Here is a 142,373-nt window from a genome sequence, read left to right on the forward strand (position 1 = left end):
CGTGCTCATTAAACATCTGCTGAATGATGGTTAGTTTCCTGCAGCAGAGTCATCTAGGGGAGCCTATTAAATGCAGATTCCTGGGCCCACAGCAGACCTACTAAATTATAATTTCTAGTGACAGGGCCCAGGTGACTGTCATGCCTTCCACAGTTTGAGAACTACGGCTGTTGTGTCTAAATAAAGCATTCTCCTATTACCCGAAGGGAGAAAATGCTGATGTTTTTACTTTTGAGCATTTGTCAGTAGTGACTCTAATATTCAAGTCAAATTGGTTCATTTTGCTGTAGCCATTTCCGTGGAGCCTGGAGGAGTCTGGGCTTTGCGCTGAGTATGCGCAGGACAAACTTTCACTAATCTCAGGAGAGGCAAGGCCAATAAAAAGGCAGGGAAGATAGGAGTCGAGCCACATGAAGTCCAAGTGTGGCGTTATTATTGTCCTTCACTTGAAAGTCATAAAACAAGAAAAGTGCTACCATTCCAGCTTCCTGGGAGTGGTTAGCTGGCGTGAGGTTTTTTCCAATTCTTTCCAGGGGCTGTGCCTTGGACCGCACACAGACCTGGGTTCAAATCTCAATGTGTCTCTAACTACTTGGTCTTGGGCTAATCACTTTAACCCCTTTTAAGCTTTCGTTTCCTTAGTCATAAAATGGACATCACAATGCCGACGACTCAGGGTTATTGAAAACAACCTGAGATAATACGAACTCAGGTGTCTGGCACATGCACAATACCGAAAAGCTGCTAGATTTTGGCTGATACCTATTTGGGCTGGAAAATTCAATAGAGGGTCATTTAGCCCAGCTCTTTCATTTACAGGTAGGGAAATTGCCTCTGAGAGGGGAAACAATTTGCACAAAATCATCTAGCACTTTCGGTTTCTTGAGGGCTTCTAATCCCAACGAAGAACTTCAGATTCCTCCATGGACTAGAGGGGGTGGTGAGACTGACACTGTTTGTGGCCTGTGATGAAGGAATTCCTGGGATAAGATGCATTTGAAAAGGAAGCCGGATATCTCAGGGGAGGTACCTTCTCACCTGAGTTTCTTGCCAGCCAGAAGCCCACTCTGAGGATACTGATTTGTGAGAAAGCCCCCGAAGGTGGGCAATCTGTGGCTTTTGTATCAACGCCGAGCACTTTTGAAGGCTTCCCTGGGAGGCTTTGCCAGGTGCTGCAGCTCTGTAAGGCCATGGCCAGAGATGGCTGGCCTTGGGGACCCTCCAGGTCTGGCCTCTGAACTATAAGGGACACAACACCAGAGTCCAGGCTGGATCTGGTAGGGACATCTCTGGAAACTGTCCCATACGGCTCGGACTGATATCCACGGGTAGCAGCAGAAAATCGAGGCCTTAGGAGAGCTTGGGTCCTTCCTGCCGATGGTGATGACGTTGATGATGGTGACGTCGTGAGGATGAGTACTTCCCATCTGCCAGGTGAAGGGTCAAGCATTTGACATGCACTGTTTCATTCGATTCTCCCAAGATCCCTATGGGGAGGAAACTGAGGCTCAGATATAATAAGTAAGGGACCAAATGCATATACTAATGGATAACAGTTTTCACGTTTAGGTCTGCTGGCGTCCACCGTAGCAGCAGCCTGTGCTAGAAGAAAGGAAAGTAACACTGGCTAGTGCCTTCAGGGGATATGTATTTTATCTTCACTTTTACAGATGCGGAAACAGAGAGCCAGAGAGTTTAGCATATTTCCTATGAGGTCAGGCACTGTGTGAAGCACTTCACATATGTTATTTCCTCAGTCACCATAATAGCCCCATGCAGTATATAATTCTATGATACGCATTTGTGTAGGTGAGGAAACTGAGTCTTGAGACTAAATGACTTTCGGGGGTTCAAAACCAGGCAGTCTGACTAGAAGGCCCATGCTCTTAACTGCTTGAGTTGCCCAAGACTAGAGGACGATGTGGCAGGGCTGGATCAGCACCCCGGACTCCTGACTCCCAGGCTAATGCTCCTAGGCCAGACGTAGACTCTCTGTTGGAAATCATTGTTCCTTAAAAGTGTGCTGGCCTAAAGCCCAAAGAGTGAAATCACACCCTGTGGTTCTGGGAAGTTCAGATTGGAGAAGAAGGAAGCTCTTGCTCTCGTGTTCAAGTCTGAGCAGGTGTACTGGGACTCTCCCTATTTCCTCCTCTGGCTGGGAGGGTGCCCACGCTGGGGCAGGGTGGGGCAGCCCTTATGAGAGCAGGTAAGGGGAGAGCAGGAGGCAGGCCTGCCCAATAAAACAGGTCTAATTCTTCCCGCCTTCATGCCTTTATCCAGGCCATGCCCTCATCTCCTGCCTGGCAAATTGCAGGCCCTGAAGATGAGAGTTCAAGGCTAGAGTCAAGATGCCTGAGTTTGGGTTCTGACTCAGACACTCCATATGCACCCTGACTCTGGGCAGTTTCCTTATCTATACAATGTTTGGTGAGGGGATCACGATTCTCTGGGTTTTTAGTTCATAAATTATTTATTAAGTACCTACTATGTGCTGGGCACTGGAGACATGACAAGTGCAAAAGCAGATTCAGGCCTTAGTTTCATGGGTCTTGGAGTCTAGTAAGGAGAGACATATGGATCAAATCTTCACTGAAACAAATGTAGAAAGGCACCTGGGGCTAGTGTTTTAGAGGCAAAGCCTGCTGGGCAGAGGGAACCCATGATGGGGGATTGAGAATGGGCTGACAGTCTGAGGGACAGTGGGGGAGGAGGCCCTGAAGATGTGGTTACTAGGTGAATGGAGGCAACACTCAGTGTGTAGAGGCCCATTGAGAGATGTTTAACGGGAAGCCCTTAGGAGCCTCGCTACTTCAAGGCATTGTGGCCCATGGCAAGAGAAGTCATTGTAGTTTTTTGTTTTTGTTTTTATTTTTTAAAGGGTGTAGGGCACTGAGGGAGCCTTGAGAGAGAGAGAGATGGCCAAACTTAACAGAATATGGGTCAACAACACCTCTTTCAAGGAAAAGATAAAAAAATGCCACCCCTTCCAAGAAGCCTTCCCTGATTTCTCCACCTTTGACCTATGGTATCCCTTCTTCTCTGGCCTTGCAGCCCCGGTAGAGAAACTCAAGCCTCCGGGGCAGTCAGATCTTAGCTTTGCCTTTTTGCTATTGAAGTGCACTGTGGCTTCAAACAAGGTCCTCTGCTTTCCCGGGCCTCAGTTTCCCCAGCAGTGCAGAAGCAGGTTGTCTCGAAGGACCCGCCCAACGCTAAGGCAACGTGATTCGCTCTGGCAAAAGCGGGGGGCTACCCGCATTGCTGCGCAGGCATCGGGCTGCAGGCTGGGCACCGTCACCGGGCTGCGGGCGCTTTCCTCCCGGCTAGGGGCTGCCAGCGAGGATCACCGCTCCAGACGTGGCGCAGGAAAGTGGGGGCGCGACTCCCGGCTCGCTCAGGCACCGCGCGGCCCCGCCCCCGCAGCCAGCGGCCCTGCGGCAGCCGGGGCCTGAGCTCCGCCCTCCGCCTCCCGCGGGCCTCGCTCCCTCCTCCCGCCTTCCTCGCTAGCTCGCTGGTTCCCTCCCCCCGGCCCGCTCGGCGCTGACTCCGCGGCACGCTGCAGCCGCGGCTGGAAGATGGCGGGGAACGACTGCGGCGCGCTGCTGGACGAAGAGCTCTCCTCCTTCTTCCTCAACTATCTCGCCGACACGCAGGTACAGCCAGCTGGGGCCGCGGGCCGGGTGCTAGGGGTGCTGAGCTGCGGGGGCTGCCGCCGCAGCCGCGGAGACCGGGAGGCAGCAGTGGGCGCATTGAGGGGTCGGGGGTTCCAGGCTGCAGAGTCCCCCTTCCCTGCACCTTGCGATGTGCTCCGTTAAGGGGGCAGGGAGCTGGAGGTTCCCCTGCGCAAGCTGGAGCGTTGGGGGTGCTACGGTCGCTGGGTAGGGTCTAGCCTCGGTCGCTTGGAATCCGTACCCCCCGCTGGCAGAGCTGGGATGGGGGGGTACCGCGCTTCCTTGGAGAGGCGAAGTCGCGCCAAGGTGTGGGGTACCCTCAGGCTAGCTCTGGGTGCTGGAGGCGCGCCCTCAGGTTTCCGGCACTTGCTGCCGTACTTTCACGTGGACTTGTGGCCCCGGCACAGGCGCCGGCCCCCGTCCTCAGAGTCCCCTCGTCCTCCAGTCTCCAGTCCCCCCTTGGCTCCGCATCGGCTCCATGGCTCAATCGGCGCCTGCAGCGCGGAGTTTGCTGCCAGTTGTCTGCTAAGGGCATAGGGGTCTGAGGGGCACGTGGACATGGCAAGCGGGGATAGCACCTTCCTGGTTTCGCTACCTGGTTGAACCCCCCGGCGGAAAAGCAAGGCAGGATGGGGGACGAAGGACTGTCTGGGGGCGCCTGGGTCCCCCTGCGGCGCGCGGCCCGGGTGCGCGCTTGGCGGTGTTGGGGGGAAGGGAAGGCCAGGCGGCGTCCCGGGCTCTGGTTGCGCCTGGGAGCTCGGCCGGCGACACGCGCGTGACAGGAGAAGGTGCTGTGGTGTGCTGGTGTGTGTGTGGGGGGTACTGAGGGAGCTGGTGACTTGGTGACCGAGGCGAGTGTGTGTGTGTGTGTGTGTGTGTGTGTGTGCTGTTGGGACAAGTAGCTACGGAAAATGCCTGCACTAGGTGTGCGCGCCCCCTACCCCTTCCTTGGGTTTCCCCAGCCCCATGCCTGTTGCAAGCGTAAAGTTTGGCCCCCTAGTTAAGGCTTTTTCTCTGGGCGCCAGGTTGCGGGAAGCCTGGAGGATGAGGATGCGGCGCCGCCGAGTGTGAGATCCCGGATGCGGGCGCACGCCTGGGCTCCGAGAGGGGCCGCCGGGTGGAACCGGGCGCGGCTCGCGAGGGCTGGTTTGGTACCTGGAGTCTGAGTGCCAGTGCCGGCTCGTTTTGCATAACACTGGAAGGGAGGGGGAAGACGGAGGGGGCGGGGGTGGGAGGGCTGAGAGGGAAACTTTGCTTCTTGTTATAATCTGCCTGTCTTTGGGCGGCAGCAGCTGTCATGGGACCGGGTGGGCGGGGAGAGGCTTGCGAGCTGACTCCTAGCCGGGAGAAGCGACTTGGAGGGGACGCGGCAGCCTAGAGGTTCAGCTCCGGGCGGACTCCCGGCTGGCGGCTGGGATGGCGCGGCGTGGCGGGATGTCGCGGAGAGCAAGCCTGCCACACGCGGGAGAAGGCCGTCCGTCGTTCGCTGCAGACGTCCATGCGTCAGGGAGCGGCGGGGCCTCGTGGTCCGTGGCGGGCGCTCTCGGGTGGGTTCTAGGCAGGGGCTGAAGGGGCCGATGGAGTGTGATCGCTCTTCTCAAGGCCGGGGGTGGGGGTAAGTGTGTGCTGAGTGGGCTGCGCGCGCGGGTGTGTATGTTTGTGTGCACACGCTGCGCGCGCCGGGCGCGTACCTTTACCTCTGACGAAACTGCAGTGGAGCTCCGTTGGCGGTCACCGGGCGCCGCCACACGTCCCGACCCCAGTTCTGCGCGGAAGGCCGATCCCAGTCCCAGCACCAGCACCACTACGGTTCCCCACAGCCCCCCACTCCCCTAACTCCCCGCCGACAGCCGGGGACGAGGGGGACTGGGTGCGGGAGGGGCAGAGGTGCCCCTGGGGAAGTTCTGTCCTCAGTCCTGGCGCTTGTCTGCGAATGTCCCCAAACCTTCGACTAAGACGCGGGCGAAGGAGGCCTGAAATAGCCGGAGACGCGTTCAGGGACCCAGAGCAAGAGCTGTCCATTATGGACTCGACTCCAGGTTTTAACTCCATCTTCAGTGTTCTTCGGTCCACCAATAATTAATTATTTGCCCTTTTAGACGCCCAGCAGGCCTACCCAGTAGGGCTATTTCACCCAAGGAAACTAGAAAATTGGGTAATCAGGTGTCAGCAGAAGCAGCGCAGTGAAAGTTAATCTGGGACGTTTGCTTTTTTTATTTAACCACGTGACAGGCTGAGGCTCTTCTGGTGATTTTTGCCGGCCTAACTTGGGAAATGTAATTGATAGGGAGAGTTTGCAGCCGCCCCTAGAAGGCTCAGAAAGCCCAGCCAGAAGAAGACCTGGGCGGGTCATCGCGTGCCTCCTCCTCATTTTACAGTTTGGGGATAGAGGCTGTGAGGGGTGAGCGGCTTGTGCAGGACCACGCAGCCAGCGGGTGACAGAGCCACCCAGGGCTCCTGACTCCAGGTCCTGTGTGTTACCTCGAAATAGCACTGGACTTGGAGTCAGAAGGCCTGAGTGGAGTCGCCTTCCCCACTCTCTGGCTGGGTGACCCCGGATCAAGCCATTTTAACTCTCCGAGCCTCCTTTCCTCCATCTGTCAAATGGGGATGGTAGTGCCAGCAAGAGAAGCCAAGGGCCTGGTGGTGGGGGTGAGCACTGTTTGCATGTGAGATGTCTGGTTCCTGCAGTTCTCTCCCGCACCCTCCCCGCCTCCCTTTGGAAGGGGTAGGGAAAGTGAATAAAAAGGTAATTTATTGTCTTTATCCAAGACTTTTGTTGTCTTTGGTGGCTAATCCAGGGTTAGGTAGAGGGAGCACTTCTGTTTAATAGACTCAACTTTTACCCATTCGGGCCAAAGTTCAGAAATCCAGCAGACCAAGGATTGTGAAAGTTTCTTGGAAAGGTTTGGTACATGTATTCCAGAGGACTTTGGGTTGGCTTTACCTTTGCTCAGGCTGTGCCCCTTGCCTGCAGTGCCTTCACCCACCCATCCTGCATGGCCTTATCTAGTGGGCCCTCCCAGCCTGGCTTTCCCTGCTTTCTTTCTCTCACCTCTGGTTTTCTTAGTTTGTGTTATACAACCAAGCATTTTGCGTGTGAGTCCTGTGTCCCAATAAGATTCTCGAGCTAGAGTTGTGCCTGTCATCTCTTTGTGCCCCCATGGCACCTGTCACCATTCTGACTTCCTTTGCTCAGCTCTTGGCTAGGCACATTAATTACAGACAGAGGAAGCTCCCAGGCCGACTGGGGAGACAGCTGGGCAGGGAGTATGGGGAGAGAGGAATGCAAAGGGCTGCAGCTGTGGGCAATGATTTAGGCTCCAAAGGCCACGCAGTAAGCCCACACTAAATATGGGTTGTTTGAAGTTGCTTGGGACATCAATCATAGATGCCCAAAATGTCAGAGTTGGCAGGAACTTTATAAATCATCTGGTCCAAAACCTCTTATGGTTTAAAAATATTTAATTGTAGAATTGTTAGAAAATATAGGCAAGCATTAAGAAAGAAATTGAAAATACGTAATCTTACCCAGAAATAACCACTATTAATTTTTATGTATATGTACTTTTCAGACTTTTTTTCTTTCCTATTGATTCCTGTTGATTATATCTTTGTAGAAAAATGGAGTCATTCTTTATATACTAATTGTAACTTGGAATCATACTGTTGTAACTTGTTTATTTTTCCTCCTCTAAACAATATACTGTGACTGCCTTTCCACATCAGTTAATATCTTACTTAATATAATATTTTAGTGGTTATATAGTATCATTGAGGGTTGAACCAAAATGTATTTAATCAGTCCTTTATTGTTAGTCATTTAAGCTGTTTTTTGTGTTTTTTTTTTTTTTACTATTATAAGCTGTACTGAAATGAATATCTTTGCATATGTCTTTCCTTTATTTAAATTCCTAGAAGTGAAATTACTCTGTCAAATGAACTATGCAGGCATTCGGTAAACACATTTCTGGTTTGCCTTCTAGAAAGATTGTGCTAATTTACACACTTACTAGCATTGTGTGGGAATGCCTGGTTTCCCATTCCCAGGTAACTCTTGGTTTTTTTTATTGTTTTTCATTTTTACCAGTTCATCAATAAATTCTGTCACCCTTATTGTTTTAATGTGCAGTTTTTTGATTATTTGTGATGCTGAACTTTTCCCCCATATGATTATGGGCCATTTATGGTTCTGTTCTGTAAAACGCCGTGTTTGTAAACTTGGTTCACTTTTCAATTGGTATCCTATCCCCTCATTGTTCTAAAACTAGACCTGAACACTCAGAAGGGGTCCCTGCCACATGGAGAATTGGGAAAATGGCTTGAAGTCCTCGTGTTTACTTGCTAGGTCTGGAATATTGCTGCCTCCACAACCCCCAAAGCAGGTCCAACTTCTTTTCCAAGTCAAAGTTGTAGCCATCTGTAGGTGCAGGTTGAAGTGCAGCCTTTGCTGCGTGCCTTTGCCTACCCTTCACCTGTGTGAGACCGGGGGGGAGTAACTGTTTGCTGGCTCTGTTTATCAGAGGCCCGGGCTCTATTTTCACTGGAGCTTCCTCACTAGTGCTAATGATCAGGATGCCTGTGAAACCCAGGAAAGGCAACGGCCCAGCAACTGGGGGCTCATATTTCCCCTTCACCTTGGGGCCCTCCTCTCCCTAGCTGGTGCAAGCCAGCCAGAAGCTCCCCCATTGCCAGAACGTGAGTCACCCTTTTCCTTCTCTCTCCGGAATAATAGAAAGAATACTGCTTTGAGTCAGAAGCAGCCTTGCAAATGGGGGCTTGGTCTTGGAAGTCAGCTCATAACACCAGCATTGCAGGCTAATAGCTATCTCCATCATCGTCATCATCATCATCATCATCATCAGTGACATTTATTGAACAGCATCTAGATGCCATGCACTCTGCCCAGCTTTCTATTTGCATTATTATGTTTCATTCTCATAAAGATTCTACAAAGGGTAGGCGCTATTATTATTCCCATTTTATAGATGAGGATTTTACAATTTCAGAGAACTCACAGACTTGCTAATGACGGTTTACCTACACTACCTGTTGAGTAATTAGAAGAACCACGATCAGTGGAGGAGGTTTCCAGATTGCTTGACTCCAAGTTCCGTGAAGATGGGGACACCTTTCTTTCTATTTCTGTAATTCTTGTACTTCTAGCACCTTAAGCAAATGGCCGCACAGTACATAGAGACAAGGCAGAACTCAGAAGTCCCCCTGCTTCTCTAAGCCTCAGTTTCTCCATCTGTGAAATGGGGCTAATAAGCCCTAACACTCAGGGTTGAGAATTAAATACTATAATATATGCAAAATGAACATCAGCCTGCTGCTCACAAGACTTGGAATTCTCTCTTTGAAGCACTTTAGAAGGGCAGGATCAAACAGAGAACTAACTCCCATCCATGCAATCTTTTTAAATGTAAAAACAGGAAGCACAATTCTTGTTATGCAATGATGAAGGGAACCCAAATAAAGTCATTTGGAAGAGAATGAGCGGAGTTGTTTACTATCACTCCCCTTTAAGATAGTTGAGTGCCTCACATCCGTCCTGCGGACACCCAGAATCAATGGGATTGGATTGACCTCTCTGTTCCTCTCTCCCTCTCCTGGTCTTGGTCCTTATCCATTCACAAGTAGATTCCTGCAATTACTACCAGATAGATCTTAGACTTTGCCCCCTCCCACTTGTCCTCAGCACTGATGGCGGATCTGTCCCAGAATGCATGACTGATGTCATTCCCTTGCTCACACACCACCCATGGCTCCCCAGTACTTTTCACTTAACGCCTAACGTTCAACCTCATGTTCAAGGGCCTCCAGGTACTTGAAGTTAGAGAGTTAGGTTCCCAATTTTATCCTCAGTTGTTTGCTTTCCCTTTGGGCTCCTGGTCCACCCAGAATATGTCAGGAATTTTCTCCCAGGAAGCTTAGGCTCATGCGCTCCTGGCTCTTCTGTCTGCATTTCCTCCATTTCCATTACTCATCCGGCAAGACCCAGCCCCCAAGTCATTGTTTTGGTGATGGCCCTGTTGGTCAGCTCCAGGCCCAACTGCGACCCAAGTGTGGCAGCGTCACATTCACTTTGCAGGCAGCCTGCCTGGATTTGAGGCCTGGTTGTTCAAATCGCTGGCTGTAAGACCTTTGGCGGGTCCCGTAACCGTTCCGAGCTTCCATTTTTCTCATCTGAAAAGATAAATATTACTTCCCTCACGAGGTTGTTGCAGGGAGTCAATGAAAAGCAAAACGACAAAATGGGTTTTAAGCACCTAACACAATGCCTGGCTTATAATAAGCACCAAATAATGGATGCGTCTCTTCTAAATGGGGGTCACATTAAGTGTTATTTAGGAAATCTCTCCAGATTGTTAAGCTCCACAAGAGCAAAGATTTTTGTTTCATTCGGCACTCTTTCCCCACACTGGGTAGACAAGTGCCCAAAACACAGCAGTCATTCAAAATCCTCACTGAGTGAACAAATATGCTGGCCCATGAGCCCCGTCAGGGCAGACACTTCTGGTTTTGTATCTTCAAACCATGTGTTCCTGAGAGAGGAGAAACAATGAATGCTTGTGGAATGACCTGGAGTATCTTCTCTGTGCTTCCACCCCCACCATTATGATGTACTCATAGCTTACCTGCGCTTCAAGCCCCCACCTATCCCTGTTCTCTCTGGGAAACCTTTTAAGCTAACTGTTCTGCCTCCACCACCAACGAGGAAGGTGCCACTTAGTATCCTGGAGTTCCTGCGCTCTTTTATCCCCTATGACTAGATTGACAGCTCTGGGACGGCAAGAAATAATATTTTTATCCTACACTAGCTCTGTGGTTACCCATTAAGTAGACGAGTTTTTGAGCAGAAGAGTGTTTTATGTGATTAGGTGTCAGGATCTTTGAAAAGAACTTCGTATTCTAAACAATTTGCAATGGAAGATGTCAAACTCATACAGAAAGAGCCAGTGGCGGGAACCGACTAGGTCACCCCCATGCCTCCATCACCCAGCTGCAGCTGTTTTAGACGCGTGGCCTGGAGCCATCCACTCGTACATCACATCATGTCATCTCTGACAACTGCAGGGTGTATTTGCGAAGAGACTTGATTACTATCGCATGGGTGTCTTCCGACAACTGTAAGGTGGTTTCTGTTTTCCCCACTTTGTAAGTAATGAAATTGAGGCATAGAGCGTAAGTCACTCAAGGTCCAGGCAGTAGTGAGTGTCTAACCTGGGATTTGAACGTTGGCCCGAGCTCCCTGTCTGACTAGGCTCCAGAGGTCCCTTAGAGCACCTCAGATCTACCACTGCCTTTTCCAGGAGAAGGGACACTAAGGCACAGAAGGAGAAGCCACCCAGCTGCAGGAGGCCCAAGTCCCTCACTCCCTGGCCACTTCCCTTCCAGTATTAGGACTTGTTGGTGGGGGTGTCTTCGTTCTGGGGGAGGTGACAGGGTGGATGGTCCTGGGAGAGACACTGTTGCCAAGGGTGGCTATGGGACCCTGGAGTGCAGTCCACCCCCTAGCCCTGAACAGGCTGCATTTTCTGTCTGTTCTCACTGTTCCCAAACCCCAAAGGTCCCCACTCACTCCCCTTGCAGTTAACCTTGGGTTTTCTCATTTCTCAGGACCACTGAATGAGAGAGACAGGACCTCAGGGTCAGCAGCCTGGGTTCCCAGTTGGGAGGAGGGACCTGGCGGGCAGTCACACTGCTGGGCCAGGCCCTGAATGTACAGGCTCCTGGGAGCAGCTGGACTCCTGGGCTCCCTGCCCGCCCTTTCCTCAGGGCAGAAACTGAGTTGCTACCAGGTCTAGAATAGGAGACCAGGATGACTACATGGGAGGACAGAGCCATTGATTACCCTGAAGGCTCCGTCTTTTAGGTAAGGAAAAAACCTTTGGCCTAATTATTTGTTTAGGTAACTGAGGGCTTTGAACCCCAGGATTGAAGTCTGCTTGGGGCAAGCCCTGTGGCCTTGGCACAAGATTTCTTTGTGCCTCAGTTTTTTCACCTAGGGAATGGGACTGATGAAGACTAACAGAGACAGTATTTGTGAGGTATTTAGAAATAACTCAGTCATTAGGAGCCATTGTTAGTATTAAAAACAGACACATCTAATGCGGACTCTGCTGTTTATCTTCCCACCCAAGTTCTTGGTCCTTGATCTTCTAGAGGATTATGTTTTTCTTCCCGCTAAACTTCTGGGGGAAGAGGAATCCATCCAGCCTTAGCAAGTGTTATAATACTTCGAGGAAGCCAAATCCAGTTAGATGCTGCTTGAAGGGATGAGACAGTGGTTAAGAGCTCTGGGCTTTGGAGTTTAACTGCCAAGGGTTTAAATCAGGGGTCTACCACGTGTTATCTGTGTGACCTTGAGCACGTGTCTAATTTCTCTGACCCCAGTTGCCTCATATGCTACATTGGAGATGATAGTATGTTCGAAGGCTAACTGCAGAGGGTAAATAAAGCCTACAGCATTGCTTGACATATAGTAAGCACTCAATAAATGGCAGCCACTATAATATGATAATGACAACGATGTAAAATACCGGTGTAAATTGGAGCTTTCACGAGTACCTGAGAGACGGTCTTGCTCAATGCCTTGAAGTGAGGAAACAGACCTGGAGCAGAGCAGGGGATGCTGTCACATCACCCAGCCAAGGCAGGACAGGACCCCCGGCTGCTGTCTGCTTCGCTGGCTCTGTGTGGCAGACACTCAACTGTCTGGGACCCACTGTCTGGGAACTCAGCCAGGCAAGCCCTGCTTGGCTGAGATGGACGTTCCTCGGCAGCTCTGCAGCCGTGTTTTTCCCTTGTGCTGGCCTGGCAGAACATAGTCATGTAGCAGAGGGAGAGCAAGGAGATGGTAGAAGCCAGGCCCTGAGCAATTGCAGCAGCCAGCCCACGAGTGGCTCCCTGATGTTGCCATGGCAAACAGCCTTGGCAACGTGGCTGCTTGAGCCTTTATTTTTGGTCTCAGGATCCTCACCGGGAACTGTGGTACCCAGGTCACTGGGGGAGGGCCCTGCCCTCGCTCCTTGGCACTGAGGGTGACATGGAGGGTGCCACTTACTATCTTGGGGTGGCAATCCCAGGCACAGCAGCCCCTGCTCAAAACATCTGCAGGCCCACCCTGCAGGACCTGCAGAGCAAACTCCTGGCTGTGGCATTCGAGGTCTCAGATGCTTATCCATCCATCTATTCATCAAGTACTGTGTGACCATGCAACCCTGTACCCACTGCTGCAAGAGCAGCACAACGGGATATTCTTAACATGGACCCTTGTTAAGGTTTTCCCGGTGTAGCCTCATCTTCAGCTATATCCATCAGCATTAATGGTGATGAGAGCAGTTAACAGCTGCTGACACTTCCAAGCAATTACTTTGCCAGGCCCTGAGCTAAATTATTCACATGTACAATCACATTTAATCTCAGAGGAACCCGTGAAGTAGTCCCCACTTTTATCTCCATTTTACAGTTAAGTAGACTGAGGCTGACTCCAGAGTTTGTGGTGCTGGTGCTGCTCTGCAGTTCCTTTCCTATGCCAAGCCCTCCCGTCCCCATTGCCAACTGCATCCTTCAAGGTCCTCTCAAGTGCTACCTCCCTTAATCCCCCCTCTCAGAAGTGGCCCCTTTTTGCTCTGTGATCCCACAGTCTGTTACAGATGCGTTGTGTGTTCTGCCTTCACTCCGTACTTCACTCTGTACTTGTCACCCCGATGAGCTTATATCTGCCCTCCAGCCACCCCAAAACTAAAAAGATGGAAAACTAGCCAAACAGGAGAGCTTTGCATGTCCTGGGGAGGAGTTTGGACTTGGCAGGCAGTGAGGAGTAATACAGTAATCACAGAACATAGCTGACTTAGTGACCACTTGGTATGTGCCAGGTACAAAGCTAGGACCTTCAGGTACCTTATCTTGTTTAATCCTCAGCTACCTGGTAAGGTTGGTACTATGACAAACAAGAAAACGGAGTCTGTGAGAAGTTCAGTGACTCGTCCCAAATCACCCAGGCAAATAGTAGTAAGGCTGGGATTTGGACCTAGGTCTGCTTGGCTTTGGAGTACATGGTCTTAACCACTGCAGTGTGGCTAATCCAGCTGAACACATAGAGAAAAGTGGAATGGGGATAATGGGAAAGAGGCATCTGCACTTGACCTCAGTGGCGGGGGCTGGGGTAGGGCTCAGTGGAAGTGAGTGGCATGTGGGAGAGAAGGTGTAGTGTAGGGGCCTCTGCAGCTGAGATGAGGCTGCAGAAGAGGACTTGCTTTGGGGGAGATTTGAATGGGGAGAGAATATTTATTCAGGGCCTACTGTGTGCCAGGTCCATCTCCATCCCTGGCCTCCCCTGGAGCATTGTTAAATGTAAAACTCTGGTGTGAGCCTGTGATCACCTTTGTTTGTATGTTTATTCTTCTCTCTGGCCCAGTCAGGACCAGAGCTCCCTAAGGAAAGGGACCCCATCAAGCTGGTTCACCATCAAATCCCCCAGTGCCTTCACAGTTCCTGGCACACTGAAGGACTCCCAATAAATATTTGTCGACTATTTGATAAATATTGAATGAATGCTGTTTGATCTTTCAGAAAATTCAATGACCATTTGCCTGGCTCCAGAGGCTCCATCTCCGTACTTGCAGCTGTGCTAGGATGTGTGGGTGAGGAGAGTGAAGGGGGATTGTACTGGTCCCCACAAGGAGCCCACTGACTTTGTCTCCAAGATAAGCCTTGCACACAAAAGAATGAAAAGTAGACACATTTTGGAGCCTCCAGAAACCTTTATCAGCACACACTTCCAGTGGGCAGGTCTTTGTGAAATGTTCAACCACTGTTAGGAATCCTGTCTGTGTCAGGGCATTGCTCTGGCCCATCTCGGGAGGGGCTAAGAGTTCCAAGAGTCTCGGTATTTGCAAGGAGGTCTCCCGTCAGATGTCCCTGTACCTTCCAGGGAGTTTGAAACAAGCACTTTACGGTGAGCCTCATGTCCATTGTCCAGTCGTTTATTCCAGAGGGACTGGGCAGGCTGCCCTCCGCTCTGGAGAAAGAAAGGGGGGATTCAGGGAGGAAAAGGGGCAGGGAACACTCGGGTGGATCAGTGACCGTACTCTCCAGTTCAAGAGGATTCACTCCATGCCATGTCTATCTTTCCTTACTTGGAATCCCCTCAAGACGCAGTCCCTCCCACATCTGATCAACCCTTCACCCTTCTTGCTTTGGTCCAATTAGCTCTTAGTTTACGCATAATTCTAACCAAGCATGGCAGTCTTGTCCAGGCCTTGTGACATTAGAAGCAGCAGGTCAGCTCTGTTAGCATCTGTGCAGACAGTGGGCAGGGGTGCGGTTCCACAGAGGCAGAAGCACGTGGACTGCAGCCCTGAAAGCCACTTGGGGCCTTTGAGTGAAGCGACAAGGAGCCCTCTTATTCCTGAGTACCTTACTGTATAAAAAAAGGACGGAGCTAATGGATCATAGACAGCATGTTATCCCTGAGGAAAGGTATTTTCTGTTCAGTGTTTGCTGTTCGAGGAAGCAAGGAAGAGTGACATACGTTTTGGTATTACTGTCTAACAAAAGCTGGCAAAGTGTCAACGTTATCTATAAACTTAGCTTATTGTGAGCACACATTATTCCTCCCCAGATGATTGACTTAGTCTAGCCATAAAAAAGTTTCTTTGCAACAAAGTGACTGCTATCTCCTCATGTGAGAGTGTTGTCCTTTGTATTTCTAAGGCTGCATGGCCTAGTAGAAAGAGGTTGTGGCAAATGCTGATTGGCCTGAAGAAACCGTGTTGCCTAGTGATGCATGAGCACAAAGTCTGGTTCAAATCTTAGCTTTATGACGTATTAGCTGTGTGATTCAAGGAGCGAGACAGCTGCTCTGTGCCCTAGTTAACCAGCTCCCAAATGGGAATAATAACAGGTCCTACCGTACCTTCCCATGATTGGTAGAAATAATCAGTGCTTCTCAACCATGAGCGCATATCAGAATCAACTGTATTAAACTATAGTTTTAATACTGTTGAAATATAGTTAAAAAAAATAGTTTTACATCTGGGGCCATCCCAGACTTATTGATTGAGAATCTTTGAGAGCAGGCTCTTAAGCTTCTGTTTCCAGAAAGCTCCCTCCCATGGCACCCCTGCTTTGGTCCTAAACAATCAGATACTGTTTGTAGAGTGTCTGGCATTACTTTTGTTGGTCCCCTCACCTCTCGCTCCTTCCTGCCTTTGTCCGTAGTACAGGGTAGCACTTAGGATACAGATGACCACGGAGCAGATAGCTAGAAGGCCCCGTTACCATGCCTGTGTAAAGCAGGGCGGCTTCCTTCTCTGGCATATCCATCTGCTCTTCACATCAATCCTGTGTTGTGGGGAGGAGGAGAGGAGTATTTCCATTTTACAGATGGGGACATGGAGGCCCAGGGAGGCCCAGGGAGGATCCTGTAGTGAATCAGTTTTCAAATACAGAGGGTGCCAAAAAAATGTATACGCATTTTAAGAAAGGAAAGAAACTATTAAAATTGTAATACTCCATGTATACCGATAGCAAACAATGAATACAAGTCATGTTTGACTTCTGCACTTACAAGAAATGCTCGAAGTGGTTACCATCAGCGTCTGGTGGAGCCGTCGGTGGTTACCATCACTTCTGATTACAGCGGACTCTACCGCTTGAGCAACGTTGACCAAAGTGTCTACTTGTACACATTTTCTGGGCACCCTCCGTATTTGTCTTCATTCCTATATCTGACCTTGATCCTCAGCTACATACCCACTTATGGGACAGCTCAGGAGCTGGGGGATCACAATTACTTCAAGAGGTGCGTGGGTTGGAAGAAGAGGGAAAAGAGGGAGTCTGAGGGAATGCAAGCCATCTGTGGACCCTCAGACCAGTGATCATTTGATTTATCAGGACCCTTAAAGATCAGAGATTGCTGGTCAGGGTCCTAGGCCCAACAGCAGTTTAGGGACAGCAAAGGGACTAGAAGCCACTTCTCCTGATGCCCAGTTCACTGTCCTCCCAGCTCTGTGTGCTGCTTCTATGGAGCGGGCAGGGGTGGCTCCAGTGATAACAGGTAGTCTGCAAGAGGTAGTGTAGCGAGGCCTTTGCCCGTGCTCTTCCCTCTTCCGGGAATGCGCTCTCCTTGCTCCAAGGCTGGCTGCTCTCCCTCACCACCTCCAGGCCTGAGACTTCACCTCCTCAGAGAGGCCTTTCCTGACCCTCCTGCTCTATCCATTTCCTGCTTACCTGTTCGTTTTCCTTTAAGGCATTACCACTCTCAGATACTTTCTTGTTTATGAATTCGTTTCTCATTGGTTCCCTGTTGCTCCTGTAGGAGGGGAAACTCCACAAGGACTGGACTAGCCTGTCTTCTTCCCACTGGATCTGCAGGGCCTAGCCCAGGGCCTCGTACATGGTTGGCATTCATTCATTCGATGTTTCTTGAATGAATAAATGAATGCATTCAGTTTGTGTTGAGCCCTTAATCTGTACTGGCCACTGTGTTGAGCTCACTTCACTCTTCCAGCAACCTCAGAAGATAAATACTATTAGCTCCATTCTTCAGGTGAAGGGCCTGAGGCTCAGAGGGTGAGTGGTGGGGCGGGGGAGGGATTTAGCTCCTTTGCTGACCGTGCCACACAGAGGCCCCCGGGGGCTCATCTGGCAGGTGTGACTAGAGCCCTGCCTGGAGGACTCTGCCCCAGTCTCCTGGTGACCTCACGCCACTTTCTCCTTAGGGTTGGGCAAGAGCTCCTCCCCGTCCTGTGGGTGCAGCCATGGGTACCTGTTCAGCAGTGCTCTGGGCCTGCAGCCTTCAGCACTTGCTCTTTGTCCTACCGGGTGTGAGTGGCTGCCTGGCTTGCACTTTGGAGACCAGTGCCCAGCAGGAATGTGGCAATCTGCCACTTGTGGGGGTACGGGTGGGGGTGGTCTGCAGGCTGGGCACTGAAGCAGGTGAACTTAAAGCACCACCGTGTTACCTTGCCAGACGCTCCCTCCCTAGAGCCAAAGTAGGCTCAGATTAGTGGATCAAGTCGGGGTAGCTGGGTGGGCTCGAGGACAAGGTGAAAATAGTAAGAGGGAGGAGGGGGATTTAGAATTCATCCCAGAATAAGAAGAAAGACCTTTGCTCAGGTGACCCCACAGGAAATTTTCAGTGATCCAGAGGAGGAGCAATATATTAGCCAGTTTCAGATGATGGACTCAGCCCAGAATCTGGGTTTTGAGGGTCAGTGGGAGGCAGACTAGAAGAGTGGCGAAGACCAGAGCTGAGTCAGGGTCTGTCATTTAGCAGCGGAGTGAATTAGGGCATGTTCCTTAATTTGTCTGGGCCACAGTTTCCTTACCTGTGAAATGGGATAATATGTATCTCAATGGGTGGTTGAAACCATAAGAAGATATCCTGTCTGAAGAGCCTAGTGCAGTGTCTGGGTGTCATTAACAATAATTATGACAATCAGTGACTGGATGGTTTGAAGACAAATTGGTGGAGGAAACTGGTAGACCCCGTGCACTACAGACCATGAATTATCATTTGATGCTTCTTCCTTTTTCTGTCCATGCTGAAGTCACTCCCAGTGGGTGGGGAGCCAGGGTTGCAGGTTTGAACAAGGCCTGTTCCCTGACCTGGGAAGAACAGATCTGTGGTGGCCATGGAGGGTGGCCAGCGGAGAGGGTGTGTCCAGACAGCTCCTGTGGCGGGAAGAGTATTGAGGAATGAGTGGGAACTGCTGACACGAAGGGGGAAGGCATCCTAGGCAGAGACCAGCCTGTCATAAGGCCCAGCACGTCCTGTGGCTGGTGAATGAGCAGTGAGTGACTGAGGGGAGACATGAGCTGGAGGATTCCCGTGAGGGTGAAGAATGAATCGGATGAACTCAGCGCCTGGAGGAGTCACATGCAGGAGCACTAGGATTTCCAGTCCGAGAACGTAGCTGGGGGCTGCTTGGGGGGCGTGGGGAGAGGGCTTGGGGAGGGGCACTTTGATCGTGACCAGGTTTTCCCCAGGTCTCACAGGCAGGACGGAATGAGCGCCATCACCCTGGGGTCTGTGCAGCTTGTCCCCAGGTCCTAGGTGTGGAGTGGGGGTGCAAGACTGGGGCACAGCTGTCCTGACAGAGGGCCTTTGTCCAATAAAGGACTTCATTGTCATGGGGCCAGGCCTACACAACCACCAGGTTAGTAGCTTTACAGAGTAAGCCCTCAATAAATGCAATGATGATAATTATTGCCATAATAAAAGTTATTATTACTCCTTTACCACCACTGTTGCCACTTGAGCCTGTGACTGTGAAATTCACATAGTATTTTCACATCCATAGTTTACATCCTCATGAGGGTTTTCATTTCCATTTTACAGATGAAGAACTTGCGGCCCAGGGATATCTTGCCTAATAAGGTCACTATTGTAGGAACTCGACAGAAATGTGAGAGCTGTGGCCCTCCACGTCCACCTGGTGGAGAAGGGATGGTGTTTTAAAGGGGCCCCTCAGCCATCCCTGTCTGTGCCTTGTCTAGACTGAGTTCCTAGGATTATCTGTCTCCTTAGAGCAATGATCCCCAGTCTGTTTTGGAGTTGCACCATCCTTGCATTGTGTGTTTTTGCAATAGTCGCATCTGCCCCAGAAAAGTATAACTTCCATTGATTCTTCTTTAAGTTAGAGTCAGGGAAGAGAAAATCTTGTTGAGGGAATTTTGTAGCTGCACTGGAGATGAGTGGAGTGCCATGATGAAAGCATTGTACCTGGGAGTCTGAGAAGAAGGCCTGTGTTCAGGTTCTGCCTGTCCTTTGCTGTGTGACCTTGGAGAAGTCTGGCCCCCTCTCTGGGCCCGAGTTTTCCCATCTCTGCCATGCTGTGATTCATTATTTTTCTATTGTGGGGGCTGTCTTGCTTTTGTAAATTCTGCTTGGGGCAGAACTGCCAGGTCCTGGATAGAGAGGAGGGAAAAGGTTAGTTAGTGGAGACAGATGGAGCTAGGGAACTGTCACATCTCAGACAGGCAACGTGATAGGTCTTAACTCCCCAGGTTGCATCCTCTTTCCTGGTGACAGGTGCTGATTTCTCTTTGAATTGCAAGTTGGAAGACATTTCTCATGGGTTCATGTGCCTTAACCGAATGGCTTTGGAAGGAGGAGAAGGCGGAGGAGGAACTTCAGGCAAGAGAATCCCTGATTTCCAACCTCCCCAGTGAATCATGGAACATTTGGATAAGTCACTCATGGGGGTGGAAAGATTGGGTGAAAATCAGGAACTTCAAAATTCTCTACTGAAGGATTCTATCTACAATTGGTATCTTCCTTTTCTCACAGTTCTGTTTTATCCATCTTGAATCATTTTTTTGGTAATCTGTAAAATTGCCTTTTAGCTCTCCTCTCTGTCAGTAAAAAAAATATTTTAATACGGGAAGGAAGGTGTCGGTGAATTCTCAGATACCCCGGGGTCTGCAGACTTGGCCTTGAGTGCTCTTTGAAGCTCAGGATGGCTATTCTTGGGCCCTGGCCCTTGGTGTCTCTCATGCAGAGCTGTTGTTGGCTCAACCACGAGATCTGCAATTATTTAAAGAAAGCTCACATCAAGTGGAAAAACAGCGACCATACTTACCTTACCATGTGGCCAGTAGGCAATTCAACACCAGAGCTACACAACTCCCTCCGGCCCTTACCAGCTGCCGCGTTTTGCAGTCGGGTGGATTAGGTGACGGCGAGACTGGCGGCGCTGATGGGCAGGGCCATGTGCACACACGGTGGTGCCCGTGCAGGCGACCTGGCCCTGCTTCACCTTGGAAGACAGGGTCTGTCTACATCCAGGAGAAGCTCTGCTCTGAGCCTTACAGAACACGTTAAAAATTTAAAAGCAATTTTGTCAGGTAATAAGGGAAGCTAAAAATTATGGAATTTAAAGCAAAAATTTTACATTGCTGTAACTCAGACGTTTAATTGCCCCACAGTTCACTATTAACCCCAAAGTGTTTTGGAGAAATAACTGATTGTCTTAAATTCTTCATTTTATAGTTTGGTTGGTTGGCCAACACAGGTAATGTATTTATATAATTAAATTAATGTTAAAAATCTTTTTAGTAAAAAAAATTTAAATAATGAAAAAAATTTCCAGTGTTAGGAACTAACTTGTTAGAGAAAGTGAGGCCACCACCATCCTGTAATCTGTTCCCCTTAAGAAACAACAACTCTTAGCAGTTTGGTGTGTTTAAATGTCTTTCAACTGAATACCTGACTATCTGTTTTATTTTTATATAAATTGTATTTTCTTGTTACTAAAGTGGCAGATATTAATTTATCGAAATTTGAGAGAATGCAATTAGGTTAAAGGAAAAAAAAATCCCAGCACCCGGAAATAACCAGTCAAAAGCAGTGGGTTTTTTTTTTTTTAAAGTTAACATTGTAGGTTCCACCTCCAGCCAAGTGTCCCTCCTTGGGCACACTTTTCCTGCCTCCTAGGAGTCATTTATGGGCTGACTTCTGCCTGTGACCTTGAGAGGAGAGAGCCTAGACTGTAGTCGGGGTTTAACAGGTTTAACTGTTGCCCACCATGACCTCTTCCAGCCCCCATAAAATGGGAACAACCCCTGCATTACTACTGTATGCATGTGTCATAGATTTCAAAGCTATTTGTTAGTTGTAGAATCATAAGTAGAGATAAGGTGGTATTATGACTTCACTAGCCTGCACCCACCACAGCGACTGCTGTGGTTTTAACTCAGTATCTGGTTTGGACGATATCTGAGCACCTCCAAGTATTTCATGTGACTGAACGCCATTATGCCCCAGGATTTAGTCATCCTCAAGGGTTGGCTTTTATTCCACACACTTTGTACCACATCCGTCTATATATACATTTGTTAATATGTACAGATCAAGATAAACACTCTTGCTGGTAGAGAAGGCATTCAAACCCAGGCTTCCTGATTTAGACTCTATTACTCAGTCGGGTTGTTTGAAGTGTTAACTGATCCACCTTGTGATTCAGGCTGCAATTGGAGCAGACCCAAGGGGAAGAGATTTGTGTGTGTGTGTTTGTAGGGGGTGTCACACAGAGCATGTTCCAGGAAGACCCAGCTACCTAACAACTTAATTTCCATACTGATTTCAACATACAGCATTGTTCAGTGGGCAAGTGACAGTAGACTTGGCTTTTGTATTTATTTTGAAAATGTAATAACATGATCCTGCTTGAAAAAATTGTAAGTTACGAATGGAAGTCACTTCTACCATTCTTGTGTTCCTATCCCCAGAGCAACCCTGCTGCCAATTTCTAACATGTTCTTCCAGAGACAAACCGTGCAGACACCAGCATATATACAGTCTAACTTCCTGACTCCATTTTTGGCACAAATGGTGCCAAGCTAAGAACATTGCTGTGCAACTTGCATTTTTCCACTTAATAACATATCTTCACGATCATTTCGTATCAGTACATAAAGATCTACTTCATTTATTGGCCTGACCGTAGTTTGTTTAGCCAGTCCTCTCTCGGGGTTTTAGGTTATTCCTACTTTAGTGTTGCTTCTAGTCTGCTGCAAATATCTTTGAGCGGGATTTTGTGTGTGTGAGAGTGGATGCGTAGGGTAAATACCACAGAGGGGAATTGCCCAGTTAAAGGGTGTGTGCATTTAAAATTTTAATGAACATTGCTACATCCCCCTTCCTGAAATGACATCAGTTTTACATTCCCACCGAAATGAATAAGAAATGCTTGTTTCCTCATACCTTTCACCAACACAGCATGGTATTAAACTTTGTTGATCTTTGTCAATCTGGTATCTTTTGGGAGTTTTTAAAATTTGCTGTCTTATTTCCTCTCCAGTCAACTGCCTATTGTGTTGCTGATTCGTTTCTTACTGACTTGAATGGGTGGGCTCCTTGATGGTCTCTCACAACCCCTGGGACCTTCTCAGGCTCCACCCTCCCCCTTCTGGCCGCCTGGGTTGGAGGAGAGAGCCCACTAGATGAGGGTAGGATCTAGATTCTGTTCCTGCCACCTACCAGCTGTGTGACCTTGACTAACTGTAAAACACTCTTGAGTCTGTCTCCCACTCTGAAAGGTGAGGATGTTATTAGTTTAACAGCAAGGTTGTTGGATAGATGAGCTAATCAATGGGAAAGTGTTTTGTAAACTGTAGAAAGCTGTAAAAACGTCACATCACATTAATATTTACTTAGTTTCAAATGAGTGAGAAGATTTTAGATTCCGCAAACTTTAGAACCCAGTCATCTGGTTAAACAGGTGGGCAAAGTGAGGCCCAGAGAGAATGGACCTGCTAAAGTCCTGTGTCAGGGCTGGCCTGACTGGAAATGGAGTCCTGAGTTGTCTTGCTACAGTAGGAGCCATGGGCAAAGTGCAGATTCTTTGACAGCGTCCTGATTTTTGTAGTAAATGATCCCAACTTCCATGCCAACCTTTCCCTTTCATGGGAATGTTGTGTGGCCAAATCCCAAGGGCCCTTACTTCTGAGCTGAAAAACACCTAGGCTGGAGTCCCAGTCCGGCCAGCTGTTAGCTGCAGACTCTACATCAGGTGACTTCACCTTTTGAGCCTCGGTTGCCTCCTCTGTGGAGCGCAGAAGGCTGTTGAAAAGATTACTGTGATCACAGTGGTTCCCCGTTTGGCACGTGATGTTGGTTGACGGTGTCATTATTACTGTTTGGCTTTGCAGGAGGCCTGGCTGCCCATAGTCAGGGAGCTCAGACTGGCGTCTGACACCCTGGGTTCAAGGCCTTGCCCTGTCCTCCTTTGCGGGTTGGGCATCTCAATTCACCTCTGAGGTAATGACAGGAATCCTGGCTGTACAGGGCTGATTTGAAGAACCAGTGATCTTTGTATAGAAAGTGCTTACCACGTAGGAGGAGGCAGTTAATAAAAAGATAAGTTATTAGAAAGATACTTACAAAAGTGCCTGTTGTGTGCTGGCACTGGTCTGGATGTTGGGGATTTAGCAGAAAAGAAGCAGGGGACGTAGCCTTGGGGACATATGTCCTAGTTGATTATTGTTTTATGTTGATTGTTTCTCTCGGTCATAGTAATGGCAGCGTAGTCTTCTGGTCGGTGTTAAGTCCTGATGGAGATTCTGTTTCGTCCTTGCCTAGAAACTCTAGGACACACATTCTGATTTGGGGATTTTTCCTGCCCCTATAGACTGCAGATCACTTCTTGTAACGTCGGGGAACTTGACTCAGCCAGACTGTCACCTGCTGACCTGTGAGCAGAGGGGCTCAGGCCTTCCTTGACTGGACCCAATAGCCCTGGTCGTGTTCCTTGTTTGATGTCCCACGGAGACCGGATCTGGTTTGGCCTGGGTCTGCCTGGCTCATTCATTGTCTGACCAAGGGACGTTCCCTTTCACCCAACCCAAATTTAATGCACTTTTCCTCTGTGTCAGCACCATGTTTGGACCTGGGGACACAGCAGTGAACTAGACCTGGCCAGTGGTGAGCTGGCATAGGGAGGCAGAAAATAAACAAGATGATTGTAGCCAGTGATAAGTCCTGTGAAGAGAATCAATCAGATAGGTACACGCAATGGGGGTTGTAAGCCACATTAGAAGGGATGGTCTGGAAGCCATCCCTCTGAGATGATATTCACTCCGAGGCCTGAGAAATCAGGAAGGAAGAAACCTTTGGGGAAAAGGGGTTCTAGGCAGTAGAGACAGCCAGAGGGAAGGCTGTGAGTGGCCGAGATTGTCATTCTCACAGAATACACACATGGCCTGTGCAAACTGGAGCCAAGGGGAGGCTGTGTAGACACCTGGGGTGTTTGAGCATCTTTTCGGAACAGGTGATGTGCTAGTTATAAATCAGAGCAGGCCCCACCAGAGGGGATTGCCAAGTCAGCCTGTGTGTGAGTGAGTAAATGCCTTTTAGGCCATTGCTTGAGCCATAGTATTTCTTTGAACTGAGTAAAATCTTCAAGATCTCTGTAATTGGCAGAATCGAGGCCTTCCCAACTTTAGAACAGCTCTGGCAGGCTGTCCTCACAGAGGATGACTTCCTCACAGGCTCTCCGTCCAGTGGTGTCTGTATCCACAGCCACCGTGGACACAAAGTCAATTTCCACTCTTGGATCTGCAATTTAACGCCTGGCTGCTCAGATGGCTACAGAGTTGAGGTCAGCGGGGCTCATTGGGTGACTTAATAAGAGAGAGGTTGTTAGAATTGGAATAGCTGGGCCCAGGGCAGGGTCGGGACGCAGAGAAACCAGCAGGGCTAGATCAGGGGGCCAGGCCCATAGGAGGAAGGGAGGCCCTGCCAGAGGGAGTCACTGGTCGCAGAGCTGGAGTGACACAGATTAATGTGGAGGCCTTGGACTCGCATGGACACTGCTGCCTAGGTGGGCAGCGGGGGGCATTTTCTGGCCTGGATGCATCTCTCCTAGAAATAGCCTGCGTGATGGGGACCTTTTCTCCTTTGCTCCCCGTTGTACCATGACCCTTGCCTCCATGTCACACATGGCCTTGTCTGTGAGCAGTGCCAGCTGATGTTGGGGACAGGTCTACCACATGGTGGCTATGTGAGGGTCACTTGGCCATCTCATATCTCACTGTGGAGTGGACTCTGGCTGGGTAACCTGGCCAAGTGCAGCCTCTCACCTCGTTCTAGGTCAGAATTCACTTGTTCATCCATTCACTCACTGACCTAAGCAATCATGCTATCCTTTTGGTTGTTCATTTATTCAACAAATATTTATTGAGCCATAGTCTGTTCAGGCTCTGTGTTGGGTGCTAGGGGCAGAGTCTCCACAGGACAGACCGCCCTGCTGTCCCAGAGCTTAGTGTCTACTGGGATAAGGAAGAAGAGGGCTTGTGCATTGCACACATCATAACTGTAATTACACTTGTCATTGAAGCTGCACACGTCACTACTGTTGTGAGACATAACTCAAAAGACAAGTATTGGGACCTGGCTGGATGATCCGAATCCATGTGGGATAATCCTGGGTGGTCATGTGTCAGGGCAGGTGCCACCTTTTGGGAACAGGGCTCCTATCTGGCAGCTCATTGCCAAGGGATTCAAAGATGACCTCAGGCCCGCTCTGCCCACGTGCTTGAGCCTTCCTTCCAGGCTTTGTGGAGTCCTGAGTCTCTACTGAGGGATCATAGCCTGCTTTTAAAAATTAGATAAATAAAATTCAACAACTATTTAATAATTATAACTGTATTATATTTTACTTCTAATTTCAAAGCAGATGGAATTAATTAAGGAATTGGCCGTTTTACACATTCACAATTCCTCCGATTCACATATGAGTAAATTCTGCTTTGTTCTTAAAATACGAAACAAAAATTTATTAAACTTTTTTTATTATAAAAGATTTAAATCTTTATTGAAGAAAATTAAAGAAATAGACACACACTCCAAAAGGAAATAAAAACTACCCGTGATTTCACTATGAACATTCTTTGGTTTTTCTTCCCATATACACTTTTCCTTTAAAGCAAAATCAGGTTATGTTGTCTTTGTGACTTTCACTTAGAATCGTATTGGACAATATATCTTTATTAAAGTCTCATTAATCTTTATTAAGGTTTATGGAAGATCTTTCCCGTGGCCTTAAATTTTTTAACTCACAGTTTTGATGACAGCAGGTAATGTCCCTCATGGATGCAGGCTGAGATTCTGTGTTTTTTTTTTTGTGGTTTGGTCTCTCTTCTAGAGAGTCAGTTAAGTTTGAGTACTCATAACCTCAGGCAAGCAATTGACTCCTGTTTGCCTCTTCATTTATTTGTAAAAATGGGCAATAGCTCCCTCCCTCTTGGAGTGGCTGTGGGGGTCAAGCAGCAGATGGGCCCGGTGGTGGAGAAGGCCAAACTATAGCTGCTACCTTGGAGCAGGAAGGGGGAGGAGGTGCTGTCAATTTGGTGTCCAGGAGCTGGAGTCTCTGAGGGTCACCTGCCTCATGCGCCGAAGTGGAACTTAGCAGCACATAAATGAAAGTTGGGCAGCGCCCCCAGAAAGCCGTGGGCTGGGGCAGTGTGAAGATGGCTCTACTGCTGTCCCTCCCCTTCTCACCAACCCGAGGAAGCACATTTGGTTAAGAATGACGCACATCAGTCTGCAGGCGCACAACAGTCTGCAGGCGAGCTTTCAGACTGCGGGGGCGGGGGAGTTGGGGGGCAGCAGCAAGGCTGCTCCCTGGGAATCGGTGAAGGGTCTGGACACCAAGTGCCTCGCCCGCACCCCCTCCCCCCTCCCCACCCCGCCCCAAGCTCATGGCCACGCACACCTGTCCTGGATATCCAGGCTCAGAGAGACTGAGCTACCGGCCCAAGTCAGGCAGTGTGTTAGTGGCAGAGCTGGGATTTGAACCCAGGGCTTTCTTACCACATCGTCCTTGTTAGATTCTGTGGAGGTTCAGAAGGAGTCACCCCAGGATGTGCCTCCATGGTATGCGGATTGTTTTGAGGTAAAGGCAGCATTACCCACAGGTTCAAGAGAAATTTCTGCCTTTTCCTTAACTACCTAGTAGAACTTGAATTAAGGGTCTTGCCCATAATAAGAGATTATCAGAGATAACCTCTTTTAACCTGTCTGTACTGGGCAGGGCCTGCATGGGGGGTCTCTGACTCTCTCATGTATGCGGGGTTCCCATACATACGAATGTATTAAACTTTGTCATTTTCTCTTGTTAATCTGTCTCATGTCTGTTTGATTATTAGACCAGCCGAAAGAACCTTGAGGGTAAAGGAAAATGTCTTCCTCCCCCACAATTCCTTCACCCATGGGATAGAACATCTATTATGTGCAAAGAGCTCTGGCGGGGACAAAGAAGGGGTGTGGTCCTTGCGGAACCAGTGCACACACGATGCGGGTACGCTGCGTGGGCCAAGGCCATAGCCAGTCGTCCACTGGTTCATTCCTTCGGCATTTGCTGAGTCCGGCCCTGTGCTCAGCACCTGGACGCACCCATAGAGCAAGCAACCACATTGACCAGCAAACAGCAAACTGTCGGAAGGTTGAGGCTGATGGTTCCGGTGAGAGAAAGAACATAGTGTCAGCCGTTCTGGGAAAGAATTGCTGCGGTGGGACTTGATTTGGGGCTTTACCAGCTGCAGTGCCCCTGAAACCAGGGACAGGGCCTTGGCACTGAATGGTAGCTAAGGGCAAAGCTTTTGACTCAGACCAACTTGAGTGCTGGGGCTGAGGATTCCGCCGTTTAACATACTGTGTGACCCTGGGCAAGTGGCTTGGCGTTTCTGATCTTCCTTCTCTGTTTCAAAGGGGGCAAGAATGAAATGAGAATAAACAGATCTAATGTGTCTACAGCAGCCATGTGGTTATCATCACAACTTGATACCATCGTCCCTCACGGCAGTGGCAGCAGGTGTGCAGAAGTCTGGGACATGCTTGGGACTGGCAGGCTTGTACATTGTGGAGGGAAATATAAGTGAAACCCAAATGGTATGCAAATATTACAGACATTGCCCTGCTAACAATCTCAAGCACCTGCCACACAAATAAGAAAGGGACCCAGGCCTGCTGTGCCTGGCTGCCTGGTAAGAGGTGGGGAGCACAGTCATTTTTGGAATTCGCCCCGAGGTGTAGTGGATCCCCTGTGACCAGATCCCTTAGTTCACACGTAGTTGAGCATCCAGGAAGGGCCTGCTCATCCTTGAAGTAAAGGTAAAAGACAAAGCTCGTTCCCTGAACTGAGGGACAGGCTGCGGAGAGCAGGAAGTTTCTGGAATCAGGGCATATTTCCTGCTGCTCTAGTTAATAAAGCAGGATGGGGCGTTCAGTGACTGGTGCTGGCTCGGTGTCCTACCCCGTCTCACACTCCACAACACTGTTTTGATTTTGTGGGCCTTGGAGGGACAGCTTGGGGTCTAGTCTTGCCTCTGTGGCTTATTAACTTGACAGGCTGTGGGTGCCTGCTGTCCTCCGTCTGCTCATCCATAACAAGGGGAGCACACGTTATCCCTTGCATGCCGGTAGCACCAGCCTGGTGATACCAGGAGGGTAAAACGGGCTAAGGCATGCTTCAAGCACTCAGCCCCGTGCGGGCCACCATGAGCCCTCGGTTTTGCTCTCATCACTAGGATTTCCCTCTCTACCTTGCTGTTCCCTCCTTAGCTCCGTCTACTCCCCATCTTCTTCTCTGGCCAGACCTTTATCTTCCCTGAATTTCTGCGAGGACTTAGGCGAGATGATGGGTGTAAAATATGAGGGCAGTGTGACAAGGAGAGGAGAAGGTGCACTGACTTAGGTCAGGAGTCTGCGTAGTAGCCTGGGCATGCCTCCCTCCTGTTTCCGGCTTGACTCACCCACTAGGGCTTCTCTCGCCTTTCCAGGCCCTAGCCTTCTCTTTTGCCCTGAAGGAAGGTGCCAAGGCTCTCAAGAATGAAAGAGATTGTAGAGGGCATCTCATCCAGCATCCTCCCAGGCTGGGCTTGGATTTTCTAGCTGCTGCTTGCACATGTGGAAGGTCAGAGCGCTCACTGTCTCGGGAGGCCCCCTATTTTGTTTGGGGTACAGTGTTAGTGAAAGGTGGGTGTTGAGCTGAGCCTGTAACTTCTGTCCTCTGGCTTTCCCTGTGGGCCCTCCCAGAAGCCCCTCGGGTCCCTTCAGGAAGGTGGACTGCCTTCCCCCGGCCCCCTTTCTTTCTCCTCCCCTGGCCGTGCAGGGCAGCCTCCCTCCCTCTGTCTGCCCCCCGTCCTGCATTTTCCATTCTGGATTCCTGGGGGAACCCCAGGGGAGCTGAGAGCCTCACTGTGGCCCCAGGTCCTGGGGTGACTCATGAACTTTTCTTCTCCTGTAGATTTATAATAACTCGTTTTGGCTCTTACGTTGACTGAAAGGTATCAAATCAAAGACTCGGTGTATTTCTTGTTGTCAGGGGGTGTTTGGTGGAGGCGAAGGGCGGAGTTCAGGGGCAAAAGAGGTTGTTTTAAGTCTCTTATTGAGGCCCATTGCACTTGGTTCTGTGTGGCTGATTGGAGCGTGTACCTGAGATGCAGATGTGAGAGTCAGAGAGACCCGGAAAGCCTTCAGACTACCGCTCCTGGGGCGGCTACTCTTGTTTGGTCAGAGCTTTTACTCTATAGACTCTGAAGACTATATGGACTCATTTTACATAAGAATATCAAAACCCAGAAAAGTCTGTGTGTGATTTCCTAGACTGATAGCCAGGCACAGGCCCCAAGTTAAGAACTTCTATTTGAAGGACTCAAATAGAAGAAGAGTCCTTCAAATACAAGTTCTTGGACAGACAGACACTGAGGTCCCGAGACACACCCCTGCACGTCACAATAATTGATAGGAGTACAGAGGACAATGAGCACCAGGAGAGTGCAGATCAGGAGCAGAGTGGTCGTGGGGTGGCTCAGCCAGAGGCAGGGCTGGCAGGGTGTGTGCGGGAGTAGGGTTCCTGGAAAGATGAGCAAGGACGAGGACCCAGAGAGACACGGGCCCAGGGTGTAATGGCCTCCAGCCCTGCAGAGGAGGCTAGACCCAGCATGGAGGCTAGAGAGGGGCCGTAGGAGTTGGTAAAAGAAATGGAACCAGTGAATTTTCGGTGGAATTAAGACAGGCTCCAGTATGAGGATGACGTGATCCTTGGCCAGTGAATGAATGTACCAGACCCATGGAGACCAGGCATTGGGTTGGAAAGACCTCAGTTGCCACTGTTTCAGAATTTTCTGGAGGAGGAACTGAGGCAAGGACAAGTGGCTGGGATAAAGTCGGTGCATATGAGTGAGTACATTCAATCTCAGTGTGTGGCAGGAGTGCTCTGCTTGGTGATTTGGGGTGGCAAGTGAATCAAGTTGTGTCATTTTAATAGCCAAATATGTAAGTGCACATCTGAGAAAACATAACTGATACGTATAACTTGGTGCTAAGGATACGTCTAAGGAGGAAGAAATGAGTGGATTTAAGCACAAACATTAAGTGCAAAATCGTAGTGGGCCACAAAGATAAGGTGAAACTCTGGCAGCTGGCATGAGGACTCTAGCACCCGAGGCCCCACGGGACTGGTAACGGACACTTTTGTCCCAGGCTGATCCCTGAGTCCTGAGGATGGGCTCCCCTCAGGGCACAGGGTGGGACCCAAACACCCATAGCCTCTAATTCCTTCCCTGGATGGGCTTCCTTTCTAGAATAGTGCAGAGAAGGAGGGGTCCAGGGAGGCTAGAGCCACGGAGGGTTTCTCTCCAGGACCTGAGCTGAGCACAGTCCGATTCCAAAGTTTGTGTGTGCCCTTAACCTTCATTTTTTTTTTTAATTAAAACATTTTCAAATATGCCATACAGGATTATTAACTGTAGTTACCATGCTGTACATTGCATCACAGGACTTACTTTGTAACTGGAAAAGTTTGTACCTTTTGACCACTTTCACTCACCACCCCTTCCTGCCTCTGCCTCTGGCTATTACCGGTCTTTTCTCTGTATCTGAGTTTGTTTTTATCTTATTATTTTTTTTTTGTAGATTTCACATGTAAATGAGATTCTATGGCAATTGTCTTCCTTTGTGTAACTTCACTTAGCACAGTGCCCTCAAGTTCCATCCATGTTGTCGCAAATGGCAGGATTTCCTTCTCTTTTCACAGCTGAGTAGTATTCTAGCGTATGTATGCACCAGCTCTTTTTTATCAATTGACCTGTTGATAAACAGTTAGGTTGTCTCCATATCTTGGCTATTGTAAATCATGCTGCAATGAACATGGGGGTGCAGCTATCTTTTTGAGTTAGTGTTTTGTTTCCTTCCGATAAAGACCCAGAAGTACTAACCTTCTTACTGTCCTCAGCCAAGCCCAAACCAAATACCTGCCTTGCTCCTGGATCCCAGAGGGTTTATTGGGCTCTAGCTTTCTGCCCACGGCCGACTTAAAGAAGCAGTGCGTCACCCCCCGCCTGGGTTCATACCGTATTATAGTCCTGCCTGTGGCCTGTACAGCGCATGGGGGCACCCACCTGGTTTCATTGGATCGCACTGAAGGCAAATGTAAGGACCGGCCCCCCACTCCCCCAATCAGGTGGCAGGCCTCTTTGGGGAAGGTGGATATTCTCTTCAGTGGCTCTGAGAGAGAGAAGCAGGTTTCTTGCTGCACTTTGAGAATCTGAGTGTGGACCCAGCCCACACTCAGTGGGAAAAGTGGCGGCGGTGTGAGGAGGATACAAAACCCGTATGTTCCTTTCCAAGTCAGTTTGGCTGGAGGTGCCGTCCTGGCGTGGCCGGCGTGGCTGATGTGGAGATGAAGATTGTGTCCCTGCTTTGAGTGGGTGGAGAGCTGGCCTAGCAACTCCCTGGTTCCCCAGCAAGGACGTCCTCCTGCGCCAGGGGAGGAAGTCTGCCCTGCGCTGGGGAACAACAGTCCTCTTTCTGTAACGTTGGACGTCTCGGCCCATTTCCCACGCTGGTTTGCCTGGGAGGGAAGGAAGGGTATGAGCTGGGGTGTAAAGTGCAGGGAGGTGGGGTCTGGGGCCTGAGGGAGTGCTCGTGCTGGGAGGTACAAGAGCCCACAAAGCTATTCCTGTGCTTCCAGCCTTTTCCCCATGCTCCAAGAGATGTGGTCTGGGTGAGGTCGGCTGCAAAGATTCCTTGATAATAAAATAATTGTTTAGAATTGATGGTTTATTCAGGGTTCCCAGGGGAAGAGTCTTCTTCCTGCTTTTTCCTCTGGGTCCGTGGAAACACCAGGAAGCTTTGAGGACAGACAGTGTTAGAATGTCTCACAGGCATGGGGGCTCAGACTTCATTGAAATGCAGAATTGGGTTTTAGAACTTCAGGGAAATCTGTAGCCTTGTTCTCAATGTCATGGAATTCTAAAAATCTAGAACCTTCTCAAATCATGCTTTCTTGGTTAGCCTTTGGTCTAACGTTCTTGCCAAAGTAGGAAAGCTGCTCTTAGCATCCCTGGAAAATGCTGTACCCACTCAGCTGTGACTTCGAAGGACAGAACATTCATTCCCACTGAGGTGTCACCTTCCCTTTGGGCATCTGACAGCTCAGGTGTTCTTTTCATTGAGCTGAACTCTACTCCCCTAGAACTTTCTAGCATTTCTTTGCATTCTTCTATATGTTACCATATGTTTTCCCCTTACAACTGATAACCAAGGTAATTAAGTGATAAATTGCAGGAGAGGTGGGTTCTCGATGGGACCCGAAGCCCATCTGGTCGGGGCTTTTTCTTTTTTTCACATTAGTATTATAGTTAATATAGACTCAGTTTTTTTCACGTATACATTGAATGAGGGTTATGGTAGCTTCCGAGGGCTGTTGCAAAAAATTACCACGAACTCAGTGGATTAAGACAACACATTGATTATCTTGCAGTTCTGAAGACCAGAAGTCCAAAATGGGTCTCACTGGGCTAAAATCCAGGTATTGGCAGGGCTGCATTCCTTCTTGGAAGGTCTAGGAAAGAGATTCCATTTCCTTGCCTTTTCCTGCTTCTAGAGGCTGCCTGCATTCCTTGACTTGTGGTGACATTGCTCTGACCTCTGCTTTTATCCTCACATCTCCTTTTTTGACTCAGACCCTCCTGCCTCCCTCTGATAAAGACCCTTGTGACTGTAGGGGACTCACCTCCATAGTCCAGGATAATCTCCCATCCCCAAACCCTTAATTTAGTCACACCCGCAACATCCCTTTTGCTGTGTATGGTGACATTCACGGTTTGTGGGATTGGGATGTGGACATCTTTGGGGGACACTGCTTGCTGTGTGGGTGAACTCCATCATCTCCAGAGCCCCTCAGCTCTGTGTCAGCTCGGCTCTCCTCCTCAGCTGCCCCTCCCATGAGAGTTCAGCCCGGGTGACTGATGGGAGCGTGTATCTGGAGAATGGGCCAGGTGGAAAGAGACTGAGAACGTGGGGGTGGGGGTGGGGCGGAATGGAGCAGGCAGGTCCCAAACGGGCCGAGAGGAGCACTGGGATGGGAAACCAGACTGGTGTGAGCCCCTGATCTGCTGTGGCCATGGTATGTGGTCAGAACGGACATCATACGACATGGGGTCAGGGACCCATAGCATCAGGAACCAGACGGGTGGGCCATAGCCCCACACCGTGCTAGGGTGGAGAGCCCTCTGAGGGCCCTGCTGTGATCTGCCCCCTGGCCCTTGGATAAGCAGGTACATGGTAATGCAGGATGTTGGGTCAGAGTTTGTTTTAATAGGTTTGGTGGTGAAGGCCGTTGCTGTGAGCTTGCTGGGCTGGCAATCGCGACATGTTGCTGTGAGGGTGATTGGCAGGGAAGTTGTTGTGACAGCGCTGGTGGGTTAAGGTGTGATGGTGTCTGTGTCATGCTGGTTGTCGAGGGATGTGGCGTTTATACCAATGACACATCCATCATGGTGTTTGGTGTAATGGATTTGGCTCTGGGGGTTGCGTGGTATTGCTGTGGCATTTGTTGTATTTGCTATAATTGCTAACTGGGTGACAGAGGTTGTGGCATTGTGGTGGTGTTTGTTGTGACAGTGCTTGTGGCCTTGCGAAGGTGTTGTGGTTTAGTGTGACGGTGTCCTGTGTTGAGTCATACCATCAACATACCTGATGTTTAAGGTAACGGTCCCAGCTATAGTGGTGTTGCAGGGATGGTGTTTGCCAATGGGGAGCGGTGCTTGGCGTTTTTGGTTAACAGTGCTGGCTGGGCTGGTGCTTGCAGCGTGTACCTTCTTGTGATGGCAGTTGGGAGCAGACAGTGCTATGGTGGTGGCTTGTACAGCCAAATGAGATCTACATGTCTTTTAAGAATCAAAATAGCCTCCAGAGGAAAAATAACCATGCCTCCCAGAGCCTGATGCCCCTTGCGCACCCTGGTATCCTGTCAGTTTCTTTGCCTGGTGTTTCGTGGAGGCCAGTATAGGACCGAACCTGGTAATTGACCTTTCTCAGCTATTGTTGCTCACAGGAGGGAAGACACTTCTGGCTCCTTCTCTGGCCAGTGGGCAGGGGTTGGGCAAAGCAGCCTGTGCTCTCAGAGGTTGTGTCTCAGTCTGGTCTCTGCCTGGCTGCTGAACGCCATGTCTGTTGAACTCCTACTCAGCCTTCAAAGCCTAACTCCTCTTCCAGGAAACCTTCCCTGACTCCCTCTCCCCCACCTACCCCAGTCCTGAGTGATCTCTGCCCATTTGGGGTTCTGTCAGCCCTTGCTGTTGGGACCACTCACTCTCAGCTTTGCAGTTTGTACCAGATTGATTCCTTTACAGAATAAACATTTATTGAGTGCCTACCATTTGCCGGCACTGGGCAAGTGAACAAGACAGACCGCCGTCTTGGAAAGGGATAGGGTAGGGAAAGACACAATCATCAATATCCAAATCAATGTGTAATTACACATTAGAGAGTGCTAAGAAGCTAACAGATAGGATGATGGGAAGCCGAACAGCCAGGGAGATGAAATGAGGTGGGGTGGTCAGGGTAGCTGTACGCTGGAGGCTGAAGGGAGGAGTGGGGACAGGCCTTTCAGGGAGGGAGCCGAGTGTAAACCTCTGAAGGAGGGACCCCAATTGCCTGGCTTGCTGGTGACTCTCTAGGACTGGGCAGCCATGGACAGGGCCCAGCATGCCAACCCCCCCGCCAGGCCCCCTGCTGGTGTTTCCTTAGAATGTCAGTGCTGCCCACAGCATCTCACACAGCCTTCTTCCGGGCCCCACGGCAGCCTGCACACCCTGTCAATCAGAAAGGAGGAGTCTACAGGTGTGTCTCGGGGCTCCAGCCCCAGCCTTGCCTGTTGTGGCCATTTTAGCACCACTTAGGAGAGCAAATGAGGCATTTGTCCTGGGTTTCCCTTTTAACTCTGACCTGAATGCCCTCTGAGTAGATACCAGGCGATATGGGCATCTGAGCCCCAGCAGCAGAAGTCCAAGCATTGTGCCTTGCAGCAGCCATGGGGCAGAGAGCCTGGCGGAGGCCCCTGCTCTCTCCAGTGAGAGGGCACTGAAGTAGAGAAGTTCAAAGCACGGGCTCGGGGCCCGGGGTTCACGTGAGTGTTGTTGCTCACTGTGTGCTCTGGGCCCCAATTTTCTCACCTGCAAAATGAGGCTGAAAATATGGCATACCCCCTGGGAGTTGTGCAATTTAAATGAGATGGGACAGGTAAAGGGCTTTGCACAGGGGGCCTGGCCCTGAATAAGGGCGCAGTAAAGGCTTGGTGCAGCTGTCATCCTTCTGGGGTCTGGTCCCACGATGACCTGCCTGACCACGGTTGTCACATCTGAGCATCGACCGGGGATTGGGAGGATCTCTGAGACTCCCAGCTGTGACATTTCTTCATTCATTCCGCATGCAGGCCGCATCCTTTATAAGGCGGGCCATTTTGGTGTGCTGGGTTTGTAGGGATGAGCATGGCGGATCCCTGCCCTGCGTGTGATCTGACTGCTGGATAGAATCTGAGCCTCAATCCCCTTTCCCTCCCGTCTCTGCCCTGCACTGAGCGTGGGCGCTCCCCTCGGTAGCTAGGTCCTGCCAGCCTGCTCAGAAAGTGGCGAAGATTCTCCAGGACCCGCTCAAGGGAGTCATGGAGACGAGGCTGCTGCTTTGGGAGCTGAGGGCCTTTTGCGCAGGGGTCGGGCTCTGTCCCTGGATCTCAGAGTCCTTTGGGGAACTGGTTTCCAGGCCCCCAGCTCAGGTTGCTCAGGTCTGTGATTGGGATTGGCCTATGTGTGTTCACAGGCCCCGTGCGTGGGGGGTTGCTCTGATGCAGCTGGTCCACTGACTGGCATTTGGGGGCCATGAGTCTTCACTGAACAGACCGGAAACTGAAGCTCAGGGTGGAGCGGGGACTTGGCCAGGCCCCAGAGTGGGTGAGTGGCAGAGCCAAAACCTCAAACTAAGATTATGGACTCTAAGTGCAGTGCTCCTGACTGTTTGGCCTGGCTTTCGGTGTGGTTACTGTACCTCAGCATTTTCCAGGGTCTAGATGGGCTCATCGGAGATTCAGGGCCATGCCCCAGCTGACTGACACGTCCTCACAGTTGGAGAGCAGGGAGAGCTAAGCTGGTGCTGGCAGCTGTCAGGTAGGCACAGACGGATGGAACTGGTTACACAACTCCACCTGAACCGGCCATCCCTTTCCTCCTTTGCTGAGGTGTGGTCATGGGCAGTTGAGGGGTATGTCAGGGGTGTGCAGGGGTGGGGTAGGGGTGAGGTAGGGCAGCTCCCTGCCATGGAAGCCTCTAACAGCCTCTTGTCAGCTTTATGTGGCTGAACTCTCACCCCTCCTGCAGAAGCCATAACTACGTCCCAGAGGTGCTGAGAAGGCACTTCTGTGGGTCCCCAGGGGGCAGGGGACATAGCAGTAGTAGGAGGGGAGATGGAGTCCCAGGTCCCCCTCCCCATTACCATCTCTGATTCATTGTGTAAACTTGGACAGTTTCCCCGGCCCTGCAGGCCTTCAATTTCCTTCTCTTCAAAGGGTCTCAATCATTCTTGCCCTGCCCGCTACCCAGGTTGCTTGGAGGATGCAGTAGAGTGAGCTGTGCAGAGTCGAGTGAGGTGTGCAGTGGATTTCTGGAAGGGAGAAAGTCATGCCTGAGTTGTCACACAAGCTGAAACTCTCCTTTCAGTGCCCAGGGCAGACAAAACTAATAGATCACCACACTTTCCCCCCTGAATCTATAATAGACAGGCCTCAGAATCCTTTGCAAAATAATGCTTCAGGCAGTTCTTCCAATCAACTGGAGCTGGCACTTGAGATAAACATTTTCTAAGATATCTAGAACGGGATGCTGAGTCTGCAGCTGGGCATATCCGGTGTTGAAGGCTTCAGCTAGTGATACTCACTCCTCTTCCTCTGTCCTAGGATGGGAGCCAGGAAATGCGCAGGGCTCTGGATCTCTAGCTTTTCTGATCTGCATCTCTCTTTGGACCTCCTCCAATTCACCCTTTACTCCCTGTACCTCTCTCCACAGGCAGCACAGAAGGGAGTTGGGGCATCAGGTGCACCGCATGGTCTATAAGGAAAGTAAATCAAGTAAGATAGACATCATTTGATAGAGTCCTCTCCTCTTCCTCTCCCTGGCTTCCTCTTAACGTGCTTCCAACACAACCAAGCTGTCTGAGGCCAGCATTGCCCCCTAGTGGTTAGCCTCGAGAGAGCATTGATTGCCCAGCCCTCTTCCCCATCAGTATTAGCTTCCTCATACAAGTATCTGTGTTTTGGACCCCTTATGCCCTCCATTATAACTCTTACAGGTATTGTAGAAAAGATAGCAGGGTAGGTGATGAAGGTGATGAAAGAGCACTGGACGGTAGTAGGAAGAACCTCATTTCCATTGCTAGCTTATTTTGTGACCATGGGTAAATTCCTTTCCCTCTATGAGCCTTAGTTTCCCCATCTGCACTGTGAAAAGTTTGCCTACATTCAGTGCATCCCAGGCCCCCAAGTCAAATCATTGTGCCAGCTTGGAACTCCCCAATGCCCCCTGGCAGTGCTGGCATCCATAGCTGGCATCTGTAGATGAGGGGATCTTGAGATCATTCGTGAGGTGGATTGGATGCTGGCTTGGTGAGATTTGGGTGGGGAGTTGGTGCCAGCCACAGCTAGGCTCTAGTGAATTTATCCAGGGTTCCTGGGAAAGACCTACCAAGAGGCCCGCACTGTAGAATAACAGAGGGACTTGAGCAGTTAGATTTGAGTTCATATCCCTGCCCTACCACTTGCTAGCTCTGAGGCTTTAGACGGTTTGAACAGGACTGTGTGTTGTTCTCATTTGAGAGTGGAAATAACCCAGTAACCTTTTCCATTTAGGAGCAGACAGAGTGAGTCTCTCCTGGGCTGTTTGTATTCTGCATGCACACACGTGCACACACCCTCACGCTCCAGCCTGGCTCCTGCCCTGAGTCCTAACCCCACCCTTCACCCAGCTCTTCCACAACAGGAACAGCCATTTCCTGGTGTGTAGCACTTAACAGTTCACCAGAAGGAGGTGATTATTTCCATTTTGCAGATGCAGGGCCTAAGGCTCAGGAAGGTAACATGACTCATCTTAATGAAGCAGAAAGGCCAGGGCTAGACCTCAGCCTGAATCCTTCCCTTTTTGTTATTGTTATTTCCAAGGCAGTTTTGTGGTTTGTTTCATCTACTATTGATCGAGCAATTTGCATGTGCCATGGCTTTAGAGTAATTTTCTCAATCATCACAAATACACACACACACACACACACACACAGTCTGTCCATTTTACAGATGTGGGAACTCTCCTGAGAGAAATCGCCAAGCACGTGCCAAGGTTGCCCAGGTTGGCACAGCCAGGATCTCAGGCTGTTCTCTCTGCCTCCAAAGCCTGTTTCCCTCGCCCCCATATTCTCCTACCTCTTCCCAAAACCCATCACCCCTCGGCCATTACCAGCCTTGCTCAGTAGTAACGCCTGGTCAGGGTGGTGCTGACAGCCAGGAGTGGGCGACGGCTCGCTGGCTCTGTGCCCAGGAATGTGTTGGGAAATTCCACTACCCTCCCACGCTGGGAGGGAAGAGTTAAGTGTCTGCCTCGTCCCTCATGGATCACGGAGTCCTCCTCACTCCTTTTACAGCCTGGATCTTCTCAGGAAATCGCCTGTGGCCTGCCCCCGCCCCCTGCATCCGAAGTTCTTGCCTTCTTTGGTCCTCTCGCCCCATGAGGGCTGTACCGCCCCGTCCTCCTCCCAGAGCTCCAGCTTCCCAAGAGGGGAACACTTTGATGTAGGGATTTAGAAGTCTCTTTTTAAAACACACACACACACACACACCCCCCATCCAGCTGCTCACATGCATGGACCAGCATCGGCTGTGCTTGCAGGGGATGGCATAGTGGAGGCAGCCCCTTGAACCAAAAGTGGTAAGGAGGCCCACATTCTCCTGGCAAGAAGACTGGAGCCTATCTCTTACTCTCAGCCTACAGCGTGGTGGGAGCGGAAGAGGTCTGGGAGGCTTCCCAACTCTGCCTAGATTTCCAGTGGCCAGAGAGACCAGGGAGGCAGTGAGAAGAGGCTCAGAGCAGAGTTCTTGACTGAAAATCAAGTGGACTTTCCAGGCTTTCTCATGGAGACTACCCACCGTCTAGTGCTTGCCTCCGCTGCCATCCCACCAAGCAGCCCGTGTTTGCAAAGACTCCGAGTCAGGCACTCACTGCCTCCCAAAGCTGCCTGTGACCATCTTTGGGCAGCTCTGTCACAAGCGCTTTCTTAGGATACATGAACTGCAATCTCAACTCTCGTCCTTGGCCCTGGCTCAGCTTTGTGGGACCTCACAGAGTAAAGCTCACCTCCTAGAAGTCACTGCCCTTCATGCCCCCTTCCTTCCAGGTTCCCCACCCACACCCTAGTTCAGACCCTAGGTCTGCAACTGTCTGGTAGTGGCTGGGTGGTCTCAGGCAACACCTGGCATGGTGGCCTCAGTTTCCTTATTCGAAATAAGGGAATATTCGAAATAAGGGAAGTATGACTGACTGTGTGATCTCAGAACCATCTCCCCAGTTTCCAGGATTCCATGGAAAGGGATTATCCAGAAGGTTCTAGAAACATCCTCACTGGGAGATGACCTGTGCCCATTGTCTGTGTTTCACAGGGAGTTTACTCACTGACCAGTCTTTTAGGGAGTAGGTGCCATAAAAACCTGTTACTCCCAAGACCTAGTTTTTGAATGTCACAGATTGAAGGGCCATGTCTGCCCTCAGACGCATCTTCCCTGGATTTCCATTAGCTACTAGATAAAGTCGGATGAGGGTCCATCACAATCTATTTCCAGCCAGGCTCTGAATCTGAGTACAGCTCATGGAAGAGTCCTGAATGTTAATACTGTGTCTGTTGCATCTTGGGTGCATGTCATAGACGGATCACGAAGCCTCTCTGAGCTTGAGTCTCCCCATGTTTTAGATGGCAGTGAGGGTGGTTAGAATTCCACGGGATGAAATCAAGTGTCTGGCGCATGGTAAGTGCTCAGTAATTGGACACCAACAGGTACTCCTGCGTCTGGGGGAGGGATTGCGTCTTCTGCCCTCAAGGTCAGCTTTGGGTATCCCCAGTGTTGCTGGACCACCTCAGGCACCATGCAACATTCCTGCCTTCAGGTTTTTATTGGGCATCTACTGTACACCAGATACTGAGGATACAACTTGACGAAAAGACTGATTGGCTACTGTATCCATGAGCTCTCTAGAGACAGAGATGAGGAGACAAAATGGTGACAAGCACTGGCACCATGAGGGGTGCAGAAGGAGGAAATAATGGGGGGGGCACTTCAGGGAAGGCTTGTTCCAGGATTGACTTTTGAGACCTACTGTGAAGAAAGAGCATTTGAAAGTTCATAGGGATCCCGAGAGGAGGCTGGTGTGGTGGGAACATGGGTGTGCGGAGGAGGGAGACACAAGGAGGGCACCTTGAGCTGGCGAGGACAGGGATGTACTGAACCCCCACGGTGCCGGGTCCTGGTACCATGGCCCCAGGGCAGCTCGCTGCTCTGTGATGTTTGATAAAGGAGTACATGGAGCCCACTCCCAGCCCCTGCGTGTCAGGGCGTCCCTAACACCCTCTGGCTGGCAGCAAGTGCGTTTCCCTATGCTCAGAACTGAACGGAGATCTGAATGAAAGTTCCTCCATCCTGGGTGGGGTGGAGGGGAGGAACTTGTGATGTACTCCCAGACCTGCGGGTGGAAAGCATATTTCTCCTGTGGAGTTTGGGGAGGAGTGGGGGAGCAGACCAGGTGAGGCTGGAGCATCGGTCAGCCCACACACCCAGGAGGCTGAAGCCCCAAGCACAGGTTCTAACACAGGGATGAGCCCTGTGTGGCAAGCAGGGAGAGCTAAGTGTGGCCCAAGGCCTGGCCCCAGGCCTGCAGCGTTCAGATTTCATCCCAACTGGTCAGCAGTCCTCAGTATGACCCAGGTTGGCTTGCCTTGAATTGCGTGCAGAATTTCAAGTCAAATATTACCTAGTGTTTGGTGGGCAGAGTCCAAGACTGGGAGGAGGATATTTGGGTTCTGGTCTGGCTCTTTACCATCTCACCATTGAACCTGAGACAGGGCCCTTCTCCCTTATCTGAACAGTGCGAGGTTTGAACTAGGGGTCTCTACTGCCCTTCGTGCTCTGAGAGCCTCTTATTCTCATTCTAGTTTTGCAGCTCCTTGGCAGAGAACGGGTATTTGAGGAAGGAGATGTATAGTGTGAAGCATGATGAATCTCAAAAAATTACTGATCGTTCTGAATATCTGGCTGTATTAATAGAAGTCTGGGGTCTAGAAGTAGGGCAGAGATGGTTCTGTCACCAAAGTCAGAAACCAGGTGTGCTCACAGAGAAAGGAATGGAAAACAAGGTGACTCTAAACCAGGTGTTCTTCCAAATGGCAGGCACTTAGAAGTGTGTAACCCTGAGGAAATAAGATTCCAGGGAGGGCATGAGAGCTGCCTACAAATATTTGACACGGGAGATGGGTAGCACTGGCGAATGGAGGTCATGAAGGAGAGGTTTCCAGCTCGGGCAAAGAAGGAGCTTTCCAGATGGCCAAAACTGCCCCCAGATGGCATGAACTGGCCCGCCTTGCATTGTAGGGAGTTTCCTGTCTAGGGGAGGTATGAGAGGGCAGGTGGGACGGTCACCTGGCAGGTTGGCTGTTCTTTGTCCTTTAGGGCACTGGACTGGATGATTCCAGCTGGTTGTGAATAGCTGCCATTCTGTGACCAGAGTTCAGGTCCAAGCCTGCCAACTCCGGGAGTACTTCACCTCTGTGTACCTTAGTTCTCTCATGTGAAAAGGAGAGAGAATACCTGCCTGCGTATCAGGCTTCTTGTCCAGATTAGTTGAAGTGATGGCTATAGAGTTCTTTGCATGATTGCAACCCCAGTCGTGAGCAAGGGATAATTATCATGACTTCCCCCACTGCATTGTCTGCTTGCCACCTTGCTGACATTTGGGTGGTGGGCAGGGAGTGAGGAATTCCTATTCTCATAGCTCAAGCTGACTGATCTATATAACTGAGCTTCTGCCTTAAGGAATTTAGTCTTTGGGGGACAGCAGAGTGAAGAGTAAATGCTCAAGCAAGGATAGCAAAACCTGGCATGAGTGCTGACTTCTTCTATGGCCAGGGCAGACATCATTAATCAATCACCGCACTCTTTCCTGCAGATCTTGAATATAGCCTCATAATTCTTACCCACGTGATGACAGCTACTGTTAGGATTTGGCCTAAGAGATAGACTATATCCGCCACTCCCAAATAAAGGAAAATAAGTATTAATGCCATTTTTGGTCAGTGCTAAGCAAGTGACTCTGTAAATACATTTTTAAGCAGAGTGTATATTTTGGTGAGATGTGGAGGTCGGGACACCTGTGAGCTAAATTAACTTAGACTGGGATGGCTTCTTAGTGGAGGTGGTAGTGTGCTAAACTCAAGAAGGGGTGAGATTAAGAGAAGGGAGAAGCATCAGGGCACTTGAGGCCATTAGCACATCATAAGCAAAAACCCCAGTGGTGTTGGCCTGAATGTAGGGCTTGTGATCAGCTTGAAGCTGGGTGAGCACTGACCTGTGAGTCTGGTCCCTCCTTTGTTAGTCATTTACTATGTGACCTTGGGTAAGGCCCATTCCCTTGTGTAAGGTAAGGGGCAAGGGCTGGTCTAATATCCTCAAAACTGTCAAGAAGCTCTAAAAAATTGTTCAGCAAAGACCAGCATCCCCAACACACACACACACACACACACACACACACACACACACTTCTCCCCAAGCAGTGGGCAGTGGGTTTCTAATGAGTGCTTCGTTGGTGGCAGCATATTAAAGTGTGATCCAAGTGACTCAGAAATCTGAGGGTTGGAAGTAGTAGCTACACCAGGATAGTTATTGGGGAAAGAAACAAAATGTGGGCTGAGTGAGGCCTGGGCTTGATGGATCCCTGGATTTCTAGAGGATGGAGCATTTTCCCTGAGGTCCTGAGGTCGGCAGAAGGTTTGGGTCCCGAGTAGCTGAGCTGGGTATCTGGGCGTCTGCACCATTTTAAGGCGCCCTTTCATTCTTGGCCAAGAGGGAGGGGAGACTGGGTATGGGCAAGGGGGCTGACAGGTTCTCAGCTATTTATAGCTGGGATTTTGGGGTCATGGGGCCCTGGGCGCTGGGATGGCCCAATGCCTGGCTTTGCCAGCCAATCACAGGGCAGCTGGCCCCAGGGTCCTGCACATTAGCAGGTGCCCTAATGTGAACCCACAGGGCTGTCCTGGGCGCTGGCCAGATGCTCAACATTCCCTCCTGACTCTCAGCGGGCCTCTGAGGTGCCGCCAAGTGCCTGTTGGACAGAGGTGGGGAGGGGGGCAGTAAGGAAGAAGAAAAGAAAGGGCTTATGTGAAGGCTGCTGGTGAGGCGGTCCTGGCCTGGGGTTCTGAGCTCACAGGGTGGACGGAAGAGCAGGGTGCTTAGGGCAGAGGTTGGAATGGGCACCGGAACTCTTGGGTCCTAGTATTAATGTCACACTGGAATAAGAGAGAGAGACCCCACTGGCCCACTCAGGCCTTCCTCACCCTTGAGACACATCTCTTTCCTTCCTGTCACACTCAACACCCCGTAAGCCAATTAGTTAATTTCCACTGAGATGTGCAGCCACCAGTGGGATTAGGGAACTTGTCTTGACCAGTCAGCATGTCTGGGCCACTTGGCTTTATTGGAAATGAAGGCTGTGCAGAGTTTTTCCTAAAAATAGTATCGTGTCAGGGTAAAGGGGATCAGTGACCTTATTGATGATGCCTACGTGGGGCCCGGGACAGCAAAGATGGGATAGGGTCGTGACTTTGGGGCACTCATCTAATCTTTTGGGTCTTAGGTTTCTCATCTGTGAAATGGGGAGAACACACCAGGATGCTTTGAGGACCAGATTAGAGGATTAGAGAGCGTCAATCTGCTTTATAGCATCATATAAACAGGAGCATGGCAACAGCCATATTCATGGCCCAACCCGCTCACATGTACACACACAGGTGCCTGGTCCGGCTTGGGCAGGGTGGGCATGGCAGACCACCTCCCTTACCCGCCTGAGGCTGACTGCACAGCTTTCCGGTGCTCAAACTCAGCAGGTCCAGAGTGCAGCTCCTCGTTGCATTCCACCCCTACCCCCAGCCCTGCGTCTTCCACCCACCCCGCAAAAAAGGAGAATCTACTGGGTCCAGGAGCTCCAGCTCTCTAATCTGCTTTCCCTTGTGGGGGCTCCATTTTCACATAGGCTCTTCCCAGTCAATGGAAAAAATGGTCACGAGGCCTCTGGAAGATCAGCTTAGCAACTGCAATAGGAGGAGAGCATTTGTTTTCCCAAAGCACCAGCTGACAGCCTGGGGCTGACCCTCCGTGTCTGGGTGAGGGGCATGTGTTCAGCTCCGTGCCAGTCACGATGTCTGGGAAATGTGGGTTCAGCGTCACTGACCCATGAGATCTAGAATGGGAAGGTATTGTTCTCCAGAGAGATGGTGGAGGGTTAAAAACTGTGTCCTCAAACTACTCCCCTTTACATTAAAAACCAAATCATTCTCTAGGTTGGGATTTTAAACTGTCATTAGTAACTAGTTACCTACCATCCTTTTACCAGTCCATAGCCACACCAGTGGGACCTGCCGATGTTGAAAGCTAAGAATGTCTGCTTCCCCCAATAGCTGCCATGATTCCTAGTCACTAAGGGGAGGCTGTGGGGCTAGCTGTAAGCAAGCCGTCTGTGTCGAGCATTTTCTTGGATGTAAGGAAAGATGGGTGCTGCTGAAACCACATTCTATCCACAGGGACACTATAATCTATGAGAAGGATCTGCAGGGACGTTGACACACGTAGTGATGTGACTGAGCTATAGGTACTGCTGTCTCCCAATCATAACTCGATTTGGAAATAATCTGAATTTGGATAGTAGATTCTGTCTATACAGTGAAAGAGTTGGGTTTGATCGTCTACCATCTGTGATCAACTGGTAATGACTGTCAAGAGCATTGTGTTAGAGAGTCTAAAGCTATGCTCTGGCTCAGCAGGAAAGAGGCCAGTGATTGATTAGCAATGTCTGCCATGGCAGAGGCATTGAAAATGGTATGTTTGTTGTGTAGTAGACATTCCTGCACCTTTTTTTTTTTTTTTTTTTTAGCTCTCTCACTTTAGACATGAATCAACAGAACAAATGAGAGCAACCTCAGAGCTCAAAAGAGAAGCAAATGCAAAATGGGGCTTGCTTGGGAAGTGACTTGAGAATTCAGAGACTCACGTTGCTGGCTGTGGGTCCTTGTGGAAGTCATTTCCCCTGTTGAAGCTTACTTTTCTCATCTGCAAATTGGGACAAATAATCCAGCTAGTTGAGCCAAGCAGTGTTGTTATGAGGATCAAATGAAGTAATAAATGTGAAATCATTTTGTCATACTTATAATAACAGCATGCAGTTAAATAACACTTTTAATGTATCAGACACTGTTCTAAGTGCTTTACTTATATCTTCATTATATTCTCAAAACAACCTTATGAAGCGGTTACTGTTGTTATTTTCATTTTATAGATGACACTTAGGCGCAGACACTAAGTCACATGTCCAGGACCACATAGCGGTGGGAGCAGGGTTCAGACCCAGGCAGCCTGATTCTGGGATCACTGTTGTAAATCCCTTCATTATGGTACTTCTCACTGTAAACTGTAGAGTGCCATGTATCTGAAAAGGATTACCTGAAGCTCAGTCTCTAATTCCTTTCTTGCTCAGGAAATGCTTCGCTAATCCACTCCCTCATTAACACACATGGGGGTGAAATTGGTCTGCTGTGGTCCATGTATCAGCCTTTCAGGGCTCAGTGACACCCTTCTAAGACCTTTTGGGAGGTCAGGAGGGAAAGCAGGGTAAACCTAAGAGTCTGTCCTTGATCTGAAGTCAAACTGCCTGGGTTCACCTCCTGGCTCTACCACTTTCTACCTGTGTGACCTTGAGCAAGTTACCTAACCTCTCTGAGCCTTGGTTTCCTCATATGTAAAGAGAGATGATACTCATACCGACTGTGCAGGATTATTGTGGGGAGTCAGTGGGATAACCTAAGCGATGTGCTTAGTAACATATTAAGTACTCAGTATGGAGGGTTGAGGTGGCAGTGGGGTGCAGAGGTTAAAGGAACCTGAAACAGTGGGCAGGGGCTGCCCTTCTCAGGACTGGGCAGAGGACCAGGGCCTTTCCGCAGCAGCATTTACGCCCTGGTGAGCGCTGAGTAAATTCTACTCTCCCAGGTGGAAGCTACCACCCCCCACGCCTTGGCTCCCAGACTTGGGGCTCAGTAACCCCTCCCCTCTGGGTGTGCCTCTGTCCTCACCCCTGCTTACCTGTGCTGGCTCTGCAGGCTGGCAGTCGCACTCCCTGTTCATGCTGCCGCAGCCCCAAACCAGCCAAATCCAGAGTGAGGTTCTCTGCAGCCCGTGTTTCCTGGGGCCTTTGAGGCCTAAAAAATTATAATAAAAGGAGCACAATTCGGAGCAATTCTGATTCTAGAGTGAGGCATCTGAGAATGTAAAAGTGCCCTTGTTTTTGGACCTGATGAAATAAACAAAAAAAATGAACGACAAAGCTCATTGATGATTTGCTTTCCTGTCAATCACATTGGGTGCATTCCTTCTGTTGGGAGAGGGTCTCAGTGATTCTATCTGTGAAATGGGACCTGGTGGTCCATAAGGAATATGTGAAATTCCTGGGCTGGGGAAGGAATCTGGACAGTGGGTAGTAATGGTTGCTTCCTTGCTTGGGAGTTTGTTTAAAATGTAGACTCCTGGGTCTCCCCCAGAGATGGATTCAGGGCCTTGGGTAGGGCCCAGGAAACTGCATTTTTACAAGCTTTCCCAGGAGATTCTGTAACAGGTGGTCAGGAACCAAGCCTTGAGAAATGCCGAGTCTCTTAATATCCTTTTGACCACCATCACTCATTTTGCCCACCCCCAAGCTTCAAAAATTACAAACTTCCAGTTATAAAATAAATAAGTCCTAGGATGTAATGTACAGCAAGCATGGAGACTATAGGTAACAATTCTATATTGTATATTTGAAACTTGCTAAGAGAGTAGATCTTAAAAGTTCTCATCACACAAAAAAATATTTATAACTGCATGGTGATGGATTTAATTAGACTTATCGTGGTGGTCATGTTGCAATAGACATAAATATCAAATCTTATGTTGTACACCTGAAACTAATGTAATATTTCATGTCACGTGCATCTCAACAAAAGCAAAATCCTTTAATTCGTTGAGTTTTCTCTTGGGCTCTCCTTTCTGTCATCCTACCCCCAACTCTTAGGGCAGCCAAAGACCCTGCAAGATGCCCAGAGCTCCTTCTTAAGATTTTTAGAGATGACTGCTTCTTCATGAGCTTCCCATCTCTGGAGGTGTGCAAGGAGCTCCAGAGTGTGCCTGCTTCAGACTGGGGTTGGTGAGCCAACCAAGTGCAAAGTCTACTTTGCTGATGTGATTTCATTGCCTGGAGAGGCGAGTCTTTTAGAGCAAAAGTCAATGTCTGCAGAATGGGTGGTAATTAGAAATATTGGAGCTGGAAGGAAGTTGTTTTTTTCCTTCTCACCCAAGGACTGCTTTTCTTCCCTCTGCGGACAGAATCTCACCCAAAAGCCCAGTGAGAAAAGGAGACAAGGAGAGCTGCTCTGCTCTGCTCAAATTAGACTGGCCTTCTCCAGCCTCCTTCCCCCTTTTTACAGCCTTTTACACATGAAGACAATGAGGGCCCATACACCATATGCCTTGTGGTTTTTCTGTTTAAATATAAGAGGATACATCTGTAAAAGTTAAACTCATTCAATGAACATGGGATGAATGAGCACCTGCTGGCCCCAAGAGGCCCCAAGAGACCCCAAAACATACACCATAATCCCCTGGCCTTGGGTTCCAAGCCTCCCTGCTGGAAGTGATGTTGAAGCCAAGTGGTATTATGGCAAAAGCAAGGCCAAGGGTATCCTCAGGCAAGACTTGGAAGGGCAGAGCCTTGAAGTGGTGGTGCAGAGGACCAAGTCACCTTAACACGGAAGGCGGGAAGGCGGGAAGGCGGGAGCGGGTGGAGTGATGGAGTTTGTACAAAGGTGCTGTGTGGAGTCAAGGACGGAGAGGGGCAGGGCAGGAGGCTGTAAACCGGGGATTAGCATAGAGTCCTCTGGAGCCAGCAGGGCTTTTCCTGGTCTCCCCAGGGAGACTTCTGATCCTTCAGGGATGGGTACACAGAAATCTTCCCTCTAGGGGCATCAAAGATGTGGGTTCCCCACCCGCTCACTCCTCACAACAGTTCCCCAGAGGCAGGAGGGGTTAAAGAAAGGCCAGGACCATGTCCCAGAATGAATTCATTCCGCTTTGAGGATGGGGTTCAGATTCTAAGTGGTGGGTTTTTTTAAAACTTTTATTTATTTAAGTGTGTTTTTCCAGGACCCGTCAGCTCCAAGGCAAGTAGTTGTTTCAATCTAGTTATGGAGGGCACAGCTCACAGTGGCCCATGTGGGGATCGAACCGGCAACCTTGTTGTTACGAGCACCGCACTCTAACCAACTGAGCTAACCGGCCGCCCCTCCAAGTGTTGTTTAAGAAGTATGGTTTTGTGGAGACACTGGCACTAGGAAGCCGTGGTCTCATCCTGGTTGGATTACTTTCCCCTCTTGTGACAATCTTTTGGAGACTGACTTTTTCCATCTGCAAAGTGGGATAATATTAATTTCTACCTTGAGGATTGTGTTAAGGCTCAAAGAAAGAATATACTGATGAAAGATAAGAACCGGAAAAGCACGCAGACTTGATACACAGTCGTATTGATTAATTAAAGCAACCTGTATTCTTGGGTGCCTGAGCGCCCTTTGCAGTTTGCAGTGCCAGCTTTTGTATAACTCCCATCAAAGAGGGGTTTACCTTCATTGGAATATTCCTCCTTGTATGGAAAAAATGTGACTCCCACCCATTGGTGTCTTGGATCTGCCATTGGGGCCCCATGAAAGATGTTCATGTGTCCTCTCCTTGAAGACCTCCAGAGATACGCAGATAAAAGGGCAATGACCACAGCCTTGGAACCAGACAGCCTCAGCTACTTCATCCAATCAGAGGCGAGGTGGAGCCCAGGTCACAGGGTATGGTGGTGGGTGTGCCTTCCCTCCCTCAGGGTTGCTGGTCTGGTGGATCTCCCTCAAGACAGCCTGCGGGGGCAGCTGCTGTTGCCTCCTTTTCCTGTTCGCTTTCCTGAGAACTGGGTGGAGGCAGTAGGGGAGCCCTTCTAGGGCAAGAGAGTGGTTTGTGCCTGCCAGAAGGAGCCCCTGACTCATAGGAGATGTTTTCCTGTCAGAAGGGAGAAGTGGTTATACCAACAAGTCCCAGGGGAAAGACTGAAGGAAGCTGGTTCATCAGAGCATCCTGTCTTCTGAAAATCCCAGTACACTATTAATAATAGCATAAGCGGCCCCTTGTTTAAAAGAATGCCCTTGCACTGCCTCACTTGGCATCCATGCAACAAATGTTTGTGGGGAGGACAGCTCACACCCTGGCTTCCACATGCCTTCTGACACATCTCATCCAGCAGCCTCTGCCTCCTGGAATCTGGTGCGGAGCCTGTGGTAGCCAAAACCGTTATCACAGAGACCAGGCTCTGTTGTTCCCCAAATGATTCTCTTTCAGAGTCCACTGATCCCTGTTTTAAAAAGAGCCTCAGTGTAGAGGTCTGGTTGACCCGTCCACTGCAGATTAGAAAGGGTACCTAAGCAGAGAGGGGTGGAATTTTTTGAAGACAGCAGGCTCACTGCAGGAAGATGTGCAAACCAAGAACCCAACTGCCAAGAGATGATGACCAGGGCAGGGACATGCAGCTCTGAAGACCCCAGTGCCCTGAGGGGAGGGCTGGTGCTGTGTCAGGCACAGGACCACTTGGAAGGGGCGGTGGTTAAGATGATGGTTTCGGGTGTCAGTAACTAAGGCCCCAGAGGGCCAAATCCAATCAGCTGCTTGTTTTTGTAAACAGTTTTATTGGAACCCAGCCACGCCCATTTGTTTACATGTTGTCTGTGGCTGCTTTTACATTGTAGCCACAGAGCTGAGCAGTTCATTTTTACGGCTTAAAAGCCTAAAATATTTACTGTCCGGCTCTTTACAGAAAAGGTTTGCCAACCCTTGAAGGTTTGAGTTATCAAGGAAGGATTAAAATTCAGCCTGAGTTAGAGCAAGACCAGGAGATGTGAAGTCTCTTGGGGAAGGACTTGCAGACAGACTGGCTGAAGGTGTTGTCACTTATGTATTGTTGCTTTAATGAGTGGAAAAGTTTTCTTCGGATTGTCTGGATTTCATAGAATTACCAAATGTTAAGGCCAAGAGAGGACATTAGACAGTGTCTAGTTTGACTCTCGCGTATCCATATGGAGAAACTGAGGCCTGGGCAGGCAAGGGGACTTACTGGGGAGCATATAGTGACAGCTGTCAGTCTCAAACACAGGCCAGAGCACTTTATTCTGATTTGCCGTTTTATGGCACATGCGTGCACGCACACACACTCACATGCACAAGCAAAATTCTCCAAGCAGGAAAATGGCAAAGAGATGTGTTTGCCTCCAAAGGGCGGTTGCTTATTTTGTCTTCTCTGTGTCCATTGACTTTGCATGAGAAGGGGGGCAAGGATTCTGCTTTGCCCTATATAAGGAGGCTGCTGTCCCAGCCAGGCCCACCCATGGCAACAGGGCTAAACTGGAATCAGGGAGTTCTGTTTAAGGCAAGCTCCCGCACAGCAGCTGCCTCCTGCCTGCTGTGGATGCAGCACTGTCGGCTGCGCACCTGGCCTTCCTGCTGTAACCAGATTGGAATGCACAGGGTCCTGGAGTGGGTCCTTTGTGGGCGGGGTTGGTGCCCCCCAACCCCGTGCATGCCACCTGTGTACCCTGCCTTGTGTCCAGGGCCATGGGGCATTCACCAGAAGCAGCTTGGTGTAATTAGAGGGTCAGTCAGAGACTTTCTCGCTCTGTGCCTCAGTTTCCTCCAATGAAAAAAATAGAGTTAGAACCAGTTCTGTCTAAGGGCCTCTTCTATTCGGTTATTCTGTAATTCTGGCACCTGTGCCTTCCTTGAAGCGGCTCTGAAACAAAAAGGGTTTTTGTTCCTATTCTAGCATAAAGGTTAAAATGTCACAGTTTAGGGAGTCAGATTTCCTGGGTTCTATCCCAGCCCAACGACTTACTTAGCTGTGCGTCTCCAAAGGAAAGTAGCAGACCTCTCTGGGCCTCAAGTTTCTGCATCTGTAAAATGGAGATAAAAAGGGAACCTAACCCAGGAGTTACCTGCAGCTATTGTTTGGTTAAGCCTAAGGAGGAGTGTTGGACCAAATGGCTGTCAAGGTCTTTCCTTCCCTGGGATTCTATGGTTCTAAATTCCAGATCTCCAGCCTCTCAGGCTGGTCTTCTGTCTCCCTCAGTGTTGACTGGGGAATTTCCTAAGCAGAGGACACTCCACAGCTCTGGAAACCTGATCTGGAGATTAGAGGCCGGGAAAAGGCAGTTGAGAAACCAGCTGTGGGGAGTTTCCAGGGTGCTGCAGGCGGAAGTTGAGTCCAGGTGTGGGTGCCACATCCCTGCCTGCCAGTCCTCTAGGCAAAACAGTCCAGGAGAGCAGTGGCTTCTGAGCAGAACGGGGTCATAGCATCATGAGGCTTGGGATACCGTCACTTCAGCCCTGCCCCTCTCCATCTTTCTGTAGACTGTAGACTTCCCTTGTTTTCTGTTTAGGGATGCTTTTTGGAGGGCTTCCTTCCTTCCTTCCTTCCTTCCTTCCTTCCTTCCTTCCTTCCTTCCTTCCTTCCTTCCTTCCTTCCTTCCTTCCTTCCTTCCTTCCTTCCTTCCTTCCTTCCTTCCTTTTCTTTCTTTTTTTTTCCCCAGCAGTATCATGCAATGATTAAGAACTTGGTTTTGGCATCAGACAGCCCTTAACCAGCTGGGGAACCTGATTTGGGCCTCCTCAGTTTCTTCCTCTGTAAAATGGAAATCATAGCAGCTGGGAAGATTAAATGATATAACGCATGTTAAGAGCCCAACCCATTTTCCCACGCAAAATAAGCACACTCAGTAAAATCCAAAGAGTGCCTAATATGTGCCAAGATATAGTAGGAATCAAGACAGACTGGTTGCCAGCAATCAGAAGCATCCATGCGAGTGGGGGTGGACAGATAACAAACATATGAACAGAATGGACAAGATTATTTCAGACAGTGATGTGGGTCGTGAAGAAAATAAGACACAGCAACGTGATGGAGAGGGTGCCAGAGTAGGGAGGTATGGCCACTTTATGGCAAGTGGTCAGGGAAGGCCTCTTTGAAAAGGTGACATTTGATTTAAGTGTCAGAAGACAGCCATGCAAAAATGGCTTGTGCAAAAGCCCTGGGGCAGTGACCACAGTTTTTTGAGCTCCGATGTAAAGAATGCCAGGGGCATGGTGAGTGAGACAGAAAGCGGTGGGGGAGGTTGCTGACAACATAGGCAAGGGCCTTATAAGCCAGGGATGTTTGATTTCATTTTAAGTAATGAAATGGAGCGTCTTTGGAGAGTTTTGAATAGGGAGTGGGGTGACATGATATGATTTACAATTTTTAAAGATTATTTTGGCTGGTATGGGAGAGACCAGCTTGGGTCGGGATGGGCAAGTACGGAGGTGGGAGACCTGGTAGGCAGCATTGTGAGAGTCTAGGTAGGAGCTGATTATACCACGGGCAGTATGGTGACAGCAGAGCTGGAGAGAAGAGCACTGTATGAGTATTTGAGAGAGAGTGGACAGGATTGGCTGATGGATTGAATGTGAGGGTAAGGGAAAGAGAAATCCTAAGTGTTGCTTCTGAGCAGCTGGGTGAAGGGTTTGCCACTTACACATGGGGAGGACTGAAGGAGAAACGGCCTTGGGTAGAAATAGAACGTCATTCGGATAAAAGTAGAGATGCCAGTAAACCACCTAAGTGGAGGTGTCAAGGAAGCAGGATTTGAAAGAGTTTCTTTGCAGGAGTAGCCGAGGACACAGCCTGTTTTAACGCAGCTAATACATGAAAGGACACAGCCTGTTTTGAGCTGAGACAGCCTGAGTGTGTATCTAACTGGGGCTTAACCCTCTTGCAGCCCTAAGCTTCTGGATTAGCTTCAAGGGCTTCCTTCACTCATCGAACAGCCTGGAATGACCCACATCCCTCCCGGAGCCCCCCTGGGCTCTAGGCTGCTCAAACCACTCCCCAAGACGACAACGAATGGCACACTGGTGGAACCTTGGGCCTAGTTTTTCTGGGGGCAGAGCCTGGCATAGCTTGAACCGGGTAATCCTGAAGAACCTTTGCAGAGCGTGCCACGCACTGTGGAAAATGCTTTACAATTGAGCTTCTCAACTTCACATCCATGCACTAATCAACGCCAGGGGATAGAATTCAGGGGATCTGTGAACATGGATGGAAAGAAATATTTCATTTTTATTTTTGCTAACCTCTAAGTGAGATTTAGTGTTTCCTGTCATTATGAATGTAGATGGCAAATCATAAAAGTATTAGTGGTACCTGTAATTTTTATCACTAATGGAAATCATAGATATATTCATATCAGATTGCAGTTATTTCAGATATCTAGAAATATTTATGCTCATTGCTACTCTGAAATTATGGGTGATTATTACACTTCCTACTAGCTATTATTTAATACAGTAATAAGGAGGCATGTTACATTATTGTAAGATAAATTTACTCTTTAATATTCTATAAATGTATTTTGATATTATTGGTTTCCTTTATTATCCTGTGTTTTATTTTATGCACTTAAAAACATTCTGAGAAGTTTATAGCCTTTCCCAGATTGCCAGTGGGACCCATGGCTCAAAAAAGGTTAAGGACTCCTGCTTTACAAGCATGATCTTATTTCCATTTTACAGATAAAGATGCTAAGGCACAGAGAGGTTGAGTATCAAGGCCAGGGTCACACAGCTGGTTGAGTGACTGAGCTCACATTAATGTAGGTCTTTCTGATTCAAAGTCAATGTTCTTAACATTCCTGTCGCTGCTTCCAGAGTAGTACCATCTTGGAAACCTAAAACCAATTTAAGCAGAATCTACAGCACAAAAATCATTCATATTTTATCTGAAAAAATTAACACAGCTTTTATAGTCTAGTCCCTAGCATACCCTTGTTTTTTATAATAGAAGACAGTTTTCCTTACCAGTGAAATGACTTAATTTTCCACAATGCCAAAACTTGGGAGGGAAATGGAGTTCTGGAAAGAGGTACCATGCCCATCCTGTGTCTTTGAGTATTTCTCAACCCCCCCCCACTGCTTCCCCCAGTGTGTATGTGATCAGAGACAGAGAAGCATGGCCTCAGCTCAGTTAATTCTCATGCTGCCTTGTCGGCAGGCGGCCCACTGAGCAAGTGAGAACACTGAGAGCTCAGGCCTTCCGGCGGCTTGCTTATAGTCACATAGCATCTGCCAGTCGATTTCTAGTTCAGGTTCTTCCCCCACTGTAACTCGGGTCCAGTTTCCATATCACTAACTTAGCTGTGTGCGCTCAAGCATGTTACTTGTCCTCCCTGGGACTCAGTGTCTTCATCTATAAAATGGACTGGCCAGCACATCTACCTGTCTTTACTTGGTTGTTAGTATAAATGAGATGTCTGTAGAGTGTGTGACACAAAAGAGGAGCTCGACAAAGGGTAATGGTTCTCATAGGCCAAATATGATGACCAAGTTCTCCGATGTCCTCAGGCAGGGCCTGAGTGCTAAAGAGAACAGGGGCCCCCTTACTGCCTAGGAGGTGAGATGGGCCCATCACCACGCTCCCACCGAGGCCAAGAACCAAGTCTGACCTGGGATCCAGCCTCAGCCACAATCCAGAGCTTCCTAGCTGAGTAGTCAAGACTTGGGAAACGGGGGACAGACTCCCGCCTCTCATCCTTGTCTCTTTGTCCCCTGTCTCAGAGCCCCAGCACCAGAGCGGTGGCTTTATTTCACGTGTCTCTATATTTAATAAGCAGGGCCATGGTGAGGTTTGGTGACCTCAGGGCCCAAATGGACTGTCTGCTGGCATAAGTGGTACTTGAGTCGTTTCCCAGGGAAGAGTGCTGGGCAGGCTTCCAGGAGCTGAATTTGCCCTCTGATTCTCTGCTTTCCTCTTTTCCTCCCCACCCCCAAGCTCCATTTTAGAGTTTTCAACTTACTTGGCTTCAAAAGGCCATGGACCAAGCTAGAAAGAAATACAGTTATTCATTCACCAGAGCTGTTCACAGCCCCACCTCATCAAAGGCTCAGGCTCAGTATCTGGGGAGACCCTGGAGGCCAAGACACTGACCCAGGCCCCGGGGCTCCTGCCTGGCTGGGGGCTTCCATGTTTATATGCATGTTGAGGCCACAGGCTCAGTGGACTCTGTGCCCTGAGAGATGTAGGTATAATGCAATAGGAATTAAGAGGAGGGACGGGCTGGAGCAATCAGGGTAGGCTCCATGGGGGAGGTGGCATATGAATTGAGCTTTGAAGCATATGTATGACTAAATAAAAATAAAACCTTCAAAGAGTAAAGAAGCACATAAAACAGAAAGTAAATATTGTTTGACCTCCCCCATCTCCAACTAGCTCCTTACTCCTGTACTCAAACTCTTAAATGTTTTCTTGTGTGGTCTTCTATCAATAATCTATGAACACATGAACTACCCATCTATCCTTACATCCATCTATCATTTTTTTAAAAAAAAATACAAACAGGATCATACAACGTTAACCTTTTCTCTTAACCCAGCTTGGCAATCTTTCCATAGCAGTGCACATGGGGCAGGTGGCTTTCACCAGTGGTGTGGTCCTTGCAGGTAGCTGGAAGGGCGTGGACAAGATGCAAAAACCCACAGTCTGTATGAGGAGCTGTGGCAGGGAATGGGGGGAGCGGTACTGCCGAGTGTGATCAGTTAGGAGCCAACTGTGACCTATGAATTCAGAAGATCTAGGGTGGAATCCCAGTTCTAGCACTTTCTAGCTGTGTGACCCTGGGCAAGTTTCTTCACTTCTCTGAGTTTCAATTTCCCCATCTTTCAAATGGAACTAATAATACCTCCCTTTGGGACTGATGGAGACTTTCAATGAAAGCACTTATCACGCACAGAGGCACTCGGTAAATGAGAATCCCCCCTCTTTGCTGCTTGTAGCTGTTGTGTATCAGATGGGGTAGGGGGCCATGGAGCCCTGACACGTAGCGCCAGGTGCATGTTAGGTGTTTCTGGAATGATATTTAGGGAGAGGAGGGGCAACAGATCGATCTGAAGCTCAAAATAGCCTGTAAGTGCAAGAATAACAATAAATAAATGGGTTCCGGATGCTTTTAAATCTTGGCATTTCCTGATCTCAGCTCAGCTGGTCCAGACAGCTTCATCAGCATTTACTGCTGAGGCCGATGGTGCACGCCTCTCCTGGCCATGGCCCAAAGCTGCTTTCAAGAAAATCAGATCTAGAAACGTTTGGATCTTTGGCGCAGGGCCTGCTGGTCATGGATGTAAGTTGAGGATCAGGCAGCACTGGGCTTTGTCCCACGTGTGTGGAGAATCAAGGCCTAGGGAATGAAGTGAGAGGGAAGGTGAGAACTTCTAGGACGCAGGGGGTAAGATGGTTGCCAGAGAATGTGGTTATTCATTCGCTCTCTGAAAGTGTTTAATTAAGCACTTACTATGTGCCAGGTGCCAGGGATACAGTGGTGAGCATTAATCAAATTTCCATGCAAATAAATGTTTAATTACTAGTTGTGATAAGCGCTAGAAGGCTCAGGACCTCCAGAAGGCTGTGAGAGGGTACTATAGGGCCCCCCCTCTGGTGTGCAGGGCTCAAGGAAAGTTTTCCTCATGATGCAGAATGAAGGATAGATAGGAGATATTTCCAGGCAGAGGTAAGAGCACATGCAAAGGCCCCTTGCGGGGAGAGATTCTGGCAAGTGCCAGGGGTGGAAAGAAGGCCGGTGGGGCCAAAAGTTGGGGCAGGCGATGGTGGGTTAACACTGGGAAATGATACAGGGCAGGTAGGTAGGAGCCCGATCACGCAGGACCTTGCAGGCCTGAGGAAAGGTTTTGGTCTTTGAGAGAAATTGGGGCAGGCAGATATGCATCTTGGGAAGATGGAGGTGGCTTCTCTGTGTCCAGCAGCCTGGAAGGGTCTGGAGTAACAGCAGGAGGCCACGGCTGCCAGTAAGGTACAAGTTGATTGTGTGTGCCCTGAATCAGAGCGTAAAGAGTTAACCCCATGATTAAGTGGTGAGGAAACGCCAGCAGCCCAGAAAAGCTGCAGCTGTTCCAGCAGTCGCTTCAAGACTCCCACGTAATAATCTCACTAATGGCCATTGTCTTTTGAGCACTTATTTTGCCCCAGAGAGTGCAAAGCCCTTTTCCTTAAATCCTCATGAGAACTCTAAGGTGGTGGGTGGAGCTATTACCCTATTTTCTGAGGCCCAGAGGGGTTAAATCATTGTCAAGATCACACAGCTCAGCCCCCCACTAACAGATCCTCTGGGTTGACAGTCCCCTGGATTGGTGTCCTGTAGTTAAGTTTGACCCTTCTCAGGGCCCAAGCCCTGGGCTTCTGTCTGTGGCTATAGTGGCCCTCAGCATTGTGTCTGGCCTGGCCATAGAACTGGTTCAGAGCTGGGCTGGAAAGGCACGGTCACGTGTGACCTGAAGGGACATAACCCAGTGGCCCTTCCTCTTCCATCCCTCCCAGCCCGCTGGCTTCTGGCTTGATAGCCCCAGTTCAGTAGGACGGGAGCTGAAATGGCCTCATCTCTGGGTTTCGCATGTCGCCTGCCTCCTGGGGATTCAGATGGTCTCTACTGCTTGTTTTTATTTTGCTTCTTAATTTCCTTTCCTCTCCTTCTTTCCCTCTGCCCTCCACCCTGTCTCCATCTGTGGCTGTCCCCTGAGGGTCTTTTCCTCGACTCCAAAATATGCAGACAGGTCTTGGAGTGGAAGCAGAGGGCTTCTTCCTTCTGGTCTTTCAGGAAGGAAAGAAACTATTCATGTGGGCGGCTGTTACCTGCTGGGCACTGGGTGAAGCTGTGGGTCTGGGTGCTCTTACGTAACCCTGCCAGCAGTCTCACGAGGTGATACATCCTCTCTACTCTACAGATGGGAAAACTGGGGCTCGAAGGACTTAGGTGTCAAATCCAAGGTCACATGCTACGATCTGACTCCTGATGTAAAAATGTTTGCTTCCCAAACTTCAATGTGCGTGTGAGTCACCTGGGCATCTTATTAAAATGCAGGTCCTGACTCAGGAGGTCTGGGATTCAGCTTGAGATTTCTTCAGAATTTAACAAGCTCCAAGCGAGGCTGATGGGGCTGAGCCGAGGACCGCACTTTGAGTACCGTCGCCAGGAGCCAGCAAATCTCCCACATGCCCTCCCAGCACTGCTGCACACACGCACCGTGTCGCTCCACCCTGCAGTGTGCACCACCTCCATAGGCTGTGCAGCCATGCTCTGGGTGTCCCAGGCTGACTTTGCATGACCGAAACTCCAGGCTGACCGATCGTGGTCTCCAAGGCTAACCAGTGTTGGAATACGGGGAAACTGAGGCTCAGTGGAGTGGAGGGACTCATCCAAGGCCCCATGCCAGTTAAGGCTTGTGATTCCCAATCAGTGCTCTCCATTATTGCTTCAGCGAGGAGTCGGAGGTCTAGGGGTTCTAGTCCTGCCCTTCTTTTTAACTCGCTGTGTGACTTTAGGCAAGTTACTTCCTCTTTCTGAACTTTAGCTTCCCTCGTGAAAATGGCTTTACCCCTGCCCTGTTGTGAGGCTCACATGGGAGAATGTCTAGTTTACAGCATAAAGGACTTTTTTTTTAGCCTAATGACCCCAATCCTAGTAGGGCGGGAGAAACCTGGTATGGTAGAAAAGTGGGTTCAGGTGGCACTTACATGCGAGGATGGGGGCACCTCATTCCCTGAAAGATCTCACAGTTCTTTATTTGAGAGCTTCCCATTTCCTGCCTCTTTCCCATCAGGTTTGGGTGATAATGAAGCATTGTCAGATGGTTACCCTTTCCTAGTTCATTGTCATTCCACCATTAGTGCACAGTATAGAGACCCTGGCCCTGGTGGGCGAGCCTGTGGCAATACCACCCACGGGACACATTCCTGTTACATGAGAAGAAGGGAATGGAAATGTGTGATTTGTTTGACACAAATTCACTTTACGTGCCCAGTGCACACACTTCTACCTAGGTCAGGTTCACCTGTGGCTGGCAAGAGCCTGTGCCTCGGCCACATAGGGTATGAGTGGGTTGCTAAGCAGGCCTCCTGGGTTTCCCTTTTCCTCTGGCCTTCACTGACCACATGACCAGGGAGGGCCTGCTGGGGCCCAAGAGAATCTGTTTCCCACCAGCTTTATCTGGGAGCACATGGGTCTGGGATTCTCATCATCTGACCTACTAGAAAAAGAAAGGCCGGAGTTTCCATAAGGGAATAAATGGATGCAGAAGGAAACCACCCCCCCCGCCACCCCAGTAGAGGGAGACCTTGCAGGCCTCACAATAATGTGAAGTACAGATGCCCAAACTGACCTGGGAAACAGGGGCTTTACTCACCCCCACCTCGCCTACTCACACCCATCCTACAAAGGTTTAGTGAGCACCTACTTAGTGCCGATACTGTTCCATGTACTGGTATTCTACAGAGGACAAGCCCCGGCCCCTCCCCTCATGTAACTTACATTCTGGAGGGGACACAGACAGTCCCTGAGTCCACACTGCAGATAGCACACGATGGTAATAATCCACAGTGACCGGGTGTTGGGGAAGGCCTCTCTCACTCAGACCAAATGCTGGGTGAGTGGCTCAGGACTTGGGGAAGTGTCCCAGGTGGAGCTCAAGCCTCAATGGGGTTTGTTCCGGAAGAAGAAGAAGGCCACTGTGTCTGCAGTGCTGGGAGGGCTCGAGAGTCCAGGAGATGGCGGGGGAGGAGGCAGGCCCAGGCTATGCCAGGCCTTCTAGGCACAGTGAGAACTCTGGGTGTTTGTCGAGGGAGGGCAGTAAGAAGTCAGGAAAGGCTTTAAAGCAGGAAAGTGAGTGACTAACTCTAATCTTAGCTCTGCCTCCATCTTCCCGGTGATGGTGGGTGAGTCCCCTGCCTTCACTCTCTCCACCAGCAACTTGTTACCTGGGCTTCTGGAACCCAGAAAGATTCTCAAAGGTACCAGCAGGACTTTGAGAATTTTTTTCCTCCCATTATTTCAAAATCTACTAGATAAACCTGCACAGAGAAAGGAAAAGAGCTCCCCCTGTCCCAAACAGTGCTATTTTTAACAGCTATAGTCAATCTTAGTAGAGGGCAAGAGAAGTACGGCAGCAAAGAATTCGGGGGTTAAGTCTGGATTCGCATTTTGCTGAGCGAAGCCATGTTACCTCTCTGAGACTTAGCTTCTTCATCTGTCAAATGGGTGAATTTTGACAGCAATACCCCGTTTGCTAGGCTCCCATGTGCCTCTCAGGCACTCTGAGTGGTGGATACCACCTACTTGGGGAGTAGCTTCTTAGTCTGGGCATTCAAATTAGCCTCCAAGCCCTTAAATTGCCCATGAAATAGTGTGTATGAATAATAGCTATGATTGTGTGGGCACGAGAAAATATAGAATTCATGTGCAAAATATGTCACTATATGTCTAATATGTAAGAAAGAAATAGAAATTTGGCTTTTGATGCATTTGTTTTTTGCCAAGCTTATAATGTTGAATTCACTTAGGTTAAATAAAAGTATGATGGGTTGCCGCTGTATGTTCATAAAAATGGAAAACCTAATTAATCAACTCCCTCATAATCCCTCCCACTTCAAAGCCCAGGGCCCTGGCAGGCTGTGGGGGTGGAGATCGTGCAGGGGGTTCCCCAGGGAGCCCAGCGTGGGAACCACAGGGCCAGATGGGCTGTGAAGCCCTTCCCAGCTCCCACGCTGTGCAGTAGCCCCAGCAGGGGCAGTTGTGGGTTGAGCATTGCTGAATCATCTCTACCTCAGCAGGTCGTTTGTTGGCCGACAAGCCAAGGCTGGTTGTGTTGGTGGCAGAGCCCTGGCCCCAGGATCTTGAGGAGCTAATTTCAGCCCCTGCCCGCGGGGCTGGGGGGATCCTTAGCTATCTATTGCCCTCCCACCCATGCCACGGTCCCCTCCCTGCTCAGAACCCCCAGGAGCCAACCACCTTGGGGCTGCCCTTCCTGGGTGGGCGTGCTGCCCCCTGGGCTCCTTGGCAGCACAGCAAGGCTGCAGTTGGCCGTGGGCAGCACCCGGCTGAAGATGTGAGCTGGCACCGCGCTGGCCTGTTGAGCGTGACATTTCCTCAAATGCCATGAAGGGGCTGCCTGACCTTCACTGTCCTGCCAGGAGCCCCTCTCTGCCTTTTTCTGGGTTATTTATAACAGTGTTAACAGGTAAGAGGCTTCTCAGCCGAGCCTTGGCCCAGCTCCCTCAGCCTCTCCTGCCAGCCAGGGCAAGAGACACATAAATAGAACCCAAGAACACGGACACTATAGGACCCCAGAGAGCACCTCCAGACGGAGTGTGCTGGGCACATTTTTTTTTTTTTTAAGGTCTCTGACACTGTTTTAGATTTATTTTTATTTTATTGTGGTAAAATATACATCACATAAAATTTACCATTTTAACCATTGTTAAGTGTGCAATTCAGTGGCATTAAGCACAGGCACAGTGTTGTTGAAATGTCATGACTATTTCCAGAGTTTTTTCATCATCCCAAAGCCTGGTACTTTTTCGTCCATCTGATACGTGAGGATAGCTGGCACGTGCCAGTCCCCCCACCCTCTGCCCCAGAGCATATTCAGGTTTTGAGGAAACCCCACAAAATGTAGCGAGGAAGGAAGGCACCTGCCAATTTATGATTGGCACAACTTGATTGGAATGTCAGTGGTTACCCTTTCAGCTGTGTGGGATGGGCACATTTCCCAGGGCTAGCTGTACCCTCTGCCTTGCTTCCATTTCAGGAAAGGGATCAATCAGAATGGGAGTGGAATGGGAGAAGATGTCCTGGTTACAGGGCGAACCGGGGATCTGTTCTTGTCTCTCTCTCTTCTTAAGCAAAATCTATTCCTATAGCAGACTTTATTCCTTTCACTATAAGTAGGGCACGTGTTTTGCACCTCTGCTCAGAACGGAATGCTACTTACCCGTTGGACCACTGGTTGTACTTTCGATAAAAATGTAATAGCAGTGCCTTACATAGGGACAGCACTTTCGAGTTTTCCCAAACACTTTTCCATCCAAAGTACCTCATTGGACATGGCTCGAGTAATTCCACAGCAAGCAGAGGGTTATGGGCCCCATTGTAGAGATGTGGAAACTGAGGCCGCAGAGTGAAGTGATGTGGGACGTGATCTGATCTCATTTTACAGTAACTCTTTCACCGTCTCATTCCATCCAGGCCGGGATTAGGGTGAGGCAAAAAAGATGCTTGGTTCAGGTGCAAAATTTACAGAGATGCCAAAGAACTCAGTAATCAAGATAAACCATATTTTAATGCTGTGTTTAAAAATAATAACAGTAGATGCAAAAATATTCATGCTGAACAAAATACCAAATCTTAAAAAAAAAAAAAAATCAACAAAAAACGTGGAAACATGCAGAGTGCCATGCAGAGCTAGACAGGCATCTGAAGCCAAAGGAAAAATCAGTGCTACTGACCCACTACTTAAAATTTTGATATTTGCTCAGCATGGATTTTTTTGCATTCATTTTATTTTTTTCCCCACAATGTTGCATTAAACATGATCTGTCTTGATTACTGAGCTTTTTGATGCCTAAGGCAGGTGCCTCCCTCACTTCACCCTAATCTGGGCCCTGATTCCATGGTCTACTCTCTGTGCCCTACTGTGACAGAGGAGCTCCCCCTTCTGGGTCCCCAGGCCCCTTTTCAGCCACCCCTGAGTGTCAAGAGAGCAGCTGAAGGTGGCATTTGATCCCTGCAGTCTATTTTTGTGCCTGCCCTTCAGCGACTGATAAAATGTTGCTCTCAGTAGAGCTGATGTGTTGAAATGGTGAGTGTCAATGTCAGGTGGTTAGTGCGATCGGATATCTTCATTCTTGACCTCGCACAGGGGCCTGGAACCAGGAAAGAAAAGGAGCTCTTGGCGGTTTTGCTCCCCAGATCTGGACAGAACTTGAAATCATTATCTGGTTACTGAGGCTGCCAGGCAATTTGGCCTCCTCTTGAGGTTGTTACAGAAAAAAAAAACACATTCATGTTGTGTCCTCTTGCTTCTGTGCACCACCCTTTATAGTTTACAAGGCACTTGCACATTTATCTCATTTTGTTTATGGAGCACCTACTATGGGCTGGGCATCGTGCTAGGCTCTGGGGAGACAGTAGAGAAAGAACAAGACAGACACAGCCCCTGCACACATCGCGCTACTAGCTAGGGGAGGCGCCGAACACAAGTAGATAAATGAAAAATGGGGAAGAACTGGGGAGATGGGAGGTGGTGATCGTTGCGTAACAATGTGAGTATACTTAATGCCCCTAAATTGCACACTTAAAAATGATTAACATGGTAAATTTTCTGTTATGTATAGTTTACCATCCTTTAAAAAAAATACTGGGAAATAGAATGAGAAGTACTAATTGAGGGAATTACAGCAGGGTGATGGGTAAGAGAGATGGGGTGGGCACTTCAGGATACAGTGGTCAGGAAGGCCCATCTAGGAGAGAATCTGGGATGGAAATGATAAGAAGGGACCAGCCGTGCAAAGACGAAAGAAAGAGGAGGCGTTCTAGGCCCAGGGAGCTGCCAGCACAGAGGCCCTGGGCTGGAAACTCAAGCTGTACAGCAGTCTATGAGGGAGCTGGTCTCTGGAGATGCACAGAGGCTAGGTGACTCCCTGTAACTAGCAAGGGATGAGCCAGGGCCAGCTCTGCCTTCGCGAAGCTTAACAACGGATACCTGCACAGGCTTTGCAGTTTAGGAAGTGGTTTTCCTGCCACTCACTGTCCTTTGAATTCAAGAGGCCCTTGAATTCAAGTGCATAAAATTGACTGCAATTGCAGGCAAACACAATGTGGGTATCACGCTGCCCCTAAGAAAAACACACCTTTGCTGTCTTGCTTGCTTATGTCAGATAATATACTTCAAGCTTTTACTGTTTCAAAATCAAAAAGAAAACACCACCTTCCGGACCTCGGGCAGCCTGTGCCTGTTAAATAAAAAGCAGCCCTCAACAGGTGCCAGAATCTGCAGGGAGTAAGGGGCATAGCTGAGGGCTCCCTCTGAGACCTCAGTGCCGGGGGAGGGGAGTTGGACTCTGCATTCTGCACAGCCACCTGCCCGGACATCCAGGAGCTGCTCCACCCCAGGTAACCTCACCTGGGCACAGCTACGAGAGACTTTGCAGATCTCCATTGGATAAGTGGCTGCATGTAGGCAACAAACAGGAAGTGGGGAAAGGAGATGTCCCAGGAGATTTTCTTTTCTTTCTTTCCCTTGCCTTTTAAAGGGGGAAGGATCTAACACCAAATTTTTGGTGTTGAGGAAGTGGCCTGTCATTTTGGAAAGAGCTTTGGATGGGATGGGGGCCCTGGAGATCCCAGTGTGTCCCGGTCCTGCCAGGAGTTGGCTGTGTACATCCTGGTGACTCCTCCTTCACTCTTTCCATCTGCAAAGTAAGGCGTCAGTCTCTAGAAGTCTTTCTGCAGACTCTTCCAGGGCTCCGAGCCCTGGTTCTGTGGTTCGGCAGTCCATTGTAAGGATTTATTTCCTGTGCTATGGAGGTGGGAATCCATATACAATAGTTACCTGAGGAGAGTGGGAACTGTAGCCGGGGGTGGAGGCCTACAGACGGGAATTCCTAGGAAAGGGTCAGTGAAAACAAAATCATCGAACATAATACGGAACATTATCTTTTAATGAAGCCATATGACACGTCCACTCCTGTTTGCCAGCCTTTTGCCGTAGGACTGCTTGTGGTGCTGGCGCTGAAATTCCTGGTCATCTCTCTGCACAGCTCCTAGTTCCAGAGTGGGGATTCATCCTGGGGGATCAAGAGTTTAGGCTCTTGTCAAGCAATCTCAGTGCAGAATCATTCCAGATTCTTGCCAGTTTCTCTTTTACTATTATCTCACTGACGCATAGTTTGACAACAGGGTTTTTTTCTTTTCTTTTTAAACAACTCACCTTTGTTGAATCCTTCCACAGCTTTCCACTTAGTTGAAATCGCTTCTTTTGTATTCATATTTCCTGTTTATGAATCTTTAGTTAAATTTTGTAATTATAGTGCAATGGGTTTGGGAAGAAACACAACCGACTCCCAGTAAACAAACAACCCAGCTGGTGGGAATAGACGTGCAGATGACCTAGAGCGTCTCCTCCGATGCTCTGAGCACCATGGGCGTCTTTATAGGAGCAGACGGAGAGTGTTGGTGAAAACCTGGCTGGTTGGTTAGGTGGAGGCTGGTTTGGGGAGCTTCTGTCCTACCAAAGGCCTGAGAAGGCGTGGTTAGGATTAGGTTTGTCTGCAAGTAACAGAAAGCCCAACAAAATGACAGGAAAGTTCTAAAAGCTCCAAGTTGAGTCCTCTGTTACAGCCTGAGGTAGGTGTCCCAGGGCCAGTTTGGCTGTGACAGCATCAGGGACTCCAACTTCCTCCATCCTATCCCTGCTGTAATTCCCTCAGTTGTCCTGCCCTCCATGTATAGCTGCCTTCCCAGGTCACTGGTGATGAACTGGTCGTCCTTCCTGGTTGGCTGGGGCTGGTCAGGCCTGGTAGCCCAGTTTGAGCACTGGACCACGTTTTGCTCTCTGGGCTGCAGAACCCACTCTGACCAGACCCGGTGACCTTCTGTCAGGTCGCCTTTCACGAAGCCCTGAGCAGGCAGCTGCATGGCTGAGGCTTGGGGCCCCCACGGTCACGTTGTGCTCAGCAGGCCTGGGGCCACGTGCTTCCGCATAGAAAGGGCCTTGAATGCCAGGTTGAGATGTTTAGCCGTGAGTGTTTTGTTGGGAGATCCTTTCAATGGTCTGGTTTATCTCTAAGTTCAGGGTGTTTTGTTTTTTTAAGCTGGGCTCAGAGCCCTTCCGTTTTCTACTTATTCTTTGTGGAGCTTAACTTTGTTTGTGGACTCCCAAGTCTTATTTCAGAGGATGCTGTAATATTCCTGGGGGAACTAAGACCAATTACTCTTCCTACTGTTTTCCTAGAAGCTTCTTTAGGAGTTTTGAACTAATTTAAAAAACAATGGGAAGGTTTGATTTTTTTTTTTTAATGTAAGAGATGAATTAGTCATAACTTTTTCATTGCTAAGTGACAGAAACTCCAACTGGCATATAATCTAGAAAGGAAACTTACTCGCTCACAAAACTGTGGAGTACGGGGAATAGATTGGCTTCAGGCACAGCTGGATCCATGTGTTCGAATTGGTGTTTTTTTTTAATCTGGGTAATTAATCTCTCTCTGCTTCTTGCTTCCATGTTCCCTGTGCTCGCTTCACCTTAGAGAGCCTCTTCCCAAATAGTGACAAAGATGGCTGCTAGCCTCTCCAGAATTAAATTCAACCAGCTGAGCCCCTTGTCCAAATGTTCCAGCAAATTCTTGGTGTTCACTCCAACCACCCCTGAACCAGTGAAACCAGTTGTTGTGGTCACTGGATGAAGCATGTTGATTAGCCAGATCGTGCTAGGTCCTCCTAGGTGGAGGAGAGGGGTGGCTTACCCAAGGAAAATCAGTGGGTTGTCACAATTAAGAAGGGCAATGAATCGGGGAGGAACTAGCCAAATTAGCAGAGATGAGAGAAGAGAAGAAACATTTGTGTGACGAAATGGCTTTGTGGGGTCATCGTGAATGCTTACCTCACTTCCTTTCTAGAAGTAAGGCCATAGGTCTAAACCAGGCCAGTTCTAATTGACTAGTAGTGGCTACTAAGGCTCCGCGTTGAGCAGGAAGTAGAGGTGTGATCAGTTAGTGGTAGCCGTGGTTAGGGAGACAGGAAAGGTGACCCCAGTACCAGGGACCTGCTACCCTAGCAGATCTCACGATCAAGCTGGACATTCCTGCAGCAGTTTAAAAGAGAAAACTGGCCGTAGACGGCTTGTCAGTGGAGGAGTCTCCAAGCTGGTGGTTGGGCAGTACTTAGGGTGTCCACGATGGCAGGCAAGAAGTCTGTCAGGCTTGGGTGGCAGCCCTGCTCCCCTCCACCCCGGGCAGGCCCGCTGAGAGCCAGTGTGGTATGGCTGGTAGGGTAAGATCATTCTTTCAGCAGAAACCACGAGTGATAATTACACTGGGAGCAGGGGCTGGTGCAGGTTGAAGGAACACAGGAGGAGAGAGCCAGTAGGTTTAGGACTGAGGGGAAGGATCGGAAGACAAATTTGAGAAGCATTGAAGCTCTGCTCGCTGTGGTTTTCCCATCAGTCAAAGGGGGATGCTGACCATTGACTACTTCCTGCTTCTTGGGAAGGTACCAAGGAAACCATAGCTGTGAAGGTCTCTTGAATGAGAACTGTAAGTGCTGTATCTGTAACCATCATTTATGTTAGGCTCCCAACCTATGTTACTTTATAAGAACCCTGTGAGGTAGGGTACTTTCTATACTCTCCATTTTGTCAATGGAAACTTAGGCGGCAAAAGTTATGTCCTGACCTCAAAGGATTAGTGTGAGTAGCAAAGCCAAGGCCTAGCCCTCTGCCCTCCTTGTCTAGGCCTCTTTCCGTTTCAAGACAGTCCTTCTTTCTGTACTTTTGTCTCCCTTGCTGTAAATTATTTATTCATTAAATGCTGAATTTTACCTAAATATTTTCCCCAAGCTTATGTGGATCTCAGAAACTAGGTAAGTACAGAATTGTATCCAATGCTTGAGTAAGAGGGGTCCATAGGGTCTGTCTGTTTGATTTTCTCTTTCTTAGAGGGTCAATGAGAACCCAAAAGGGGAGGTGACTCACTGAAGGATGGATGCAGAGTGAGTAGGGCAGACCCAGAACCCAAGCTCTGTCACTGCACCCACCCCTCCTCCCCCTCTTGCTTCTTTCCACTCAGGAACTCGGGAAATGTGCTCTGGGCCAGGCAGTAAGCGAGGCTATTGGCCGATTGCAGTCAGGAAAGTGGAGCCACCCATTTTTCCTGAAGATGCATTCTTTCTTAAGCAGGGAATCGATTTCCACCAAGATACACCGGCTTCCAATGAAACCACTTATGTGAATCTGGATGAGACACCATGAATCCACTGCCAGGGGCAATTATCTCGCTGGCTTGGGGCAGCCCCAGTCCTTTCAGATCGGGGTGTGGTGTTGCAGGAATGGGTAAGGAAGCCTCAGCAACCAGAAAGGGGGGACGGGCCCACAGGTAGGGGGGCCTGAGGAGCCGTCCACACAAGGCGGGTGAACGACACAGCGCATCTGGCCCCAGGCCTGTCCCACGTGACTTGGCTCTTTCTCAGCCCGTGCCCAAAACTCCATCTCCCTATCTGTAAATGGGAATAAATGGCCTTGAATCTTCCTTCTCACTTTCAGAAGCAGGATGTCGGATGATGGCACAGGCTTTGTAGGGAGTCAAGAGACGAGTTTGAATCTCAGCTTCACTTTTCTGGGTCCCTGGGTGCTATGGGTTGAATTGTGATTGTGTCCTCCCAAAAAAAAAAAAAAAAAAAAAAAAGATATTTTGGAGTCTTAACCCCCAGGACCTCAGAATGTCACCTTATCTGAAGATAGGGTCTCTAAACAGGTAATCAAGTAAAAAACGAGGTCATTAGGGTGGACCCTAACTCAGTATGACTGGGGTCCTTATCAAAAGGGGAAATTTGGACACAGAGACGGACATGCCTCGAGGAAAGACGTGAAGAGCTGGAGGGAGAAGACAGTCATCCACACAGAAGCCAACAAGAGACCTCCGAAGGAGCCAACCCCGCCCGCAGCGTGATCTGCGGCTTCTGGCCTCCGGGGCTGTGAGGCAGTACATTTCTGTTGTTTAAGCCACTCCATCTGTGGTGCTTTGTTACAGCAGCCCTGGCAAACTAATACAGGTGACTCGATCTCTTGGGTTTCCTGATTAGTCACATGGGGACAGTGACACCGGCCCTGTAGGGTTGTTTTAAGAATCTGATGAGAGGAAGCATGTAAGGCATTTAGCGTGCTCCTTGGCATATAGTAAGGGCTCAATGACAGCAGTGGCTTGGGCCTGTGCCGTCACCTCCCAGCTTTCCTGGCGGGGCCAGCAGGGGGCAGCTGGGACAGAACCGGAAGGCCGTAAGTCAGACCTTTCAAAGAGAACTGGGTCACCGGAGGCACCCCTTCAAAAGCCTCTCTAAATATGGACAAGGCCAGAGGAATCCCTGTTCATGCGGTGCTTAAAGGTTTTTAGCCAGAGCGGCCTCGCCCTACTTGATAAGGCCGTGGAGCCGAGGTTTCTTTATTTTGATGTCCTGGGTGCACTTTGAGTGTGTCGAGCTGCTAGGGGTAATCAATAAGTGCAGTAGTCATGGCCATTTTATGGGCATTTGTAAAGGAGGTCGTATGGTTTTCAAGGGAAGGACACTCACTGGATGACCCTGGGCGTAGCCATTAACCTCCTTGGGCCACAGTTTCCATATCTGCAAAGTGGAAGGAGGTAGACCGATCCAGTCAGGGGATCTCTGAGGGCCTAGAAGTTAAGTATCAGTTCCTTGATATGCATTGTGCATTGTGCACACATATTTTATGGAGTATAAAAGCTACCCCCAGCTTTTATCTGGTTCTTGAAGAGCCCTCTGACTCCCAAATTGTCCAGAATCGTTTGCCTCGACAGCCTGTCAGGGCTGCTGGTCCTGGCTGCTCTGGGATTCTAGGACTCTGATTATAAAGTTGTCTCTAAGCCTCAAGAAGCAAGTCCTACAGAGGTAGCTGCTGTGAGTTACTGGGATGAGAGGGATCAGGAACTATAGAAAGAGCTCCCCACAAAGCGTATTGCCAGGGGCTTTGCTGGCCAGGGAGGCCTCAGCTCCCCAGCGCCTTTGTGTCTCTGCTTTGGCCCTCCCTCCTGCGCCACAGGCCCTCGGGTGTGTCCGAGTGATGCCTCCCCGTCCCGCTGCCTACTTCTCCTGGATGCCACACCGGCCTAACCCATCTGTCTGCTATGCTGGCCCCGCCCACATCACACTTGGACTAAACCCCAAATCCCTTACAATCCCTATCTGGATCTGCCTCCACCTGCCTCTGAAGGCATCTGCCCTCCGCCCTCCAGCTCACCCAGCTGCAACCTCACTGACCTTTAGTCAGTGCCTTGTACTCTGGGCTTGGTCCACACTTGGGCCTTTGCCTTTGCTGGGCCCTCAGCCTTTCTCCTGTGCCTTTCTTCACCTGGCTCCTCCTTCAAGTCTCAACTTAGATGTCAGCTCTTCTAGGAAGCCTTTCCTGAACCCCACTAAGATAGATTCCTCTTCCTCTGTTATCCTCCATCAGTGCACCTGGTTTGTTTCCTTCGTAGCACTCACACCGTCTATAATAAAATATTTATGTGTTTTCTTCCCCCACTAAGGTGTCAACTCGTGAAGGAATGAACTGAGTCTTATATGTCACTGTGCCTGGCTCATAGCATTTAATAAATGCTGGAGTGCAGCCGCTAGCGTGGCTAAAATTAAAACGAGTGACAATACCAAGTGTTGGTGAGGGTGTGGGGCAATTGGAACTCCTCACACAGCGGATGGGTGTGTACAGTGGTACAGCCACTTTGGAGGACAGTTTTATAGTATTTATAAAGCTGCACATACACTTAACATGTGGCCTACCAGTTCTACTCCTAGATATTTACCCAAGAGAAATAAAAACATGTCCACACAAAGAGTTGTACACAAATATTGCAGACTTCTTCGGAATACCCCAAACCAGAAACAGACCAGTCATCCATCTAGAGCAAGCAAGACTGGTGCATCCCCACAGCCCCACTGGGCAAGGAGGAGAAGGAAGCCCCCACGAGGCGGCTGAGAACCCACTTGTCTCCTGGTGGCCATGGCAGTTGAGTGGTGGTGACTAGTGGCTAGCGTGTTGGGGGGACTCAAGAGTGACGCGGAGCTCAGTCTTCGTGGTTATTGAATATGTGTGGGTGGGAGAAAGACTGGGCAGATGGAGGGTACGGGGGTTGGAGGTGTCTCTGGAGACAGACTCATTGAGCACCAATGCTCTGGCCTGAGTGCAGGGGACCGACCACCTGAGAGAAGCTGGCCCTGGTGCTATTCATGCATACAGGATTCTTGCAAAACGCCAATTAAGACATTTGACCTAAATTCAGATAAAAGCCTTTTTTCCTGTGTCAAGTTGAGCTAATAATATACATTTATTCATAATTTATGAGGCCTAGTAAGTGGGAACAATTAAGGAAAAGGCCTGACCAAAACCTATTTCTCCTAAGTGTCACATAGGCACCCCCCCTTTTCTTTGTTCTATAAGGCAGTTCCACCCCTCTCTGCCTGCCATGAAATGCTGTTGTTTTTATTATTATTATTTTTAATCTGTTGTCATTACCGTGAGCTACCATTTCTTGAGCACTTCCTGAACCAAGCTGGAGCATTGCTTTATTTCATCTTAACCGTATGATGCAGGTGGTAGTGTCCCATTTTACAGATGAGACAGTTGAGCTGCAGAGAGATGAAAAAGACTTGCCCAAGGTTTCACAGCTGCTGAGTGGGGATTATGATTCATGTCTGCCAGACCCCAGGGCCTGTGGTATTCTATTTCAGTGTCAGCTTCCCAACTCGGGCTATTTCTGAATTGACAGGGCAGAAACCGTTAAACTTGGGAGACCAGGGTAAGAAAGTGATTGTCTTCTGCTTCGGGGAGTCTGAGGTTAGGCCCGAGAATCTGCATTCTTTCTAACTGCTGACACTGCCGATCCTGGGATCGTACTTTGAGAAGCACTGGTTCCGTCAGCACTGCTACCAGAGTCCTCCATGACTGCATTGTGCCACACCCAGCACTGTCAGGTGGCTTTATGGCCTTCTAGACCTTCTCCTGTGCGTTTGCATATGTGTTATCGTACACAGAGAAATGTGTGGCCTGATTTTTCTCTCTACACATGCAAGATCGTATTCTACCTGCTGATATTCTGCAGTTGAGTTTTTTAGTTAACACGTCTTAAAGAGCATATGCCTCTGCCTCTTGCTTTTCAACAGCACTGTAATATTCCAGGATACAGGGGATTATAGTTTTATTTACCTATTGTGTACAGGTGGGTGGCCTTCCACCTTTTAGACTTTACAAACTTTCCTGTAAAATCTCTGGGAACGTGGGTGTTTGTTCACACCATAGCAATCACTTAATAAGGTTAGCCATTATTATTGCTGTTTTTGTGATTTCATTATTAATATCGAGGAATTGTTGCCTTCCAGAAATCCCCTTTCAGCTGGGGGCAGTTATATAAAGGAGAAGCTCCCTATTTACAGGTTCTAATAAAGTTTTCAACAAAATATTTCTGGTAGGAGAAAAGAGGTGCTCCGTGGGCAGGGCCTTGAGCCATGTGCAGGAGAGCAGAAGAGAAGGGGCGGGAGCAGTAGGCAGGATTGTACTGCCAGGGCCTGGATTAGCTCCCGGTAGATTCAACAATGGCAGGACCGTGGGACAGATCTTTACATTTCTTGGTCACTTGGCGAAATCAGGGCTTGGCCAAGGGCGAATGAAGGTCCAGGCTGGCAGCATCATAAGTAAGAGCGTCCCTGTTTGGGTGTAGCCACGCTCAGCTCTGACCAGCCTCCTTCCTTTCTGTCTTCTCAGGGTGTGGGATCCGGAGACGAGCAACTCTGCGCCGACTTTCCGGAGCTCGACCTCTCCCAGCTGGATGCCAGTGACTTCGACTCTGCCACCTGCTTCGGGGAGCTGCAGTGGTGCGCCGAGAGCTCGGAGACCGAAGCCAGCCCGTACGGCCCCGACGACTCGGAGCTCTTCCAGGTATGCCTGCCCGAGTCACACCATCTCCTATCTAGCTGTCTCCTTCTCTGCCCCTGAAAGCCTGGCTATGCCCTGCATCATCTCAGGTCGTCCTCTTGAAGGTTGTATTGTTCCTTCGAGAAATATTTATGGAGCTCCCTCTGTGTGTCGGGCACTGTGTTCATCAGTGGACTGGACAGTCGGGTGGGGAGATTGAGCCTCGGTCAGCTAATGTAAACAAACAGTGGCTGTTGTGACAGGGACACAGAAGGAAATAAACCTGGGATGAGAAGAGGACATAAAAACTGGGTGGTCGGGAAAGGCCTCTCTAAGGAGGAGATGCTGCAGCTGAAGGATGAGAAAGAGGAGCCTCATGAAGATCACAGAGCAGGGACAGAGCTTTCCAGGTGGAGGAAGCAGTAAGTGCAGAACCAGGAAGCAGGGAAGTTTGCTGTGTTGGGCAACAGAAGGGCTGGAAGGTAGTAGCTAAGGGGTAAGTGCCAGGAGATAAAGTTGGAGAGGTAAGCAGGGGCCAAGTCATGCAGAGTTTCGTGGGCCATGGTAAGGAGTTTGGATCTTTCCCCAAGACTATTCTAACCTATAAGTAAAGGATTATTAATAACCCATTTTACAAGTGAGGAAAGTAAAACTCAGAGAGGTTAAGTAACTTGTCCAAGGTCACACAGCTAGGAAAGGTCAAGGTGAAGACTCAAATCCAGGAACCATACCCCTCACTGCTGTACAACCTCTCTTCAGGGCCAGGCTCTACTTCTGGTTTCATCTGGTGACCATCATTCTTTACATGAGCAGTAGGAATGAAACCTATGCTGTGCTGCTCCCTCCCTCAGAAGGGGCTAACTTCCTGAAAAATGCTTTCAGGTTGTGGAGGCTGATGGGTGTGAGGGGTTTAGATGCTGTGTGGACACCATCCCCAACTAAACTGTACAGGCCCCCACCTACTCAGAGGCTGGCCAGACCCACTAGCAAGCCCCTGCCAAGGTCCTACTGTGTGCATGAAATAGTCTCAGATGCAAGTCAGCCTGGTGCAACCCCAGCACTCCCAGCCCAGCAAGAAGGCAGAATCCTCCCAGATGGTTAGGACTGTGGCAGAACTCTGCCCAGCCAGCCCCTCTCCCCTTCATGGCCTGTGCCTTCCACTTGCGCTCCCAAGACTAGGCCAGCTCCACCCGTTACACACCGACTGATAGACCTCTGCGCATGTGACTATGTGATTACTGCCTGATTTCCTCCACTGTCCCCATTGTGGTGGCATTGTGTACTGTTATATTCCCAGGGCTCTGCACGGAGCCCAGCACTTTCTCAGGGCTTAATACGTTTTATCAAATGACTATATCCTTCAATGCCCAGCTCTCATGTTGGCTGCTCCTAAGGCAGTTGGTCAGTTACTTCCTCTCCTGGGCTTCTATTGTGTGAGTGTGTGTGTGTGTGTGTAGCACATATGTACATACACGTTGTCTATATGCGTCCTTTAGACTTTGAGCTCCTTGAGGACAAATAGCATTTTATTCATCTTTGGGGCCCTCGCACATTATAAGGACTCAATCATATGTGTTGAATGAAGGAACTGATTGTAATATTTTCCTGCCAAAGATCAGACATGACCCATTCTGCAACCTTGAACTGGGGCTCTGCCACTAGCTGGGACAGTCTCCTCGTTTGTCCAGCGGGCGGGACTCATAGAAACATGCTACTTTGTGTCAGAGCTGCATTCTAACAGTCAAATGGCACTATTGCTATGGAAACAGGCTGGGAGAAGGGAAAACAAGAAACAAGCTATTGTTACAGGGTTGACAAGTCCTCCGAGGTAGGGACAGTGCCTTCCATTTCTCTGTGTGCCCGGAGTCCTAGGGCCAGGGCCACAACAGGCACTAAGTGAGTATTTTTGGAGGAAGAAGGCATTTGGTTGTTATGTCACGGTGTGCTCTGTGGCCTTGGGCAAGTAGCTTCCTTTGGTTGGGCCTCAGTTTCTCCATGTGAGGAATGAGGAAGGAACATGGATTCAAGCAGTGGTTCTTAATCTGTTGTGGGGAGAGTCACAGGGTCTTTTTAGACTTATGAAATCTGTGCACCAGCTCCCAGAAGACTGATCACCTGGGTTTCCTGGACCCCAGGTAAGCCCCCTGGACAGCAAAAGATTTCTGAGTGTTCTTTCAGCCCTGATAGCCTAAATATTCTGTCATTCCTTCAAGCCACTCTAGTCCCAAAATGAAGCATTTTCCATCAGATTTCTTAAAAGACTCCTTTTCCTCTAGCTTAAGATCAGCTCAGGAAGGTTGGGGGTGGGGCCGCGTCTATTAATATCCTTTCCTCAGCTGATTAACTCTCCATTAATTTGCACTCCGTTTCCAAGCAGAGCTGGGAGAGTCGAGCTAATGGGCCCAGGAAGAGGAGAGGGGTGGCACAGCTCCCTGTGATGTATTCTCCTGCGGAGCTGACGGGGTGGTGCTGTAGGCAGGATGGGCTTTTCTTTCCAGGTGGGGTCAGGGCCTCCAAGCCCACCTGGCTGTTCCCAAGCTGGAGCAGCTCAGGGAGAGCTGAGGAGAGTGGGGAGGCCTTTTGGTAGTTGGTTTGTTTATGCCAACCGGTTGGGTGCTACTTGCGGTCTCTGCCATTTTATATTCATTTTAGCATGGTGCCTGGCACCCGGTGAGCCCTTGGCACTCCTCTGACTTGCTGTGTTGTGTGACCTTGACACGTCTCTTTCCTGGGCCTCCATTTCCCCCACCCTAAAAAGAATGGCCAGTGAGTTTCCCTAGGAGTGCCACCCGTGCTGGATTGGCGGCTGTTGCCTGGAGGGCTGTGTAAAGAAAGATGCTGGTGTGGAAGGAACAGGGGAGTTGGCACCGAGGTCACACGTTTAACATCCCTGGTCACTGTTTGATTCCTGAGGGAATCCAGCTGATACTTGTGGTAATCCATAATATCTCTGGGCCAGTGGCTGTTCCCTCTGTGAAAGAGGGAATTCTCATCCCATCCACTGCTGAGGACTTCATTTCCGAATGAATAACTTCCCTCTGGAATTTATTCTTTGAAACCCTAATCTCAGTCTCTCCCTGTGGCCAGAATTCATTGTTTGGTTGATTCCTTCTTCCACTCAGAAAATCTGCCTGGGTGCCTCCCATGCTTGAGGCTCTGAGCTCCATGGGAGCACGTGTACCTCACTACTTCCGGATTTGCCTTCCTAGTAGACCTGGGAGGGAGGCTGGCCAGGGATCATGGCTTCCCGTTTTACAGAAAAGGCAGGGAGGCTCAAAAAAGGGAAATGACTTGTCCAAGATCACCCTGTGGTGGCAGAGCCCCATGAGGTCAGCTCCAGGAGTGGTCATTGAGCCCCAGGTTCCAAGATCCTAACTCCCCGTCGGACTGACAAATTGCTCTGGGGACACGGGGACTCTGGACTTTGAGTGGAGACGGGGGTGGGGGGCATCGAATGAGCCCCATTACATTCTTGAGCCAGAGTCTGTGGGCCCACATCTGCCCTTGGGCATCCCCATTCCCAGGGCCTGGGTCAGGCCCAACCAGAACCTTCTTTTGACCTTTTTTTTTTTATTCTTAGCTCTGTTCCAAAAATTACAAATGCGCTTGTTCTCTTCTCCCCATGTCCCCTCTTTGAATTACTCAGCTGCTGCTCCGGCTGCAAGGCCTGGAACAGATTTAGTGCAGCCAAAAGGCCGTCACGAGTCGCGTATTTCAGATGAACTTCCTGAAGAAAGGATAAACAGCTTGACCTGGGATGGGAAAGAGTGCTGGGGAAGCATCATGTGATAGAATGTGCCTCCCGCCAGAACAGGCCCAGCAACCAGGGTTTACTGGTTTAAATGAGGCGCTCACTGCCTCACCTAGAAGCAGTGTGATCTGTGTGCCCCTGGGCCACTGAGGGTGGGAGTTGGTGGGCTGGTGTCTGGGTGAGCCGGAAGTGTGCTCACTGACCCTCCACGTTATAGATCTTAGACATCAGAGAAGGAAGGGCCTTGGTTCATCTGTGTGTGGTGTGCTCAGTGTTAGCTTTGCCTCTGTCCTGGATTTGTTGTTTGACCCTGGACACCTTGCTCAACCTCCACGAGCCTCAGTTTCCTCAACTGCAAAACAGAGATTAGAATAGTACCCTCCTTTTAGAGGCCGTGTGAGGTTTACCTGTGACAATATTTATGGTTCCTCTCATCTGCCAAATTCTTCATCCCAGGCCTTTGCACTCATTTTTCCCGCTGCCTGGATGGAATCTTCTTTCCTCCACCCTTTGCTGGCTGGTGCCTTCTCATCTTTCAGCCTGCATTTAAATTTCAGCTGCTCAGAGCAGCCTTCTTTGACCCCCCCCAAATAACCTGTAAATCTTCACCGTGTTGTTATTCTCCATCACAGCTCCCTTTTATTTTCTTTCCAGCTTTTCTCACTCTCTGAAATGATCTTGTTTGTTTCCTTATTTAACTCTTTTTTTCCACTGGTGTGTAAGCTCCATGAGGGGCTGTACCAGTCTTGTGTGCTGTGTCACCGGTGCCCAGACATCACCGGGCACAGAGTAGCCGTTCAGTATATACGTGTTAGGGGAAAGGAGAGAGGGAAGAGATGGGGGAGAAATTGCCGGTACCCCTGCCACCACCACCATCGTCATCACCACCATCACTACCTCACTGTCGTCACGCCCACCACAGTCATCACAGCAGTAGTAGTAATGAGTACTTACTATTGTGTGCCAGGCGCTATTTTCTAAACATCTTACCTATGGGAACTCGTTTAGTCCTCAACAACAACCTTATGAAGTAGGTACTGTTGTTATCCCATTTGACAGATGAAAAAACTAAGGAACTTGCCTAAGGACCCACAGTTGACAAGTATAGGGTCTGGGATTCAACCCCAGCTCCAGAGCCCAAACTCAACCACCACACAACTACCTCTCCATGAGTGACTGAGGCGAGCGAGCCCTGGGAACCCACAGGGAAATGGTAGCTGTGGCTGTCATTGTCATGTTTGCACCATAAAGCTTCCAGCCTTTCCACTGCCTGCCGGGGCCCCAGGGTCAGAGGGGCCGGGACCTGCAGTGGGTTGCTACCATCAGTGATGTGGACCAGCCTCAGGGCTATGTCCCAGGGGTTGGACAAAGGAAGCTGTGGCATGGAGCTTCTGTCCTTGAGGGAGGGGACAGATGTCTCTCAGGAGGCAGCCCTGATAGAGCAGCAGCGCCCAGACTGGGACTCCCGTGGCAAGGCCTTTTCCAGAATCACCTGCTGCCTGCTTGTAAACTTCTGAGATTGTTGGAGTCGATAACACATTCCCTACGCATCTTCTATCCCAGCAATGCTGCGAGGGTCTGATGGGGAAGCATCCGAGGGGGTTTGGCAGGAGGGTGATGGGGTGATGGTGTGCAGCTGCGTGTGCAGAGCACATTTCTACCGTGAAGACAGACGAGCCCAAGGTATTGACTAACCGTGTCCCTCTCTGCCCCACCCCCTACCTCCCTTCAGATAATTGACAGTGAGAATGAGGCCCTCCTGGCTGCGCTCACCAAGACCCTGGATGACATCCCCGAAGATGACGTGGGTCTGGCCGCTTTCCCGGCCCTGGACGGTGGAGACGCACTCTCCTGTACTTCAGTTTCGCCTGCCCCCTCATCTGCGCCCCCCAGCCCCTCTCTGGAGAGTCCCCCCGCCCTGGCCCCCGAGGTGGATGAGCTGTCGTTGGTGAGAATCTGTTTCCAGCTGAAGTGATGGTGGTGGCTGGTTCCAGGGGTGGTGGGTGTAGAGAAACCAGCTCCAGCCTCTGCAGAAGTCTCCAGACATCACTGGCAAGGGGGTTCATGACAAACAGCCTGCGTGGGTCATAAAAGGCCTCCCTGGGTCTCACCTTTCCCACCTGTACAGCTGGACTCACCACGGAGGCTTCACTTGCACTCTGTAGGCTCTTTGGGATTTCATGGATTGATCTTAATTGTGTTGTAAACCCTTGAAATCACATGCAAACATTTTCGTAAACATTTCATATACGCATACACACCGTAAAAACTCAAGCAAGAAATGTGGACAGTTAAAAGCGAAACCTCCTTCCTTCCCCATCTTACAATGGATTTTTCCTTCCCCGAAGGTTACCATGGTTACTGATCTGTTATGTGACTTTCTACCTTTTTTTTTTAAACTACAAAAGGGAGCCTGCATTATACACTACTCTGAACCATGCTTTTCTCAGTGAACTGTGTGTTTTGAAAACACTTTGAGACGAGCACAGGTAGCTCTGTTTCATCCTTTTTGTTGATTATGTAGTGTTCCTTTGTAAGGATATACCATAGTTTATTTAACCAGTCCCCTGGTTGATGGATACTTATGTTTCAACTGCTTTATTGCTGCAATGCTATAGTCACTGTCCTGATACAGGCCTTTGCCACATGTAAGTAGACAAATTTGTAGAAATGGAATTCCTGGTTCTACAGATACATGGTTTTTCGGTTTAAACAAATACTTCCAGATTGCTCTCCAAAGATTTTGGATGGGTTTATACTCCCACTAGGAAAAGTTAAATGCTATCTGTGTGAGTATATGTGGAGCGTGGGAATGTGCACATAGAATTACAGCTTTCTGGGGAGAAGGCTCAGTTTTTATCAGGTGCTCAAAGGGGTCTAGACTGCAAGAGTTGCTCAAAGCAGTTGTCCTTGACAGGCTGAGGGCACTGGAAGCTGAGAGGTCGTGGGGTATGAAGACAGCTATTCTCCCCTGTCTTGGGCTCTTCACCTCGGTGCTGTGTCTCCTTGGGGGGCTGGTGAGACTCAAAATCAGACTGTTGGAGCTAGGGAGAGGGGTTTTGGGTCATGGACAGTTTTGAGCTGGAAAGGCCCTTAGTGACCCCCAAGCCCAACAATGGGGTAACGGAGACTCAGAGTGGAGAGGGTCTCTCCTGTGGTTACACAGCAAGTTGGTGAGCCAGTGGAGACCAGAACCCAGGTTTTCTGCCGCCTGGTCCAGGCTGCCTTTCCGTCTGTCCTGCCGCCTTTAAGTTCCCCAAAACAGAGTGAACCAGTTAGTAAGCACCTGTTGTGTGCTGCACACATGAGTATGTGCAGTCCCACGCTGTGGCTCTTGCTGATGGGGTCCCGCCTCCTTTCAGACTGGAATCGGATCTCCTGGGTTTGCATCCCAGCCCCACCAATTAATGCTTGTGTGTCCCTAACCTCTCTGACTCAGCTTCCTAATCTATAAAGTGGGGTCAACAATGGTGCCTATCTCAAAGGCTGTTAGGAGGAATACAGTGGGTGATACATGTACAGCACTTAGAGCATTGCCTGGCCTATAGAAGTTGCTCAATAAATGCGAAGTAATTGTCCTGGCATGATCGACAGTGGCAGGGTAGTAACAGAGGAATTCTCAGTGCCATTTTTGTGCAGGGCTCTAGCGAGACCAAACCTCCAAGAGGCACAGAGTGACCCCTGCTGGTCATAGGTTGTTTCCTCCTGTGCCTTAGACAGGAAACAGACTCGCCCTCTACACCCTCAGTATACGACAGAGTTTTTGAAAAGCCTTGAGGTGCTGCTATCCAGATGCCCAGTTCTTGAAGCCATGGATCCCAGAGTCCACCAATGGACTGGCAGGGCCCTAAAGACCACTACTACATACTTGTGTGTTTTTCTGAGGTTAGCAGCTTCTAGTGTATTCTTAGAGGGACTCCTGAGTCAAAAAAGGTGATTCCTGGGCTTTTGGCACTCCTTGCTGGGATGACTAGGGGCATGTCTCCCAAGGAAGCGCTCGGTGCTGTAGCAAAAACCCATCATACTTTCCAACTTATTCTCAACCTCGTCCGTGATAGAATTGCTGCTGGGATTTCAGGTGTACTCAGCTCCTGGTGCCCTCGGATACGCTGTGCACCTGGCCTCTGGGTGCAGAAATGTAAGAATCTCAGCAATTTTTATAGAGAAATTAGAAGAGCCAAACTTAAGTGCCGTGTGCTTCCACTTGTGTAGAAACAGCTGGGTGGCTGGAGGTGCTATGTACATACGAGATGTGATCTAAAAATACGGTGAATGTTTTAAAAAAATTTATTACAGTAAAAGACACATTGCCATTAATCCCCCTCAAAATACTCCCCTTCGCTTCAAACACACTTTTCCCATCATTCTTGCCACTTTCTGAAGCAGTTCTGGAAGTCCTCTTTCGTGAGTGTCTTTAGTTGCGCTGTCGTGGCTGCCTCGATGTCCTGAACTGATTCAAAACATTTTCCTTTCATGGTCATTTTGACTTTGGGGAAGAACCAGAAGTTGCACGGTGCCAGATCCGGTGAATAAGGTGGATGAGGACACACCGTAATGTTTTTATTTGACAGAAATTGCCGTACCAGAAGCGATGTGACTTGGAGAGTTGTCATGATGGAGGATGAAGTAAAGACACTCACGAAAGAGGACTTCCAGAACTGCTTCAGAAAGTGGCAAGAACGATGGGATAAGTGTGTTTGAAGCGAGGGGCAGTATTTTGAGAGGGATTCATGGCAAAGTGTCTTTTACTGTAATACATTTTTAAAATTTAAACAGTCACTGTATTTTTTGATCACACCTCGTATATATTCTTGTGTGATCGAATACCACCTCATGATAGAATCACAAGAAAGGGGTAAATAATAGTTGCCTTTAGGAGGGAGAAAGGGGACCTTAGGCATGAGGGAGACTTGCTTCTAATTGTCCACTCACTAGTATTTGTGTTATTTTTTTTTCACCATTTGCAAGGATTACTTTTTTAAGACATTAGTTTTTAATAAAGCAATATGAATAAGCAAAAAAAAAGGGAAATCAGCTGGAACCCCACACCTTAGAATCATTGTGGTAGCTAACCTTATGTGTGTATGTTACAAGCAGATGCAGACAGAGTAGTTCTAGTAAAGTATATACATCATATTTAACAGTACAATGGACAGACATTACCCAAGATCCGTTTGGGTTTCTCAAAGTCACAAATATTCTTCTTAGGTAATTAACTCTGAAAAGGATTTTACATTTTATTGGGATACTTGTGTGTGTTTGGAGTTGGTAGACAATCTGCTCTCTGTACTTAATATATAGGGAATGTATTCAAGTCATTAAATGCCCGTCCTGTGTTCGTCCTGTGGTCCCGTGATGGCCTGAGTCAGGGCATGATTAGTCCCGACGGGCTAGTTCAGGCTCGAGCTTGTCCATGTCCCCTGGCTATGGCTCAGCCCTATTTCGTCTCCCCTCTGCTTCTCCTACAGCTGCAGAAGCTCCTGCTCGCCACATCCTACCCAGCGTCAAACTCCGACCTCCAGAAGGAAGGTACCGCCTGGCGCCAGGCAGGCCTCAGGTCCAAAAGTCAGCGACCTTGTGTCAAGGTATTTCTTTCTACACATGCTGCCAAACCCACCGAGGCCCCCAGGTGGCCTCTGGGGGGTACAACTTTCATCTCCTGTTAGGGGTATCAAATTCAATCAACTTCTAGTTCCCCTTCTTGCCCCTCATTTGGCCTTGTAGCTGGTATAGTGGGCACTTCTTGAGACCCAGGCCAGTTTGGGGTTTTGGAAAGCGTCTTGGACGTTCTCATACATGTGTGTGTTCCAGGCACTGTGTTAGACGCTGAGTAAGAGCAGGGACAAGGAAGATGTGGCCTGCTCTCAGGGGGGTTATTCAAATGGGATGATAGTCTGAAACTTGAGATCTCATGGTTGTGGAGACCACCGTAAAGAGTGGGGATTCCTTTTGGGGAGAGCTATTCAGGAGTGAAAAGTTCTGTCGTGAACACCCAGGAGCAAAGCCTTTCCTCCTTGGGCTCCATCGTCTGAGACTTCCAAGGAAAGGTTTCAGATGTGATTTCCCAGTGTCCCTGTTACTCAAAGCCTGCACTCAGCTCTTGCCTCTTGTCCTGGGACCTTCTTGAAGGGACTGTTACCTGCGACCTCGCACCTTTAAGGCAGAGTCAGACGGTGGCTCTGTGCAGGATCCTTTCCTCTGCCTGGGCTCCCCTGGGGAGTGAGGCTCTGTCCCCGTGTCCCCTCGCTATTTATCCTGGCTGACCTCCCAAAACAAAGGTCTGCCCCTTGTGTTCTGTTCTGTAATATCAATGGGGCAGCAGCTAAGCTCCTTGGTGAGCCAGCTCTTCGCCGTCTTGGAAGCTGGGAAGCGCCCCAGGGATATGAGACATACCTGGCTGACAGCTTATGGAGACCCCAGCAAAGAGGCAGGTACACTGGGAGGGAAGGCTCTGTGTGGTCAAGTGGGAGCAGATACGACTGTAAAGAGCACTGGCTGGGGCCAGATTGCATAGGACCCTGAATACCTGGCCAAGGGGCCCCCCTTTATCTAATGGGCACTGAGAAACTACTGAATTTTTCTTTTTTCTTTTTTTAACAGCTTTATGGATAGTGCCACTTACGTATCATAAAAGGCACCATTTTAAAAGTACAATTCAATGAGTTTTAGTAAATTTACAGTCGTGCAGCCATGACCACAATCCAGTTTTAGAACATTTCCATCATCCCAGGAAGATCCCCAATGTCTCCATTTACAGTTAATCCTTGTTCCCACTCCTGCCCCAGGCAACCACTAATGTACTTCCTGCCGCTCTTACTGAAGGCTGTGTGTAGCATAGGGGAGAGGAATGAATGGTCAGAGCTGGGCTTTGCCGTGAATCTAGAAGGGGTGCAATCCATGTTAGGCTGGTCATTCCTTCATTCCTCATCGCCTGAGTGCTGCCAGGTGCCAGGCTCTGTGCTGGAAGCTAGGGATAAAATGGATGAAACCTGGTAATTTTGATGATCCAGGTGAGACATGCCGGGCCTGGCCAGTGGCTGCAGGAGGGAGGAGCAATATGGTCCTCCCTCCTCACTCTGGTCTCTTTCCCCCTCTAGATGGACAGCATCCAAGACAAGAAGGCTCCCACAGTGCAGTCTCAAAGCCGGAGTTGTACAGAACTGCATAAGCACCTCACCTCGGTGCCGTCCTGCCTGCAGGCTAAAGCCCACTCCCCGGAAAGGGGCCTGCAGCCACCAGCCCCCCTGAGTCCCCAGCTCCCTGCCAAGGAGGACGAGAAGCCGGGCGAGGACTGCCCGAGCTCCCAGCCAGCTGCAGCCTCTGCCCGGGACTCCCAAGCGCCGGGCAGGGCAGGCCCCAGCGCCCAAGTTTCACCAGAGGACATGCAGGCAGTGGTGCACCTCATTCGCTACATGCACACCTACTGCCTCCCCCAGAGGAAGCTGCCCCCACAGGCCACAGAGCCAGCCCCTCAGCCCTGCAGCAATCCCTCCAAGCAGGTCAGACCCTGGGCCCGGTTCCAGCACCCTTCCAAAGCCTCCTGGGCTGAGTTCTCCATCCTGAGGGAACTTCTGGCTCAAGATGTCCTCTGTGATGTCAGCAAACCCTACCGCCTGGCCACGCCGGTCTATGCCTCCCTCACGCCCCGGCCCAAAGACAGCCAGGCCTCCCCTGGCCACCCATCCCCGGTGGAAGAGGTTAGGATAGCAGCTTCTCCCAAGAGCACCGGGCCCAGACCCAGCCTGCGCCCACTGCGGCTGGAGGTGAAAGGGCATGTCCGCAGGTCAGCAAAGCTGCAGCAAGAGGAGGAAGATGAAGAGGAAGAGGAGGAGGAGGAGGAAGAAAAAGAAGAGGAGGAGGAAGAATGGGGCCGGAAAAGGCCAGGCCGAGGCTTGCCATGGACCAAGCTGGGGAGGAAGCTGGAGAGCTCGGTGTGCCCCGTGCGGCGTTCCAGGAGACTGAACCCCGAGCTGGGTCCCTGGCTGACATTCACCGATGAATCACTGGTCTCCACGGAGCCCCAAGGATCTCTGGCCTCGCTGGGTCTGGCTCCCGAGGCCTATGACACAGAGGGGGAGCTGGGCAGCCCCACGGATGAGGACAGTGGCCAAGACCAGCGGCAACTCCGGGGACCCCAGATCCCGGCTCTGGAGAGTCCCTGTGAGAGTGGGTGTGGGGACACAGATGAAGATCCTAGCTGCCCGCGGCTCCCTTCCAGAGGTAGTTGGAGTCGGTGGTCTGCAAGAGAGGGTGCAGGGATGGGATGTGGCACACCCCATTGTGCTGGGAGCCAGGAGCCCTGCATTGGGCAAGTCCCTTCCCCTGTCTGGCTCTCAACTTCCCTTTCTGTACAATGGGCTAGTTAGGTAGGTCTTCAGGAATCACCCATGTATCTCTTGAGTTTTTCATCATGCATGGGCCAGGTACCACTTAATGAACAAGGACCATGAGATGCCTGACTTGATGGGGTTTTTCACTGGGGGAGACAGGCACGCAAGAAGTAAGCAGAAAAGGAAGATAATTACATATTGTGATAAGTGCGCTAAAGAAAATTTCCTGACAGATGATGTGACGGAAGGTATGTCTGTAAATTCAGCTCCACAATAAAGGTGGATTTGAATTGGTAACAACAGTGGTGATAATAACTGGTAACAGTTATCTATTGTGTATTTACTGTACCAGGCACTTGACTAACACACGTTATCTCCACTGACTCCTCACAGGAAGCCTGTGTGCTACGTTCTGTTATAATCTCCATTTTTAAGACACAGAAATGGAGGCACACAGATATTTAGTGATCCCTTCAGCTACCGTGTTTCCCCGAAAACAAGACCTAGACAGATAAGCAGCTCTAATGCGTCTTTTGGAGCAAAAATTAATATAAGACCTGGTCTTATTTTACTATAATATAAGATCGGGTCTTATATTAATTTTTGCTCCAAAAGACGCATTAGAGCTGATTGCCTGGCTAGGTCTTATTTTCGCGGAAACAGGGTAGTTAGTCCTGCATCCCTCTGTGGAAGAGCCTACAGCATATGGCCTTGGAAGCCAGCTCTTCTCCACTGTGCTACATACACTGTGTGGCCAGAAGGGGTCGTCCTTGTATGGTCTGCTCTTCCTGCAAACTCCAGTAGGCCCGCCACCCGTTAATGTTGCTGAGACCCTGGGCATGAAGGTGGCTTTGAGTTGTTCTGCCCTTCCTTAAAAATGGCAGAGGCTTTTGGGTCACATGCTGGATATTGAGCTGTGCTTGGTACCAATGGAAGTTTGGGGTCCCCTCCAGAGGGAAACATTTGCTAGTGATACCATGTTGAGGAATTTTAATTTTTTTCTTTTCTGTCTTCTTTTCAGACTCTCCCAGGTGCCTCATGCTGACCTTGTCGCAAAGGTAGATTTTTGGAAATGTCTGGTTTATTATTTTATGATACCTTGTCCTGTTGGGAGTGTATGTCACAGGGCTGGGTGTTTCATCAGCTCCTGAGCCTGGCTCTGTCCCCACACCCATGCCCTCATTGCCTGTGGGGCCCTCAGGAGCTGAGCTCCCTTAGAAGGGAGTTTGTTTTTAGAAGTTTATCTCTCCAGGCCCAGGGAAGGATGGGGAATCAGGCCTCAGGCTATATCATAAGCTGTCCTCTCCAGGACCAGGGAAGGAATTCTTTTCTCCTTGGGGAGAAGTTGATGACACTGTGTGGCTTTGAGCAAGTCTGTTCTTCCCTCCGGGCCGCAGGTGCTAGATCTGTAAAATCAGGCGGCTGTCTGCTTGTCCTCTCCACTCTCCGTAGATCTCTCTTGCAACTCCTAAAGAAGCTATGCAGCTTTAAATTTCTCTAACAGCCAGGATGGGGGAGTCCCCAGCAAGTTCTCCCTAGGCCTCACTTCCATGGGCAGCAGAACTAGGGTCTGTCACGGTGTCCACTTGCCCTCTTTACGTGCTCGGGGAGGTGGGGCCTCCTGCTGACGGGCCTCTTTCCTTTCTGTCCTCCCCGCCCCCACCAGTGACCCTCCTTTTGGCAAGAAGAGCTTTGAGGAGACCTTGACGGTGGAGCTCTGTGGCACAGCAGGTGAGCCAGGGGCTAAGCTGAGGGGTGCCCCTGGAGGAACGGGCACAACCCCCAGCAGTGAGTCCCCCACACTGAGCAGCCCTTCGGGCAGTGAAGGGTACCATTGTGTCCCCCCTGCCACTGCGTCACAGGCTGCACTGGGTCTTGAGCTACACAGTGAGGGTATTACAAGGAGGAGAGTCAGGGCCTGGCTCCGCTCTTCAGCTGCCAACAACTGGCAAGTGAGCTAATGTCAGGGTCAGAAAAAAAAGAGCCACGTGTCTTCCCCTGAAGGAGCCCACAGTCTTATGTGGGAGACAGACTCACACCCTAACAAGTACTATTCCGTTTACACTAGTTCCAAAGTGTGTGCAAGAGCTCTGGGAGCATAGAGGCAGGGGGCAGAAGTGGGGCCTGGGCAGGTTTGCAGGGCACCCAGGGCAAGGGGCATTTGAACTCGGCTTGCAGGATGAGTAGGAATTGGAGAAACAAAGAAAGGGAAGGGTATCCCTGGAGGCAGAATTGACGTGAACAAAGGCAGAGGAGTGGAAGTACAGGTGCACCCGAAGAGACTGGTCACCTGGCATTGTGACCTGGCAGAACTGGGGGATCAGGAAAGAGCAGTCACAAAAGGCTGAGAGGGATGCCAGGCCGAGGGGTTTCGTTTTGGGCCTGTAGGCTTCAGGAGCCCCAGAGAGGAAGCAATCCGTGGCATTTTAGCAATGCCTGTGGTGCATGGGTAGGATGGAGGCCAAGGTCAGATGCAGGAGCACTGAGGACATTGGTGATCTAATCCAGGTGGGAGGTTCTCTGCGGTGCCTGTTGCGTCTCTGCCCTGGGAGACATCAGAGACAGGTGGGAGGGCTTGCTGAATGCCTGCATGGTGGAGCAGGGAGAGATGTATCTTGGATAACCTGGAGGCGTCAGCTACCATTGCCAGGCTACTGAGAGGAAGGCAGATGGATTTCATCACATGCCAGCTCCGCAGAATTGATGATGGACTGTGTGGGGAGCCCAGGCCGTGTCCAGGCTCAGCCAGCCGTACAGTGATCGATTAGTGATGCCTGCCATCCATCGGGTTGGGGGCATGGGGGCACTTTTCCATCCCAAACCAGGGTCTCTTGGAGAAGTGATCGGGTCTCCACCTTACATGTTTTTCCTCTTCCGTGGGTAGGACTCACCCCACCCACCACACCTCCCTACAAGCCCACAGAAGAGGACCCCTTCAAGCCAGACATTAAGCACAGCCCAGGCAAAGGCATAGCTTCCAGCCTCCCCACCCCAGAGGGCCTCCAGCTCAGGGCTGCCACAGGGGCGGCCCACAAGCTGCCAAAGAAGCACCCCGAGCGGAGTGAGCTCTTGTCTCACCTGCGGCATGCCACAGCCCAGGCAGCTTCCCAGGCTGGTCAGAAGCGTCCTTTCTCCTGTTCCTTTGGAGACCACGACTACTGCCAGGTGCTCAAGCCAGAGGGCGCCCTGCAGCGGAAGGTGCTGAGGTCCTGGGAGCCGTCTGGGGTCCACCTTGAGGACTGGCCCCAGCGAGGTGCCCCACTGGCTGAGGCACAGGCCTCTGGCAGGGAGGAAAACAGAAGCTGGGATGCAGTCGCACTCCCCAAGGACAGCCTGCTGCTAAGAGACCATGAGATCCGTGCCAGCCTCACCAAGCACTTTGGGCTCCTGGAGACTGCCCTAGAGGATGAAGACCTGGCCTCCTGCAAGAGCCCCGAATATGACACTGTCTTTGAAGACAGCAGCAGCAGCAGTGGCGAGAGCTTCCTCCTGGAAGAGGAAGAGGAGGATGACGATGAAGAGGACTCAGGGGTCAGCCCCCCTCGCTCTGACCACTGCCCCTACCAGAGCCCACCAAGCAAGGCCAGTCGGCAGCTCTGTTCCCGCAGCCGCTCCAGTTCTGGCTCCTCATCCTGCTGCTCCCGGTCACCAGCCACTCGAAGGACCTTCAGGTATGGGTGGGTGGCCTCACGAGAGAACTGAGACTACAGTTCCGGGGGTGCCAGGGGAGGGAGGAGCCTTGAAACTGGGGCTGTGTTTCCCTGTGTGGTCCATGTCCTGGTTAGAGGGCCTGAAGGTGGTCGTCTCCTTGGGGGTCTTGTGGGCAAGTCCTGGAAGGTGAGCATAGCTTGCTGAGTGACACTCAGCCGTGGCCCAAATCTCCTGGTCTTGGGAAAGGAAGGACACCTACTTTCTGGCCATTCGTGGCCTACGTCTAAATGAACTTACCCCTTATTCATCTGTTTTCTGCTTTATATTTATAAAATAATTAGGTCTTTGTGGAAGCATACAGTACCCATACAGTGTAATGCCTATGTGACACTTACATGTAAAAGGAAGGTTAGCATAATTCTAATGTGTGTTCTGAAGAAGACCTGGATTTAAAGCAGTGCTAAGGTTTATTTCCATTTCTCGGCGCTGCTGAGTTGCGCCGTGACTTTCCGCAGTCAGCCTCGGGCGTCCCCCCCCACCCCCAGCTCTGTCCACAGGGATGCGCCATAAGCCTGTTAACTCATCCCATCTTTGCTCACTGAACCTGACTGTAGAGAAAGCCGGTCCAAAAGTCAGCGGGGAGCTGGGCAGAAAGAATGGAGGTTTGGCATATTTTGGTGGAGACAGGTTGCTTCTTTCCCTGATCCCAGCAGGATCTGACTCTTCCTGGGGGAGGCCTGAGGTCTGTCCGTAGGTGCAGATTCCAAACCCTCTGCCTGAGATGCACCCAAGTGACCACTAGATGGTGCACTTGAGTCCAGAGCAGTGCAGCTGAGTCACCTGGAGGGCTTGTTACCACCCAGATGGCTGGGCTGCCCCCCTTGAGTGTCTGATTCTGTAGGTCTGGGGTTGGGGGTGGAGAATTTGCATTTCTAACAAGTTCCCAGGTGATGATGACCAGTCACCAGAGTGCCATACTCTGAGAATCAGAATTCAGTAATAGATAGCTTTTCTTAGAAAAAGTCAGCTTTTTGTTTACATATCTACACCAGCGGCCCTTAACTGTTTTAAAATCTGATTAAAGCAAAGACTCCTCTCCTCATTAAAATGTGCATAGACATCTGACTGGACATTCAATTTTAAAGGACTCCCCAGACACTAATGTTAAGAAGCCTTGAATTATCTGTTATTCAAAATGAGTTCCCCAGCGATTTCTCTAAAAGCCCTTCTATATAAAAAGCCAGGATGACAAGTTAGAGCCCCCTTTCCGGCTCCATTCTCCTTTCCCCAGGGGTCACTGTGGGCTAAATGACTAGGAATCTACATTAGGCAGTTTCTCTGCAGCATCAGCTCAGAAGCTACTGAGGTTTTCTTCCTGTTTAAACACATCCCCCAAGGCCAGAGCTGGAGCTGCCCGGCCTTCTTCACCCCCTGACCGGTTCACGGCTATTGGGGTAGGGCCTGTGTTCATGGGCTTGCTAGCGAACATTTGGGAGCCTCTCTAGAAACCCCCACGGCTTCTCCTTCCCCTCTTCTCACTTTTGGACCAAGTTGGCTTTTTCTGCTCACTGGAGAAAGTTAGTTGGTTAACTCAGTTCCTGCTTAGATGCCTGGCAGAGCTTCGTGCCAGAGAAGTCTGGAAAACTAGTCCTCAGTCATCTCCAGACCCACGTTTCTTTACCTGTGCTTCTGCCACCAAACATTGGTCAACAGGAAGCATTTTGAGCTGGTTTAACAACACAAACCCCAAACCTCGCAGTATCTTCCAGTCACTCTCCACTCTTCGGGTGGGGAAACTGTCAGTTCCATTGCCAATGGATGATGAGATTATTATTGTATAGCACCTTAAAGTTTGCAGGTCACATCTCCTTCTATTATCCTATTTGAGCTTCCCAGATGCACTTCTTATCCCTGTTTTATATATGAGGAAGCTGAGGCTCAAAAAGTTCAAGAGAAATGGATAGCAAGCAATTATCAAGCAGTTCCTGGGCTAGTATTTACATGCATTTTCCAATTTGATCCTCATAAAAGGCTGAGAGGTGAATACAATTGATTCTCCCTATTTTACAGATGAACTGAAGCTGAGAGGGCTTATGTAACTGGCCCAAGGTCACCCAGCAGGAAGGCGGTAGGGCCAGGATTCAAGTGCAAGCTGTCTGACGGAATATCCTGCTCTTATCCTCTGCGCTGTGATCCCAAGGATGCAGATAGCAGGTGGCAGAGCTAGGTCTCAGCCATGCCTCACACACCGTGCTCATTGCACTCCAGCAACCTGGCTGTCTGGAGAGGAGGGCAGTGTGCAGACAGGCAGGAAGGCACAGGCGTATGGCACCCAGGTGCCTTCTCGGGCTGTGCATTCAGACCGAGTAGCTTGATAGCTGGACCGGACATGGGGCTGTGGGGCTGGGGTTGCTTCTGCGCCAGGCACCAACCACTGGAGAGCAGTGGGTTCGATTCAGCAGAACTTCTTCTTCCTCTGGCTTCCCCACTTTCTAGCTCTTGGCAAATCCCATACTGACCCTGCGCCTCAGGGTTTTCATCTGGAAAATGGAAACATAAATCTTCAAAAATTTCTTTTTGTCAGATCCAATACGACAATGAAGTGAAAGGGCCTTTCTATTATACCTCTATGGGCATAGAAAAGCCAGGGTCAGAAGGGTTATGAACAGCAACGCGGTGGTTCCCAGCGATCTAGTCCCAGAAGGTAGCAAAAGACGTGTCAGAGCTCAGACCCCTCAATCAGCGCTGGGCTGTGACTGCTGAGCAGGAGCTGGGCCTCTGCAGGACGCATCCTAACAGTTCTGCCCTTGTGAACAAGTTCTAGAGACAAGCCTCCCTTGCTTCCTGGAGCAGCTCCGTCCCCCCGCCCCATGTGGTCTCTCCTGAGAGTGAGTGCCTCTGCTTTGCTTGTTCACTGACAGATGTGAGAGCAGAGGGCCATGTTCAGACGGAACGCCAAGCGTCCGGCACGCAAGGAAGCGGCGGGAAAAGGCCATTGTAAGTGAACTGGGGCCCCGGAGCCCGGAGTGAATGGGAATGGCAGGGACGTCAGGAAGGGCCAGGCCTTCGTAGAACTGAAGCTCTTTGAGGCTGGCTGTGGCCTGCAGAAGATACTTATATTTCTCTCATTTCAAACAGCACAGGGGCCACCAAAGGGCATCAAAGGTGGCACTGTGCGAAGTGTAGCCAAGGGACTGGCTGTGAGGCGTGCAGTTGGTGTTGATTTAGGGCCCAGTGTCAGGGGCTCCATAGGGCCAAGCGGGCGGGCTGCGGTAGGCGGAGCAGAGGCTGGCCGACCGGGCCACACACCATCCCCACCACCACCTTCTGTGTGACCTGGGCAGGTGCCCCAGCTTTCCTGAGCCTCAGTTTATTCATCTGTACACAAGGGAGTTACACCTTGTGCTTCCTACGCGTCCCCCAGCTTAATCAGGTATAAGGGGCCAAGAGGCCCTCCCTTGCTGCCCACTCACCTCCCTACTCCTCTCCCAGGGTTAGTCCATAGGACCAGGCCATGTCTGGTAAATCTAGGACAAAGCACGCCACCGGGAAAAATTCATTGGTAAGCTGTGGGGGTTGGAGGTGGAGCAGCCCCTCCTTGTCACTAGAAAGGAGGGAGGGAAAGTAAGACAGGGAGGCACAGAAAGACAGGCTCTCCTTTGCTTTAATCCCGTGCGGGTGTATCTGGGCAGAGGTGGAGGCACACATGAGGTGGGCCTACCCCAGAGGTGCATAGCTGTCTGCAAGCAGGTGCCTAAAGCCACAGGCTGTGGATGGAGCATCTTGGAATCCATGTGTGACTATTCAGCAATTGTGAGATGCCTCGCACTGTCCTAGGCCCTGGATGGCCACAATGAGCAAGACAGACAAGGTCCCCATTCCTGTGGTCAGGGCAGAAGGGAGAGAAAACAGACCCATCGACAGGAATAAACACTGTAATCACAGACTGGGAGATGTGCTATGAAATTAATCACGTCACAACTAAAACATCTGAAATAAACAGGTGTGTTTTGACTCTTGGGGAGGATGTATTTATATGGTAGTCTGGGTTGTGGGGGGGCATCTGTAAGGAGCTGGGACCTCAGGGTTTAAAAGAGCCAACCAAGTACAGATTTAGGAGAAAGTGGGGCAGAGGTAGGAAAGAGTGTTATCATGAATTCAAGGAGCTGCAGGGAGGCTGGGGGAGGGGATTTCTACTTTGAGCTTAACTGAGGCAGGTCCTGGCGTGGGCTGCAGTCCCCAGGACTGTTGACAGCAGAGCCCTGCTGTGGCCCCTGGGCCTGTGCTTTCTTTCCTCCCTGCCACCTGTGGTTCAAGAATGGAATGGCTCCAGAATCACTGCCTTAACCTGTTCCCAGAAAAAACCTTTCCAAAGCTGTTGGTTTTGCCCACAAGAGCACAGGTGAAGTTTCTCCAGATCAAAGTGACTCTAGCAATGTCAGGAGCTTTAACTGGATGAAGCCACAGATTCGAGAGGAGAGGAAGGGAGGTTTCACCTGGGCTTCCCACTCCCCCTCTGCTGGCTCTTCTGGGGGCCCGCAGTCGTGGTACCTGAGTGGCCTTGGTCACCTTGTCTACACACTGCGCTGGCAAAGCCGGGTAATGTTGGTTCCAGTAGCCCCGTGTCCCCTGTCCCATTGCTTTCCTCCCAGCCCATTCTGACTCCCTCTATGACCTGGTTCCTTATGCTTTCCTTCTACCACACCTCGGCAACTTGCCTTTCCATCCCTACACCTCCCCACTACCAAAAAGGTCTTAGACTTAAAACCAACATGGAAGCTACTGAGTATGCAGTTATATGAACAGTGCTGAGTCCCTCTCGTTCTTCGTCCATTCTGCTCTTTTCCTTCAAGGAAGCAGTTGCTTCTTTAGGGGTCACTTCCCCATTCAACACTCAGCAGCTGCCCTCCTCCAGCAGGACAAGTCCCCTGAGATAGTGCCCATCCTGTCTTCTCTCTGACTCTAGTTCCAGCTGGTGTCACTGACTCAGTCAGGTGTCATGGACTGGGGCAAGGACTCCATGGGAACCTGTGCACAAAGGGGCCCCTGGAAGCCAGACAATAACTGTGTCCCCCTTCTTGAGCAGGGCGAAGGCCGCATGGTGTACATTCGAAATCTCTCCAGCAACATGAGCTCCCGCGAGCTGAAGAGGCGCTTTGAAGTGTTCGGTGAGATCGTAGAGTGCCAGGTGCTGACGAGAAGCAAGAGGTGAGTGGAGTCAAGCTATGGCAGAAGTGGGGAGGGCAGCGGTCCCGATCCAGGGCTGGCCACACAGAAAATGCCCAGGAAGACTTGTGGGGCAAATTGAATGAAATCCACAGCCTGGACCTGGAGCACCATTATTCCCAATAGCCGAGAGGCAGAACAATCCACCTGTCTATAGACAGATGAGTGGATAACAAAAATACTGTCTGCATGTGATGAAATATTCAACCTTAAGAAGGAAGGAAATCCTGCAACATAACTACAAACATGGGTGACTCTTGAGGACATTATGCTAAGGGAAATAAGACAGTCACAAAAGACAAATACTATATAATTTCACTTACATGAAGTACCTCGAATAGTCAAATTCATAGAAACAGGAAGTTAGAACGGTGCCTACCAGGGACTGGGGAGAGGGGGTAGAAGGGAGTTGCTTAATGGATATAGTTTAAGTTTTACAAGATGAAAAAGTTCTGGAGGTCTGTGGCACAACAAGGTGAATGCACTTAAAACTATCAAACTATACACTTAAAGACAGTAAAGATGATACATGCTGTGGTTTGTGTTTTACCACAGTTAAAGAGTCATTACACAAATGGAACCGTTTTCATTTCTGTCCGGTCTTCAGGATATCAAATACAGATAACATGGAAAAAGAAAGCCAGCAAATTAATCTCTAAAGAGAAAGGTCAATTTGTTAAGATTTTAAAAGTACACACAAGTCTCACAAATACTATTAACACGAGCCTTAGAGAGTTAAAGAGACAGAAGGGGGTCCAACTTTGGCCTGGCTCAGAGAAGTGTCAGGAAAGGAGACTCAGTTGAGTATTTACTAAGCACCCACTATTGGGAAGCCTGTCCTGAGCAGTAGGAGAACTCCACAGTCTGCCCTTGAGTCTGCATAACAGATGCATATAAGTATCAGTCAGTTTCTCTTGTTCATGGAACTGAAGGGTCCTGGGCGGGGGTAGAACTGACTTTAGCCCTCCTGGCCTTGACATCCTTCTCAGGCAGGCTTCCCTCAGGCAGAGTGGCTGCCTCCAGCTCGAAGCGTATCTCTTCCCAGGAGGAGCAGGAGTCTGCCTTATGGTTCCAACACAGACTTGGGGTGGGTTCTTTGCGATTCCACTTTGGGTGACAGGCTCATCCTTGAACAAGTCACTGTCGCCAGGAAGGGCCACAGTCATGTGACTTCCCCTGGTGCCCTGAGCCCACCCTGAGCTCACAGTGCTTTCAGGGGAAGGGGAGTGGATGCTGAGCAGGAGGCAAACGTAACATATCTATCATGAAGGATGAGATGAGTACAGAATACCAGCAGTATTAGGGAAGGTGAGGCCGAGTCAGCAGCCAAGGAGCATGACAGAGGCTGGCTTTGAAGGCTGAGGGTGTGGTAAGATGGGGGTGTAGGCACATCCAAGAGAATGAGAGTCACGAGGGAAATGGGCATCGGCTTTCATGGGGGGAAGCCCGAGTCTGGATACGCTGCTCTGCCACTTGCCTTTGGGCCAAGTTTGAACTCCACAGAGCCTGTTTGCTCATCGCTGAGGTGGAGGTGATGGCAGCACCCACTCACAGAGAGGTCTGAAGAGTGTGTGGGGCTCTGTGTGGTGGTGGCCAGCACCTCTTATCGCTACACTGCAGAGGTCAGCCTAGCGATTGCCATCATCTGTACTTGGAGGGGTGTCATGTGACATGATCACGGAATCATTGTGGCTTTCTGCTGCTCACCTAGTACTGGGTGGTCTGACCACGTCCACCAAGCTGGCCCAGTAACCTGGTCCTCTTGTCCTGTCTTCCTAGAGGTGAGAAGTATGGCTTCATTACTTACCGGTGTTCTGAGCATGCTGCCCTCTCCCTGAGGAATGGCGCAACCCTGCGGAAACGCAACGAGCCGTCCTTCCAGCTGAGCTATGGAGGCCTCCGGCACTTCTGTTGGCCCAGATACACTGACTACGGTAAGTACCCAAGGCCCTGCCACATTCCAGTAAGACCCAAAGCATGAGGGGCAGAGACCTCCTGTAATGAAACCCAGACCTAAAGCCCCATCTGGACACAGCCCCTTCACCCAAGTCCCAATGTGCTGATTGGTGTAACTTTGCAGCCACTTTGCCTGGAGGCTGCCATCTTGCTTTTCTTCTGGTCTCTGGTCCGTCTTGTCCTCTTCCGGGATTGGTACCAAAAAGAGAGATTCAGGCTCCCCATGGTCTCTTGGAAGGTCCAACCTTGTGGCCACAGCCAGCAGGCAGAACCGTGACTACTGTTTCTCTGACCTCACAGGGCCAGCGGCTGCTCTGCCTCCTTGAGGGGCATTGTATGGTGGCCCCAACAGGCAGCAGTCCTTTAAGGGGCCATTGTGAAACAGTATTGTCACCAGGCCCTCGCTATTTGAGAACAAATTCGTTGAGGGAGGACAAAGAAATACAATTTAGAGAGAATTATTTGTAGGGAAGCGTCCTACGCAGCGTCCGTAGTGCAGGGCTGAGTGTCACGAGACCTAGCAGGATTCTAGGTCAGGTAGTGCCCCACCTGGGACCCACTTCCATATCTATATAGGGAGGTCATTATAAGATATTGGAGTTGGAAAGGAGCTCTGGGATGTTTTAGTTCAGGGTCCCCCATCCTACAACTAGGGCAGCTGAGGCCCTGAGACATTGGTGACATGGCAGAGGGGTCACAGCAGAATGGCAGAGCCAATGTTCACTGTCCAGTGCTCTCTGAGGCTTTGGGCCACATCCACTGCATGGGGTTGACCCTGGTGGCAGCTTTTCTGATTGTCTAGCCTTTCTAAGTTGCTGACTGCCTCCCCCCTTCACTGACTCCTCCACCCCGCCGCCCAGATTCCAATTCAGAAGAGGCCCTTCCTGCGTCAGTGAAAAACAAATATGAAGCCATGGATTTTGACAGCTTACTGAAGGAGGCCCAGAAGAGCCTGCATTGATAACAGCCTTAACCTTCGAGGAATACCTCAATACCTCAGACAAGGCCCTTTCAATATGTTTACGTTTTCAAAGAAAATAAGTATTGAGAAGGAGAGAGAGCGCGAGCGCGTGAGAGAACACACGTGAGCGAGAGAGACTTGAAACTGCTGTCCTTTAAAAAAAAAAAAAAATCAATGTTTACATTGAACAAAGCTGCTTCTGTCTGTGAGTTTCCATGGTGTCGACGTTCCACTGCCACATTAGTGTCCTCGCTTCCGACGGGTTGTCCTGGGTACATCTTCAAGTGCTGGTTCAGTCACCCATGTCCCCTTCCTTCCGACCGACTTCCTCTCGTAGACGTGCAGCCGTGTCACCATAACATTTCTTGTCTGTAGTGTGTGATGATGAAATTGTTACTTGTGAATAGAATCAGGATTATAAACTCATTTTAATTGAAGAAAAAAAAAGTATATCCTTAAGATAATGTATTTATGGCTCAGACGTGCTGTGCCTGGGGTTATTGTGTTGCTTCCTTGATTTTTTACCTATGCACTGTCATACAGAGGTTGTTCGCCACTGAGCTGCTCTGCTCCCATTTGCCAGAATGCCCCAGAGGTGCTGGGTGGCTGGTAGGCTGAGGCCCAGGGAAGTGCAGCCTGTAGCCCCAACGAGGAGCGTGGAAAGATGTTTCTGGGTCTTTTCTGCCAAGGCCTGTCCTATCTCTCATTGCGCGAGTTTAGGTCAGTTACAGTCGGAGCTCTCATCTGGTGCCCAGCTCACACTTAGAGTTTCTGCCTGGCCATGTGTCCTTCCAAGAGGCCAAGATCTTTGCAGACCTTATGAGGAAGGCGGGGCGAGCTGCATTTTCCTGTTTCTTCAGGTGAGGCAGGCAGTGCCCCAAGAGGCAAAATGACTTGCCCGGGGTCCCACAGCCAGGGAGAGGGGCAGAGCAGTGACCCAGACGAGGCCTCCTGATTGCTGGTCCCATGTGCTTGCAGTAGCTGGGGTAAAGATGTGTAGTCTGGGGGCCTTCTCCCTAGAGGTGAGCGCAGCATTGTGGGGCAGCAGGCTAGAAGCTTTCAGGCTCACTGTGGAGTCAAGGCAACAGCTGCTGACTGCCAGCCTTAGGTGAGTTCAAGCTCTGGTGTGTGTTTTGATCCAGGGGTCCTGTGGTTTGCCTGCACTTGTGGACATGCCATTAGAGCTTCAAGTGACACACCTGGAGTGGCCAGTCACCAACCCATATTACTCCCTTCGGCTGTCTTTCCCTTTCCTCATCTGTAAAGCTTTTTGGTGGCTTGGGAAGGGGGAGCAGGAAGAGAGGGTGAGGTTGGGGACAGATAGACAATCTCCAAGCTCCTTTTCAACTTTGAAAACATTCTAATTGGGTGTTACTTTAAAATTTGTGTTCTTGAGTGATGACAAAGCCTTGTCCAGCTTGGATGTTCTGCAGGTGCCTTGGGGGCCATTCATGAGGGAAATAGGGCCAGGCAGGGTGTGACGCGAGCACGTTGCCTCTGCTTCAGACAGAGCAGCTCCAACTTGATCTCTTTCAGACATCAGGGTTCCTTGGGAAAATTGCATATTTAAGAAGAAAAGATAAAAAATCCTGCTGCTTTAAAAAAGTGTGAAATTGACTCATGAGACTAAACAAGCTAATGTATCTATTGCTAATGCCGGGCCTAGTCCTTGAGAATTACTAGCTAATTTTTTTTTTTTTTTTTTAAGATTTTTCAAATACCTCAGTAGGTAAACTGAGCTGATGAGCTTGTCCTGGTGGTACACACAAGGCTGGAGGAGACATGCTTTAGAAGGAATAGGAATTTGCGCTCCTGTGTGTCAGTCACTTATCTCTTGGGTTCCAACTTCCTTAGCTGTGAAATGGACTGAGGGGGAGAATTAGGCAAGTTCATCTCCAAGGTTCCTGCCAGCTCTAACAAACACGTTTTAGCTTCTGCTAAGGCAGTGTCTAGCGCAAGAAGGCAATACCATCCGCATGTTGTGTCAGTACAGCCACATCCTGGGCAGTGGCAGACATAATTAATTGACCACAGCACTCATTTCTTGAGCCTGGTCATGCTATGGGAGTCCCCATTACAGAGCTCTGGGCAGACATTACGAATAAGTCAGACTTTAACCTATTTGATATCCTGGTCTATCTTCGAAAGGTTTCATCACCCACAACAACAATATGGTGGCTGCATTTCATGCTGGCCTATTCCTGTCTGTCGTGTCCTGCTCTATAAGAGAAAGTTCCCCTAAAGCCACTCCTTGGCACAGAACTCCCAATATTACTGTGACCCACAGTCCCATTCGGGGAGTGGAAGGGGATGACATAGCAGACATGAACATGTTTGAGAAGGCAGGGTTTATAAGAATGGACCAAAAAAAGGGGACTTTGCACAGCATAGACCTGACCATTTTAAATTCCTTTTATAGCTGTTCACTGCTTAGCACACAGTAGGCACACAGTACATGGTTATGGAACGGAATGGAGTTTAAATCTGTCTGCTTCCCCCTCTGAGTCTTCATTTGCACCAGGAGTAACTGACATAGATTTCACCCTGCGGAAGCTGGTAGGAAAGGACTCTAGATTCAGAATTGGATTAGATCATTTCTAAGCCCCTCCTATTGGCTTCTTCCTCGACTGTACGAGGCCAGAGGCTCTATCATGGATGGGTGATACTTAAGGGTCAAGAAATGCAGACTTTTAGTGAAGGACAAGCCTCTCCCGAGTCAGCTGAAGCTTTCGTTTCACTTCAGATAAATGCAGGGCTCTTGAATGATTTAAACGTGGCCCTTGAGCAGAGCAGAGACCTGAGCATGGCGGTGGGACGTGGCATGCCCGAGGTCTGAGCTGGGGCCGCTGAGGCGAGAGCATACCTGTCCAGGACATCAAGCAGCTTCCGCTCACCGTCCCGCACATACAAAGCTACAGGGTCTAAAGTTAGCTGACCCTGTGGACCACCTCTATCCAGAAGACTCATTCGGTGCTGTGTATTACTTACCAAGGAGACTCCGAGGTCTCTCCAGGAAAACTAGTCAACCTTGGTCTCTTTCCCACCAACTTAAGCAGTAACCCAGAGGGAGCAGCTGCTATTGGCAACCATCTCGTTGTAGCTTTGTCCTAGTATTTGCTCTCGATGACGTTTACATGTGATTGCCATAAAGCTTACTGTAGACTGTGTTGGTAGCCGCCCACGCAGGGCAGGTTGTACTGTCCGTCTCTGTGCCGTGCTGGTGTTTTCCAAAAATATCCGATTCAACCGCTAAGTGGAATTCTTCCATCTCCTTCCTCAGTCAGTACAAGGCTGAATCAGAATCCTCACTCTCGGGGGCTCTGGTTACTGAAGGAAAATGCATCAAAGAGGTAAAGAATATGAATGGATGGAGTGTAGTTAAGGCCCCACCCCCTCACCCCTTCATACCTTGCCCCCCAACCAGAAAACTCCTTGGAGTCAAAAAGCACCCGTCAGCGGTCTACATCTCTCGTGACCTCTGACAGTGTCGCATGTGGGATGTGCTCAGGAGAGAGGCAAGGCTTCAGGGGCGGGAGGAGGAGAGAGGAGAAATGCTCTGAGCTCAAAGACTCAGTACCCAAATCTTGATGTGGGAAGAGATGATGCAATAAGTCTTTCATCACCTAAAGCCTATGCTTAGTGATGTCTGAGAGCGATTTCTTCTAGGCACATGCAATATGCGTGCCCAGGCCACTGTGCAGGTAGGGAGTGGAGTGGGCACAGAAGGCATTGACAGTGCGGTCCTTCTGCATGAACAGGTCCGAACCCCATCCCAGGCCTCGGGTTCAGTTGAAATCACAGCTGAACCTACAGCTTGAGAGAGAGGTCCTCCCAACTGTGAAGCAGAAGCCACCATAGAGGATTCAATGATCTGACTCACTAGACATCAAAACTGCAATGATTGTTTTAGCATCTGAGATGTAGCAGTTGCCCTTGCATACAACCAAGGACGGAAATTGGATGTGCAGTAGCAACTGAAATGGACCTAATCGTTTCATTGGCCAAAGAAGAGGGACCCGCTCACCCCTTCCCACTGGGGCAGAAGGAAACCAGTTAGTATTTATGTGCAATCTGTTTAAGATGGTCTCCAGGGCTGTTTGCCAAGTCCGGAGGTACAGGGTAAATGGAGGGAGAGCTTGGGAGCTGGGAAACCCACATGCACAGAGATGCCCTTGGCCCAAAACATGAGGGTGGACGGGGGAGAGCCCTTGAGAGCTTGCCGCACAATGTCCAGGAAATAGGCAGAGGCTGACTTTGCATTGAACCAATAAAAGCACTTTGAGAAAACCACAACACTTCAGCCTGGCTCCATGTGTCTACACTGGCAAATATGGGTCTCCTTTGGCTGTGTGAGGTACTCTCCTAGGAATTGGGACAAGGCATCGGGAAGGGGGCTGGTGTGAGGGAGGAGAGAGCAGAGATACCTTCAGAGACAGCAGCAAGAGAGCCAATCGTAGGGAAGTCCTAGAAATAGGAAACAGGGAGTTTAGATCTTAGTACTTATTTCTGTAAAAAACAAAACAAAACAGGAACACCATCCTGCTGATTGAAATGGATTTGCAGCACAAGTCCTTTAACGATAAGCCATCTCAGAGTGAGAAATCTGATGTTTCTTCCTTGCTATGTGATCTTGGGCCTGTTTCCTCGTCTAGCAAATGAGAATATTGGATGGGATGAATACTCAAGTCCCTTTCACCTCTGACAGGCTCAGATTCCCTTCTCTGGCTGTGTCCAGCTCATGTTCAGGGTGAAGTTCTCTGCAAGGTAACCAACCGGCAGCAGATTCAAACCCACATTGGTCCTGGCTGAGCTACCTGACAGGAGGAGGCCAGCTTCCCAGGCCAGATCTAAGCCATAGTTTCTAGTGGGGATGGTGAGCATTGCAACCCAGCTTGGCTAAGTGGCAATGTTGAATCTCACATTAGCCATGTCACCGTCCCCATCAAATAGTTCTCAATCCGAATGTTGTGACCACTTGGCTGTTCTGCTCTTGCTTTCAGTCACTAATACTAGCAATACACTGGTTTTTTGTTTTTTCAAGGTAGCTTAACTTAGGCACTTTTCACACATGTCTTTCAAATGATTGTAAAACACGGGGCAACAAGAGGCCTCAATCACACTGCATATATTTGGGGCAGCTTTTGTTTTTTGTTTCGTTACTGGTATAGCAGTGGTGACTGAAGCTTCAAGGTTTGGTGGGGGGCAGATCATCAGAGGTTCCATTTCATCAGACTGTCTTGCACATCCAGAAGCAGTGCAGAAATCCTACTGCCTGAGTTGGGGGCTTGGAAAACACAGTTTTGTAGGTAGTCAGTCCCTGGGCCACGCAATAGCACCTCAAAGAGGTGTTTATATAGCTAGAGCCCCCTCTGCTGTATTTTTTGTCAGGATCCTTCAAGGGAGCCTAATAAAGCCTCCTTTTCCACTTTGCTGGCCTTGCTCTGGGTGACTTTTGAAGGGATTGGTTCGCTTCCACCTCAGCACTTTGCCTTATCAACGTCTAGTGGCCATCTAGAGGCCAAAGACTGTATCCACCAGCTACCCAGATGGAAGGCAAATAAATCCTTTCAGCCACCTGGCTGTCCAACACCCACTTTGGGCATGAAATGTAATGTCATGAGCGAACTGTCTATGTGTTTAGAGCCCAGTGTAACACCAGTCGGAAGACTCCAGAAGCAGCCACTTAGATGCATGCTGACTGAGAAGCGCACTAGCTCGCCTGTGGGCAGAGCAGATAAAAGTGGACCGTGTGTCTAGGTGCCCGAGAGGGGTTTACTGTACTTGCAATACCGGCAGCCCAGCTGCTCACCTTGTTAAGTGAACCTCTGCAGGGTGGCCCGTACTGTACCATCGGGACAAGCAAAGAGGTTGGGTGTCAGGATTCTGAGTGGGGGCTGGCCATGGCCTTTGATAGGGTCCACTGAATAGCCAAACAGGTTATTTTTTGTTGTTGTTTGTTTGTTTTTGTTTCTATATTTTGTATTTAAAAATCTTAAGTGTTTTTGTGTTAGGAATAAAAAGTCATAACCTATTCCCAACTTTGTTTCTTGAGGGATGTTCTGATTCCGCTGGAAACGGGTTGGAAATCTCAAGCGGTGTGTAGTCAGGGTGGTCAGTGAAACAGGGAAGTGGACCACCTGGGTTTCCAGATGGTTTCTGGGGGGAAAAACGACCATCCAGAAGTCCAGCTCGGTGCAATCTGCTCCAGATTCACACCCACGCCCTTCACCTCCTTGTGCCACGATATTAGCATTGGCTTTGAGCATCTGCCTCTTCCAGAGGTAGCTGCTTCGGTAATGTTGAAACCAACACACGATCTCTCTCTCCCCAACTCCAGGTTTCTAAAGAGACGGTGTCTGTAGCTAGCCTTAATGGACTGGGCAAGGTGGTCCCTACGGTCCCTTCCAGCATTTCCAAATCTTGGACTCAAATCTTTTTCTCTTGGTATTACTATGCAGCCTAGAGAATTCTGAGCAATAGGAAGCCAGGGCTTTCCCTGGCTCTGTGACAGGGTCAAACCAGGGAATGGCTAACCTTGTGAGGTTTGGGCATCCCCAGGGGCACTACCGTAGGGGGCATTATTTATTAGGAAGCTCAACAAGGTAACTACAGCCAGGGGTACGTGAGTGCAAGGCTGTGCGTGTGTGTGTGCATGCGCCTGTATGCCTGTCTGTGTTTGTGTGTATGTGTGGAATTACATTGATGCATTTCTTGAGAAAGGTGCAAGAATTTCACCTACACAGAGGGACACATTTGCTTTGTTATTTATAATAGAAAGCTAAATTTTAATTTTTTAAAGGACACTGCTAATGATTGGGAATCGAGTTTTTAGTTTTGCTATTTTTTTTAATTGGTAGAGGATTTTTATATATTTTTTCCATTTTGTTGGGTTGTGTCCTTATTTATATAAATAACTTTATCCGTAAGAGGCAAAGAAGAAATCTTTGCTTTTAATTATTGTGGTTGTCATTGTCCCTATTTTATTTCTGGTGTGATTTATCTGTCTTACCTTCTAAATGAGAAAATGTTTTCCTGTATTTGTACATTGTCAGATTCTATAGTTTCATAGATAATTTAACCAAATTGCTCTATGTATTATTATTCTGTGAGCATAAAGTTCTATTTTAATGTCTGTAAATACTTCAGAACTGGCTTCTTTTCTCAAACTCCCACTGTGGAGTTATTGTTTACATCACAAAAACTGTAGAATCTCTATGCTCATGTACTGTAAATAGTGAAGTGATCTGCTTATAAATAAACTTAACAAATACACTATGGAGATTAAAAAGGAAATACCACCCACAGCCCTGCCCAGATGTGTCTTTCTTTATTGGTCCTGCGTGCTCATTGAGGGACATTCTGCCCGCTAACTGGGAAAAGGATTCTGGTTTCAGTGGCACCCTCTCAGAAAAAACCCCGGCGAAGGTGTTCCCCTCACCCTTCCAGAATTTTCTGAGCTCCCTTTTTCTTCCTTCACCACACTTTTCATGGATCATAATGAATCATTCAGACTTACCTCACACAACCGATATCCCATTACTGGTGTTTGCCATGACTTTTATAAAGCTTACCACTTTCTGAACAAGGAGTCTCTTGTTTTGATGTATCAACTTGTTCACACAAGCACACTACATAAATGTGCTGAAAGAGATGGTTTCAGGCAAAAACACCAATTCACAACTCGAAAGCAACTTCCGGTCAGAGGATGTGGAGAACAGATTTGAATTGTGCACATATTTGGGTGAGCTAGTAATTTTTCCCTTGCTCCACTTACTCCCAGCAAGAGCAGTGACGAAGTGGCATTTACCAAGACTCAAGTCTTGGATGTGAGTGCGTTTCCTCAGTTTCAAAACACTCCCGGGTTTAGCCTTTCTTTTGCCCTGAAGTTGCTTTAATGTTAGTATTTTTAACTGCAGTCTGAATGCAAGATATCCGTGTGCTCCCCGAGTGCTGAAGAGTTGGTGAAAATTATACAAACAAGAAGAGGTACAATAAGCCATTTCATTATGTGCAAACTATTCTCAAATTGTTTATTACCTACAGAAACTAGCTTCTCGTTATTCAGGCGATTTATTTTTTTTCAATCTGGAAATTGTTTGAATTTCTTTGGTTGGAAGGGAATACATCATGATTCTTCCCTTTAAAACGAATGGGGGTGTTTGCACGTAGTGGCAGGGTTCTCTGGCGTGAATTGGAGTCCTTTGAGGTTATCTGTGTGATTGATTGCTCAGTCTCTGTCACCGCCTTTGATTGCTCAGTCTCTGTCACCGCCTTACTATATGGTGAACTCCAGTAGAGTACGGCTGCTTCTCCATCCGTTGCAGGGGGGTGCCCAGGAATTAATGTAATCAGGAATTATGGAATGGACAAGACAGGCATCTGTCGCCTGATGACTGTACACAGCTAGGGAGGCAACCAAGCCCCAAAGTCACAGAAATAATCCCTTCAAAAATGCATTCAGTGGTGCAAAGGAATAGAATGGGAGATTCAGAGCCTCAAGACCTGCATTTGAGACCCAGCTCTGCCACTTCTGTATTGTGCAAACTTGGACAATCCACCTCTTTGGCCCCTCGTCCCCAACTATGAAACAAGATGATTTGCTTAGATGAACTCAAAGGTCCTAAATAAAATTGATTCTCAGAAGCAGTATGGTGCAGGGAAAATAGTAACAAGCCTGGAGTCTGGTGTCAGGCTGCTTGGCTTTGAGTCCCGACTCCACCACTTATCAGCTGGGTGTCCTTGGGCAGGTTTCTTAACCTCTCTGAGTCTCTTCCTCATCATGTGATAAATGGGACTAGTAATAGTTTCTACCCTATAGGATTGCTGTGAGGATGAAATCAGATAATGCACACAGTACCTAGGACATCAAAGGCACTTATTAGGTGCAATCCTCATCATGCATGGTCTAATTTGGTGCTAACCATAGCCTTGTGAGAAGCATGGCAAGGAGTATGACCCTCGTTTGACCGATGGGGAAGGCTGAAAACGAGGCAGAGCAGAGGGAACCTACCCCAGGGACAGCCTGGACCAGCAGCATCACCGGTATGTTCCTGGGTGACCCTTATTTCTCCTCTTTACCTTGCCACTCAACCACTACATGGGGCGTGCTAAGAGAACATACCTCTGTGTAAAAGACCAAGCTCTGAGTGTGAATTTCAGGAGAGCAGAAAAATCTAGCTTGGGAGTTAAAAGATGAGGCTTCCAGCCCCAGCTCCCTGCTGACATCATGACCTGCAAATACGGGCAGGGCTCTTATGTCAGGAGTTCAGATCGATCTGCTGTGGAAGTCACGGGGACGTGTGCCCTGGACACTATGTTCTCTGTGATCTTGGGCGTCTGCTTCTGGAGGGAATCAAGGGAAACGTGCCATGAACTTTGCCCAGCCATCCCCACGTGGCCTTCAGTTTCCTCATTTATCTAAAAAGAGAGGTTACAAACAGTTTGGAGGAACCGCGTATTCCCTCTCTTTGAAACATGGAGAGCCAGCACCCACTTAGAAGAGACCTGGGGACAGAGGGACATGTCATCTGACCTTGCTTCTCAACAAGTCACAGGCAAAGAAAAAAGGAGGGAGCACTGTTATGATTAAGAGACTTAAGAGACATACCAACTAAATGTGTTTAGATCAGAGTCAAGCAAACCAACTATTAAAGACAGTTTTGCGACAGGGAGAATTGATTAAGGACCGCTGTCACAAGTTGGGTTTCCCAGAGAGCAGCTTCTGCAGTGGATTTAGTCTGCTGGTGATAATTAAGGTGTGCCCTTGAAACCAACGCCTAGGGAAGGGAAGGGAACACAAAGGAGTGGGCAGAGGGAGAAGCTGAGCAGCAATACGAGCCCCGTGACAGCCTTGGTGGACCCCACAAGGAGTCCTGGAGCTAGAATGGCCCTGCAGAGTTGTCCTATGTTGGGCCCCGATGGCCAGGCCTCAACACCTGCCATGGATCAGTCATGGGATGCGGTCACCCTGGGAAACGGGCTGACCTTGGACAAAGTGTCTCCACGCAGCTGAGGTGTTCCCCAAAGGGGCTGACACTGAGGGCTGTCTGCCAACAGCACTCACAGCCGCGGGGGCCATGAGTCCTTGGTTCTTCAGGAAAGGATCTGGACAGCTCATCACGGCATCGTCACATCTGAGTCCTAGGTCTTCAATTGTTGCACGTGATATCGATGTGGTTATGTTAGCAAATGCCCAGAGGTCTTGAAAGGTGGAGGAGTGACATGATATGTCTGGAGTTTGTTTTTAAATACGATTTCAGCTAAGAAAAAAATTGAAAAAAATATATAAATAAAAGGAGAGATGGAGCAAACGTGGCAATATCTGGCTATTGGAATCGGGTGGTGGTCGGTAGGTGGGGATTCATTGCATAATTCTCTACTTTTGAGAATGATAATTTTTATAATAAAATAGAAAATGACAGTGGAAGAACAAAAATGATTCTAAGCAAGCAGGTGAGTTTGGCATTAATTAAATATTTAATTGAGGTTTACAAAAGCTGGAATGTTGGTTTTAGCTCACTAAAAGTTCTCAAGGCTGAAAAAAAGGTTTGAAAGCCACTAGATAAGATGTAAACTAAGTTCTCATTCAGCTTTCTAATCCTATGACTCTTTTACTACTGAAGAAGGTGTGCAGTTTGCCACTGGTTTGGGCGATCTCATTAAGGGTAGCGCCGTTCTGACCAGCAGGTCCCCTGTTGGGCTACTGGATGCAGCAGGACTTGGAAGCAGGTGCGTCCCCTCCTGGGCCGGGGTTCCCCCTGGGCTGATTTCCTGCGGATGCTGCAATCAGACAGGAAAGAAAGCACACCAGCTGAGAGGAGGCTGCAGAGTGCTTCCCCTTTGCCCTGGTGTGAACCAACAGTTGCAAATTCAAGGGCTTTCAAAGGCCAACAGATAACCACACATGCCGAAGGCAAGCCAAGTATAAGGGGAGTCAGAGAAACCAAGAGTGTTTCTCCGCACTCAGAAAAAAACAGCACAATCGTGATGATAAATGGCAACCAACATTTGGAACCAATGTCTGGGAGACAACAGGGAGTGGTGGGGCCTGTGACAAACCGGGGGAATCGTCTGTCCCTTCTAAAGGAGATAGCTGCCACTCAGCTCTAGCTAATTATTGTCATGCAGAAATCCAGATTAGTACGGCCAGATCTTGATCTTCTAAAAGGAAACGCTGGAAATCTGGATTTTTAAAATCATAAATATACCAACTTTAAAACGCAGACAACAAATACGTATTTTTAAAATGCTGGCCAAACAAAAGACATCTGTGGGCTGTAAGATTGCAGAGACCTGCCACTAGCCCAGAAGACAATTTGTGCAAATTAGAAAAAGACACTTCTTCCTCAGGATGCTTTCCTGCCATTTTATGGAAAATTATAATTAGGATATAAACCTGTGGTGACTGTACTATACAGGACGCCTCCTGGAGCTGTGCAAAGCACAAGTAATTGGTGGCCCCACATTTGCAGTTGCCAGTTCAGAATGACCCCACACTGAGGGCAGAGCAGAGCCGGAGACCTGACAGTATCCATGCTAAGAACCACGCACAGGCGTGGCTGTCAAGGTAGAATGGGGACCAGAAGCCATGTCCTGTGAGGGAGTGTGGGGACAGAGGCCCAGAGAGCAGTTTCCAGGCTCTCGGCCTCACGTGGAAAGGTGCTGGCTCAGGTAGTAGATGGTCATCAGCTGTGACTAGTTGGCCATCAGCTGTTACCGGTTAGCCATTGGCCACTGATATAACTGCCGTGGCTGGGCTAGCAAGTGCGGATGGTGGATTGCGGGTTGCAGAGAGGCGGATTGCTGTTAGCACGGCGGATTGCAGTTAGCAAGTGAGGTTGGTTGGCAGAGAAGCGGACAGCAGGTTGCAGATCGTGTGGCTCCTGGCTCCTGTGTCTCCAACCCAGCCGCCAGCGAGAATATGGTGGTATGACTCCCCTACCTATGGCTCCGTGGGTGTTCCTTTTTGGCCTCACCATGTCCTGCGTTCTTATGTGGGGCGCGGGACCAGAGACCCCGCATGACACCCTGCATGACAGGGAACTAGGGCAACACAACCAGTAATACAAATGACTTGGGGAAGGGGAAGTGTGTTGTCACCTTGGAAGAGATGAAACAAACAAATCCCATTTGATTCCCGAAGGCAGGACTATGGCCACTAGGTGGAAGTTTCAACAAGCAGAACAATTTCAGTTCAAGGAAGAGCTTTCTAATAGTGGTACAGAGGCTTTCATGTAAGGTACTGAGCCCTCCATCACTGGTAGTGTGCAAGCAAAGGCCCATCACGATATAGATAGGATTCAAACATCAGACAGAAGGCCTCAAAAATTCCTTCCAACCAATAATTCTAGGTTTTCTCCTTTGTCCCTGAATAGGGCCCTATGTCCACAGCCTTGGAATTGGAATCTGTCCTACACGGGCAGTCAGTGAATCCTTGCTGGGAACCTCAATTTTGGGAAACAGGCTCTGCCACTCACTGTGTGACTTGGTCACAACACTTCACCTCTGCAAGCCTCAGTTCCCTCCTGTGTAGAGTGGAGACAATCATAGGTGGTGGGAAGACCTGAATAGGACCCGCGTGTGAGACTCTGAGGCCAAGCTAGGCAGAGATTGAGTGTTCATTGTGGGGGTCCTGGGCTCCCTGTCCTCCCACTTTCGCGAACCTTGTTTGGCTGCCTGCTGCTTCTGCTTCTCTTCCTCCAAAGCCTTCATTGTGGCATCATACTCGTCAGCAAGTGCTTTCCACTCCTTGCGGTTGTTGGTGATCCCGTCCAACATGGGCGTGATCTCTTCATGGAAACGGGAGAATTCCTGGAAAAGAGAGCCTCTGGTGCAGGGGCCACAGCCCGAGGTCCGGGCTCGAGGCGGAGGCACAGCTGGCAATATCCAACCCTGGAATGAGCTGCTTGGGCGGGTGGCTGGCTTCCTGTCACCCAGCAGTGCCCTTGCTGACACTGCAACTTCCAGTCAACAAGAGCCTATCCCTCTCCTGCTTAAAACCCTGCTGTGGCAACCCCTGTTCTACAGGATGAAGCACAAACTCCTGCACAAGGTTTTGCAAACCTCTCCAGGCCCAGTGCCCTCCCGCTGGGCAGTGTTGCACCCTCCGGGCATTCCAGATCTCTGTCCTTTGCTGGAGTGTATCCTGCCTTCTCTGGGCTTCACACAAACTCTTTCCTTGGCTGAACACTCTAACTTCCCCTCTTTTCCCTTGAGGCCTCCAGGTAGACGTCACCTCCTCAGGGAAGCCTCTTCTAACACACAGACTCTCAGTAAATACGTGTTGAGTGAAATCCTATACAAAATCACATAATTTCTCGTGCACAAAACATAAGGATGTTGTGAAGAGGATTCGTATGTTCTCTTAGCTCTGAGAATAAAAATAATGCCTTTGAACACAAACAAAATTTGTCACGCCTACATTGTGGGATGAGGAAATTGAGATGAAGATTGATGGAGTAGAATTGCCCAAAACCAGAATGGCAAATCCAGGGCTGGCTGTGCTCACCGGATCCAGGCTCTGCCACAAGCTGTGTGACCTTGGGCAGGTCACCTACAGAGCTTGGCCTCAGTCTACTGACTTATACTCTGTAGCGTATAACACCTACTTCCCGAGGCTGTTGTGGCAACACGCAAAGTGCTCAACCCAGTTTCCCTTGTTTAATAATATTACAGATGGTAGTGGAGAGCAGCGGCTTCTCTGCTCTGTCACTCAGAGGAACCCCATTAGTCTGTGTTGTATCAGAGAGGCACTCATGTTCCCTCTGGGACCATCTGCATGTCTTCCTGACAGAGGGGCTGCAGCTCACCCAGCAGAAGCCCTGGGAGTCAGGCGTTCTGGCTCTAATCCTGTCTCGTGGCTGACTCCGGTGACCCCGGCCCTGTCATTTCTCATCTCTGACCTCTGCCTCCTCATGTGTAACATGGTCAAAGTAAAAATAACAAATGGGCGGTGGATCGGGGCACAGATAACATGGAATTGGGAGCACTGGGTTTCTCAAGAGGGAAGCGTTAACTTCAAGCAAGAGCTCCAAGAGAAATCCCAGCGTGTCTTTTGACAATCGAGTGACTTCGACCTGTCACATTTCTACCAGCTAGGGAAGTTAGGAGGGCATGTGTCTGCTATACTTCCCCCTTCCCTGTCTGAAACCAGGCTTAGTCATTTGTCCCTGGCCTGGGTGTACAATCACACAAGACCCCAGAGAGCTGTCCTGAGGACCAGAGGTCATGGCAGAGGAGAAGCGCTTTGTAACATACTACCCACTGGTCACGTGCCAGGGTTTATTATTCCTAATATCCAGGTTTATTAAAGACAGAAGCTTGGGCCTGAGAAAGCAAAAGACCCACCTTGTAGACAAAGGTGCAAACAAAGTCAATGAAGCCGACCTGAAGCTTGGGGAGTTCGTCCGCCTTGTTTCTGTCCATCATGGGCTGTCATGAGGGAGAAAGAGTTAACCGTGCTGGGCTCCTCCTGGCGTGGTGCAGTCAGGGGGACCCATCCTACCTATGAAGCATTCTGGCTAAAAACAGAAACCACAACAAACAAAACACCCAACATGAGACTCATCAAGTTTCCAGATCTGACTAGCAGTTTGCAGGAAGTATGGGGATAGGAAAATATATTAAATAACATCACAGGGGTACAGACAATCCAATTCAGAATGTGGGAAACCAGACAACAGAAATCCTATCCTCTTCAACAAATACATGGTGGGAAGAAAAAAAAACAAAACACAAAGAGGAGGAAAAACCGGCTACTGATTAAGAGAGAATTCAGAGACATAACTACCAGAGGGAGTGTGGCCCTTGATTCGATCCCGATTTGAACAAATCAAATGAAATTATTTTTATTACTCAGGGAGAATGAACAGAGATGGAGGATTAGGTGATCGTTTCAGGAGTGTGATAATGGTATTGTGGGTTGTGTGTGTTTTAAGTTCCTAGCTCTTAGAGATACATACTAAAGTATTTATGGAAGAAATGACAACATCTGCGATTTACTTTAAAATACTACGAAGAGTGCGGAGTAGACAAAACAATAATGACAGGCTGTTGCTAACGGTTGGATCTGGCTGATGGGTGCACAGAGTTCCTTACCTGTTCTCTGTACATTGTAAAGTGTTAAAAGGAAGAAGAAAACTACAAGTTGCACAGCCCTTGCTGTTCCTGTTCAGACACTGTTCCCGGTCACAGCCCGCCACCCTCCCTCGGGCCTTGCCTGAGCCTCATGTGGTACCCCAGCATTTTCAGCACATCACAGGTTTAGCCTGGCCCCGTATCTGTGGTTCTGTCCCCAAAATGTTTCTCCTTTTGACCCCACCCTTATTCCCAGGCCCGCCTTCGTGCAGGGCGCTCTGTGATCCCTCTAACTGTGTCCAATGGGGGAGCTGACGGATGGTCCAGTCAAGTTAACTTTCATTGGTGATAGGTTCTCAGCTTGGCAAGGTCCTCCTTCCCCTTGCACACTGTGTATTAGAACAGAGCGTTGGGAGGTGGACTCCGGATTGTTGGAACCAAAAGGGAAATCTAAGTTTTGGTGTCCACTTGTCAATTTCTACTTAGCTCAGTGAGCTAAGGAAACACACATTAGAGCAGGGTTCCCAAACTCTAGGAGGGCACATTCCTGAGCTCACCTCCAGAGTCTCTGCTTAGGTACATCTAGGGTGGGGGCCTGTGAATTTGCATCTCTAATATGTTCCCTAGTAAGGAGGTTGATGGTGGTCTGGGGACCATACTTTGAGAATTCCTGCATTAGGGAAAGGTCATTACTAGGGTAGGAGCATACATCTCTGGGGGGCACGTTTCTGTCACAGTAAGGTCACAGCTCTCCATCAGGATGAGATCACACACCCAACATCACATCCCATCTCTACTCACAATGGGGTTCTGTTGTAGCACTGAACGCTCCAGGTCACCTTGTTCCCAGAATTCCGCAGCAACCAGCAGAGCTACCTGCAACAGGCAGACCCCCCCACCCTCAAAGTCAAGTCCCCGCCCCAATCCTCCTACCCCTGCTCCCACCCCACTTGTGTTTCCAGCTCAGCAAAAACATGAACCGCAGCCCTGCCCCACTACTCCCATTTTCTTGTCATCACGGGAAGAAGTCTTAAAGTGATTTCCAAGTCTTGGCTGAGGGGGATGCACCAAAGGTGGGCTTCTTCAGGAGCTAGAGAGTCCAAGCCACTTTAGCTGCTGTCACCAGTACTGGAATTCCCCTCAGCCTGGGCCAGGAGGAGTCCATACCTTGCTCTGCACCTCCCAGGGCTTGGTGATGGCGGAGAGGTCACAGGCGGTCATCATCATGGCCCTGGATAAAGGACACCGTCCATCGGTCCAGAGTCATCGTAAGGCTGCACGTACCGGCTAATTCCATCCATCTCTCCTGTCTCTGACTCCACTAGTAGGTGACCTCCCCCCATTATGAGGAAAGGGGTCACTTTCTAGTTCATCTGGAGGCGGGGCTTTGAAGTCAGAGGCTTCAATCCTGCCTCTGTCAATTACCAGGAGTTTGACATCCGACAATTAAACCAACCTGTCTAAGCCTCAGTTTTCTTGTCTGCAATAATAATGGTACTTTCTGCATGAAGTGGGTGTAAGATTAAATGAGATAATGTGCGTAAAAATCTGAGCATCGTGCCTGGACATAGTATGTGCACAGTAAATACTGGTGATTCTCATGATCAGTTATTGGGTTTTTACGATATGCCACACACTGTTCTAGGCATTTCATAAACATCAATTTTATTTAAATCTCATCACTTCTTCAGAGTTCCTTTTCTCCTGTCTAGTATAGAACAATGTTTCTCAGCCTTTTTCTCATCATCTTCCCCTATGTAGACATATTTTCTATAATCGCTCCGCCATGCAGTTTTAATACCACAGACACACTCTATCTGTTTGGAGGGCCAAGGACCATTGTAACATCTCAGAGTTTTTGCTCCTCTCCCAAGAGCTGCTTTTTCCCTATTGGGTAATGCGGCTCGATCACTGTGAGGAAGCCTTGTTTTAAGAAGCAGAGGAAGAATTTGTCAAAACTCATAAATGGCACACTTAAGATTTGTGCATTTCATCGTAGGCATAGTTTACCTTAAAAGGGGAAAAAAAAGGGCTATAAACAGATACTGACCTCTAGTTAATGATATATATGCTGAAGTACTGAGGGGAAAGTGCCCGGATGTCTGCGACTTACTTTGAAATGCACCCAAAAAAATAAGCAGGATTGACAGATAGATGAAGGGATGAATTGATAGTGATATGTTAATGATGGAACTGGATGGTGGGTATAAAATTCTTTCAACTCTGTGTGTCTGAAAAGTTTGCCTAGTAAAATGTTGACACAAATAAAAAAGTGAACTGAAGAAATTTTTAAAAAGAAGTCGAAGAAGGGATTGGGGAAGGAGAGAAAGGATTAGAAGATAGACTCTTAAAGGAGTTTCACAATACTAGGAAGATAAGATAGGTATCATTACACAGGTAGGTACAATACAAGGTGGAAAGGGAGGAGACGTAGACAATGAATTGGAGGAAGAGGTAGGAATTTGAGAAAGTGTTACAGAGACGGCGGTGTAGTGGCCTGGTCGTCTGGGACCAGAATCCAGGGCCATGCAGTGCTGGTGTTAATTCCACGCTGGGGAGTGTAGGCTGTATCCAGTGAGCATGGAGAGCAACGGAAGGTTTAGGACTCGGTCGTGAGTCTTCAGAGCTGTGCTGCAGGAAGGAAGGCTGGCAGGCTGGCAGCACTTGGAGGATGCAGAGGGTGCAGAGGATGCAGAAGGAAGGAGCGGAGATGCTGCAGTAACTCAGGCAGGAGGACCGCAAGGCCCGACCTGCAGCTATGGCTACAGGCTGGGGGAGCGTGGGTTAAACCCACCTGGTAGTGTCATCCCGACTTGGTGAGGCCCATGGCCGGGGCTGGAGAGAGGGGAAATAGTTGGAGAAGACTGGAGCTCTGAACCTAACTAGCGGCTTGGGTGATTTTACAACTAACCAGCTGTATCGGCATAGGTTCCATTTGCTGGTCTGGAGGCCTTCAGAATTCCTTATGAAATATTAACTGGTTTAAATATACTTAAGTAAGTAAACCCTCGAAAATTCCTAGAATTCTTTAAGTAAATAAGCTTTCAGAAATGCATACATTTCTTAGAAACCTCTTTATACTTTGTAATAGCTTCAGAATACGCGCCTTATGCTAAATGTCAAGTGTTACAGACATGTTATGCTTACTGTCAAATAGATCAAGGACATGAATGCTCAGCTTTGTACACAAGACTCACTGGCTCCCTGTTACCTATCAGTGTCCATATTTGAAGTCCACACATGTGGCTTCAGGAGAGCCCTGGATGTTTACTTTCCTTGGCTGGACAGACCATGTGAAAATCACTCATGTGATGGGAGTGACACAGCTGAAGTGTTTTATAAACAGCGATCTGGTATGTGAGGAGGATGGGGGAGGACACCTGGGTACCAGCAAAACCAATCCAAAGCCTCATGCCCTCAACACGAGGCATTGCCTTGACTTCACCACCATCCCCTTCCATGCTCCCGGGCCAAGGTGCCACGTGAGGCATTGGGGATCCAGAGAGGCCTGCAAGGAGCTCACAGTCGGTCAAGGAACAGAGAACAACAACAAAAATGTCATCACAATACGCTAAGTGAGATGGCAGAGAGAAGTGCAAGGTGCAAAGAAAAAACAATAATCCAAAGATGAGAACAACTAGCCCAGCTCAGGGGCCTTCCAAGAGACGACAGCAGAGCTCTGAGGGGTGCACAGGAGCTCTCCAAGAGAAGGGAGAAGAAAAGGTAGAGTTGGCAGATATGCAGTGGGAGTACTCGGGACTGCCACAAGGCAGAGGGTCATCCGGAAGGGGATCATAGGGAGCAATCATCTCTCCATCCTACTGCGTTCATGCATGCCAAATGCCGGGCAGGGGCTGGTTCACAGGGCCCCTGTTCTCAGAGAGTTTGCAGACGCATTGGGGAGCCACACATTTATTGCACAAATGAATGTAAACAAATAACTGCTCTGAAGGAAAGGAGTTCTATTCTAGGAGATAATATAAGAAAAACTGACCTAGGTCTGGGAAGTCAGGGAGGGCTTCCCTGAGGAAGTGACCTTGAGCTGACAGCTGTAGGAAGTGCCCAGGTGCATAGAGCTGGCTGACGAAAACAAGCTTAGTTCCTGCTCACCTGATCCATCCTCAAGGTAAATGTCTCTTTAACTCAGCTGTGCAGCTAGTGGTACCGTGTTTCCCCGAATATAGGACCTAGCTGGACCATCAGCTCTACTGCGTCTTTCGGAGCAAAAATTAATGTAAGACCCAGTATTACATTATATTATATTATATTACATTATATTATATTATATTATATTATATTATATTAGACTGGGTCTTATATTATAGTAAAATAAAACTGGGTCTTATATTAATTTTTGCTCCCAAAGACACAGTAGAGGGCTGGCCCGGTGGCTCAGGCAGTTAGAGCTCTGTGCTACTAACCCCGAAGGCTGCCGGTTCGATTCCCACATGGGCTAGTGGGCTCTCAACCACAAGGTTGCCAGTTCAATTCCTCGAGTCCCGCAAGGGATGGTGGGCAGCGCCCCCTGCAACTAAAATTGAACACGGCACCTTGAGCTGAGCTGCCGCTGAGCTCCCAGATGGCTCAGTTGGTTGGAGCGCATCCTCTCAACCACAAGGTTGTCGGTTCGACTCCCACAAGGGATGGTGGGCTGTGCCCCCTGCAACTAGCAACGGCAACTGGATCTGGAGCTGAGCTGTGCCCTCCACAACTAAGACTGAAAGGACAAAAACTTGAAGCTGAACGGCACCCTCCACAACTAAGATTGAAAGGACAACAACTTGACTTGGAAAAAAAGTCCTGGAAGTACACACTGTTCCCCAATAAAGTCCTGTTCCCCTTCTCCAATTAAAAAAAAAAAAAATCTTAAAAAAAAAAAAAGACACAGTAGTGCTGATGGTCTGGCTAGGTCTTATATTCGAGGAAACTCGGTACTTCTCCCTGACCTCTGATAAAAACATCCCAGCCACCCTAGACAGGCATTTAGGCACTCCCTGGAATGACAGCTGGCCTGGGGGGGGTGTGGTTTGCTGGGGAAGGCCTAAGGGAGCCTGAGAAAGGTGTGGGTGTACAGGAGAGCGGTGGGGTGACTTGGGTTCCAGTTCTTGATGCTCTGCCAATGCCTGTGTGACATTAGGTAAGTCACTTTGTTTCTCTGGGCCTCATGTTTCTCGTTTGAAAAACACTAGACCAAGAGCTGGTAACTTTTCCTGTAAAGGGCCAGATAGTCGATATTTTAGTTTTGTAGACCACAGTAGTTTCTATTGCGACCACTCAACTCCATCACGATACTCCATCAGGAGGTCTGACAGTAAGTTCACGAATTCATCCTAGAAAAAGTGCTTCATACCTCATTGCTGAGTATCACTATGGTCACCTTCGAAGTTCTCCCCTTGGGAAGCTATGCACTGATGCCAGCGCCTAGTCCACCCTTCAAAGCCATTTTGGAACTCTTTTTCTGGAATGGCCACCAGAGCTATCGTTGTATTACCCTTGATGTCCTGAATGTCATCAAAATGTCTCCCTTTCAATATTTCCTTTATCTTCAGGTAAAGAAAGAAGTCACTGGGGGCAGGATCAGGTGAGTAGGGAGGATGTTCCAATACAGTTATTTGTTTACTGGCTAAAAACTCCCTCACAGACAGTGCTGTGTGAGCTGGTACATTGTCGTGATGCAAGAGCCATGAGTTGGTGAAAAGTTCAGGTTGTTTTCGTCTAACTTTTTCACGCAGCCTTTTCAGCCCTTCCCAATAGTAAAGTTGGTTAACTGTTTGTCCAGTTGGTACAAATTCATAATGAATAATCCCTCTGATATCAAAAATAGGTTAGCAACATCGGTGCAACAAGTTCTTGAACTTAATTGTCCGATCTCAAATGTAACTCTTCAGCTGGCTGTTCATCTGTGTCCTTTATAATATCCTTTACAGTAACCTGGTACATATAAGTAAATGTTTCTCCGAGTTCTGTAAGCTACTCTAGCAATTTAATTGAATGAGGAGGGAGTGGTGGGAACCTCCAATTTATAACCAGGTGGTCAGAATCACAGATAACAACCTGGACTCGGGATTAGTATCTGAAGTGGTGCCCACCTGTGGGACTGAGCCTTAACCTGTGGAATCTGACACTATCTCCAGGTAGATAGTGTCAGAAGTGAGTTTAAATTTGTAGGATACACAGTCCAGTGTCCACTGAGAATTACAGAATTGCTTGGTGGTGTTGAAAAAACCCATCGGATCACCTCCTGGTTCCAACACATGAACTTATCCCTTTCTCCACTGGTATAAAATCCACTTTTAGCACAGGCATTGTTTTTCAGGTTTGTCCCATTCACCTGTCCTCATGCCGAGGACTGAACTGCCTTTAGTTCTGCTGCTCCCTATTGTTTCTCTTCTATTTCAGAATTTTCTGGCTATTCTTACATACTTATTTCTCATGAGAATTTTAGAATTGGCTTCCTAATTATCCCAGCAATAAGTAGATCTTTTCCTTGGAACTACATGAATCATTAATCCGGGAATATAGACAACATTTAACATTAAGTCCCTCTACCCAAGAACAGGGTGTTTCTTTCTACTTGTTCGAGTCTTCTGCTTCAATGCACATTTCCATTTTGAAATGTGCAGGGGGGCAGCTCCTGGTCTGCTGGGGAGCAACCGTAGCCTGATTGTGCCCCCTTGTTCAGTGAGTGCAGGTCACACTGCACCTCAGGATCAAGGGGCGTTTGTGGAGACCTGGTTGGACAACTGCAAAGCTGAGGGAAGGACAACTTGCCACTTGCCCCTCCTTCCCTGAACCTGTCCCAGCAGCCACCCCTTCTGTGTTCCAGAGACTTGCAACATTTGTGAACTTAATCAAGCCTACTCTTCACGAAAGCATCTGGGACGCTTCCTAGGGGAACAGGGTGAGGCCTTGTCTCCCCTGATGATCAACACCGAGGGGACCTATCGCTAGGGAGCCCAGGGACCATTTGGCTTGGGCTACATATTTACAAAAGGCCTCAAGTTTACACCTCATCACCCCGTCATCAGTTGAGGTGAATCATGGAAGCACATTGAGAGAAGTGAAAGATTTTCATCAGAAAACTTAAATTTGAGTCCCATTACTGGACCTCATGCCAACAAGGCACTATAAATGTCACAGAAGTCATGTAACTAATTTGTGAATAGCACAGCTATAGTGCAGGCTATTGCTATATAGAAAGAAACACTGAAAAAAAATTAAACTTACATATTTTGAGTGACACATAGTTATCACTCAAATCATAATTGATAAAATGCTCTGTGTTTTATCAAAACCTTTAAAGCTACATCACTTTACCACCCACATTTGAATTTTATGATACAAAAATTCCAATAATATACTTTCTGTAGACAGAGAAATATAATAATATATGTCATGTATTTTAGTGCTACTGTAAAAATTAAACATATACCATATTCCTGCGATTTTGTTTTGGCGTAACTTTACTTTTTTATATGTCAAAGGCTTCCAAAACGGAAAGGGTCCCAGGGGTCTCTTGAGGGCAACAGCACCTCACCGCTGACCCTGGGGTTTAAGCCCTGTTTCCACTCACATAACAATTTCCTTCCGGGTCTGTTCCAGCATCATGTACTGAGTCCACTCCTGTGGAGTTTCGAATGTCTTAGATTGATCCACGATCTTTTGGAACATTGTCCTCTTCCTACAAAACAGACCAGTTTGTTAGCGCAGCAAATCTCAAAATAAGGCAACACCTGTGCTTCTAACATTGGCTGTTTCAGACAGGGACATATTAAAACAATGTAACTAACCAAGGCCTGGGAGTGAAGGCCTTGGTTTCTAACCCAGACTCTGTCATGGACTTGTTATCTGATCTTCGCAAACCTCTTCCTGTGGTTCTGTTTCCCATCTATACAGTTAGACCAGGGGTGTCAAAACTGCGGCCCCCGGGCCAACTGCAGTCTGCAATCCATTTTTAATTGGCCTGCAGCAAATTCCAAAAGTCTATTTAGTTTAGTTAAATAAACCAGGTGAGGCAATACGTACTTCACCTCGAGTGAGTGGCCCGGCTATTTGTGTATTTTACCGCATATGGCCCTTGGTGAAAAACGTTGAAAAAGTTTGGGCAGCCCAGAGTTAGAGTAACAATACCTAACTCCCAGAGTTGTCATGCGAGTCAATGGTCCATAGCACAAGCGGGGTGCTTGGCATCGAGTCCATAGTAAATCAACTGGAACTACAGTGCTTGTTATTATTATAATCGTTGCTATTGTTATTCTTAAAATGAAAAGAAATACCGACTTGAAATACAGGGCGAGGTCTGTGGCAATGATGGCTATGTCCATCATGTGGATTGCATGCTCGTGCTGCCTGCGATTGAGGTTTTGAAAGATATTCAGGCCCTAAAGAGAAAACCATAGGAGTGATGTGAGAAGTGATGCTGGCAGCAAAATCACCCAACTACTAGTGGTCACCCCAGATGATGGGAGAGGCAGCCCAGGCCGCCAGGCCAATGGGAAAGGAGCTGCCTGGCTGCACTCCGGTTTTATGTGAGATGGGGGCTCCTGGGCAGCCCCAAAGCCAGTGTCCCTCATTCTACCTCATCTCTCAGCAGTGTCTTTCCAAACTCCAAGTGGTGTCTTTCCAAGATGGAGGACCCATGGAGCTTGGCCAGAGGGTCCTGGGATCTGAATGGGAGAGAAAGAGAGAGACACCGAGAGAGAGAGAGAGAGAGAGAGAGAGAGAGAGAGAGAGAGAGAGAGAGAGAGAGAGAGAGAGACAACATGGAATGGTGAAGATGAAGATTAAAGACATCAACCAGTCCTGCCACCTCCTAATTCTGCCGGCAGAGAAGCTGAAGTCCTAGAATGAGAAAGAACTTGTCACACAGTGAGAGAGTGAGAAAGAAAACTAGCTCTCAGGTCTCTGGACTCTCAGGCGTTAGCTTTCCCCATAACTGATTCTGAGGGTCTCTTTAGGGTCATTGACTCCTTGGGGAGTTTATTGAATAGTGTGAACACTTACCCCAGAAAAAGGCCCAAACACACATGATACCAAGTGCATCTTTAGAGATTTATGTATCCGCTATCGCCATCCATGGACATTGGCTTTGGGCCATACTTAAAGATCACCAACCCCCAGATCCTCCATACCTGAGTCTTAGGGGAAGCCATTGATTTCCTCTGGAATTCAGAGTCTAAAATGGATCTGCAGGGGCACCTTCCTTTCTGGAGATGCTATGGGAGAATCTGTTTCCTTGTCTTTTCTAGTTTTAGAGGCTACCTATACTCCTTGGCTTGTGGCTCATCTTCCATTTTCAAAGCCAGCCGTGTAGTATCTTGTTTCCTCTCTGACCTCCTACCTCTCTCTTATAAGGACCCTTCAGATTATATGGGGCTCACGCAGATAACCCAGGATAATCCCTGTATTTCAAGATCCTTCACTTACTCACATCTTCCAAGTCTCTTTTAAATGTTAGGCAGTGTATTCCCAGGCTCTGGGCATTGGGGCATGGACATATTTGGGTGTCATTATTCTGTTTGTTGAGGGAGTTTACCCAGACGCAAAGGGGAGGAGAAAGTGGGAAGCTGTGGATAACAGGACTCTCCCCTGGCCAGTGAGTCAGTCTGTCTGGGAGCTGTTCATATCTAGGTAATGAATCTGGGGGATGGGAGGTAGGGAGGTGCTGGTTAAGGCTGACTTACTTCATCTGGTAGAGGTTGTTGGTGCCTCTGTGATCAATGTCATGGCAGAAAGCAGCAGTGACCATGGCTAAGGCCTCCAGGTCTGTGAAGTATCGCTTCAGCTTTCCAGTCTGGAAGAGCAATAAGAGGCGCCACTCACTCCTCTCTTGTGCGGTGTTGGGAGCAGGTGAGAGGAGGAGGGCCTAGAATTTAGAAACGCAAATCTAATCTTGGGTCTACCCCTGGTGCCACAGGTTGACCAGATATTTGCCTGGGATGTGGGACTTCCCATGCTAGAGCTGGGATGGTCCCAGGCTAATGGATGATTGGTCCCCTCCTCCTGAATGACCTTAGCTGGTCCCATCCCCCTCTGAGCCTCTGGATCCCAATCTGTACCCTGGAGGTGGAGGGCATTGTTGAGAAACTTGCAGCTGTCAGCTTATAGAATTTGGAAAGTTTTTGAACACAGTCAGACGGGTAAAGCTAACCTTCCAAACCTGGTCTACCGGTTTAAGCACAGCCCAGAAGAATCTTTCCCTAAGCCTCCTTCAGAAACTTAACTCCTTGTTTATGCCGAGTGTTGGAGTAGAGGGTGGGAAGAGCCCAGGAGAGGTGATGCTTACTCTCTGACTCTAAGAAATAAGTCAAGCGTAAGTGGTGTCACTGTCACCTTTCATAGTGGCCTGGCCAGAATTCCTGCCTCCAGGCTCTAGGGCCTACTCTGGCCTGACCACTCCAGCCACGAGAGACAGGAATAAGTAAGAGGAAGCTGGGCAAGGAAGAAAGAATAGAGATTTGCATCATAATCTGGATGGGAAAATACTTTTAAACACTTTTTCTTTTATATGCTTCTCTATTCTTGGAATTCCTTTATGCCAAGCATGTACTCTTTTAGCATATTGTGAGGAAGGAGCACCAGAGAGCAGTTTCCAGGCTCTCAGCCTCGCATGGAAAGTGCTGACTCGGGTAGTAGATGGTCATCAGCTGTGACTAGTTGGCCATTGGCTGTTACCGGTTAGCTATTAGCTGCTGATACAACTGCCGTGGCTAAGCTAGCAAGCGCGCAGTGTGGCAGAGTGTGGATTGCTGATTCTGTGGCTCCTGCTTCCTGTGTCTCCAACCCAGCCGCCAGTGAGAATATAGTGATATGACTCCCCTACCTATGGCTCCGTGGGTGTTCCTTTTTGGCCTCACCATGTCCTGCGTTCTTATGTGGGGAGCAGGACCAGAGACCCCGCGTGACTCCCTGCATGACACATATATATTTTCTTAAAGCAGCAAATAGAAGAACAATGCCACTGCTGCTGTGTGGAGCTGCAGGAGGTTGTCTGGTGTGGCAGTAGCCCCCAGCCACTGCACTTCCCTCCCCCCGATGCGTACCACCAGCAAGGAGAACATGGTCTGCCCCACGTTGAAGCCGTGCCGCCAGTTGTGGTAGGTGATCCTGCGGTAGCCCTTGCTCAGCGAATACATAAACCGCACCAGGGCCTGTGAACACATACGTCAGTGAGGCAGCTCCCATCTGCCAGGCGCCCTCTGCCCTGCCTGGAACAAGAGGCGGGAACTGCCGTAGCAATAGATGAGCTAATGCTGGCCAAGCACTTTGCAAACTACTAAATACTACGGAAATGGACGTTATAAAGCCAGGTGGATGTGAGTCCTTCACTTATTCCACCAATTGAGTTTCGTGAGTGATTCCCAGACTGTGCCCAAGAGAGCTGCTGTCCTGAGAGTCTTTCAGGAAAGGAAAACGAAAGGGGGCTTTGCATCAGTGGCTCTCAAACTGGAGTGTACATGGCAATCACCCAGAGCACTCGTCAAAACACACAGTTTCTGATTCATGAAAGCTGGGATTGAGAGAGGGGCGCGCGAGAGAGAATTTGTGTTTCTGATACATTCTCAGGTGGTGCTGATGTGATTTGGGGCAATGCTATGAGAACTGCTGCTTGAATCAAATAAGTGTGGGAAATTCTGCACACAGCACACCCTGCCCCGTCTTCTGTGTCTATCCCCCTCCCCCCAGATTAGCAGAATACGTAGGTCATGCAGAGAAAAAGTCCTCTTTAAATTGATGTAACCGCATTTCCCACCCTTGTTGGACTATAGCACCTTTTTTTGCCTCCTATATACTCACAGCCCTCAGAACTCAGGGCTTGAGAACCCACTGCAAGAAGCCAATGCCCCCAAAACACCACAGTTCAGAGGAATTGTGTATCTCCCTTTTTTTTTTTGATAAATGACTCATCTGTGCAACATGATTAATGCTTTGAACCCTAAAAGCCAAAGGTATACTTTTTTTAAGTATAGATTAAGTTTACAGATTGAGTTTCAAAAGGGAGAAAAGCAAAGAAGCAAAAGGGAAATCAGAGAGGTTTGCTTTGACCTTACCTCCTGCGGAATGTGAAATTTATCCACCACTTTGAGCTCGTAATACATCTGAATCCCACATTTCACCAGCTCCAGTTCTGTCAGGGGCAGGTCGCTGAAGTGGAATTTATTAATTTCATATTTCTCGGCATCTGGCAGCTCTCCTTGCTGTGGAAGGACCGGCGTCAAGTGACTAGGGCACATGAAGGGTCCCTGGGTCTCTCCCCGTCCTGGTTCAGCACTGTCCTGGTCTCAGTACTGGTCCCTGGTCTGCGTGGTAAGGGTCATGCTTTGCAGAGAGACCCCTGCACCTACTCGGGGTACACGGGGCACTTGTTATACGTCAGGGCCAGTGCTTACCAGGATCTCAGCCAGTTCCTCCTCCTCGCACTCGCATGGCTCCTTCCCATACACCTCTCTGGTTTTCTGCCAGGGCCCAAAAGAGCAGGGATTCAAAAAAAAAAAACGGAAAAAAAAAACAAAACAGGTTACTACACTCTAACATCTAAATAGGCCTCCCCTTTTCCATTTTTCTCCCTCCTCTCTAAAGTCCCTGCAACAGAACCACCCATTCAGAGCGGCTGCTGTTTGACATTCATGGAGGAAATTCAGAGTCAAGGGGTTTGGAGCCATGGAGATCTGCATGCGGCTTTGAGCTCCGCCACTTACTAGCCGTTTTATTGACTGCCTCGGATCCTCCATTTCCTCCTCTGTAAAACGAGGCCCGTAAAAGTACTTAATTGGTGAATTAAATTAGCTGATGCAAAGTCTTTTTTAAAATAGATACAGCTATAACTAAATTAAATATGTAATGAACGTAAATCACTTAGTGCAGTGCTTGGCACCTAGTAAGCACTAGAATTAAATAATGTTGTTATCGATATTTTTATTGTTATTATTACTGACTAGGAGTCAGGAGGCCTTGCTCATGGTCCCAGCTCTTCTTTCACTTACTGTGTGGCTTGAGGCAAGTTCCATCTCTCTCTGGGCCTGTTTTCCCATCTGCCAGAGGAGAGGGGAACCTGGACCCAGTTACCTGTTTCTGATTTCACAGTCTATTAACCTTTACTGGTTCACTGAGGCCATGTCTGCATAGGGTCCACAATCCATCATTATTGGGATGAAATGACCAAATTTGTTATGATATCTTTCCAGCTTAAGAAATTGCCTCTGAAAACATTGGCCTGTTGTTTCAACTTGCGAGGTCTAGAAAGAAGGTCTTGGGAGCTCAGCTGGACATCGTATCCAAAACTCAATTTACTTTTAAAATCTTAGTCTCTTTAAGACCAAAATCCCAGAATGATGAATCACGAATTCTCATATATGTATCTCGTTTAATTTCCCACCCCAGATAGGACTTTCTTCTATAGCACCCCTGACATATGATCATCTAGCCTCTGCTTGGATACCTCTCTTGATGGGGTGCTCACGACCTCATGAAGCAGCCCATTCATAAGAGTAGCAGAGAATTTGCTCACTGTCCTGATAAAGGTTAAGTGAGACCCATTTAATGAACTGGTTGATTTGGGGACAAGTTCTTTCCCCTTTGGGGACTCGATTTCTTCATTTCTACAATGAGGATAGAAATCCTTATCCTGCCCATCTTACAGGGTTGTATTTAAGCATCAAGTGATATCATAAGTAGTGTGAAATTGTCTTATAAAGTGTAAAGTGATGAAATTATTTGAGGGTTCCCTACTAACCTCTAACCTCCTCTGTCTCACTTCTTTGCTCACCAAACTCCTCTCTGACCTGATGGGTTCTTCTACGTGAGCTGACCGCAAGGAGGGAGTCTCGGAAACTGACTGTTATCTACTGGTCAGTGAGACAGAGCTTTCTCTCAGCAGGGTTTGTGGTTGGATGACTCCATCTCTGGTACCAAAACAGCCCTGAGCACAGTGACAAATGGAGTTTCTAGAGCTGGTAAGCCAGGTCTGAGGTGGCTCTACAAGGGACAACTGTTCCCAGGCCACACAGAGCAGCCATTATGTATGACTCTCTGGCACTTGTCGATTCATCCATTCATCCATTGAGGTCGAGGGCCCACAGCACCCGCCCCTGTGTGAGTCAGGGGAGAAGGCAGCGAGCAAGCCCACACCTGGGTCTGCTGTATGGCGTTTAAGTCCTGCCTTCCTCTGGCCACACCCCTCAGGGCACAGTCTCTGCTAGGATAGGAACAAGGAAAGAACTTGACTCACCAGGATTTTCTGGATTTCTTCATTGTCACACTTCACGTGATATTTGACCATGTCTTGGAAAATATCCTTCCTGTTTTCAAGTTTGTTCATTGACTCGTAAGTGTCAGGATTTAAGACAGACCAGCCCAGGAATTGAGCCAAAGACTGGGGGGTGGCGGGGAGGGTTGGAAAGAAGGAAGATCAGAGGTACAACAGCCAGGTTTTATCTTGCCTCTGTAACTTAGGGCAAGACTCTCTAAGCCTTCATTTTCTCAGTTATAAAATGAGTCTGATAAACCCTGTGTTGCTATTTTCAAGAGATGCGAGGATAAGGTAAAATACTGGGTGGGAATACACTTTCAATAAAGCGCTGACACCCATAAAGCTTCGTTCTTATGCATAATTTCACAAAAAGGGAACGTGCTGTGTGTGGAGGGGAACAGGAGGGAGATGGGAACTCTACTTTCTGGTCAGTTCTGCTGTGAACCTGAAGCTGCTCTAAAAAATAAGGTTTATTACTTTTAAAAAAATGGAATGTGGATTTCTGACAACATATGGCAGTACAGAAGCGAGAGCAAAGAAAGCAGCCATGCAGCTGAGTTAGGGTAGTGTCTACAAGGTGAGAGGTACCCCTTCGCCCCCCACAGGATAGGGCACCCCCTCACCCCAGGGCCCCCACCATGTGGCCCGGGAAGCCCACCTTGTGACAAGCCGAGTCTGAATATCTGAACCTCCGTAGCAAAACGCCTCACACACCATACATACCTCCATGAGGGTCTCATCCATTTCATCAAAGGGTTTCCCATCTTTGCGATTGTAAAATGTGGCCACTCCAACAATTTCTTCCTTCTTGTTCACAATTGGCATCGAAAGTACATTTTTAATCATCCACCCAGATTCGTCCAGAGGCTCTTTCTGCAAGAGAAGAACCAGGGTAGGTTTCCTCGGGTACCAGGCCGCAGAGGCAGCTGTGATGGACTGCACGCTGCATCCTGGCCCTGATTGGTGGAGGGGGCAGCAAGAGGATAAACCTTGCTGGATTTTGCATGGTTGTAGTCATCAAACAAACGCCATGAGCAGACAGCCCATCTGGTGAGATCCTCCTTAAACCAGATAGCCATATTGTTTTTACCCTAAGATTGCCAGGGTTGTCATATGGCAGGCAGTGTGCTGTGTGCTGGGAATATAACAATGTGCACAAACAGTCCAGTATTTCCCTTTCAGATATAGGTGCTGACCTTCGGGGCCTGGCTTAGAAGGGGCCATGTTTGGGATTCTCGCAGCTTTGAATTAAGAAGCTGAGCTTTTGCCTCTTGAGCTTTCTGTATTACTTTGGCGTGTCACTTTGTCTCTGTGGGCCTCAATATTCCCACTTTTAGATGGGGACAAAAGTAAGAATATGTGCATCATGGAACAAACGAGAAAATAGAGGGTGACATTTCTCAGTCAATCATCAGGTGCCCTTTGTGAGTCACTTCCCATCTGCCTGAGCCTCACTTTCATCATTTGTAAAATGGGGACAACTAGACAACATCATTTCTAGACTCTTTCCCACTGATTCATCAAACATGTATCACACATCTTACCACCTGCAAAGAACTGAGCTAGAAGGTGGGGAAACCAAGGCAAATAAGGCACAGATGTTGCCTCAGGTTGATCATAATCAGGAAGGTAAATGAGCAATTACACTGCATGTGGGAAGTTCTTTATGGGACCGTGGGAGCCAAAGGAGGGAAGCAAGTCAAGGAAGGCTTCCTGGAGTTGGAGAGTCTTGCAGTTTGGAAGTTCCAAGATTCTTAAGGTAGCGAGATGATAATTGTTATTTAAGTAACACTGGAACTCAGCACAGGATGAGAGCGTGTCTCCAGAGGGATACAGAACATCAGCCAAAGAACACAGGGCTATCGCTCAGGAAACAAGTTCAAGAGCTGCCTTTCCTCTCAACTCTCTACCTAACCTTCAGGGAATCCCGTCCCTCTGAAGGCCATGGCACGGAGGCAGATTTTATTGAAAGTTAAATGGGAAAATATTACAGATTTTTAAGGAGGGAAGTCACTTGATGCAACTTGTGTGTTAAAAAAATTTACTCAGGTGTCTATTTTGTGGAGGATGAGTGGGGAGGAATAAAAACAAGATCAGATTTGATTTACTAATGTGAGTAAACTATAATTCATCACAGTAAACTGTAATTAGTGAAAGACCAAGTCCTGTCATGGTTATAATCAGGGTAACAACTCCCAGTAACAGTTTGGGCTTATCACACTGATAGGATCAAAATTACAACACAAGACGTACAATTTTAACTTTGGAAGTATGTTCTCTCTGAGCGCTTTCATACTGTTCTTTAAAGAATAAAAAAAAGAACTCACTAATTTTCCTAGCAGTCCTTTTTAATTCTTTCTTAATTATTTCCTGATTGCTAATGATTTGTTTTCCTTATGCCTAGCATGCGAAACTCAACAAACATTGACAGGACACCTAGAGGTGAAGATGTCAAGAAAGGTAAGAACCTTGACAAAAAGAAGACAGTATTTTGCTAAGCGGAATGGTCTAAAAGACAAAGCAGGATCATAAAAGATGAAGCAAAGGAAATACGATAAGAAAAACAAACTTGTTGGTATGACCTTCTGGGCCTGTTTGATTTGGCCTCTGTCTACCTCTCTAGCATCTCCTCCTGCCACTCTCCTCCTTAATGTCTCATACAGATTTATTGGGGTACGTTACTGCCTTCCAACAAACTCTCTCTTTAGTACAGTCTTCCCGTGCTTTACTACCAGATAGAATTTCTCAGGGACACGTTCCTTGATACACTCCAGATGAAGTCAGATTCCCAGAGAGAGCCCCTCTCTATGCAGTGGCTTTTCTCCTGATCAGCAACCCCCTACCCACCCTGTGCCTCTTCTCCCATATGATCATGAGCTCCCTGGAGACAAAGGCCACACTTGTCTCCACCACTGTAACCAGTGTAGCATTGTGCCCACGCTTGGCAAGGAAGCTGCTCTCCGCAAACATTTGTGAAAAAGACAAAAATCAAATGGAATACAAATCAATATTCCATGAAAAATCCCAAGGAAGCAGAAAGGATATTCAGCCAGGGAAAACAGAATAAAACATCATTGAAATGTCATAGCAGTTGAGGTTGTCATTGAAGGGCAGAGGGATTTGGGCAGGACGTGATGGCTGGGGAGAGAATAGCATAAGCAAAGGTCCTGAGGCCAGAAAGCAAATGGGGCAAATGCTAAAACCCAATGGAATTTACCTTGGAATTTACCAAATGAACTCCCTGCCCACTTGTGTGAGCAAATGACTTTTTTTTTTCCTGCTCATGTTTTCATTTTGTTGAGACTGCCTCCCAATAAAGTTGATGGATTCGAATATAGTCTAATCCTCTTTTGTGGGAGAAATATCATATGCTGAAGAGAGAAAATTAAAAAATGACTTACCTGGAATTCAAAAAAGTCCTCTGCAGGCGCATTCATGATGTTGCAAATCTGAAAGCCGTGGAAAGGAATAATGAAGGTGTGATTAGACTTTATAGAGTACCAAGGAAAGCACTGCATGCTATTCCAGAAGCACTGAATTCTTACCCAAGGCAGTCACATTCTTTCCATTAGGTAGACATGCTCAATATGGTTTTGAATTATTAACTGAGGTTACTGGACAGAAAAACTACTTTATAAAATTACCTCTTAACCATTTGCTTCACTCCTAAGTCATTTCCAAGCTTTGAAAAAGTGAAGTCTACAATTTGTCATGATTAATAGCTGCATAGTATCCTGTTCCATTGTCCCCCGCTCCCCTTTTGTTGCATATTTGGGTTGTGTCCTGTTTTTTCTTTTGATTAATATAAATAATGCTATTCTAAACATCTTTGAATCCATCAGATTTGGGTTCTGTTTAATCTGTCTTGTGAGGAAGGAGTTTTTGCTTGGGGTATAAACCCCAAAGTAGAATAAGAAATAAAAGGTGCTGTAGATCTGCTTGTATATTGCCAGATTCCTCTTCTGAAAATAGGACCACTTTACCATGCACGTGGCACTTATCTGATCCCTCCAGAACCCTGCCCATAGTTGAACCCTGGCCACTGTGTGCCGTTGTGTAATGTGTGTACTGCGCCAAGGCATATGGCGGAGGGGATGACTGCGAGTTGAAATTCAGCCTGCTCCTGACTTGTGGAGCCATGCCCCTCGCCTTGCACTTTTTTTCATCCACTGAGAAGAGATGGCTTGTTCTAGTTCTCAGAAAGGTGCCATATGGGCTTGCAGTGACCCTGTGTGTCCCACTGGGCCTGATCTTGTGGTCTCAGATAGTGAGCTGTCCCTGCTCCTGTCTGAGGACTGCTCACCCACTGCACTAGCCCTCTGGCCTCTCCTTGGACCAATTCCATCAGTAACCATCATTCTCTCCTGATCGCTCTCTCTGAGGGCTCCTTCCCCTCAGCCCCTGACATGCTTGAGTCACACCCATCTTTGACAATGAAATCCCCGCTTGACCCAACATGGACTCTATTGAGACCACCCAGGTTTTCTCCTCTTTCTTAGATATTCTCTACCTTCTCATTACCCATCCACACCTCAGCAGACCACAGACTGGTCTCTGTCTCCACCTCGCTACCAAATCTGCTCTTATCAGGCCACCAGTGGCCTACTTGCCAAATCCAATGGGGTTTAGTTCTTATCTCACAAATCACTTTCATTGCATTTTGTTGTCTCCCTCCTTGTTGAAACGTTTTCACTTCCTTGGTTTCCATGACACTACCCTGTCCAGGGTCTCCAGACTTAAGTTCTGAAGCCTCCTTCTGTTTCTGTGTGTGCCTGTGAATGACACCGGGGTGACCAGGCCCCAAAATGGGGGTGACTTGCAGCAAACAGACATGATGCTTCTCTCTAGGACAGAGGATGCTACCACCCCCCCCTTGACCCCAAGTGGGTGGCGCATGGTGGGGCATTCGAACTCTGTTGTACATGGTATGGCTGGAAATGTGGCACAGATGACGGGTTGTGATTGGCAGCCAAGTCTCTGGCATGAGAGGTTAGGACTTAGTCCGTGGTGAGCCTGAAACACCAGCCAGTTGTGATTTTGTCCCTGACATATGCATAAGTATCTTTATTTAGCAGTGACATTATGCACCTTTCCATCTAAAGATTATTTCTGTGTGTTTCATGTTTTCTCAAATGTCAATTCTCTGTTCATTTTCTTGGACCAACTGCCAAGTGAATTGAGAAATGAGAGAATCAGGCGTTTACAGATCCACACTTTCCATTGTTTTTTCCACTCTCTTGATCTGAAATCCTTTCACTCTTCCACCTGATTCAACTCTTCCGCTTCAAAGTCGTATTACTTACCAGGCCATTTTGGGCAACGTAAGTGGGGAGGCCGCTTGCTAAAGCCCAGTGGTCAGGAGGTGGATTCCTGTAAAGACCAAAGACAAATGGGCATTTCTGCTGTAAGAACAGTTGGACTAAAAACTTAAATCTGGGTCTTTTCCTTCCCTCTACTCTCTGGAGGCTCCCAGCGTCCACTTACATTCACTATGCCTGAACGGGCCCCAGATCTTGACTTAGTATCTTAATGTCCAAATCTAGACACTGAGACAGAGTGATAAGCTACATTTTATTGACTACAAACTGAGTTTGACCTGCCAAGAAAAGAGACGACGTTTATTCAAGAAATTGTTACTGGCTGCTGAGCAAAAATAGAAACCATCATTTTCCTCCATTAATACTTAGATAGAAACGTAGCTTAATACCATAAGAGAGAGTGGGAAAACTCACCCATGGTGAGCTCCTACCACCTACCAAGCATGAAGCTAGGTGCTTTACATGTTTATTTAGCACAACAGTATTACAAATATGGGGGGGGGGGTATTATATTTTACTTGTTTATTGTGAGGAAAAATATACACATGGAGAAATGCATTAAAATCTTCATCAGTCGTTCAAAAGTGAACATCCATGAAATCACACTCACATCAAGAAGAATGTTGTCGGCTCCTTGGAAGCCACTGACCTGCCCCTCCTACTGGCAGCCTTCTCCCTCACCCCAAAGCTAACCATTGTTCTGACATTATAAGTGATATTATTGCTTTTCTGTAGAGTTTTACCACCTACGTGTGCTTTCCAGTACCCTCCAGTCGAATTTTGCCTTTTTTTCAACTTCATTTGGATGGAATCATACAGTATATAATATTTTATTTGGCTTCTTTTCCATGTTGCTTAGAGTATTGACTTAGAGTTTTCCCTTGTATGACCGCAGCACAATTTATCCATTCAACTGTTGGTGGACATTTCCACTCAGTTTGAGGCTCCTATAAACACTGATGCTAGGCTGGTGTATATGAGTTCTCAATTCTACATGGTACGTATCTAGGAGTACAAATAAGATGTGCACATCTTCAGCTTTGCTGGATAAGGCCAAACTCTTTTCTAAAGTGATTGATTGTACCAATCTACACTCCCATCAGGGGTATATTAGAGTTTCCTTGGTTTTGTGTCTCTGTCAATACTTAGTAATTTCAGACCTTTAAAAAAATTCTTTTTAGAAGACTAATAAAGTTCTTTTCTATGAAGATAATGATATCATGTTTTTGTTAATGTGGCAAAGGATATTGGTTGATTTTTTAAAAAAATCTTAAACCAACCCTGCATTCCTGGAATAAACCCAGCTGGGTCATGATGTATAGTCCTTTTTAGTTATTATTTGCTAACATTTTATTGAGGATGTTTGCATCTATGTTCACAAATGAGCTTGGTCTGACTTTTCCTATTTCATACAGCCCTTGCTGGGTTGTGGTATCAAATGTATACCAGCCACTTTTTTTTCTATTCTCTTGGATAATTTGTACAAGAATTGCATTATTTATTTCTTAAGTGTTTAGTAGAACTCACCCCTGAAAGCATTTGGGCCTGTAGTATCTTCATGGGAAGAGTTTATTTTATTGTTCTAAGACTATTATAGTTTTCTATTTCGTCATGCTTTGTATTCAGTATGTTTTGTTTTTCTGGCAATTTGCCTATTTCCTCTAGATTTAAAATATTTTTGGCATAACATCTTATTATCTTTTTAACATGTGTATCATTTGTAGTTATGCCCTCATTTCATTCCTGATACAGTTCATTTGATTTTTCTGTTTTCCTTGTTTGGTCTTGCCACAAATTTATCAGTGTTATTAATCTATTCAAGGAACCAACTTTTGACATTTGTTCATTATTTACCTTTTTCTATTTCATTAATTTCTGGGCTTATCTTTATTATTTTCTTTGGGTTTATTTTTCTGCTTGTTTGTTGTTAATTTCTTTTTTTAAATTAAAGTTTATTGGGGTGACAATGGTTAGTAAAGTTACATAAGTTTCAGGTGTACAATTCTGCAATACATCATCTATATATCACATTGTGTGTTCACCACCCCGAGTCAGTTCTCCTTCCATCACCATATATTGGATCCCATTTACCCTCATCTACCACCCCCCTCCCCTGTTGTTAATTTCTTGAGCTGATGTGATAAATGGCTTCTGTCTGCCCCTTCACATCCACTCTCCACTAATGCTCTTTGACATAATGTCTGTTTTTATCTTATATTAATATAGTTACATCAGTTTTCTTTTGATTCGCATTTGCATGGTATATGTTTTTTTCATTCTTTTACTGTCAATCTTCCTGTATTCTTATTTTCTAGATAGATCTCTTGTACACAGGATATACAGTATTTCTTCATCTCTAGGAAGTCATCAGTTTTTTGACAAACTGTTTCTTATATGCAACAGAGAAAGCGAAAATGCTGCCAATTAATCTGTGGTGTTATGATTTTTGAACTTGCAATTGTTACTTTATTAATATCTTCAGAGTTCTTTCAGAATTTAGACGTAAATTTTTATCATATTTTTCACTTTTTTCTGTCTTTTTGTGCCATTCAAAGCAACTTTTGGTTTCAGTGCTGCATCATAGTAAAAGCTCTTTAAGTTATTTTATGTGGCAATTAAATTCAATGTGATTTCAACCAACAATGCATATAACTCAACTGAAGTCATAGCAATATGAATGGTTGTGACCAAGTTCATAGGCAGGCAATAACAAATACATCTGACTATAATCTGGCTGACAGCAATTGTACAATGTCATTGAATCTATTTAAGAAATGTCAAAAAGTAGAAAACTGTGCATCTTAGAATCAATGAAATGTGAGAGATTTCTTTCGTACCCAGCCTGGCAATTTCTGTCATTTAACTGGAACACTCAGTTGATTTACATTTAAAGTAATCTCTGATGTCCTTGGATTTAAATATCATCTTGATGTTCACTTTGTATTTTTCCCACCTACTTTATGTCCTTTCTAAACATTTATTTTGCCTTCTTTCGGTTTGAAAAAGCATTTATTTATTATTAAATTTTCCCCTCTATTAGTTTAGATGGCGTATACTGTGGCAGCCATTCAGGATGTTTACAAATACTCTAATTCTCACTTCCTTTTGGGTACATGATAGGGCAGCATTCACTGTCCACTTGAAGTTAGGTATGGTCATGTGACTTACGGGATTACTTTGATGTCTTCTTTGCCATGCAGGATGTAGTCAATGACCTTGTAAAAGTTGATTTCCTAGGCAAAAGAGATAGAGAAATATGTCCCTTCAGAGTCTGAGACAGAACTTCAGCAGAAGTGTGTCCATAGAACAGGCCTTGTACTTTACTGTGTGCCCCGTGGTTTTCCAGAAGCACCAGCCTGACTCTGTAAGGGTGTGTCCCAGCTGCCTCTGAAGCTCCCTGTCCTCAGCTGACTCTCAGGATTTAGTGTGCTCCTCCTTAGATCCAGCTCAGAGTGGCCAAGCAGGGCCTGGGATCTGGGGCTGCAAAGAGGAATGGGAAGTGTTCCAAGGGGGTCTGGGGTTTCAGTACAAGGAGAAAGAGAGAAGGACTGCTGTTGGAGTCTACAGAGAGAGAGAAGAGGAAAGGAGGCTCCTGACCCATTTAGAATCATTGTCAACCCCGCCATCCTCCATGCAGGGCTCAGCTCCACGACCACAGCCCCCTTTTTCATTCATTCCTACCACACAAATGTTCTCTTTGCTATGTCAGCTCTTCCAGACCTGTTTTCCCGATTATGCCTCATGCCTTCTAACTCACTTTCCACTTCTTTCCTCCCTCCCACCTCCTTGCACCATTAAAACTCCATTCTCTTAGAATAGGTCTGTTCAATTACATGACTTCTTGACATGCACTTGGGTACTGGCAGTTGGCTCCTTTCCCTCAGCTCTCCGTGGAAAAATCAGTTACCTTATTAGATCCTTTGAACTTCCAGGTATGATGGGCGAGTTGGCCACCATTCAAAACTGGGAGAAGTGAGACCCAGGGAGAGGAAAGGACTCTTTTACGGTAAGTCAGTGAACCAGGACCAGAACCTTGACTTCCATGCCCAGTACTCATTCTGCTATGTCACCTCAGGTTAATAGCTTAAAACTGTTGTATTCTTGGCACTACTCTCACCTAGAATAGCACTTATTCAAAGTGTGGTCCCTGGACTGACACTTGTCTGCCAGCTGTTTGTTGCCATTCCATGATAAGATAAAAACAGACATTAACAGTCGGCATTTAGAAACTTTTAAAGCAGTTTGACTAAGTTAGGTCTGCTGTAACTAAAAAACAAAATGGTGGGGGGGGGGACTTACACTGTACATGTCTTTTTAAATTTTTATTTTTCTAGTTATATATTTTAATACCTTTTGAAAAGTGGATTAGAAATTTAAAAAAAAATCCTGTTCCTTTACTACGCGTATTTTGAGAAGTACTGCTCTAGAGATTTAAAGGCAGATACTTTGGCCCCACTCAGGCCTTCTGACTCAGAACTTCCACAAAGAAAAATTCCTGATCCAGTCAAGGGAGTCTGAAGTTCCATTTGGTTGACAGGCGACCATGACCTTCTTTAGGTCCACGAGGGTGAGGCTCTGCTGCTCACCAGCCAGCATTGGCAGCAGCTACCGTGACTGAACCCTTCTAGGAGACACACTCTGGCTTTACAGGAGGCAGAAACTAGAACCGGTCCAAAGACATCAGCGGCCTCAGGGTAGACTTGAGCTCTTGTCAAGTAGGAAGCATGCAAGGGGAGACTAGATGAACCCCACAGCATGAGGAATTGGAGCTAAGAATAGACCTAGAGTGAAGACTCGTGCTGTACTCTTGGTTTTCCTGTGTGGACTCTTGGTTTTCCTGTGTGGACTCTCTGGGCCTTGGTTTCCCCAGCTGCAAAATCAGCGGTGTTTGTCTATTGTTGCTTTTAAGCAGCAGAACTCATTGCCCAAACAGAGCATGAGATTCAATCACATAGAGCAGATGAAAAGTAGTGCTGCCCTAAGGGCAGAAGCGTTGGGTACATAGAAATTCTCATCCCTAGTCTCTCATTCCCTTCCCTACCTTCCTCCTTGCCCATTAACCCCTGGCCAAGGCAGCCATTGTGGAAGTCTGGGAGTCTAAGACAATCAGAGAAATTTAAAAACTGGACTAGATAATTCCTAAAGCTGCTCCCAGCTACGAATCAGACATTGTGGTTGGATAGTTAGCAATATCCCTCAAAGATTAAAATGCATATATTCTTTCACCCAGTAATTCCACATGTAGTAATGAATCCTATAGATATACTCCCAAATGTGGGTAAAAGTGTCATTTGCCCATCCAGGGGTCTCAGCCAGACTGCTTTACAAGGGCTGGAGACAACGTAATGGCCATCATTAGGAGACTGGTGAACCAAATTGAGTGCCTGCATACAGTGGATACTCTGCATGACTCCAAAATGACGGAACTATTTCTGTGATGACAGGGAAAGATGCTGAAATACAGTCAAGTGGGAAAAGTAAGGCACACAATAGAATCATCACATTTGTTGAGGATGGTGGCAGTGGAATACGTATATATATCCAGGAATACCTGGCTATCCATAAACATTTCTGAAAAGACAGTGGCTAACAGTGTTTGCCTCAGGAGGCTGGATTTCTGTGGTGTTACCTTTTGTATGGTGTGAGCTTGTCACTGTGCCCATGCATTCGTTTTTCAACAAATACAAACAAACTTTGCCAAGAACATTTGTGAAAAGTGAAGCTGTACCCTGTAGGTACTAGTAGAAAGCAAACATGGCCAAATTATCTGCTATGACTTTGGTAGAGCTAAGTTTCCACCTGGGAGGAGGAGGAGGCTGGCTTCTACAACCTTCTCGACCTTCTTCAGGTCTTTGCTTTGGGGACATCTGTCCTTGGGCCTGGGCTGCGCCCTGCACTTCCAGGCAAGCTGCCAGCTCCCTGGACCCCACAGGCTGCCCAATCCGGGGGTGATCACGAGATTCCTTTAGAAAGGTTAGAAATGTAAGTGTTGTTTTTGAAACACACAGGAGAATTAATTTGCTTTCACAGAAAGCAACAAAAAGATCACTGTGCTTTAGGTAAACAGGGCTTTTTTCATACCCTGTAGTTCAGCCAAGCAGTCTTCAAGGCCATATTCAGGTAGAAGTTCACCAGCCTTCGGAAAGTCAAAACTAAGCCATCAAAGATCACCTTTGTTACATTGTACCTGAGCAGCTCAGGCTGTAACACAAGGGTCTTGTGTTGCAAGAGCTACAAATGCAGCCATAGCCAAATCATCATGGGTGGAAATATACCGGTTTTAAAACAAGTGCCACTTTTTTCCCCATAAAGCCTAATTAGCCTGTATAACTTTCTAATAATTAAAATACACACGTACATCATTTTCTTTTTCAAAGGAGATGAACTGAGCTGTAGCTGCTGTTGGGGAGCTTCAGACCCAACATTTAGGGAGGTTAATTGGTCAAAATCCAGACAAAAGCTGTATTTCTAACGGGAATGTGGCCGATAAAGTGTGAGAGTGGATGTTAGAAGGCAAAGGGAATGTCAAAAGGCATGATTGTAATGTCGGTTACCAGAAAGAAAAGCATCCTGGGTTTGATTTTGTACAAACGATTTGATCCCTCTAGACCTCAACCTCCTCAACTGTCAAATGAGGAAAATAAGGATACCTCCTTCATAAACTAGTTGAGAGGAGTAAGTGACTTACTCAGATGAGGAAGGTGAGGCTTAGAGAGGTTCCCCAAAGCCATATAACTAGCTGGTGTAGCAGGGATCTGAACTCAGGCTTTCTTTCCACAAACCATGCTCTTTCCAGAAGATCCACTTTTGGCCAGTCCTGTGAGGCTGTATCTGGGCCCCAGCTCAAGCCTATGTGTGTTTTCCTCACCAGCTGTGTTGAAAACCTGGAATGGACTTTGAAGATGGATTCAGTGACAGCATCCCCTAGATGGGAAAATTGTAGACCATCAATTATTTGACAAAGTTCACCCTACAAGTTAGCAACCAACCCAAACCAAAGTCCTTCTGGCCTTTTCCATCACAATGCAAGGCCTCATATTCTTGCAAGGACTGACTGAGCCCTTGCTACCTGAGATGGAGAAGGGTTTGGGGAAAGAAAAGTCTTAACTATGGATGTGCTGGTCACCTCAGTGAAACCAAAACCCCTTGAATTGATCAAATGATGGGCAGTTCTTTCTGGGCTGGCGCTGAGTGAGAAAATGTCCTGTTCAGTTCAGGCTTAAAGATTGGGGTGCTTGAGGGTGAAGAACTGGATAAGTTAGAGCCCAACATTTCTCTGGCTGTCCTGGAGTTGGAGATGACCTCTGACCTCAGGAAACTGTATATCATAGTAGCCAAGGAAATTGAAGTTAATTGAAGTTGGTGTTACCTGAAAGCTATGGTGATATCTGGTCCAGTTTCTCTCCTTCTAAATTTCTAGGAAATACAAGTCCAGCTCCTATGTGAACTGGAGAAAAACCTCGGTGGTAACAAGTCAGCTACGCCAACACAAAAAGCTGTATTTAAAAAGGAAAAGTGTCCCCAAATTATTTTTGACAGCAGCACATGATGCAATCCTTGAAGACTCAGTCTTCCCAAAGGAAACCATGAAATTGTGTGGGTAAAAAAGTAGTTTGAAACTGGACAACAGCAGGTTATAAAAGTCATTTTGGATAAAGCACAGCAGACCATAGACTCCACGGTTGAAATCTTTTCTGGTGTGTATATGTAGCTCATAAACAAGAGTTTGAATTAAGACTAAATAAAGTCTATCACACACACACACACACACACACACACACACACACACACACACACGGCCCTCTGTTGTGGGTTAGGGTCATGGTTGGCTGGGTGCAACCGAGCCGCCTAGCAGAAATTGATATGCTATTTCAGACAGTCTAAAAGGGCTTGTGGGAAAAGCACTGGACTAAAACTCAATTCAGGCCATGACTCTGCTCCTTACTCACCCTGTGTGGCCTCAGCTAAGGTCATTCAGTCATTCTACTGGTACAGGTGCTATAGGCCATTTGAGTATCAGATCTGTTTATTCTGCATCATTGCCGCATCCCCACATATGTCATTGCAGCTTTTCTAAAGTGTTTGTTCCTCATCTTTAAAATGAAGCAATGGTATAAGACCAGAGGTCACAAACTCAAGTGCGTAGAGACCCGGTAGAAACATAAATGAAAGCAGGGGCCAGGTGAACCCAAAAGGGAGTGGTGGGGACTGTGGCAAACTAGAGCGCTCAGGCCACATTCCAAAGAGGCAGCTGATACTCAGCTCCAATCAAATTTACCCTGCAGGATTGTGGGTCAAGTTTTGACTGATCTTCCACCTTTTCAAAAGGCACTGAGAATGTAGATGTTTATGGGAAATATCTTGATTTTTTAAGTGCTACGCTACTCATTCAAACATTTTTGTTTAAGTAAAAAGATTTTTAAAGATATGCAGCCAAACAAGTTTATCTGTTGGCTGGAATTGACCTTCTTGCTATTAATTTATATGCTCTCAATTAGATATTAAGGGTATTTCCTGCTCTGTCTATAATTCTGGACTCCTGCTGGGTGAATTCTTGACCAAGTTGCTTGACTTTTCTCAGGCTATGCCCTCTTCTATGGAATGAGAATTTTGATGTCATCCTGCTCAACCCCACCAGGTTACTGTACAACTCCAGCAAGATATTAAAAACAGCTTGCAAATTACAGGGCTTGGCTATTATGAGGAATTATAACTTCAAGGGAGACAACCCAACCAAAGAAAATAAATATTCAAGTGATAAAGAAACATCAGCAGGGTCTACACTGCCTTACAATTGAATTTCATTAAACATTTGATCATAATGAACAGGCCAGAGAGCGACCTACCCTTCCATCTGGAGTCCTGGGACCAGTGTAGGGTGGAGCTTCACCCATCAGGACTGGCCACACGTCAAAAAATTCCTAGGAATAAGAAAAACAATAATTACACGTCTTGAAAACACATGATTGAAGGTTTAGTTAAAATAATGGTCCTTGCAGTATCATTTATGACAGTGAAAAATTAGAAACAACCTAAGTGTCCAATAAGAGGGGACTTATTAAATCAATTATGGTGCATCTAGTAACAATGATGCTACAGATGTTTATGTATTGATTAAAAATGTGTCTATGATACATTGATGAGTGAAAAAATGTGAGGTGACAAAATATAGATCATGTGACCTCACTGTTTAACTATACATAGAAAATATACATAGAAAATCCTCTCAAAGGATTTACAACAAAGTATTAGCAACTGGTTTCCTCTGGGTGATTGGAAGGAGGCTATCATTTATTTAGCAATTTTTCCATAGTAAAACTTATTGCTTTTGTAATCAGGAAAAAAAATATTTTTCCCTAATAAGAAAGCAAAAACAATGGTGACAAATATGGACAGATAGACTCATATCTGAGATCCAACAAGAAATGACACCTAAAACAACTGGCAAAGACATGGGCAGAGAGAAAAGGTGTTGCACTGTCTCACAGCCTCAGGAGGAGAATCTGACTGGGACACAGCACAGGCTCTTCCCTGTTACTTCTCCACTGGTGTTCCTACTGCTCACGTAGCTGCACAGCTTGTGTTGGGTGGAGACTGTTGCCTGGCAGAGGAGGCCTTTGTCCTCCAGTGCCCACTCCATCCATTCATCTGTAGATGTCTAGGGACAGTGATCAGTTAGCACTAGGTTACGGTTGACAGCATGACAAGCTCCCCTGTTCTTGGCCTCTCTCTTGTCTGAACATGTTTTTCACAGTGGTTTGCCTATTCTAATATCATTCAGAGAGAGGACAAACAGAAGGGAGTCTGCATAAAATTCAGATTTTTCTTGACTACTGACAACAGGAAGAAATTCAACTCTGGGTGAAAATGTGACGTGGGAGCCTACCTGAGCCACACAACATGCCTGCTGCTACTGTAGCTACACTGACACTGTCAAGGCACAGTTTGTGCCTTGGGGGAACTTACTGTCTCCTAGAGAAGACAATCAAGCACTCAAATAGCTATAGTAAGATAGATGGGGTAAGAACCTAAACAGTAATGGAAGAACACAAATATTTGAGGAGCCCAAAAGAAGGACAAGTACTTTGGGCTACCACCATGTGTATCAAACACTGAGTGGCTCTGAAGATTGTCCCAAGGAGAAGCAAAAGTCAACAAGGGGTTGGGTGGTGTGTCAGGTATGTTTATGCTTGCCTTCCTCTCTCTCTCTCTTTTCTTTTTTTCTTCTTTCTTTTCTTTTTAAAAGCCTTGATTGAAATATAATTCACATACAATACAACTCGCCCAGTTCAAATGTATAATTCAGTAGCTTTTATTGACTTATTTCATAATGTCAATAGCTCAGGTAAGAGTTTAGCTACCTGGGGGGTAGGTTCTTAGAGTGACCTTAGGCAGCCCAGTCCACCTCTAATTGCTAGGTTGTTCCATCTT

The 142,373-nt window shown here is 48.4% G+C and overlaps 2 protein-coding genes across 3 annotated transcripts in view; one reads left to right on the plus strand and one right to left on the minus strand.

Moving 5' to 3' along the window:
• The first annotated feature begins 2,966 nt into the window (after positions 1–2,966).
• PPARGC1B (PPARG coactivator 1 beta) lies at positions 2,967–99,026 on the plus strand. Of its 2 annotated transcripts, XM_033095938.1 has the most exons (12): positions 2,970–3,650; positions 73,277–73,450; positions 78,910–79,125; positions 82,646–82,762; positions 84,275–85,397; positions 86,529–86,565; positions 87,174–87,238; positions 88,392–89,178; positions 92,080–92,155; positions 94,245–94,366; positions 96,164–96,318; positions 97,201–99,026. In XM_033095938.1, exons 1-12 carry the CDS (start codon positions 3,573–3,575, stop codon positions 97,299–97,301), a joined length of 3,051 nt encoding a protein of 1,016 aa, XP_032951829.1. In that variant the 5' UTR covers positions 2,970–3,572; the 3' UTR covers positions 97,302–99,026. The 2 variants fall into 2 exon arrangements, 1 of the variants encoding a protein (XP_032951829.1); XR_004421928.1 differs by lacking the exons at positions 92,080–92,155; positions 97,201–99,026 and having other exon boundaries at positions 2,967–3,650; positions 96,164–96,300.
• Positions 99,027–107,767: 8,741 nt separating this feature from the next.
• The window catches only part of PDE6A (phosphodiesterase 6A), a 49,674-nt gene continuing 15,068 nt past the window's right edge, over positions 107,768–142,373 (minus strand). The window contains exons 6-23 of the mRNA XM_033095698.1: positions 140,789–140,863; positions 135,111–135,175; positions 131,928–131,994; positions 130,026–130,073; positions 127,348–127,497; positions 126,604–126,747; positions 124,766–124,831; positions 124,427–124,573; positions 123,419–123,526; positions 122,060–122,169; positions 120,955–121,042; positions 120,657–120,757; positions 119,950–120,057; positions 113,544–113,607; positions 113,178–113,252; positions 111,648–111,731; positions 109,964–110,111; positions 107,768–108,080 (exon numbers count right to left, since the gene is read on the minus strand). Of these exons, the coding sequence (XP_032951589.1) occupies positions 108,001–108,080; positions 109,964–110,111; positions 111,648–111,731; positions 113,178–113,252; positions 113,544–113,607; positions 119,950–120,057; positions 120,657–120,757; positions 120,955–121,042; positions 122,060–122,169; positions 123,419–123,526; positions 124,427–124,573; positions 124,766–124,831; positions 126,604–126,747; positions 127,348–127,497; positions 130,026–130,073; positions 131,928–131,994; positions 135,111–135,175; positions 140,789–140,863 (1,728 nt within the window). The 3' untranslated portion in view covers positions 107,768–108,000. The remainder of the gene's footprint in view (positions 108,081–109,963; positions 110,112–111,647; positions 111,732–113,177; positions 113,253–113,543; positions 113,608–119,949; positions 120,058–120,656; positions 120,758–120,954; positions 121,043–122,059; positions 122,170–123,418; positions 123,527–124,426; positions 124,574–124,765; positions 124,832–126,603; positions 126,748–127,347; positions 127,498–130,025; positions 130,074–131,927; positions 131,995–135,110; positions 135,176–140,788; positions 140,864–142,373) is intronic.

Source organism: Rhinolophus ferrumequinum, chromosome 24, assembly GCF_004115265.2.
Source record: "Rhinolophus ferrumequinum isolate MPI-CBG mRhiFer1 chromosome 24, mRhiFer1_v1.p, whole genome shotgun sequence".
Taxonomy (NCBI): domain Eukaryota; kingdom Metazoa; phylum Chordata; class Mammalia; order Chiroptera; family Rhinolophidae; genus Rhinolophus; species Rhinolophus ferrumequinum.

Coding starts and splice junctions, on each gene's coding strand:
- PPARGC1B (XM_033095938.1), top strand. CDS start 3,573: ATGGCGGGGAACGACTGCGGCGCGCTGCTGGACGAAGAGCTCTCCTCC. Junction 79,126..82,645: donor AGGTGGATGAGCTGTCGTTG/GTGAGAATCTGT, acceptor CTTCTCCTACAG/CTGCAGAAGCTCCTGCTCGC. Junction 89,179..92,079: donor GCCACTCGAAGGACCTTCAG/GTATGGGTGGGT, acceptor GTTCACTGACAG/ATGTGAGAGCAGAGGGCCAT.